Genomic DNA, 116,869 nt, shown 5'->3' with positions numbered 1-116,869 from the left:
ATGTTTTTACCAGCACTGGATTGAGAAGTGGCTCCTATAATAAGCTCAGTTCTACCAGGTGTTTGCTAATTGCTGCTGGCTAGTCTGAAGGAGCTGAGTGGGTTGCCATGGAGATTCAAGGATTTCTCAAACATGCATGAAAGAATCAAAGCAACACTCCAGGTATGTTTTTCTGATGAGGGAATAACATGATTATAACATGATAAGCTCAAAAGTTGATGTTGCGCAACACTGTGCCTTTAAAGAAGGAGATTAAATAAAACTAGAACTAAAACTTTTGAGATTTTTATCTTAAAAGATTGAAAACTATCCCTTCTGACTATGTGACAAATGTGCCACAGTTAGTGGCTTATCGTCCAAAAATCCAATTAAAATATGTTGAATGTGTTTGTAGAAAGATAAAAAGAAACAAGTAAAAACATCCACTCTGGTCCTACATCTTTACTACCATGACGACAGGATGGGGAGGTGTTAGCTGGGAGTGTCGCTGCTGAGGATGAGAGCAGATGGTTTCAGCTCCGACCCCGGCTCTGTCGCCCCTCTAGCCTTAGCATTCACACACTGCTATGAGGAAGAAGCTGCAGGATAGCAGAGAGCAAGGGGGAAGCTGTATGTAAGCATAAGGATGATTGACAGCGCTAAGACCCGCCTCCTGACCCTGATTGGTTGTTTCTAGTTAGCGCTGGGAGAAAGCAAAGGAGCTCGATTTTTTTCAGAGATTTTCTGTCTCATACCATACTGTCACGACCTTTTCAATAAATCTGTAAAAAATATATCTTTTGTTACATACAGCAGCTTCAATACAGGTTAGTGCGGCCCCAGTCCTCCACACAGGAGTTTTTCTCTGTAATTTTTCCACGATAATCTGACTAAAGATCCCAGAGTATTCTTTTTGTCACAATAAAATGAGAATAATTTCATTTAGTTTATTAGTAAGAAATGATGCACGTGCCATGAACAGGTCTCCTAAACGTGGACAACTGCGTCACCTGCTGGTGATGTCAGTGAAGTGTATCGGCAGTAAGAGTGAGTCACCGTTTCTGAGTCATAGCTACACTCGGTAGGATGAAACAACAAACCCAGCAGTTCTTCTCCGTAACGACGCAGTCATTCTGACACCAGCGCCGTCCATGTTTGGGTTTTACAGACTGAACTGATTTATGGCGTTAACCTGATGTTGAATATTCAAAAACATTTCAATCTGGAATATTCTGCTCACTCGTTTCTCGTTTGTCCCCCACCGGTTTGAGTGAGCGATAGTGGAAAACTTTGCCTCAGGTAAATTTTCGCTTTTTCATTTGGAAAGTTCTTAATTTCTTTTATTTCTTTATTTGGGGCACATTTTACCAAAGTGAAACAATCCCCCAAAACACACTAAAGTGAGACATTCCAGAAAATCAGAATTCCTGTGATTAAAAATCAATTCTGTCCGACCTGACGACTGCGTTTAAAGCGAGCCGAGCCGAGCCGGTGGAAAAGGGGCAAAAGCAAAACAGTTTCTTCAGCAGCTCCCTCCACCGTGACTAAATCACGATTAATTCAAAGTTGTACAACACACGTGACAAGGGCAGAGTGTCACAATATCTGGCAACTTATTTTGCACAGGAAAAAAAAACGTACAAAATTTCCACCACGGGGACTGAATGAAAACGCAGTTCACACTTTCTGAAAACCACTTCCACTTTACGATTATACGAGTTTTAGGGCCACGAAAGGAAAATACAAAATTACGGGAATAAGGTCCTATAACCAACAATGAAATAGTACTACGAGAGAAAAGTAATAATACAACTTTATTTTAACATTATGACTTTAATCTTGAACTGTTATTATTTTTGGTTTTCTCGTATTATTTCGATTTTATTATCGTAATATTATGAATTTAATCTCGTAAATGTATTTTTTTAAAATTGTTTCGCGTGGCCCCCTAATACTCCGTCGTCTGTAAAATGGGAGGTAGTTTTCAGAAAGTATGGATACATTTTTTTTCTTAGGTATAGTCCAATACTTCATGTTCTACCCACTACAACATTGCATTTTTTAATAAATAGTTTCTTTTCTATTTTTTTTTCTTTCTTTCGGTTGTGAGGATCTGAAAATGATCCTCAGAGTTTTTTTATACAGTTAGAAAACAGTATACTGTATGTTAGCATGTATGTATACCATATACATACATAACTGCAAACTGTTAGCATACAGTAACTGTAAGCTCGAACAGTTACTCTATGCTAATGTAAATGCAAATATTTTCTTCTGTTATTTCTTTATTTTCTTTTATGGAGCAGACATCCAAACAGCCGCCGCGGGGCGCAGTTACACCGTACCGACCTTGTAACAGCGAGCATCTGATAAGTGGCAGGCTGCTTTCCCTTTAAAGTCTGACGCACTCGGTGCTCCACTTTGGAGAAAGCAGCAGCAGCAGCGGCGGCAGCAGCAGCGGGGACCCGGGGACGTCGGCGCTTCGCTGGACCGTCTCACCGTCCACCATCATGGAGTTTCTGCTGGGGAATCCGTTCAGCTCGCCGGTGGGCCAGCTAATCGGTGAGCTCTCAACGAACGCAAGAAAAAACAGAGAAGGAAAATAAAAAATTAAAGCGCTTTAACGCGATCACTGGCTTTGCTCAAACGTTCCGCCCAGGCTCCACCGAGCTGCCATTTACTCCGTTCTGCAACCTGTTTTCTATTTATTTATTTTATTTTTATTTTATTCCAAGACATGGTGCGTTTCACCATGGAGGGGGAAACAACAACTTAAACGCATGAAAACAGATGGAGGCGCAGCGGCTTACGGCGTGATTGACGCCCTGAGAAGACAATGATTAGGCGGGGGAGGTGTTGGGAGACCGATCGGTCCCCGTTGGCTCCGTTTTTAACCTGCACCGAGCTGAGCCGGACATCCCACCCCCACCCACCCCATCTGACCCAAATGAGAGCAGGCTGCAGCACATTTACATCACACTGGCTTTTCTGTGCCACTAACTCACTAGTATTCGCAAACTGACTGCTTCAAATATCTTTATTACTATTTTTATTTTTGCTCTAATATCAACGATTAAGGAGCTCGTTTTCATTTATTAAAAGAGACAGCGGTAACCTTGGGAACCAGGAAGCGCATACACCCATATTGACATTTTCTAATGTAACGCCTGTAAACAATGCCAAGGGTAAACAGTTGGGTTTATTCCGTCTAAACAACATGCTAAGGCTTTATTAGCATGTTGTTTGTTTTCATCTTTCTGTAAAATGTGTCAACTTCGGGGGTTTTACGTTTCTTATATCGTGGATTTCTTTCAATTGTTTATGAAAATGTTATTGTTGTTGTTCTTAACGGGTGTACCAGTGTGCTTCTATTAGTGTAACTATTGCTGCTTTTGACCAATTTCAACTTTTACCCTTGTAGCTATTTTTTAACAATAAATTAAAAAAATCGCTTTTACCTTCAGCTGTATTAGGATCAGCGATGCACCGATCCACTTTTTTCACTTCCGATACCAGTACCGATATTTGAGATTTAGGTACCAATCTGTCTGCTAAACTCACATCAAACTTTTCTTTTTTTTCAAACACAGACATAAATGTACTGAATTACAAATTTATTTGATAACTCTGCGCCAGGACGGCACACTTAAATACACAAGTAGCTTCAACAAGCTTGGTAAAACATGTAAAAACAACACAACTTTAATTTGTCCAGTCAGTTCAATCAGGAGTATAACAGCCAGTGTAAGATAAATAGTTATGAAACTGAAACTGATAGACAAACTATTGGGGTTTTTTCTATCTTGGTGAACAATTTAAAAAAATAAACTGCAATAAACCTTTTTTCAATTGGATCAGACAGCAAAATTAGAGCACAAAGCATAGAATTAGACTTTATAGATCTGCCCTTATGGATCTGGCACATGTCACCAATACCCAATCTAGAAATTTTTTTCATCATCGATACAGATATTAATATTGGATCGTTGCATCTCTAATTGTGATAGGATCACAGTTTTCATCTCTATATCTGGTGTCTGCAACCTGCAAAATGTGGCTGATTTAAAATATTAAACAATGAAATACTGCCCCTTTTTTTATTTATGTATTTTTTATTCTTTTGTTCGGTGCCCCAGTGAAGAAACACTGGCCCCACCCTGAAACCCCCTCCTGGCAAAATTGGACTAGAAACCCCCCACTCTCAATTTATCTATCAATCATGCTACTATACTGGGAATTTCCCATCAGAGGGATAAACAAAGGACTGTTCTATTCTATTGTCACCCCCCAAAAAAGGAAATTTACAAACTCATGTTTCCACATTATTTGTGTTAGTTTTTACTGTTTTTTTTTTTGTTTTTGTTGTTGTTGTTTGTTTGTTTGTATTAGGTATCTAGGAGTGTGCTGCTATTAAAGTACCAAAATGGAATGTTCACATAGCTGCGCACATTTAGGTTTCCTGTGGTCATCAGTGTTCATCAGACTTATCTGATCCAGCCCGTCTCTTCGGAGCTGTAAATGATTCTTCCAGGTTTTTTGGGTCAAACAGGAAATCGTTTATCCTTCGTCCAGGCAGCAGGAGCTAAAAATATCCCCACATAATGAAGATGTGCGTCTCCACAATGGCGCTCGCCTCCTGAAGTAAACCACGCCCACCAAGCAGCTTATGCACAAAGTATTACTGAATACCTAGCTTGATGCTACGTTCCCGTTTCTTTTCATTTTAGTATTTTTATCCTTTCATTTCAGTACATTTCAGTGCAACCCCTTTGAAGAGAATTAATTTCATGATGTAATTATAACATTAAAGTATTTTCCCTAACTAATTTTCCTGTCGGTGCATCGCTAATATACAGTTTCTAATTTCCAAATGTCCAGAACTGTAGCTAAATGTTTAAGCTAAAGAATTAAAAAGAAATGACCAGCTGCTAATGGTATAATAAAAAATGTGATGCATAAATATGGATAAACGTCGTATTTGTTGGCATTAGCATTAGCAAACTGTTTTACGTCTCTTGACTTTTTGGGGGGGGGGTTTACAGAGCGTGCCACTAACTCCAGTTTACCATCTGAAGACTGGGAACTGAACATGGAAATCTGTGACTTAACCAACAGCTCAGAGGAAGGGTGTGTATCCGTGTGTGTGTGTGTGTGTGTGTGCTATCTGTCATGATCAGAAACATGCCCTTCCCTCGAGCTTACATGCGTCTAACTGTTGCCACCTCTCTGACTCCCAGGCCCAGAGACGCAGTCAGAGCCATAAAGAAACGGATTGTGGCGAATAAGAACTTCAAGGAGATCATGCTGGCTCTTACTGTGAGCGTCGGTTCTGTTTGTCGTCGTGTGAAATCTTGGGATTTAAATAACTTGGTTTCCTTTGGTGTGTTTTCTGATAGATTTCCTCTTCATCCTCTTTCTGACCGCAGGTCCTTGAGACGTGTGTGAAGAACTGCGGCTACAGATTTCACATTTTGGTTACGACACGCGACTTCATCGAGGGCGTTCTGGTGCGCGCCATCATCCCCAGGAACAACCCGCCACAGATCGTTCATGACCGAGTCCTCGGCATCATACAGGTGGGCCGAGTTCGGTACTAACTGGTTACATTTACTTGGGTAACTTTTTGGGAAGTATTTTCTTTTAGAGAGCGTTTACGCTTTGCTTTTACTTTAGTGACTTTATTGTGAAGTGTCGCTAATTTCTGGAAGTTTTATTTTGAAAGAAACTAATCTTGAATTTTTTTTTTCTTTTCCCTGAATTTGTCTTTTTTTTCTTGTAATCATGTTATTTAGATGAATTATTTTCATATCCTTAAATTTCCACGTGACTTTATGTTTCCAAATGACGATGTGTGACGTCATTTGGTTTGTCAAAATGTAAAGTTATGTGTAAGTGTTAGTGTTATATATATATATATATATATATATATATATATATATATATATATATATATATATATATATATACCTTTTTTTTTACGAAAAATTCACCAACCACACCCCTTAAGTTCTATATTGAAAGAAACTGATTTGGATTCTTTTTTTTTTTCTTTTTCTTTTGCCTGATTTTGCTATTTTGTAAATATGTTATTTAGAATCTTTTAAGTCCTTAAAATATGAAAATTTCCACATAGCTTCAGATTGATGATGTAATTTTTAAACATTAAAAGATTGATTTTTTTTCATCAGTTATTACTTGAGACGTCTTTTTACCAAATACTTTTTCACTCTCACTTGAGTAATTTCTTGGACAGCTACTTTTTTACTTTTACTGCAGTAAATTATGTTGAACTGGTGCCGCGGTTAGCGGAACAACATTTTTAGGTGCCAGGCTCTGCAGGTGGGGCTGAGGTGAAACAAAGAGCCCCACCTGCTGGACCTGGTTTTATTCGCGTCAACGCCCCTGAGTAACTTGTGGTTTCTTCTCTCAACAAGGCGTGGGCTGACGCATTCCGCAGCTCGCCCGACCTGACGGGCGTGGTGTCGGTGTACGAAGACCTGCGGCGGAAGGGACTGGAGTTCCCGGCGGCTCAGCTCGACGGCTACCCGTCGGCTCAGCCTCTGAAGAAGGTGCAAGGCGCCGTTGCTGTGCTTTCCGATCCGCCTCCTCTTGTCTTTTGCTCATTTCCTTATCTGTTGTCTTCTCGCTGCCTCTGCGTGCGGCAGACTTTACCTGGGAACGGGCCTGCTGTCACTGCTCTGTCTGCTGTGCGCCTGTCCACTAAACCTCCTCTCATCCCCGCTCACACCTCTGAGCTCAGACTGGCCCTGGAGGGAACCGGTGCCTTCACTCCCAGCCAGGTGATGCAGCCAGACGACAACAGCTGACTGTCACCGCGCTCTGACAATTTCAGTTTCTCTGTCGTCACCTTTCTAAAAAAATAGCCCAAGTCTCTTTTTTTTTCTCCTAAAATTTGGCAAAAAAAAGTTTGCCAAATAAAATTTGGCAAAAAAAGACATTATTTTAGGAAGGTGACGCTATGGTGGTTCAACAATTGCTTATTATTTCTATTTCTTACTTTGGCCTTTAACCTTCATCCTTCCTTTCACTAAGAGTTGAGTCACTCAACCAGCAGGAGTGTTTGTGGCTGATATCAGACCACTAATTTTGTGAAGCTCTGACCTTCCAATAAGTTTTAGCTAATTAGCTAATTTCTATTTAGGGGTTTTAAACAAAAACATAGAAAATGTATCTTTTTAAAGGGACAGTATTTTGTGTTTTCCTGCCATTTTCTAGCATAACAAAGTAGCTATGTTAACTTCAGTTAAATATGACTTAAAAGTAATTTGACTTTCTAATTTAACGCCTTGAAATTGCGCTTCTTTCTCTTTAAAACCTCCTGCTCCTTCTGAAACTCCACCTTGACAGACCATTATTGAATTACAGTGGGAGCAGAGGCGACGTCACACTGTGCGCATGAGTGAGCAGTCTGTGTTACACAGCTCTGCAGATAAGCACCATTCCTCTGCTGTTTCAAAACAAAGACAACGTGATCACAGATGTGACATTTTACTCTGCTGTAGCAAATTAACATGATCAGCACAATTAGCACTAATATCTGTGGATTTACTTTACTTTCATATTAAGATCAGAGATTTCCAAAACTTCCAACACGTCCTAATCCAGCGTAATCTACGGTGGATACCGTTTTTGAAAAGGAAAACTTTAAGACGTCCAGCTTCCTGTTCACTCCTGAAATCTCACCCTGAGTTAAAAGCACCAGCCTCACTTCCTGTTTAGTCACCTCGCTAACACTTGGAAAACAACTAACTCTGATTCTTCTTCCTACAGTTTCTACTTCCACACTGAAAAGTGTGGCTGTAAAGTAATATAGTGCTTAGCTACTGTGGATTCACTGCTCAGAAAAGAAATTAGTTGTTTTCAACCTTTTAGTGCAGAGATGAACCGATCCGATATTAATATCTGTATCATCCTGTTATCAAAACAAAAGTTTCTAGATTGGGGATTGTGGCAATTCAGTCTAATTCTATGCTTTGTGCTCTGAGCCACGTCAAACTTTATTATTTATTTTACATTATATTTAGAATTCCTAATTACACCTTCTGACCCATTGGAAACAAAGTTCGTAGCAGTTTATTTTTTTAATGTTTTACCAGTCTATTGTTTTTCTCAGTTTCAGTTTCTTTCTTATTAATTTTACATTGGCTGTTCTACTCCTAGTTTCACTGACTGAACAAATCAAAGTTGTGTTATCTTTATAACACAACTTTGTGTGTTATAAAGATAACACACAAAGTTGTGTGTGTTTGAATACAAACGTATTCAAACGTTTGAATACGTTTGAATACGTATTCAAACGTATTCAATATACGTTTGAATACGTTTGTATTCAAACGTATATTGTTTGAATACAACAAACAATATACGTTTGTTGTATTCAGTACATTTATGTCTACGTTTTAAAAAAAAGAAATATCTTAAGTCATTGATTCCCTGCATGGGATCGGAATTGGCCGATATCAAACCTCCGATATCAGCATCGGAAGTGAAAAAAGCGGATTGGTGCATCCCTCGTTTGGTCGTCGCCAGCTGATTTCTCAGCACACCTCGGCTTGTTGCTGCGCTCTCCGACTCACTCGCCGTGTCGCTGCAGGTGAAGATGCTGAAGACGGAGCTGGGCGTGGTGCGCACCAACCTGTCCACCATGTCGGAGATGATGAGCCAGCTGGACCCGGTCACGGCGAAGCAGGCAGACATGGAGCTGCTGGAGGTAAAAATGGATCCGTCTCCGAGCCGAATGCGCTCCGAGCCGAATGCGCTCCGAGCCGAATGCGCTCCGAGTCGCGTCACTGTGGATTTCCTTCCTCTCCTGTCGCTTGATGACGCTGCGGTGCCCTTAACTGATCTAGCGCTTCATGCGCTCCGTGCTGCATCCGGCCCTTCAATCCCCCCCCAACCCACACATGGTTTGTCTGGTTGTGTCATTAGCAGTTGTACACTGTATGTAAGGAAATGCAAGACAGGATCGTGAAGATCATCCCCAGACTCAGCGAGGAGAACCTGATCGAGGAATTACTGGCCACCAACGATGAAATGAACACTGCCTTCACTCGCTACCACAGGTTACTGCATTATTATTATTATTATTATTATTATTATTATTAAAACGCTTCAATAAGGCTGTTTAATCCCCATTGGTTGTTTTGCTATCTACAGGTTTGAAAGAAGATTAACGAACGGTCAAAGCACAGAGCAGAAGGTAAAGAGCAGCAATACGCTCATTTTGGTGTTGTGTATCTGTTGGATTTTACATTTTTCTTTTGATTCCTTGCAGAGCGACAACTACATAAACCTGTCGGACCTTTATTCACCCGTCAGCCAATCAGGGATGGCCTCAGTTAAAAGCGACAGCTCCCTCAGTCTGTCCAAGCCAGACAGTTTGTACAGTCTGATGGCCAAGCTGAGTGAGTGTCGCATTTCTCACTGCGCCTCTAACGCAGCTCGCTTTCTCTAACTCGCTCAGAGCTACAGTATAAATGGTACCAAGATGAGTCATAAAGGGATGAAACTGAAATATTGTGATTTTTTTATACATATATTATGGAGTGACATTTATATTTCGCCTGGAGCACCTGCTAAAATGTTGCCTGGTGTTTGATGTGGGGAATCATCTGGTTGTTTAAGTTCGTGTTATGTTTTTTAATTACACAAATCAATTAAGTCAAGTCAGTACAATTATTTCTTAATTTGGAAATATTGTTTCTCATTGAATTCATGTACCTGTTTAAGTGTGATATGTTGCTTTAATGAAAACAAAGATTTATTTGTTTTTCTTGTGTGTAGCGATATATATTTGTTACATTTTTAATGTGCCGTTTTTCTGTATACATATGAAGCATGTTGTTTTTGTACCATTTTCAATTGCATATTTTATTTAAAGATTTTACCATTAATTCTCTTGACATTGTTGTTCTCCCCTTTTTACAACACTTCCTGTTTTTTTTTTTTCATATTCAGGTACAAGCGAATCAGATGACATGTTATCACAGAAAATAAACATCTCAAGTCAACAACTAACAAGGTAAACAAAAAAAATTAATGAATCAATTCTAAAAGGCTAAAATCAGCAACGCACTGAACAGTATTTTGTTTCCAATTTCTCGTTATTTTTTTTATCTGATTACTACTTATTTTAGCTAATTTGAATTTCTCTTATTTATATTGTATATGGGGAGACATCATTTTAAAACAAAGGCAAAATGACCTTAGAATTAACAGTTTTTATTGTATTTAGCATCTTATATTAGCAACATGGGTAATGCTAGCATGGCTAGCAGCATCAAAACACCAGTGTCTGTGACCATAAAGCAGACGTTCATCTTCACTCTTAAGATTTTCAAGACATTCTCAAATCTAGCAGTGAAAATGCCAAATACTTTGCTGCGCATTTTAACAAGATTGAAGATACAGTTGACAAGTTGCGATACCAAGAAACAGTGGTGGGCTAACAGTGGGGGGTGGGGGAGGAATCCTTAACACTTTAGCACTTTTGCTAACTTTGAAAACATTTAACCTATGTTGCCTAATCTTGCCCTAAATTAATTTTTCCAGACCATGTTGGTTGTAGCGCTTTTGTGTTAGCAGAAGCAGAACTAATTTATCATTAGTGCTATAAGATTAGCACAAGTAACTTTCTTGTTAGCATGCTAACAGTGGTGGGCACAGGTGTGTTTCTCCACTAAAAACAGAGTAATGTCTTTTTGGTTTTGTGCTTTGATGTTTCTGCTAACTTTGAAAATGTTTAATTAGCCCACTGCTTTAGGGTGTAGCTAGCAGCACCTACCACTGCATAGAAATAAATCCAAAAAATTAAAATTAGGGATGCATGACATATCTGCATAAACATCTGTATTTGCCAATGGTGTTCATTTTTTAGCATAACAGATAAAAAAAAAAACTAGGTCAATAGTCAATTTCCATCTTGTTGCCACTTTTGTATGTGTTTCTGGAGGGATGGGGTTAGCTGAAGCAGAGAGGCTTCTGCTAAACCAGTGTTTCTCAACCCTGGTCCTCACCGCCCCCCTGTCATGCATGTTTTAGGTGCTTCCCTTCTGCCACACACCTGAATTGTATCTCTGGGTGATTAACAGGCTTCTGCAGTACTAGATGGTCATGCAATCATTTGGATCAGCTGCTCTGGAATAGAGGCACATCTAAAACATGCAGAGCAGGGGGGCGGTGAGGACCAGGGTTGAGAAACACTGTGCTAAACACTGGAAGTGTAGGGAAAAGTATATATACATGTTCAGATATCAGTTAAAGCAATAATATTAATATCAAATATCAGATATTGATCATGTAAGTCATATAGTCATCCTGCGGCAGCTTAGAGATGGAAACTTTCTCGATTTGTTTGGCCAGAAGAATCCAAAGAATCCAAACTTGTTTTAATGCACATAATCACATCACTCCGACCGTGTGAGAAAAATTTTGTAAGCACACAATGGAAGACCCTTTAGTTGCAGATAAAAACGAAGCAAATTCGGTAATTCTGCCTGTTTGCGGCAAGTTGCGTTTTCTGCTGAGAATGTTTCACCCAGTTTGCCTCGTTCTTATGTAAATGACTCTAATGGCGGTTAATTAATGTACAAAACTTTGTTTTCAGTGATGCGAATGAAGTGACAGCAGACGATCCGGCTCGAGCTCAGGGCAGCAGTTTACAAAACTCTGGATTGGTAAGGAAAAAAAAAAACTGCGGCATTTGAGATTCCTACAGATTTGAGAGTCACAAGACTGAACTTGTTGTCTGTCATGGGACATTTGAGCACATGTGAACATTAAGGTGAAAGCAGCTTAAAATGGTAAAAAAAAAAAAAAAAAAAGTCAGATTAGACTTAAAGTTAGGTTTTAAACGGGGTGTTTATAGAGCCTGTGCTATGAACACAGTGGTGAGTTTTGGGGGAATAGTTATGCCTCTCTAAGTGTTCCTTTTCAATGAACTCTGTGTGTGTGTGTGTGTGTGTGTGTGTGTGTGTGTGTGTGTGTGTGTGAAGGATGAGAGTCCAGCCTCAACCCGCAGCTCTTCACCAAAGTTAGATTGGATGATTAAAAGGGGAATGGTGGGTCTGAACGCACAGCTAGCGTGCAAACGCTTGCTTTTTGTCCCTGTATTGCCATTCGAATGTGTTGTGGGTGACTTTTGTTTCTGTTTATGAAGATTTTTTTTTATTTATTTCATTTTTTTTTTTTTTGAGGTCAGTCTCAATGGTCTGCATGTTGGTGTCTGAGCATGACCGCATTGTTTGGGACATGTCGACATTTTTTCCTCACCTCTTGAGTTTTTCTCCGTTCCTCACTTCGGTTGGTGATGCAGTTTGAGTCTTCTGTCCTTTTCGCTTTCGATTTGTGCTCGGTGGTTTGGTGGCATGATGATTCTGCTGTTTCACTTCCGGCTCCGCTCACCCTTTGCTCTACTTTTCCTCCTCAGATTCCCATCAACCAGTCCAATGTCATGGACGACGTCGAGAAATGGCTAGAGCTGGAAGACGAGGTCAGCGACCAGATCTTACGGAGTTTATGTTCCGACTGACGTGTTACACCTATTTTACTTTAGCTTAAATATTAAACACACACAGTCTTTTCTAAAAATTCTACATCTATAAAACTGCAGACACTGTTGAGTCAAGCCGACTTTTGGAGAAACTTTTATCTGGTTTTTCTGAGAGATTTTTCGGTCATGTTAGAAATCTATTTCGTTTCGCTCAGTTCTGTACAATAACATACACAATTAGAAAACAGCAGATATTGTATTTGCTGGTCTTTATTGGTTTTAGTTTGAGCACATTTCTTCAGGGTCAAGGAAAAACAAACCCATGTTAGGATTTAATTTATTTTTAACAAAATCACCACCATTTGCACAATTGGTGGTTGCTCATAACAATCCCTCTGGAATAAATACAACTGGAGCATTTTACATTAAATTTCCTGGAAATTAAAGTGTCTAGAAACTTCAATTTAATAACCCATGACTTCTGTTTTTCTGCTGTGCCACTAAACCCAGATGATGATGATCTGGGTCATCATCATCTGGATGATCATCCAGATGTTATTTTATTTTCTCACCAATCTAACTCTCCAAGTTGGTTTGATATGAAGCAAAGGATGAATATTCTCCAAAGCCTCTGGCAACTAAAACATATGGCCAAACCAATTATATTTTAATGAGAGATTATTTTCGCTCCCCAAACTAAATAAATATGCTCAAATTAAAGGAGCAGTGTTATGTATTTTCCATGCACATAATGGTATTTTATGACACGATCAAGTGCCTATATTACCCTCAGTCATTATAAAAATGCTGCGTAAATATCAAACTTGACTCAGAAGAAATTTGACTTCACAATCTGACCATTTGAAATTGGGCCTCTGTCTCTTTAAGAAGCTTCTGCTCTTTCTACTACACTAGAAACACTGCAGGAATAGCAGTATAATGTGATATAAAGGTCAATTTTATATAATACGCCCCTTTAAAGGTTGGAATTTTTTTCACTTTCACTGTATAGTAATGATGCTGCAATTAAAAAAAGGATTTATTTGGAATCATTTTGCCAGCACTTTGACAAAACACTACAAAAAATGTAGGTGAATGAAACACAAATGTTTACTTTGTGTTTTTTTTTTCTGCAATGCAGTACGACGACTATGAAGACTCAGAGGGTGTGACCAGTGAAGGTGAGGATTAAAACGTTTAATTCCTGCTGGATGACTCACTGATTCTAGCTAGCATTTTATTCAGCTGCCATGGTTACCAGTGGAACCATTACATAGAAAAAACAGTCTCTGATACTAATGTATGAAACTATTATTTTTAAAGCGGTGAGCACAGTCTGGTTTGTTTTCTGATTGATAGAAATGTTGAATGTGCCTGGTCACTATAACAAACGTTGCTGGACAATAAACTCTCCCGGAAGTTATCGCGATAAACGATAATGTCGTTGTTTTGGACCGTTTTCCAGTAATATAATGGTACTAATGGCATAACACATTCTCAGATATTGATCATTTTTTAATTCTACTGAACTTTTAACACAGGAACAGGAAAATAAATAAACAAAACAACAGAAACTACTAATAAAATAAATGAAGTCTCTGTAAACAAAATTGTCTTTCAAAGAAAGGTCTAGTTGAGACCAAAGCACCAGACTGAAGACTTTTGTCATCCAGTTTGTGGTAGAAAGAGAGAGAGAAAAGAGAAAAACAATAAATCATGCAAGTGGGAATTAGCGATATTGTTTTAATTCATCGTATGATTAACTTATTTCGACGGGCCTGACACCAACCATTCATTCTCCGTTTCATGCATTTCACCAGCAGATGGCGCTTTCCAGCAGGATTTAGAATTATTAATAACCAGTCAGGACCTACCCTCTCTACATTCTATGTATTCTTTTTTTTTTTTTTTTTCCTCTCCAGTTAACCTAGAGCTATCAGCCATGACTCAAACTCATGAATCGTGTTTTTTTTTTTTTTTTGGCTCTCGGCAGAGTTCGACAGGTTTCTGGCAGAAAGAGCAAAAGCGGCGGAGCGCCTGCCGTCCCTGCGAGGCTCCTCACAGGACGCCAGCTACTCCGAGTCCTAAAGCCATGCGGCGCCACCAGCAGGTGCGTCCCGACTTATGATTGAGTGGAGGGTTGTTACATGGAAGCGACACTGGAGGAACAACGCTGGACCAGAAAATGAGCTCGGAACTGTGTGAAAACCATGCTGGTGAAGGAATGTTTTTACTTGAGGGTTTGTATGCGAGCAAACTTTTGCACATTTTCTATATGGTTACATTCCTGACATTCAGAGGGGAAAAAAAATATTGTTACAAAGAAACACTTTGCAGGATATATTATGTAATATACTGCTGTGAAATGTATATATAAATATATATATATTGGTAACATGAAAGGTAAAAATACACTTTAAAAAATAATTTAAAAAACACTGTAAACTTGTAAGTGAAGCTCTGATGTAACATACTGTTATTGTTTAATGCTTCACTTTTTTTCTTGTTGGATGTGGAAAAATTCCAGATTTTGTACTTCCAGCTTTTCCGCATAATGTTAGAAATTCATGACAGATTGCTGCCAGATATTAAACTAAAGCTATTAACTGGACGTCAGAACTGTCTTGTCTTCATTTTGTTTCCTCCAAATCCAAACTGTCACTGTTATTTTCATCTTCTGTGGTTCACGTTGCTTCACTTCAAAACAGTGGTTGTGGAATCTTGCACTCTGAGCACGCTTCAAAAAGGTCGAAGTTGGGTCAAGAAAAAAAAGAAAAGAAACATAGCATTATCTTATTGTATTTCAATTCAGTCCAATAAAATTTTCCCACGTCATACATGTCATAGCAACTGTCCTAAAGCAAAACTTAAAAGCAAAAGAAAAAATGTGTGTGTGTGTACAAGGGTTTACAAAAAGAACAAACCAGAATTAAAATGACTGAGCGCCATCATGCTGCCACCAAAAGAAGCTCATTTCAAGAATTCATAGGTTTCTTTGATTTATTTCTCTGTGTTTTATCCCAAAAAAATTATGAACCAGTTTTGTGTTGTTTTGCCATTGGGTAGCATTTTTTCCCCCCAAAAAATGAACAAGTAATTAGAAACTGCCATTTTCTGATACACTAAAAATGTATTTCACTGTTCCATCAGTCTTTTAAAACTAAATGTATTACACAGTGTGTTATATTTTAGGAACCATAAAAGTGATGTGGGAAAGAAAATGCTTTAAGCCTAATATGTTACACTTAAGGGTCACCGTGAGGTCATGTTTATGTTTGCGTGTTAGGCTAGTAAGGAAGATGTACCCAACATTGTTATTAGCTACACCTCGTGCTAAAAGTTATTACTGTTAATAATGCGTTTTTATAGTAAAAAAACAAACAAAAAAACTGAATTATTTTCATGATAACGAATTATTTACTGCTGTAGTTTATCTCACAAACGCCAGGCTACCGTAGCATAACTTGATCAAAAAGCTCTGAGTCTGATTGGACGAAAAGACCCACCTGCTAAGCTTCTGCGACATATGATTGGTCCAGAGCAGATACACCCATCAGCAGTAGGTGACGCAATCGCGCCGACCTAGAACCTCAACAGCAGTTCAGCGTGACATCAAAGAAGCGACATGTCTCTCGGCAAAGCGGTTCGGAGTTTGATTAAACCGGCCCGGGGGCTCCTGGCGTCCTCGGAACCGGCTCTGAAACGGAGCTACGCGGCTGTCGCTGAGGCCAGAGCAGTGCTGGAGCACGAGCTGGACTCCATCCGAGCCGCAGGCACGTGGAAAGCCGAGAGGATCATTACCTCCAAGCAGGGTCCACAAATCAACGTGGAAGGCAGCCGTGGCAGTGAGTGCTTTCTGGTTACTGTATCCACAAGTTATATAAAGTAGTAACCTGAAAAACCAGGCTCAGTGAAGGGGGCTGTGCTCAGCTTTAGTAAGTTCACAAGACAAATTCAGTCCAAGCAGTCCAGGAGTTATTTAAAAGTCCTGCTTCCGTCACACGAGCCTTCTCGAAAAGTAGATTTACTTGAGCAAAGCACTCACGATTTCACAACAACACGAGCCACTACTTCTGTTTTAGTAGAGTTTACTTTTATAGCACCTTTCCCAAGGGGCTTCACAAACTGTTCAAAGATAAAAATGGAATTATAATTTGGCCAAACACGGCAAAGAGCAAATTAAAAGGTATCTATAGAAGGTCCTACAAATTTTAATTTAACTGTTTATATTTCCATGCAAGAAGCTTTTAAAATCTGCAACTGACTGCATAAAAAGCACTGCACACTTTTTTTTTTCAGTGTTGTTATGACGTCTTTTGTGTAAACTGTAGACCGATTTATTTATTTTTCTTGGGGAAAAATAAAGCTTTTCTTGTAATGAAGAGTATAAATTATGTATTTTCTTTTCAATAACAGATATACAAAGCTAATAAAACTATTAGATTGTGAAATGCTGTATGCATTAACATAAAATAAACGTCTTTTTTTAAAGAAGAAACACTGCTGGAAAAATGCTGAGTGCTTTGTTTTTATTATGAGTTGATGACATCACAAGAGGCACTACAATTGATGGGGTGATCTTTAGCTCACACTCAGTTTCCATGGCAGCAGCTCTAATCTCTGCCTTGTTGCCGTCCTGCTAGCGAAGCACATCCTCTGTGGCGTTGTTGATGTTTCTGCTTTGACCCCTTCCCAGACATTGACCCCGCTTGTTTCAGGTCATGACCCGACATGCGCGAAACTGTCACACATGAGAAACATCCAGTCTTTTACACTCTCACTCTTCGTTATGTATCGATTAGAGGACTTGTTCGCATCGTTTTTTGGGAAATTACTTATTCCTTTTTTTTTTCCTTTTCTTTTTAAACGTCGTGTTTTAGGTATATTGAACTTCTGCGCTAACAACTACCTGGGCCTGTCCAGTCACCCGGAAGTGGTGCAGGCGGGAATAGAAGCGCTGAAGACGCACGGCGCTGGACTGAGCTCTGTGAGGTTCATCTGTGGGACGCAGGTATGGCGGTGGTTAAAGCGTTCATTTCTTACCAATCTCATTATTTTATTTTTGCTCCCTTCCCCTTGTTTTATTTTACATCTTCCAAAGTGAACATAATAATAATAATAATAATAATAATAATAATAATAATAATAACAAAATCTGTAAATAAACAAAGGAGAAAACAGGAAGGGAGAACATGCAAAGTGGAAATATTAAAGAAAATAAGTCAATGTATGATTAATTTTTTTTAAGTGACAGTAAATAAAAAATAAATACAGAATATGAAAAAAATAATTCTGAAATAAAATGTGACAGAAAATAAATTTTTAGATTAAATGATAAATATTGATTCATGTTGCGCTGTATAATCAAAGTTTTCAGTTTTAGCACTCAAATTCAAAAATATTTTATTGATTTGACATAGAAATTACATTGTGTAACTAATTTTAATTCAAGATTCTTAGTTATTGCAGATGGTGATGCAATAACATTGGAAGGGAATATCCTGTAGCAGTCTGTATTACAATGAATCTGAAGCAATTTATTTATTTAGTAATTTGTTGATTTATATTTTTACAGCAAATTTGGCAAATCCCTATGATGATTAAGTTTGTGGCTATTATTTTTGGCAGGTCGCCATTTGGTTTCATAACTGTAAAACAGCTTTTTTTTCTTCTCTTCTTTAAAGAATCTGCATAAAAATCTGGAGCAGAAGCTGGCCGAGTTTCATGAGCGGGAGGACTGCATCCTGTACGCCAGCTGTTTCGACGCCAACGCCGGGCTGTTTGAAGTACGTCTACTCGCCGCTGCCAGAAACAAAAAGAAAAACAACAAAAAAGAAGCATTGCCCTCTGTGGTCAGTCAACGTGAACTAACCTCTCGCAGGTCCTGCTGGGCCCCGACGACGCCGTGCTGTCGGACGAGCTCAACCACGCCTCCATCATCGACGGGATCCGCCTGTGCCGGGCCAAGAGGCTGCTCTACAAACACATGGACCTCAGTGACCTGGAGGTCAAGCTCAAAGAGGCTCAGGTGTGTCTTAAGATGCCAGAATATATTGATAAAACCCTTTAAAGAACGGTTCAAATAGGAATAAATGGCTGTCTCTAAATTCGATGAGTACTTCTTAAAATAATATTGAACATCTTTCACACTGATCAGTCCCTCCAGGATTTTGATTGTTTATTTTAATTCTTTTTTATTTATTTATTTTTTTATTGTATGCTAATTTAGAAATATTCACGAGGAATTTTGCAATATTTGCACTTATTTTATGGTTTTAGATTTTATGGTATTGTCAAACACCACGACTATAACTTGACATCAAGTGAGGTTGAGGCAGCAGTTTTATAAAAGAAACACTACCACCTGCAGGCGGGAGTTGGCATTACTTAAGCCCAATGTTTTTACCATTTTTGCAAAAAAAGAAAAAGAAAAAAGTGCAACTTAGTTACGTTACCTTGGTAACTTGAATTAACTTGAACTAGAAACAAAAAGATAAATATCTACTTAGTGTAGTATTGGTGGTGGGGAAAAAAGGTCACAACTCAAAAATGGTTTATGATTGATTTGATATATTTTCATAAAGGAATGAATAACCTTTAGACCGAAGTCACAAGTGGTAGTTTTTGAAAACAATTTATGAAAATGGCTGAATTATGTCAAACCTGATCTTGTGTAATTATCTAATTTCACCTTTTTTTGTATTTTTTTCCCCACTGATCTTGCAGCTTATTAATTCAAGTGTGCTTGAGATGCATAAAAACTAAAAATAATTGAAACAAAACAAAAAAGTCAGTTATGCATTAACGTGAAAAAAATATGAAAGATTTTGCATGAATTTCCACGGTCGCAGAATCGTCTAAAACCGAAGCGACCGATGTCATCTGGAGTCCAGAGGGCCACGTAAAAAGCTGCGGCAGGCCGTATCTGGCCCTCCAGCCTCGACTCCGACACGTGATCCCGAGGCTCTCGTGTGTTTTCCCTCCTCAGTCTTCTCGGATGCGCCTGGTGGTGACAGACGGCGTCTTCTCCATGGACGGAGACGTGGCTCCGCTGCGAGGAATCTGCGACCTCGCCGAGCAGTACGGGGCCATGGTGTTCATAGACGAATGCCACGCCACCGGCTTCCTGGGGCCCCGGGGCAGGTGAGGCACAAATAAAATCAACTGAGATGCGCAGCTGCTGAAGATTCAGACACTTGGAATCATGCTTTGCTCTGTTTGGAAGAAGAAGAAAAAAGGAAATATTGAGAATTTGAGTCATTTTTGGGGGGAGATTTGTCACTGAAAGGCGACTAAACGACCGTGTTTTGGTGTGCAGAGGGACAGACGAGCTCCTGGGAGTGACGGACAGAGTTCAGATTGTGAACTCCACTCTGGGAAAAGCTTTGGGAGGAGCAGCAGGTACGTCTGCTTCACTGTGGACATTTAAGTTTCTCCACTGCATGAAAATTATAAACAGATTTTGTTTAAATATGTTGAAAAATGGGAAGACTGGAGGCTGGGATCACAATTAAATGTAAACTCAAACATCAAGTGAGGCTGACTCAGCAGTGTTGTATAAATAAGAGCCGCTGCCTCCTGCTGGTGGGAGTTGGCATCACTTGAACCCGTTAGCTTAAAAAATACGTGGATCGTTTTTTTGGGGGGCGGGGGGGAGTTTTTTCGTGAACAGAAATTCTAAAACTTTTTTGCCATGTCTTCTCCCTCAGGTGGCTACACAGTCGGCCCCAAGCCCCTCATTGACCTTCTCCGGCAGCGCTCCCGGCCCTACCTGTTCTCCAACGCTCTCCCGCCTCCCGTGGTGGGCTGCGCCACCCGCGCCGTGGAGCTGCTGCTCGCCTCCAACGAAATCGCACAGAGCATGACGGCCAAAACCATGAGGTGCGTTTTGAACCTGCAGACATTATGACAACTTCTCCTCCATTTTTAGCTGCGTTTCCATCGCAAATGTGAGCAAAACTTTGTCAATATTCCGCTAATATCGAAAAGACTTTGATGATTCCATTCAATAAGAAATTATTTTTCTTGTTTGAGTTATCATGAAACTTTAGTTTATTACTTTATTCTTGTGTTATTTCGACTTTATTGTGATGTTAGATGTTCATAATAATTTAAAGTCCATTGATCTTTGAGAATGTGTTCTTGCATTATGCCACTAGCATAAGTATACTTGAACATGGTCTCAAAACAACAATATTATTGTTTATCGCGGTAACGTCTGGGCCAATTTATCATCCAAAAAACTTTATTGTGACAGGCCTACTGACATCACTCTGAACTATGGAAACACAAAGAGAGCATTAATGGAAAAAAAAATCTAAATTTTCCCTGAAAAAACAAGAAAAGATTGAAACCCAAAAATTCGATTAATCGCTAAAATCTATTTCTTGCCCAGTCCTATCCTGATAATACCAATTTTTTATTATATTTTCTTGACTGGCAACATTGGAGTGAGTATTGTCAACAAAAAGGGGATTTGCTGATTTTCATGCCTGAAGGTAGACATTTTAGTATCAGCCCAATTAAGAAAATCGATCTCCCCAACATATTTATCTTTAAATCTCCTCTGATCATCATCCAATCAGGTTCCGGAACAAGATGACGCAGGCGGGCTTCACCATCGCAGGCTCCTCCCACCCCATCTGTCCCGTGATGCTGGGCGACGCCCGGCTGGCCTCTCTGATGGCCGACGACATGCTGAAGCACGGTGAGTGGAACCGCCCGAGGCGAAACCCACAGCGGGTGGGCGCTGACGCAGAGCCTCGGCTGACGACCCGTCTTCCTCCTCTTCCTCCTCCCGCAGGGATCTACGTGATCGGCTTCTCCTACCCGGTGGTGCCCAAGGGCAAAGCCAGAATTCGGGTTCAGATTTCGGCGGCCCACACCGACGACGACATCGACCACTGCGTGGACGCTTTCATCCAGACGGGAAGGAAACACGGCGTCATCTCCTGAAGGAGGAAGAGGAGCAAACCGCTCACGCTGCCTGTTACTGACGGAGACATTAGTTACGCCTGCAGGTCGATGAGAATGAATGTTACCTTTTTGTGTTTCTGCCGGAGCGTAGGTGTTTATATTTGTAACAGTAAGGGCTGAAAATCCAACTTCTGCTGCATTATGTCTTATAAGAGAGAGAATGTTTCTCTGGGATCCGTGAATGTGATTTTTGAGTGATTGTTAGTGATGTTTGACAACTAATATAATAATGACTTAATAGGTTGTTTTATGCCAAAACAATAAACTTGTCTTTTGAATTTTAAAAATGTTTTTTTTGTTAGCTGCTTCTGCTTCAGTACAGGAAAACATACCATTGAATTATCAAGCAGAGATTTGCGATTCTGCGTACTTTTGTATTGGTCTAATATCAATACCACCAAATACTGATACCGATACTTTTTATTACGTACGTTTATGTCACAAACTTCTGTAGTTTTAGGTGTTTCTTTGTTTTCAAACGCTCTGCACATCTTGTAAAAGTCTGCGAAATAACCCTTTAGCAGCAGCTGGAAGATTCAAATGAGACTGAAAAATGTGGCAAAACAGCTGATCAGAACATCTGATTTAATTTGTAAAAAAAATATGTAATGAGTCAGGAAAACATAAAATTTTGTGCAAAGTCAGTTTTTTAAATACAAAAACAAAAAAGTAACAATAGAATAATCAGGCTCACTGTAACATAAACTGCAGATCTGGATCTGCTTCATTTTTGGTTAAAACATGTCTGTTTTTCATTTAGTGAAGTAACAGAGTATCAGAGACATTCCTCAAGAGTAGTAATGATATCACTCAAATGTAAAAAGTATGACCTTGAACTAAATCAGCTGAAATAAAATTGACCTTAAAGAAGATTGAGGGAAAAAATGCAAACAGTACAATGAAATGTAGTACAATGGCAGCCACCAGGGGGTTACAATGGCTTAAGTATTTGGTGGAATATCTAATAGTTTTGATATATTGTTTGACCTCGTTTTAAAAACGTAAACAAGTGATTTATGATTAGTGAAACGGCATTTGTGATTATTTAATTTGGCTAAGTTTAAATAATTTAAAATAGTTTTTTTGTTGTCAGTGAAATAATATAAGTTCAAAGCAAAGGGAGAGATGCGGTTCAATACAAGTAGAAGTCAAAAAGCTAAAAAACATTTACAAAACCGTGAAGAGAAGGAGCAAGACCAGAAATGAATACATCAACTAAAAGTTAACTCGGATCTTTTTCACCTTTATCTCCTTGAGCACGTGCTGGTCTGTAGCTCCGCCCCTTTCGTTGTCTATTTCGCGCCATCCTTGTTAAACCCCTCCTCCCGCCTCATGACGCGCCTTCCGTTACACTTTTTTTTTTAACCAATAGAAAAAGGCGCCGTTTGTTTCCACCAATCAGCGGGCAGCAGAGGCGCGTTGGTGAAAGCGGTTCGCGGGAAAGTCGACAGGAAGTCACTCAGTTGTTTCCCGCGAAACTCCCCCATCTGTCCAGCCTGGTCGCCTGGCTTCGGTTCCTCTCTTCGGATTATTATTTCTTAACTCTATTTTACTGTCGCCGCTGCGTTCACCGAGCTCACCGCAGGATGTCTGGCTTCGACGACCCCGGGGTTTACTACAGCGACAACTTCGGAGGAGGAGAGGCTCCCGGCGGGGACGAAGGCGGACAGAAGCGCGTCCAGATCAAGAAGAGGTTCCGCGAGTTCCTGCGCCAGTTCCGAGTGGGAACCGACCGGACCGGCTTTACGTACAAATACAGGTGAATATTGTGGCAAAGCAAATCATCAAAATAACAATAATGCAATCGCAAACTCTTGTTAAATTGACTCTTCTGTAGATATTTATTGTAAACTTACAAAGTTAGGCATTGTTGGATGTTTAGGTGAAGAAATATGATTTAAGAAGGAATTAGGAGGTATTCTTTGTGACAGATCTGTTCTGGATCAGGACAAAAGAAAGAAAAAAATTAATCTGTCTTTGATCCACTTCAGCAGACTAAGCCGAAGTTGGCTTCCGATTTCAACTAAATAGCCATTACACCTATTTTTCACTGCCTCACTTCAGACTTTGTCTAGTAGTGAAAAATTAGGTGGAATTGCCAACTTCAGCTTCATTTTCAGCAGGGGGTAGTTTTTCCAAATACCCAAAGCCACTTTCTGAACCACCATTGATTGTGAAGTCTTTAAATCTGGACTTTTTTTAAAGACAGAAAGCATTTGTGGAAATGTGGTAATGCCAATAAGAATGTGGTTGTTATAGAAACAACTGCTTCACAACAGAAATAATCCTGAGTGTTTTTAACGGACTTCATAAACCAGGGATGAGCTGAAGCGGCACTACACCCTGGGGGAGTTCTGGGTGGAGGTGGAGATGGAGGACCTTGCCAGCTTCGATGAAGATTTGTCCGACTGCCTTTACAAGCTGCCCACTGAGAATCTGCCCCTGGTCTGTTCTTATTTTAATTTTTTTTTTACATCACAGCGATTTCTTTCTCCTCACATTGATTACATTTTTTTTTCTTCTTTAAATTGCAGCTGGAGGAAGCTGCCAAGGAGGTAGCGGACGAGGTGACCCGTCCCCGGCCCGTTGGCGAGGAAACAGTGCAGGACATCCAGGTCATGCTGAAGAGCGACGCCCATCACGCTTCCATTCGCAGCCTCAAGGTTTTTATCAAAGATTATTTGGTTTGATTTAAAAAAAAAATCTTAAAAGGTGACTTTAAAGGGTCAGTATTATGTAAAATCTACTTCTTTGAGCTTTACATCATGTAAAAATGTTATTCTCTCACCAAAAACATACCTGGAGTGTTGCCTTGATTCTTTCATGCGTGTTTGAGAAATCCTTTAATCTCCATGGCAACCATTCAGCTGTGCAAAACGCCTGCAAGGACCTAGCCCCAAATTTGAAAAGGCTCCTCCTCAGAGAGTTGCAGTTTCCAAGTTTCTGTCTCACAGAGCAGCCGTTCTCTGCAACGTCTCTACCCTGCTCCTTCAAACTAGCCAGTAGCAATTAGCAAACACTTCTGCCGACCTCATTATAGGAGCTACTTCTTAGTGAAACGCCGGTAAATACGCTGTTAAAGGGTTAACAGAGGAGCCATGTTGTGATGACTTCCTGAAGGTGGAGGCTCAGAAAGAGCAGGAGCTTCTTAAAGAGACAGAGGCCCAATTTCAAGGCATTAAATTACAAATTCAAATTTTTTTTAAGTCATATTTGACATATACAGCGTTTTTCTAACTACTAAAAGTAACACAGTTACTCAATTGTGCTGGAAACTGATACGATGGAAAACACAAAATACTATCCCCTTAAGACTTTATAGAGACACTGTTTATTGAAACTAACAACATTCTTCTTAGCGAAATCGCATCAGTTCAGTAATATCGTACGAAAAAATGCCTGTATCACGCCCCTTTAATCATGAAATCCTCCTGTGTCAGTCGGAGCAGGTGTCCCGCCTGGTGAAGGTCCACGGCATCGTCATCTCGGCCACGGCCGTCAAGGCGAAGGCCACCAAGGTGTGCCTGCAGTGCCGCGGTTGCCGCGGCGTCCTGCCCAACATCCCGCTGCCACCGGGCCTGCAGGGCTACGCTCTGCCGCGCAAGTGCAACAGGTGAGTTCAGGCTTGGGGGCGGGCGAGAGAGAGAGAGAGAGAGAGAGAGACCCCTTCCAGCTGCGCCTCACGCTAAACGTCGCTAAACTCTCTCTCTCTCTCTGTCTGTCTGTGCTCAGTGAAAACGCCGGCGGGGTGAAGTGCCCCGTGGACCCGTACTTCATCATCCCGGACCGCTGCGTCTGTGTGGACTTCCAGACGCTGCGCCTGCAGGAGTCGCCGGACGCCGTGCCGCACGGGGAGATGCCCCGTCACATGCAGCTGTACTGCGACCGGTAGGGGGCGCCGGCGGCTTATCGCTGCGGTTACATCCGAGGCAACGTGTCCTGCAGAAGCAGGTTCAATGTATTTCTTTTTTCTTTTCTTTCCTTGTTTTCCCCCAGGTATTTGTGCGACCGGGTGGTGCCCGGCAACAGGGTGACCATCATGGGGATCTACTCCATCAAAAAGGTGGCCGCTCCCAAGAAATCAGTCAAAGAGAAGGGCGTCGGCGTGGGGATTCGCTCGTCCTACCTGCGAGTGGTCGGCATTCAGATGGACACGGAGGGAGCAGGTGAGTTCATCGCCACGCCAACCACCAGCTACACGCGTTTTATTCCCAAACATGAACTGAAATCTGTGGTTATAAGTTTTGAAAAAGTGAAAGTTGGAGGATTTTCAGTTGGAGCGCACCAATTAAATCGGCCCAGATTTCCTTAACTTTTGGGAGATCGACCGATACTTTGGCGAGAAACCGATTTTCTCGACCCCTGCAAAGGTCTGGAAGTCAGCCACTGTTCCCTTTGGAGCCCAGTGAGGGCCCCCTCCCCCACACCCCCCAACTATTGCCAACTTGGCAACATTACAAAGAAAAAAAAATCAGCATTGGCCACAATCAGAATCGGTGCACCATCTAATTTACAAAACTTTTGAAATGCTTTGGATGAATTTCTGCATACCACATCATCTTCTTTTTTTGTTGTTTTTTGTTTTTTTGTTCTCTCAATTCCCTCTAAATTGTATTTTATCTTCGTCCTGCTCCAGGCCGTGGCGCCACCGGCTCGGTGTCTCCGCAGGAGGAGGAGCAGCTCCGGTCGCTTGCCGCCTCTCCCGGCATCTACGGCTCCCTGGCGAGCTCCGTGGCTCCGTCCATTTACGGCAGCGACGACCTGAAGAAAGCCATCACCTGCCTGCTGTTCGGCGGCTCCAGGAAGAGGTGAGAAGCCCGACCCCGTCCTCCTCCCCGCTTTGCTTCGGGGTCCGGCTTCTCTCCGCGTTTGACCGTCTCGGTGTTGTCTCCTCCAGGCTGCCCGACGGCCTGACTCGCAGGGGCGACATCAACCTGCTCATGCTGGGAGACCCCGGCACGGCCAAGTCTCAGCTGCTGAAGTTCGTGGAGAGATGCGCACCGATCGGGGTAGCCGTCGTTTCCGCGGCGCCGCAACGGGACCAGGAAGGATGAGCGATGCGAGACTGAGCCTCTGCGTCTCTGTGGCCCCTGCAGGTTTACACGTCCGGGAAAGGCAGCAGCGCCGCCGGGCTGACGGCCTCCGTGCTGAGGGACCCCGCCACCCGAGGATTCATCATGGAGGGCGGCGCCATGGTGCTGGCCGACGGGGGAGTCGTCTGTATCGACGAGTTCGACAAGGTAAGGCGCAAACGAGTTCTGGTGCAGTTCTTATGTTTGAGCCAGAATGGAGCAAAACAGGAAACTTACTTTCATCACTTTTCTCATAAACTTTTGGGGTTTTTTTAATTGAGAAAGGTGGTTGATTATCAGCTGACTTAGTGAAGGTGTTACTAGCACTCAATAATAGTAAGTCTAGTGGATGTTTGAGTGTAACATGACAATTTTAAGTTTAATAGAATAAAGTAAGTGGACTCATACGGAAGAAGATTAGAGCCACTGGAAAAAACGACTTTAATCTCAGATTCTGACTTTCTTTTGGAATTCTGACATTTTTTTTACTTTAATTGTCGAAATTCTGACTTGATCTCAGATTAAAGCCAGTGTTATTTTTTTCTTCTTCTCTTCTTATAGTGGCCCTAATCCTCTTCCATAGATTTAAGATGTTTTTTGATAATTAAATATTTTTGGTGCTTAATTTAAATAAGCTATGTTCTTTTTTTTAAATCTATATCAGTTTTATATTGAGTTAAAAGTGTTTGTGAAAAAGTCTCATGTCACGTTGGGGATCAGTCAGCAAATCATCCCACACTGCACATTGTATGCTGCCTTATTCCACAGCAGCCACCGTTAAATATTTCTATGAAGTCATTTTTATGACGTCCAATGTTTGGGGAAAAGTGAAAGTTGTGCTTTTGTCTCCCAGATGAGAGAAGACGACCGAGTGGCGATCCACGAGGCCATGGAGCAGCAGACCATCTCCATCGCTAAGGTGTTTAATCGGAGACTACGGGTTAAAATACAAAACCGCCGTTGAGAGGGGAGAGGGTTGCCGTGGTAACTTGACATCTGTGCTCCTCCCAGGCCGGTATCACCACCACCCTGAACTCGCGCTGCTCGGTGCTCGCCGCCGCCAACTCTGTGTTCGGTCGCTGGGACGACACGAAGGGCGAGGACAACATCGACTTCATGCCGACCATCTTGTCTCGCTTCGACATGATCTTCATCATCAAGGACCAACACGACCAGCAGAGGGACATGGTGAGCGCTGCGTTTCTGTTGCAAATGTCCGATGTCCTGCTAATGTGAAAAACCCCCCCCACAATTTTACAATTGTGTTGTTTCTGTTAAATTAGAAACGCAATTAAAACCTAACGTGAATAAGTTTGTTCACGCAATAAGTCATTAAAAAACATCATCTTCCGCTCGTCTTCTTCATCATTTCCTCCAGTAGTAACATCCGGTTACAGGCCCGTGAGATGCAAAAAAAGATTAGTGAAATAAATACATTTTGATATGGCCAAAAAAATAAATAAACACCTCGTCATATTGCAAAAACAAAATTGCTGTGATTCTGTTAAGCAAACTCATTTTCGTAATTTCAATTTATTCAATTCCACGGTCAATGGAGATGCAGACATTTTTGCTAACAATTGAGGTATTAGACCCTGAAAAGAGACCCGTTTCACTGCGTCATTGAGGACACTTAGATGATGGTCCTTCATCCCACAGTGAATGTAAACTTTTGACCATCAGTCTCACTCTGACTTCGACTGCAGACTCTGGCTCGCCACGTCATGAACGTCCACCTGAGCGCCCAGACGCAAACGGAAGGTGTGGAGGGCGAGATTCCTCTGGCCACGTTCAAGAAGTACATCGCCTACGCCAGAACGTGAGAGCTCCCTGCACCGTGTCTGTCTGAGTGAGTTACGCCCCCGCCAGCCACACGGAGAACGTAAAGTGTCGGTGTCTATGTGTGTTTGGCAGTAAATGCGGCCCTCGGTTGTCGGCGGCGGCTGCTGAGAAGCTGAAAAACCGATACGTGGTGATGAGGAGCGGCGCGAGGGACCACGAGAGGGAGTCAAACAAGCGGCCCTCCATCCCCATCACCGTCAGGTGCGTGACCTTTCTAGCGCATTCTGTTTTTATATATATATATATATATATATATATATATATATATATATATATATATATATATATATATATATATATATATATATATATATATATATATATATATATATATATATACATATATATATATATATATATATATATATATATATATATATATATATATATATATTTTGGTAACATTCTCCCGATTGTCTTACCCAACAGACAGCTGGAGGCCATCGTCCGCATTGCAGAGTCTCTAGCTAAGATGAAGCTGCAGGCCGTGGCAGGAGAAGAAGAAGTGGACGAGGCCCTGAGGCTCTTCCAGGTGTCCACGCTGGACGCGGCGCTGTCCGGCAGTCTCTCCGGTGAGGCCTTGCGCAGCCGGACGTTTGCGGCGTTCGGCCGCCGATCTTCACCAAGATCGATTGTTTGAAACGTTTTCTCGCTGTTGAACCAGGAGTGGAGGGATTCACCTCACAGGAAGACCAGGAAATGCTGTCCCGTGTCGAGAAGCAGCTCAAGAGACGCTTCGCCATCGGCTCCCAGGTGTCCGAGCACAGCATCGTCCAGGACTTCACCAAGCAGGTCAGCTGGCGTTCAAAACTCACACATTAACACGGAATACGACCCGCCACCAGAAAAGTTATGGAAAAGTTGAGATGCACAATAGGTCGGCTTTCATCGACTGATATTAGTCACTTTTGTACAACAAAGCTGTTGAATGACAAAAATTCACAAATCAATATCCAATTTTATTTTTATAAACATTAGAAATGAACGATATACCGACACCAACATCGGTATCGGCAGATTGAGAACTGCATAACAAATGTATTTTTGTCTTTTCCAAATCCCCCACTGCTCATTCTTTTCTCTTTTCTCTCGCTTTTGCAGAAGTACCCGGAGCACACCATCTACAAGGTCCTCCACCTGATGCTGAGGAGAGGCGAGCTGCAGCACCGCATGCAGAGGAAGGTCCTCTACCGGGTCAAGTAGAGGAGCCTCTGCTCTGCTCTGTTTGTTTATGTAAATAGTTTTTGTTCTGCGTTGTTTTGAGAAATTGAGGATGGATTCTGAAAATAACATTTATCACAGTTTAGTACCAAGATAATGGATTAAAGATGTCGCTGTTGAGATGAAGATTCTGTTTAAATAAAGTTGAATGCACACGATTCGACGGCACCGATTTGTTTGTTTTTTGGGCATTTATCAAATTAGAGTGTACATGGATTTCCATAGAAACATCTTTCATTGAGAATTTCACATTGAACCAGAAACGTCAGTGAATTTAATTGGATGTTCGTGTCTTTCAGTATCATTCAACCCATTGGATTTTTAAAAAAATTTCACAAAACAATAATAATCAAAAAATTTTGACAATTATTTCAAAAAACAGATTTGTGCAACATAATGATGAATAAAAATACATAGTGTAAAATCAGTGCAAAAATGTTCATTCCTAATAAAACTGACTTAATTCATTAGAGGTCCAGCCAATTAGTGCCAGTAGTCTCTGTCAATGAGTGCGGTAAAAAGTGCAGAACACCATTTTTATTTTAAGATTTTTATTTTAAACTCATTTCAAAACCATAAATCATTTCTTATTACATTTCACATTTATACACTACTTTGTTGATTACATTAAATCCCAACAAAGAACATTAAAGTTTGTTTACAAGAAGACAAATTTAAAGTTTGAAAAACAATCACAACCTTTGTAAAAACATACATGGCAAGAAGTTTCTGTTCTGTTTACGTCGCATAAAAACTTCAATCGTCTCCAAAATTTTTGCCAAGGGGTAAAAAAAAAGAAAAAAAAAGACTAAACTACTAGAGGGGCCACAAAATACATTAAATTAAAACTGACAAAAAAAATGTTTTTTTTTTTCACCTGCTTGACAATAAAAATTTGTATAAAATCGGTATATCTTTATAGATCCAAAACAAAAAGGGCCTTAATAAAAGAGAAAAAAAAATCCAGATTTGTGGGGGTCAAATCTTTTGACTTGCGGTCAGGGCCCAAACAAAATAATTTTAAGGGCCAAAAGTGGTCCCCGAGCCACACTTTGGACACCGTAAAGTGCTCTGCGTGCATACTGACTATGAAATCCACATTTCTACTTCCCATACATTGCAGCCCCAACAGTTGCCAGGGCAACACACAGTCCCACTGCGAGCTGCAGGACGGGAGATGCCGCGAACCTGGCGGCTCCCACGCCGCTCTTTGATTGGTCCGTTTCTGCGGCGATGCTCAGCATTTTCTGCAAGTCATCAAAAACCTAATAGGGAAAAGGAAGGAAAAAAAAAAACATCTTTTGGTCAAATCACCAAGTTTCAACATGCTTGCTCTGCAAACATACAGTTTCAGTTCCCGTTTCGGCTGACGCGGAGGGAGTTTATTGTGCTCTCACCAGGCGGTCACCGACCTCTGACCCGGAATCTTGTTCCCTCACCTGGATGTTCAGCTCAAAAGCTTCCACAGCCTCCTCCAGCACGGCCGCCTTCTCCTCCTCGGTCAGCTCCACGCTGTTCATGCGGCTCCTGTACAGCTGCTTGAAGCGGTTGGGGCTGCTCACGCCGGGGAAGGAGAAGAACGACAGTCCCTCTTTGCTGCTCAGCCCCAGAGATTTCTGGGTGATTTTCCCCAACACCTGACCCCCCGACAGGTCGCCGAGGTAGCGGGTGTAGGCGTGGGCGACGAGCAGCTCAGGCTTCTCCTGGCCGATCTGAGAAATGACCCAAAGAAGAACTTCTAAAGTCAGTTTGTTGAGAATGCAGATAATAGTGGGGTTTTCTTTCTTAATATTGGTTGATATGGTTCTCTGCAAGGGGCAGCACAGATTAAGGGGCGCCACATTGTAAAATAAAAGATTTTTTTAACTTTTTTTGTTGTCTGTTTGTAAAGTAGACAATGACTCATCCTTCATGGTTGAGTTATGGTGCGTAAGTTTGCTGTTTTGCAGGTTTTGATTTTGGAAAAACTGTTGACTTGGCCACCAAACAAAAAAAAGAAAAAGTTTCATCATTCACTCCGTGAATACGCATGATTGTGGACTCTAGCTGCGTTTCCATTACAAATATGTCCAAAACTTTTTTGATATTTTGTCAATAATGCTAATGCTGCTAATTTCTCAATTGCTGTGTTCCATTAAATAAGAAATGCAATTAAAATGCCACTTGAATACGCTTGTTTCTGTGATAAGTTTTAAAAATCATGCTGGTGACGATCAAGGAAGTGAGTGGCTACAAATAAGCGGTTTGCTGCCATTTATGCGTCATGCGAAAAAAAAGTTTCCATTGCCTTTTTGCGAAATACACACATTTTGATACAAAACTTTCCATAATTTTTTTTTTTTATTCTAAGCTAGCATGTTTCCATTTAGCTACTTTGTTTTTTTTTATTCCAATTTGTGCAGTTTTATGGTGAATGGAAACGCAGCTAATGTTAGCGTCTGCTGTTAAACTCCACAAACTGCTAACGATGGTGAGGTTGGTCTGTGTTTCAAGGAAGTTAAGGGCTGTTTGCTTTTTACATTTTATGAGCTTTAACATTTATGAAACCTTCATGGTATTAGTGAAACTTCTAAACATTATTTAAACATGAAAACAACCATTTATAGACTGCTCACCTCAGCACTACCATAATCAGATTGTGTTTGTAGAAATAAATATGGACAGGGGGGTTGAAGGGAGGCAACGTCCAAGCTTGAACCGCCACTGACCACAGAACAGTTTCACCCACCTTCCTCAGTCTCTGTTTGTATCTTTGCGTGGCTGCGGGGACGACCACTCTCTTTTCCCAGTCCTGGCCAAAAAAATACTCCAGATCGTTTTCCAGCGACTCCAAACGAGCCAGTTCCTGAGGGAAGTAAATGGGCGCCACAGCGGGATGAGAGGAATTCCTGTCCAGCTCTTCTTCTAGAGCTTTGTAGATCTCGTAGAGGGAACACAGCAGGACCTAGCGTGGTACATTAGAGGGATACACACTTATTAAAGATGATGTGGGGCGGGGGAAAAATTAATAAAAGAAAAAAAATCTTTGAGTGTAATCACCATACCTTGTATTGTTGCAGAGTAATTTGTCCCTTCTGGTAGCTGAGCATCAGCTGTGTGTTTTCAGCTCTGATGTGGTTTTCCTTGGTGGCGGCTTTGATTTGCTCAGATAAGTCGCTGAAGACAGCCGGCAAACAAAATGTCATTTAAAAAAAAATCTTTTTCACTACACCACTGGAAAAACTACATTTTTAAAATCTCGTCAAGCAATCAACTCAAAGGTTCATACCTGCCGGCTTCACCCGAGTCGCCTTTCCTTGCGCTCTTCAGCGTCTCCATCTACGCAGATGACATTAAACTCTTTATGCGGCTTTTTCAAAGCACCATTGAAGCAACAGCAATCGGTTGAACAGATTGTACTTACGTTTGGTAATCTGTAGTCCTCAGTCCTGCCTGTATAAGCGGAAGTTGTCTCTTTGCGAAGGCTCCAGTCTGGCCTCTCAGTTCCCTGCTGCCTCTTTTATACCATCCTGGTGTCGTAGCTGCTGAGTCAAATGGGAAGTGTGAGCGCTGTGTCATGTTTCTGAACCAACAGCAGCTTAACATGACAAGGCAGACTTAAATACAAGCCGGCAAAAACTGTGAAACATGATGAAGCAAAACCCAAAAGAGGGATGTTTGGAGTCACTCGTATTGCTCAAATGTACAAAAGTGCTTCGGTTAGAGTCGGTTTTCCAGAGGTGAGGTTCAAGTTTTTCTAGTTTTCTATAATTTTGTAATTTCAGATTTCAACTTTAAAGTCTGCTTTTTTGTTGTTGTTTTGTATAAACAACAACAAAAAAATTTCAAATTTTGTCTCATCACAGTCACAAACTCTAATGTATTTTGGGGGGATTTTATGAGACAGAGTAACACAGAACACAGGAAGTCGAAGTTTACTTTGTTTTAAACATTTTTCACAAGCAAGAATTGTAAAAAGACATGGCTTGCATTTGTACTCAATCTCTTTACTCTGATACATCCAAATGAAAAAAAAAAGTCTGAGGAAGAAATATATTGTTGAAAGAAAACCAAAAGTACATGGGGCTCCATATTTTTAGCACAAATGGAACCCCATACAATTGCAGCTTCCATTACAAAAGCACATGAACATACTTTTGAGACATGTGGAACCCCAAAAAAGACGTCCTATTTAAATTTTTATATTATGTTCATATATATATATATATATATATATATATATATATATATATATATATATATATATATATATATATATATATATATATATATATATATATATAGTACATGTTCAATGAATTAACATTTGCCTATATGTATATCAGTTTGTGCCGTGATAAAACATAAAACTACACATTTTAAGCTCCTAACCACAGATAAGATTTAACATTATTTCATTATTATTTAATCTGCTGTAGTTCTCCAGTGTTGTCCTGATGACCACTTAGTCTGACTTAGCCGTCACGGGAATTTTGAAAAGTATAGTGTTGCTATTGTTTACAGGAGCTTCATAGCTAAACTTTTAACAAAACTCTTTTACTTTATGTTGCTCAGCACAAATATCCATAATGGACAGTGGACACTCTTCTTCTCTCTGTTAGTCACTAATCACAGTTTAAGTATCACTACAGATCTCTAGTGGTGATTTTATTACCCTTCACTTGTCAATTAACTTCACAAGACATGGCCTAACAGCAAAGGGAGTCCATCAAAATGTAAAAGATTTATTCAACATGTCATAGAGCGTACCCGGAGTGTTGAATAAAATCTGGAAGAACAGTATTTTTATATAACTCCAACTTGCTTGTTACATGTCACATACTTTGTATAAAGGGTCTCTTTAAGTGAATATGAAATATGACTCGCGCTCCACTGTTTTCTATGGTATTTCTCTGACCACGCCCCCTTCAGCAGGCAGCTCTCATTGGTTTTCTCCGGTTTTCATGGCCCCGCGTGGAAGACGGCTGCTGGTGGAAATTTACCGAGGACTGGACTCTCAGCGCGCTTGAAAAGGCCTTATGATAGCAAACATGCTGCCGTTTCAACATATCTGATGTGGCGAGAGAGGCGCCGACTCATGTAGAAGGTGACGCTCTTTTCGTTAATCCTCCATCTTTGATTGATATGTCGCGCTAACAGCGGCGTTGCAGCAGCCTCCGCATCCCCAGTTGGGAGACATAGCATCGGCTACGGGAGTGTTTCCCAACCCTGGTCCTCAAGGCACACTGCCCTGCTTGTTTTAGGCTTTCCCCTGCTTCAGCACACATTCATTAAACCGTTGGCTGATTAACAGGGTTTTGTTGAATTGAAAACATCTGATTGCGGTGTGTTGGAGCAGGGAAACATCTGAAAGATGCAGGTCACTGTGCCTTGAGGACCAGGGTTGGGGGAAACAAGGAGTTCATGGGGAGCTGGGGGATCTTGTCCACAGAAAGCTGCCGTTTATTGAGCACTAAAAATATCACAGAAAACAAAACAAAACCAGCCCCACTTGTATGAAAGGGGTTTTCTATTGTCTGACTGTTTAGCCAGTGTCTAAAAAATACCCCACAAAATATGTCTAACATTTTAAAACATGTTAAGTATCAGCCTATACAGTCATATTGAATAAATCAGAATATTATTGAAAAGTTAAAAAAGTTCAATTTAGTTTAATTACATAGTTCCCTAATCGCATACTTTATAGATGAATTATCCACATCACTCATGTTTTCAAGTTTCATTATTTTTTGTGCATTCAGCTAATAAAGATGATGAAATCTCTATTTCAAATCTGTGCACAACAAATGTCAGCAAACAAACAAAGAAAAATAAAGACAGGAATAGTACTATTCCTGTTTATTATTGATTATTTAATCAAATGTATGAAAACATGTGATTTAAGATTGGAATATTACATCAGACTAATAAAAAACGTTTTAAAAAATGTGAGCTTAATAAAAAAATGATCTTAATATCTGTTTAAAGCAGAGGTTCCCAAACTGTGGGGCGCGCCCCCGTAGGGGGGGCGCCGTGTCATTGCAGGGGGGGCGCGGGAAGCCGTCTGGGTTTGCGCTGGGTTTTTACCTTAGAATGACCAACTCTCTGTTATTTCTATGTCAATTTGATACAGTAGGGGCTTCCACACTTCCCATATTTGTGTCCTCTGTCACTTTTATCAGCAGTTAAAACTGTTTAATCCGTTGTTAACATGTCGAACCTGTTTTTCCAAGCCGCCTTTAAACGCAACATGAGCGCAGAAGAAAAAGTTTGGGAACCACTGGTTTAAAGGTTGATATTTTTAAAAGGTGCTATTAATCCGACTGGATTTAGCATTTCTGTTCATTTTCTGGTTAGCACTTTTGCTAACTTTGAAAACATTTAGCTTCTCCTAAATTAATGTTTATGGACACATTTTTCTTTTATTTACCTGGCTGTGTTTGTTAACTCTCAATTGAATAAAGTCAAACGTGTGTTTTGAAGTTTTATCGACTGATTTCTTCAAGTAGCTACATGTTTATATTCATGCTCTTATTTTGAAGTGAAGAGCATTTACTCAGCATTTCCGTTTCCTCTTATGTTCGCTCTCTTTTCTTTTCTCATTGTCTTAAAACAAGAAGCATACAGGAACAAAATAAACACCTGATAGTAGTGAAAAAGATATAAAATATATAAGGGCAGAGTAGAATATGTAAATTATAATATCAAAGTTAAAATTGACGCTGAAGGGTTGTAGTCTTTCAAGGCCAGATATAATTTGAATTGAAGTTAGCGCCTTAGCATTAGCTTCCGCTTAATACGGTGTTGGTGTATTACTTTAGTGATAGCAGAACTAATGTTTATGATTAGTGCTTTAAGGTTAGCAGCATAGCTAACTTTTTAGTTAGGGTTAGGGTTCACAAATTAGTTTTTTGTATTTACTGCAGTTAAATGGAATTGCATTCAAGCCTTATCCTTTATCATAACCCACCCGCATCACACGTTTTCTCAATGCCACTGTTCTTTCTGTCCTATCAGGTTATGGAGGCAAACCTTCTGCGTTTCATCCTTTTTACCCTGGTTGGCCTTGTCCTAACCTCCTTCAACGATCATCTCCACAATGCCTCCAGCCACTACCAGTACTGTGTGCTCGGAGCCGGACCTGCTGGCCTGCAGATGGGGTTCTTCCTCTCCAAGGCAAAACGGGACTACATCATCCTGGAGAGGAACTCCGGTCCGGGCAGCTTCTTCAACAAGTGGGAAACCTTACGAGAACTCTTACTTTGAACCAATCCATGAGAACATGTCATATTCTAAAGCAAATCATTGTTTTTTTAAAAATTCTCTTTCTCTCTCTTGTTTTCTGTGTTTAAAGATATCCCAGGCACAGGAAGCTGATTAGCATTAACAAAATTCACACAGGAAGACACAACGCAGAGTTCAATCTGCGGCACGACTGGAACTCTCTGCTGAGCGACAAGCCGGACCTGCTGTTCAAAAGGGTGAGCGGGGAGTTCTACCCGCCGGCCGACGCCTTCCCTCTCTACCTGTCGGCGTTTGAGAGGGAGTTGGGGTTGAAGGTGAAATATGGTGTGGACGTCGGACGGATCAGGTCGGTGCGGTCAGCCACAGGAAGGAGCTACGTCCTCACCGATCAACATGCAGCGGATTACTCCTGCAGGTAACTTATAAGAAAAAGAGAAATTGAACTTTCTCGCATGTTGTCTCGCTAAAGCCAAGATGTAGAGAATGTATTTTCTAAAAAATGTTGATACTGGAACTCAGTTTTCTTCTCACATGAAAATCTTAAAGCTGTTCATTTCTGCTGCAGCATCCTCCTGGTGGCCACGGGCCTGTGGGTTCCTCAGGAGGTAGAGTTTGCCGGGTCGCACCTGGCCGAGGGCTACGAGTCCATCTCCACCAACCCTGACGACTACAAGGACCAGGCCGTGCTGATCCTGGGGAAAGGAAACTCCGCCTTCGAAACTGCCCAGAGCATCTTGGGGAGAGCGAGCCGGGTGCACATGCTCAGCTCCAGCACCGTCCGGCTGGCCTGGCAGACACATTACGTTGGAGATCTCAGGTAAAGAAAGGTGTAAACACAGGAAAGGAGGGCTGCACCGATAGATCTGCTCAGATTTACGGCGGGGGCGATGTGGCGCTAAAGTTTTATTGCAATACTTTGTGGTATTGTGGTGGCATCGATAAAAGTGACGACAAGCACTATTTACTATTGTGGTTGTTACATGACTGGGAAAAAACATACTTTTGCTTTGTTTAATCTTTCCAGGGCTGTAAATAACGAGGTATTAGACACATACCAGTTGAAATCCCTTGACGGTCTGGCAGAGGCTCGCTTGGAGGACGTGGTCATCACCAAACAGGTGGAAAGGGGCAGGAAGCGGTCAGCATTAAAGAATCCAGAGTCGAGGGACAAGCTCTATCTAAACTTAAGGCAGTTCAAGCAGAACGGTGATGAGGGGAAAGGATCCGACGAAACTTGGGACGAGCTTCCGGACTACATTGACAACTTTTCCCTGCGCAAACCCTACGACCGGGTGATCCGCTGCCTCGGCTTCAGGTTCAACTTCAGCATTTTCGACAGGTATGGATCCGGAGAACCGAGCTTCTTGGAGTACCCGTCGATTTATTCCTAAACACCATCTTTTTTTCTTCTTTTTCTTCTCGTCAATCCCCTCAGCTCTGCACGGCTGCCGCCCAGCGAAAATGCGAAAGGGAGACTGCCGGGCGTGACGGCGTGGTACGAGGGGAAGAACACCCCCAGTTTGTTCCTGTTGGGAACCGCCTCTCACTCCAGAGACTACCGATCCTCTGCTGGGGGCTTCGTCCATGGATTCCGTTACACAGGTCAGAAAAAAGTTCAGAAACATTTTATCACAACCATTTGTGGTACTGTTGTTATAAGAAATTTCTTGGAATAAATGATAAACGATACGATAAAAGCCCAGTTCGGAACTTTTATTCCATTTTGTCGATGCGAGCGGTTGTGATTGGTAGCGCCCAGCTGCAACAGTTCTGTCCCTTCACAACATTTAAATGTTCAAATAAGGCTCTTGACCTCTCTGTCTCAGCCCGAGCCGTTCACCGTGTGCTGGAATACCGTCACCATGGCAACAAGTGGCCGTCGACCAGACTTATGACGACGCAGCTGATGTCCTGGATCCTGAAGCGGGTCGGGGAGGCCTCCGGACCGTACCAGATGTTCGAGACACTCGGGGATGTTATTCTTCTCCGAGGGTGAGGAGATGATTCGCTGATCGTTGTTTACTCGGCGGCCATTTTGCAGGTTAACCATGGAGCGGTTAACCTGCAAACATGGAAGAAGATGTCAGAATTGGCCAGAATAGACCAGTGAATTGTACAGTTTATGAGTTTATAGATACTTTTGCTTGTGTCTTGCTATTTGTGCTACTGGGGTTTGAAACGATTAATCTGATTAATCCTGATTAGTCGACTACAGAAATAATCGCTAACTAATTTAGTAACCGATCTATCGCTAACTGGAGTATACAGAGTCTAAAAAAGGCCATTTGCTGAAAGCAGAACCAAACTCAGGAAAGTAATTAAGCCAAAACTGTACAATGAATTTATATATTTTGCATTTAAGATAAAAAAAAAACATAATTGTCTGTAAATATGTTTCACCCAGAATTCCTCAAGTGGCAGTTTTAGTTCCACCAGGTTTGAAAATCTGTAAAAAATAAAAATAAATAAAGTAAAATAAAATTCTCCTACTAAGGATCTTTTGCTACCTAATTATTAATCAGTTAATCCAAAAATTAATCAGCTCCAAACTTTCTGCTTGTCACATGTTCACGTATGGAAAACTGCTATTGCATTTTAGGCAGCAAAATGTTTATTTGCTTATTTAAAAAAGGAATTGAGTTATTTATTTACACATTTTAATGTATTTCTAACATTAAAAAAGGTTCAATGAAAAATCAGCCAAATGTGGCAATTTTTTATCTGATTAATCGATTAATCTTCAGAAAAATTTACAGAATAATGTCACCTTCCTAACATAATGGCCTTTTGGTTAAAAATGACTCAGGCCACTGTTTTATAAAGGTGACAATAATTAATAACTAAAATAATCATTAGTTACAGTAATGCTTCCTACAAAAGTTCCTGTTTTAAATGTTCATACTCTTTATTTGTCAGACTAAAACGTGTCGCGTGTCTTTAACGTGGCTCCTTTCTGCACTGTTTGCATGTTGCCTTGTTTCCTCGCCTTTTAGCTCCCACTGTGAGTACGTGGAAGAGTTTCTGCTCCAGGCCTTGCCCCGGTTCTCCTCTCTCTCTGGCCATGACGTGTCCAGTCAGGGACTGATAGTTCTGGTCATGCAGTACGGGAAGAGGAAGATAGACAACCTGGGGCTCGGCCGGTCAGAAACCGACTGGACCCAGGCTTGGAAATCCAACTTCCTCCACCCAGTTTTATACTACTACGACTCGCTCCCTATGGGTATGGATCCTGCCGTCGTGATGAGGCATTGTAGTTTTAATTTGGGTTTATTTTTACTTATTTTTGTCTCTATTACAGAGCAGGACATGAAGACGCGTCCCCACGGCTGGCCTTTGCCGAGGCCGAAGGCGATTCATCACATGGTTGAGGACTTCCTCACAGAGTGGGACACTCCGCTGTCTCACATCCAGCCGCTGCGGCGCTTCCTGGAGCACTGTGTCCACTCTGACCTGAGGGCCTTCAGCACAGGTAGGTCTGTTCTTTACACAGAGCGTATGATTTACTCCTAACTTTTCCTGGTGTGATCAAAATCAACATTCCTACTATTTATCCATCCATCCATTTTCTTTACACCCTTGTCCCTTAGTGGGTCGGGAGGGTTTCCCACTATTTAGTTGAATGAAAATATTAGGGCACACCGATTGTAGTTTTCCGGCCGATCGCCGATCTTTAAAAAGTCTATACAGATTTTTTTTGGTGTAAAAAGTTGCTGAATGTAGCGACAAAGTTGCTAAGTTAGCAGCAGTGAGGTGACTATTGTGTATCGCACATGTGCAGACATGTCAGAAGATAAGATCGCTAGACGAGTCAGGTTCCACGTCTAAGCTTTGGCTGATCACCAAGCACCAAAAATTAAGGAAATCTTTTAAAAACGGCTGAGCGATATTTAAACTATTTTGGTTTTCGTCCTCCTTGGGCTGAAATGATTAATCAATTATTGAATTAATTGTCAACTAATTTAATAATAATAACTGATTAATTAAGTGCACTCAAAAAAAGGCCATTTACTGAAAGAACAAGACACTCAGGAGTAATTAAGCCAGATATTTGCTAAAAAAAAAAAAAAAAAAAAAAATAATTATATATATATATATATATATATATATATATATATATATATATATATATATATATATATATATATATATATATATATATATATATATATATATAGAAATTTTACATTTAAGATAAAAAAAAACTTGTCAGTAAAGATGTTTTACCCAGAACTCCTCTCCCCTAGAAAATATTAAGATCACAACTTGTTGTGGTAGAATCACTCAAGTGGAAACCAAGATCTTTTCTATTAACTTAGAACAAAAATGTCCTCAATATTCTGAGTTCTTAAAAATTTCTAAGTAGGAATCTGGAAGACAAGAAAAGCAGTAACTATAAAAAATGCACATATTTCAAGGCTCAAATGATGAAAAAGCAGAGCATGTATTGTTTCTTTATGTGCTTGTGTGCATTCAGTTTAATACAATTTAATGTAAGAGAGGATTCACAAAAAAATCTGAACTTAAGACTATGACAGCGTAGCAGGGCTGATGGGGGCAGAAAGAGGAGTACATTTCTACCAAAGAACTGAAAATTTGAGATTAGTTTCAGAACCTTTCTAGAGAACACCGAAATGTTCTAGAAGTTTTGCGGTAGTTATAATAGAAGATTGTCTCAGTTTTGGATGTCAACCAGTTAAGATTTTTTCCTCTAAGGAGCCTCAGCTGATCGCTGCAGCAACCCTTCTTCCTGAAGAAGTGTTTAATACCTGAACTCCGCCACATCTTCCTGGTCTTGTGTAAACATTCAGTTAAGATTTCTGAACCACACCTTTCAAAGGCAAACTCCTCAGCTCAGTTTCTCTTTAATCCTCTTCATAAGTTCCTCACCTTTGTTTGTGTCTCCTCCTGCGTTCCAGAAAACTGTTTCCGCTCAGCTCTCACGCACCGTAAGCCGCCGCTGTTTTGTCAGCAGGGATATTTGGCTCGGTAGGGCGTCGCACGGCGCAGCGCGCCGAGCCGCAGCGCTCACCAGGTGCCAGCCGGGCAAGTCACCGCCGGAACGTCGACGGGAGCAAACCCCGCTTTTCCAAGCCACCCGGCATCAGCTGGAGCGTCCGTGTCCTCTGGACGCTTGACCTCTGATTGTATTACCCGCAAAATAATGTTTTGTACGTCGGCGTATTATAGCCATTGTAGATGGAATATAAAAAATCAAGCAAAGGGTAAATTTCTGCCAAAAAAAACTCTGAAATTTTGGGAGTAATCTCAGAAATTTTCTAGAAAAAATATTTGGAAATGTGTGTTTGAAGTTAAAAACTTGCGAGAAAATTGTTTGAAATGTACAATTTCTTCTAGAAAATTTGAGATTAAACTAAAAATGTCCAAGTTTTTTGGAGGAAATTAACTTTTCCCTTTTCTTTTCCATATTTACAACTGCTGGAATATGCCATAGCACTTTTGCCATTTTCTCAAGAAGATCAAATATTTTATCCTTATGCTAGAGAATTTATCTTTACTGCCATCATGGGCAATTTTTTCAACTCAAAACTTTGTTTTTCTTAATTTTTAGGCAATGTTGGACTAAAACAAAAGTGGTTTTCCATTAAATCCTTGCTTTTGCAAGTTTTTTTTATGTCATAACCTGCTGGTTGCAAAGATATTGCTGGTCACTGGAAGATGTTACTTGTTACTTGAAAGATTAGTTAGTATGTTAAAATATTAGTTTTTATACAATTGAGTTTCACAAATGTTGTTTTATTCATATTTTACCTGAGTTTAACAAACATAATACGGTATATAATGCTTTTTCAGTATTGGCAACCAGTCAGTGAGAGGCAGAATCACCTTACAAAAGCCAGTTACCATGTTTTTTTTTTAGTTTTTAGCTGTACATACGCATGTACATGCATATGTTTATTTTCTATTATGGCCATTGGCAAGCAACTTTCAGGTGCGTACCGCCACCTGCTGTACATGAGTGTGTAGCAACTTTACATTGATTAAATTCTATTTTTTCATTAAATTCTATTTTTCAGATAAATTATGCAAATAAATAATAATAGTAATTAATCTCCAAATATCCACTATGTTCCTTCAGTTCCCAGTATTCATTTAAGACTCCATTCCTGTCCTTCTTACTGTTTTTCTCAAGCTCTCCCTTTCAGGCTCACATGTTTTACAATTCATCATGTTCTACATTTCCTTTCTCCCTCAACCTTCATATTAATCATGAGGTTTTCTCCCAATTAGACATAAAATGTCATTTAAAAATATATGACCTACTCTTAATCTCATCATTATTTATTTCCTTCTACTTTTGACTAACATTGAGTTTTGTATTTTATATAAACTCCCTTCTTTCTTATCTTCAATACACCTTTTTGTTGCCATAATTGTATTTACTCTTAATTTCACTCCCCCTTTCCCAAAAGGAATTGTAATTGCTATTGCCCCCTCTAAAGCCTTTTTAACTAAATTTGTTTGCCTTTTTATTGTCCTTTTCACCTTCATCATGTGACGGGACCCAACAGAACCAAATATCAGTGCCACCTTTGTGTAACCTAAATAAACTGTGCTAAATTTCTAATACAAAATCTTTCCTATTATTTCTTTTTCCCTGAATAGTAAGACTGATTTTTTCTTGCACGTTTTAAAACATCACCCACAATATGGCGGCGACGTTGACGTACAGACTTTTTATCTCGCTACCATATTTTCAGCTCCTATTGGACGCTGATTGGTCCCCCACTGGTACCTTCTGATTGGCTGCTTTTGTGGGTTGACGCTAGTGGAGAGTAGCGTATAAATATCATGAACTCTGATTGGTTGTTAGATCTTTGAAGCTAATCATTGTCCAATAGCTGTCTCTGTAACTACTTTGACACAACGACATATAAATTGTAAAATAGCTGACATCTTGGTTGAAGGTTTTGTTTTAATAGTTGAACTTAAGATATGACGGGACTTCTCTGGTAAGAGAGATCATGACTATTCATGCAATGTCTCCCAGACTTATTAGTGACGGTACGTTAATGGCTGCCTCCAAATTCTATTGAGAGCCGTGTTTCCTCCCGAGCGCTGGCTGGTAGAACTTGTAAGGATACACTATTATAAACTGAGCTACCTATGTAACAGGGGGAAAAAAAAACATGGACGGATGGAGCTCTGTCGTTGTTTCGGAAAATGACCGAGCCATCTCTGACGGGGAATGCATGCTTGGATACGGAGCCGGAGGTGAGACCCGGGAAGCGGCGGCCGCGGAGCCGCGGAGCTCCGCAGACAGGATGGAGGACTTGGGCGCAGAAGCGGCAGCAGCATCTGTGGGGTTCGGGATCAGTGGGATAGGGGAAGGCAAAATGGTGTTGGGTCGAGTCGGATCTAGAGACGACAAAGAGCTCAGGTACCTGCACCTTTTGTGGGAGCCGGGGCGAGGTGAGTTCGACACGGTCGCCGAATCGAGCAGGCTGGGGAAGATAGCGGGGAGCAGGGCCAGGAGACACCAGCGAGCCGTGCGGAACCTGGATCCCATTGGGAAAGACATTTACGGTAAGAGGGACCGTCCAGTCCGAAACGGACCTGAATTCAAAATTCTTAGCATCCACATAGCAAAAACCTATAAATCATGCAATAAATGCCAGACGACACTGAACAAATCTAATCATGTCTTCAGCTGTCACTTTGCAATATTCGTGTAAAGGGACAAAATAAATAAATAAATACAAAATTTTGTTCATCAAAAATATATTTAAAAAGAAGTAACAGAATAATAAATAATACTGGCAATAAGAAGGCACAATGTATAATTTAAGTATCAAAGTTGGTACTTAACTTTGGTACTTAAGTAAAAGTTAACCTTTACTTAAACTTAGAGGTTTAAGTACAAATGTTTTGTGTCGCTCCATTTAGAACAAAGGTTTTCTTAATCTTAAATTGTAACAGAATCTGGGCTTAGTGTTGAACTACTTAGTTTAAGTTTAACCAGCGTATATGTAAGATTTATGGTTAAATACATTCAAAAACATTAAAATAGCCCTTTAATGCTGTGAATCAGACACTAACTTCAGCTCCCTGCAAATCAGTAAAAGAAAACTTTGCCACAGTGTAAAATGACAGAAAACATCTTATTCATTTTTATCATTGGCCCCTTTATACGTTGCCGCCTGGGGTAGAGAGCCACATTGACCATATCAAAAATGTACACTAGATATTGGTGTTAAAGCTGAGAAATATTACATTGGAGATTAAAGTAATTAGCATGTTATCGGTACAGAATACATTTTTAAAAAGTAAAATGTTGCTTGGAAATAATAATAATAAAAAAATTCAATGTGGTTATTATTGCATTAATTTACATGTATATCTACATAAATAACACTACATTTTGTAACTTAGGCTGTTGGTGAAATCATAATTCTGTCCATGTTTTTCCACAGCTGCTAAAAGACTGAGGGAAGCTGCCAACAGCAATGACATAGACACAGGTATGAGTGACCAGGTGACACAGTTCAAAGGTTAGGAATCAAAAAAACTGATTATGTTTTTTTTCCTCTGTGTTTTTTTTTTTTTTTTTTTTTTTAAAGTGCGAAAGCTCCTGCAGGATGACATCGACCCATGTGCTGCAGACGACAAGGGCCGGACGGCGCTTCACTTCTCATCCTGCAATGGCAACGACAGCATCGGTACGTTACTGGCATCTGGTAACCACGACGACGTGTTAGGGCCGTTGCAGACAGAAAAAAAAGTTAAGAATTTACTAGGACAAAAACACATAAAGTTTTGATATTAATCTCAGGAATTTACTAAAAAAAATAACTGGACATTTTTGAGTTTGAAAAGTTGGAGATTTGCTAGAAAAAACACTGACATTTTTTTTATTTAATTTATTTTAAGGTTTTATTGGCTTTAGTGGCCTTTATTTGATAGTTAATTGATAGGAAAGATGGGTAAAGACATGCAGCAAAGGTCGCCAGGCCGGGAATTGAACCTGCGACGGCCACGTTGAGGACTAAGGCCTCCATACATGGGCTGTGCTTAACCCCTGCACACCCAAAACTCTGACATTTTGAGATTAATCTAAAAAAATCTTCTAGGAAAAAACTTGGAGATACGTGATTTTGAAAAGTCAAAAAATTGCTAAAAAAAAACCCCTAACTTTTTTTTTACCCAATAAATCTTAGAAATTTTCGAGAGAAAAAAACACGGGCTTTTCTGAGTTTACAAAGCCAGAAACTTGCACGAAACAAAAAGAAATTTAGAGTTTAATCTCAATAATTTACTGTAAAAAACCTGGAAGGTTTTGAGTTTGCAAAGTCAAAAACTTGCTATGAAAAACAAAAAAAAAACTGAGATCAAACTTAGAAATAAAAAAAAAAGTGTGAAATATCAAGTTTCAAAAGTCAAAAATTTGTGACTTTTCAAGCTCAGAAATTTTCTTCTTTTCCTCAAATATTTCTGAGATTAATCTCAAGTTTTTTGGTGGAAATTTTCTCTCCTTTATTTCCTATCTACATTAATCCTAACATGCCGTCCACCTTGCGAACATGACGTTTAATGTCAGATATTCTCGTCTTGCTTTAGTGCAGCTGTTGTTGAGTTATGGTGCCGACCCCAACCAGAGAGACAGCCTGGGAAATACCCCTCTGCACCTGGGTAAGACCAACACCGCCCTCCTGACCTGTGAAAACTGGAGATATTGTGGCTGAAAATGCCTGACTGTGGTTTTTACCAAGCTGCTTTTCTTAAAGGTCAACCTGCACCTAAAAGCCCAAAGCAATGCTTCAGTTATGTTCTTGTAAACCTTATGTATTTCGTAACTTGTTTTTTTATTTTTATTTTCAACTTCTGCCCATTTCATGGTGTGTCCCTGCAGCGGCCTGTACCAACCACGTGCCTGTAATCACCACCCTGCTGAGATCAGGTGAGACGTTTTGTAGAAAACTTGCATGTTTGAGTTTTGACTTTATTATTATCACTGCTCACTGTTGTGCAACAATACGTTTGGTTATGAATAGCTATTTATAAACGCCACAGGTAATTATTAACAAAGTTAGTAACTTGGATGAGTATTACTAAAGAATGAATACCTGCCTGATGAAGGATTCGAGTTCAGCACCGATGATTTTCAAACAGCGAGTTGTACGTGCAAAATATAAGAGCTTATTTTCAAAAATGATTCAACCTTCCAGTTAAAGTGCATTAATAAATAAACTCAGTAGGCTAGTAGCATTCAACTGAACTACTAGCTAAAATGAAAACTAATAAACCGCCAAAAACTAAAACAGCAAAAATGAACAAACAAGAGAAAGCGATAATCAATAATCATTTTCACAATTTGGAAAACTCTATTTAAAGGGCCAGTGTTGTGTAAAATAAACTTTTTTTTAGCTTTACATCAAGTTATTCCCTCATTAAAACCATACCTGGAATGTGGCCTTGACTTTTTTCTTTTTTTCATGAATGTTTAAGAAAATCCTTTAATGTCTTGATGGATCTAGCCCCGCCTTCCAGGACAAAGCTACTCCTCCAGTTTCCATCTTCTGCCTCACAGAGCAGCCCTCTGCTCAGCTCCTTCAGACTAGTCTGCAGGAATTAGCAAACACCTGGTAGAACAGCACATCTGCTGAGCTCATTATACCAGCTAGTTAAACGTTGTTAGAAGGTTAATAGAGGAGCCATATTGTGATAATTTTCTGAAGGCGGAGTTTCAGAAGGAGCAGGAGATCCTTAAAGAGATAGAGACCCAATTTCAAGGTGTTAAGTTATCAAGTGAAATTTATTTTACTTTACTTTATTTCATAATATAATGCATTTTTATAACAACTGAAGTTACCACAGTTACCACAATCAAAACACATAAGTTAAGTTTTGCTAAAGCTTGTTCTAAACTTTTTAAGTGTTTTTCTTCAAACATGTAATTTCATCCAGCTAAAATGATATTTTAGGTAATATAAAGACTGTAAAATGTTTGTCAGAATTTAGGTGGATTTTCAAAATAAGTTGATAAACTTCTTTTTATGCCTGAAATTAGAAGGTTTTTCTTTCTTTTTCGTTTCTCTTCAGGAGCTCGCGTGGACGCCCTCGACCGCGCAGGCCGGACCCCGCTGCACCTGGCCCGCTCCAAGCTCAACATTCTGCAGGAAGGAGAATCGCGCAGCTTGGAGACACTCCGAGGGGAAGTCACCCAGGTACGAAATCAGTCCAGGGCCTCGGCTCGCTCGCGTCGCTCCCAATGCGTCGTCGATAGCGACCGATGCGGTTTCACCTGCCGTTTTCCCCCCCTGCAGATTATCCAGATGCTCAGAGAGTACCTGAACCTAATGGGCCAAAGTGAGGCGAAGGAAAGACTGGAGCACATTTCAACACAGCTGCAGCACACACGCACCAGAGAGCAGGTGAACGAGACGGTCGTCAGGTGTTTCTCATTTAACTCTGTTCACAATGAAACTTTTAAACAGCTTTACTTTTCTGTTTTCTCTCTCAGGTGGACGAAGTGACTGATTTACTGGCCAGTTTTACATCGCTTAGTCTACAGAAGCAGAACCTGGATGCTAGGTAGAAGATTAACTGCACACAGAGCCGACATGCAGCTCCTTTTTAAATATGCAGAGCCTCAAATTATCTGTATTCGGCTATGAGGCCACAGATCCAAACGTCGCACTGGGATTGGCTGTCAGTATTTATTGAAGGGACTGCTGCGGACATCAGCTTTTTATTTTAACCAGGACAAAAACAAAAGCTTTAACAACAATGTATCTTATGAAGTTTTCTAAATGGGGTTTGTCAAGTTGCTCACTTGATATAAAACCACTGATATTATGGGTAAAATACTCTGACCTTTAAATTCTAGAAAAAAAAGTATTGATAAGTATCAGAGATAAACGCATCAGATTTTTTCAAAGCTCTGGCCTACCTTTATAATATCTATTACTATCCAGTACTATATTTATTACAAGGTCTGAATAAATTAAAAATATATCTGTCCGTATAAAATGTTTATTCTAAAGTAAAGAAGAAACACTCTGAATACAGCCGAATTCTTCTGCATATGTGATAACTCACTTTTTTTTGAGCACACTTCAAAATGTATGTCAAAGTTTGCCATGAAAGATATTATTTTGTCCGGCAAGGAATCTGCATTCAGTATAAATATCAACTGTTTCCAACGTAGTGTTTGAATGAGGGAGAAAAAAAAAACAAACTTTAATTAAATGCCAGATGTCAAATTATTAAATTATTCATACATTTCCTGTAACTAGTACAGGAATCTCAAGAAGTCACTCATTACGCAGTTCTGTTAGAACCAGAACCAACATCGCATCGGGTCTATGTGTGCAAGAGACGGAGAGAGCAGTGGTGTCACTCAGCTCCGCAGTTAAACAGTTGTTTAAAAAAGACGACGTTTTAAGCCGTTTTCATGTCCTTCACCAGTAGTTAGTGCTGTTAGTATTACTAACAGGATCAATCTCAGTGTGTATTTCTTGTGGATGATACTTGCGGTAAGATTTTCTGAAGACAACTAACATTTCTAAATGTCCGCGCTAGGCTCTTCAAAAGAGTAACTCCCAATCTTCTTTCAATAACAGCTGCTACACTGAAGAGTCGATAGCTTGACCTGTTGGCGTGGTCGGCTAATTGATTGGAAAAAAGGTTGGATTTTAAGTTTGGTCGTAATGCTTGGCTGGACACGTCTTGTCAGTTCTGGTCACCAGGTTTTGGTGCATCTCTGATAAAATGTCGTTCAACTTTTAAACAACGGGAGGGAAAAACTCTAAAGTCTGGTGGAACTATGACTTTACTGTGTGGACTGATTTACATGTTCTCTTTTTGCCTTCTACTCATTAAATATACTGTGATTATTACATAATACAGTGGGTTGACAGTTTAACTGGTGTATCTTATTTTTGTGTCAAAGTGTCTGTTTTATTGCCTTATTTCTTTTTTTTTAAACTGAGCATAATGATTCTGTGAACTGTGTTGTAAAGAATATTTGAAATTCATTATGTACCAATAAATCAGTACGTTGACTTTGATTGTTTCTATCTTTGACAGCTTTATTCAAACTAATATTCATATGAGAATATTTTGTTACCTGGGTAATAAACGAAACACTAGGTGTCATTCATTACTGTCAAAAAGTAGCAACGGAACATTAGCGGATGTAAATGTAAAAGTTTTACATTTCTCCCACGCTTATTGGCTGCGTCAGCAAAAGCCACGCCTCTTTCAGTTGAATTGTTTTGCCGACAATAAAGATGGCGAATGGACCCGCGTAAATTGGAGGTCTCTGTTGAGGTAGTAAAACTGAACAAACGCGGTTTTTTTCACGTTTCAGTGCTTGTGATATACATATGTTACTGAGCAATAGATGATAAAGGTATAAAAGGGGTGAATGCATGTCCAGCGCGTTTTGTAGTTCACTTTCCAGCGAGCGCGGCCTAGCTTTTAGGCAAAGCCTCAGTGTTTCCTGAGTCGCCGTCACCGGTCAGTTGGCTACAAACTGGCGTAGAGAGACGCAAGACTGGAATGTGCTGGCTGTGGAGAGTCTAAGTGAAAAGGAAGGGGGTGTGTTTGTGTATCTTAACGAAAGGAGGCGGGAATTAGTTTAGCTTACAGTTTGTTACCGGCTTCATGAATGAAGGACTTTTCATTTACAATCCCAATGCTAATATTTTTCCTGAGTTAGTCGCACTTTGAGTTTGTTCCTTGATCTTCCTGGTTGGAGTCTGTCTAGAATTCACGCAAGGTAATGACAGAACCTTTTCCACTCTGAACTGGTTTCACTCTTTAAGTTGACTTTAGGTTCCATCTTTTTTATTTGACAGGTCCTTATGCTAATTTCAGGGCTGCCTATATCCCAAAACAAGAAAAAGAGCTGACCAAGAGGAAGCCATGGCATATGAGGAGTTAAAGGGTAAAGAAATTATTGGTTATATTACTATTTCAGATGTGATGGCAGCAGCATCATGCTGTAGGAGAATGTCTTAAGCAATGATGGGAAAATTAATACAAGGCAATTCTGCCTTTTCTAAAGCATTTTTGGACAAATGTCATATTTTAGAGATGGGGGCAGACGGGGGCCTCGTTGCTGGGCGTAGTCAGAGGGAGAAGAGGAGATCCTACAAGGATCTGTTACGAGAGGAAGAAGAGATCGCTGCAGAAGTACGAAAGTCTTCCAAGAAACGACCAAAGGTAAGGGATTTGTCTTCACACACTGTAAGTTTATGCTAATGCTGATTACAGTAGTGTAAAATGTGTTGCATCTGTTCAAATTAGGACTCAGAGCTTTTCATGTTGGGAGGAGACCTGCACAAGAAGAAGAAGAAGCACAGTGACGACCACTATTACCGAGGTGAGAGGTTAAAACTTTGATGAATAAGGATTTAATTTGTTTTTTGCATTCTGGTTCGCAAAATGATACAAGTTCATGCAAAATGAATTGAAGGCCTCTTTGAACCTCACTTTTTATGTCTTGGTGTAGATTTTAATTGGATTTAGGACTTTGACTGGGCCATTCCAGTCAAAGTGGAATGGCCCAGGAATGGGTGGTAATGATCCAAGATATGATCATTACCATCTAAATCCTCTCATTGTAGCTTTGGCTGTGTGTTTAGGGTGCTTGATAATTTCTACTATGCTATCTTAATTTTAATTAAAATTACAGTATTTTCTGGACTGTAAGTCACATCAGTTAAAAAATGACTCATGAAGAGAAAATAATCATATAAGTCACAAGATCAGCCAAACTGTGGAAAATACGGCATGTTTAGTTTTTCTTCTGACAGCGTCCAAAAGCGTCCCCACAGCATGCTTCTGCCACCACCGTAGTAACTTCAGAAGGGTGCAGCACTTTTTAGATTTTTATTGGTTAAAAAGAAAGAGAAGAAAGCTGTATGATTTTTATCAATCGCCACAATTATACACTATTTTGTGTCGATATATCTATATATGAAATTCACAGTGTAGTGTGATAATGTGACTTAAAGGGACAGTATTGTGTAAATCCAACTTTTTTGAGCTTTACATCGCGTCATGATGTTATTCCCCCACAAAAACACACATTAGGGGGGTTACCTTGATTGAGAAATCCTTTCATTTTCCATGGCAACCATTCAACTGTGCAAAACACCTGGGTGGATCTTGCTCCGCCTTCTAGGACGAAGTTCCTCCTGCCCTTTCCAATCTTATAGGAGCCACTTCTTGGTCCAGGCCTGGTAAAAACGTTGTTAAAAGGTTAATAGAGGAGCCATGCTGTGATGATTTCCTGAAGGCGGAGTTTCAGAAAGAGCAGGAGCTTCTTAAAGAGACAGAGGCCCAATTTCAAGGCGTTTTAAATTACAAAGTCAAATTTCTTTTAGGTCATATTTGATAAGAAGTAGGATTTTTTTTTAACAACTGAAGTTACCATAGTTAATTGATTGTGCTGGAAAATGACACTATGTGGCTGGAAAATGCACAATAATGTTTCACTTTGGCAAATATCTTGAATAACTGTCATTTCTCTGTCAGATCACGACGGTTTAGGCCCGCCTCCTCATAAGAAGAAGCATAAGTCAGTAGAGCGCTCTCCGCCTCTGTCCTCCCCATCCTCGTCTCACCCGGCGGACACGGCAATGGGCCTCCTGCAGGCCATCACCTCCCCCATGGCGACAGGCTCCGACCCCAGCCCCCACCTGCACAAGAAGCCCTCCTACCCAACGTTCTCCTCGCATTCCTCCAAGGACCGCAAACGCGAGGGCAGCGGCGGCGGAAGCAAAGGGAGCCACTCCTCGTCGCACTCCCGCCCCATGTCTCTGTCGTCGTCGTCGTCCTTCAAGAAGCACTCCTCTTCCTCCTCCTCGTCCAAGTCGTCCCTGTTTCATGGCGGCGCTCCCAAAGAGGAGCCGCTGACGCTACGCGAGGCTGATGGGCTGAAGATGAAGCTCATCATGTCGCCGGAGAAGGAGGAGCCTGAGAGCTTCCCAGTGACGCCGCACCTGTCCAAGGTCAGCATGAAGAAGGAGAAGGACAGAGACAGGATGCAGCCGACCAAGTCGCCCAAGAAGAAGGCGGCACAGAGCAGAGAGCCGCTGCCCGTGGTGGGGAAGGAGGTGGAGGTGGAAGGTAAAAAAACCCCCAAAACTTAAATGTTTCCAGATTCGAGACGCACCAATCCCAGAGTAACACCTGCATCGGTCCACATGTTGGAAAATATTCCCCAATGAGCCTGGTCCAGGGGTAGCTCCATCCAGTCGAGGTGCAAAAAAATAGATTTTATAAAGAATCTTGGAAATTCTGATTTAATTCAAAATGCTCCAGAATCGATTTTAAAATGTGTTTAAGCTGAACGTCTTTGCTGCTCGTATTGCAGGTCAGAACTTTATAGAATCGGTTTAAGTATGTAAACGTTCTGTACTATATACAAATTGGCTGATACCAAACCTCAGATATCCTCAGGTATCGGTAGTGAAAACAGCAGATCGGTGCGTCCCTGTTCCAGATATGATATTAAATTAGATCTGCTCCTTCTATTCTGCGGTTTGCAGACACTGCCATGTTTAATGTTAGTTTTCTTCTAAATGCTGATTCCTCTCCTCATCAGGTCATTACGGAGGAGGCGTGGGAGACGATAGCTCGTCATCTGGTGGAGAACTGGAGGCTGGGGAGCTGATCATAGACGATTCATATACACACATGTCCAAAAAGAAGAAGAAGAGCAAGAAAAGCAAGAAGAAGAAGGACAAGGAGAAGGACAGAGACAAGGACAAAAGTGGAAAGGACAAGAAGCACAGCAAAAGTTTTGGAGGTGAGTTCACTGTTCACTCTCTCTCTGTGATTCTATCTCACTTTTCTCATGCTGGAATGCCTCCATTCCACCAATAAAAACATCCATTTGACGTCATGTACAGCATTCCTGGGTTAAATATTAACCTGCTATGATAAGGAATGACAGCTAAAAGGAAAACACTGACAGGTGAGCAAACACTCAGTGCTGTGAAGGCACTTCCTGTCCTGGGATATCTTCTCAGTTCTGATGTAAATGAATGCAGCAGAGCAGCAAACCGCAACGCTTTCCTATCTGACTGCAGCCGCCTTGGTTACCGTTTGCTATGGAAACGCATGATAACCATTCATGCTTCACGGCTGACCAGAAGCAAAAACAGAGTGTGAGGTGCGCTCCGTCTAAATCCCTGTAATGTCTTCCTCTTTGTGCCATTTTCCCCAGAATCGTCGAGAAGCCACAGTCACTCCCATCCCACTGTCAGCCATAGTGCCGTCGGGCCGATGTACGCCATGAGCAAACCCATCACTCCCCACCACCAAGGCCATGATGGAACGACGGAGAAGAAGAAGAAGAAAGAGGATAAAGACAGAGACAAACACGAGAAGGATAAAGAAAAGGTTTCATTTCAGTTTTTGTTTCTTAGGTCTTTTTCTACTTCCTGTCCTCTTATTGGATGCTTTTCTACTTCCTGTCCTCTTATTGGGTGCTTTTGTTCTTGTAGACCAAGAAGAAGACAACGACAGCGTATCAGGTGTTTTGTAAAGAGTACAGGGTAAACATAAATGCAGAGCATCCAGGTTTAGGTGGGTAAATGGACATTATTCCCTCATGTTGACCTGAAAACTCTCATAGCAACGCTGTGTGTAATTGCAGATTTTGGAGAGCTAAGCAAGAAGCTGGCAGAAGTGTGGAAGGCCATGCCCGAGAAAGACAAACTAGTGAGTTTTTGAACACATTATGAGGTAAACTGAAGTATTTTTCAGGTCTGGATAAGTATTAATTTCCTATTCGGTTTAAATATTCAATCTGGGGTTGGGTTTAATTTCAAAGTCTCATTTAGATGCCATAAATGAATAATGTCTGTTTTTTAAAACGGGATAGGGAGGAGTGAAATCTCTGAATGTGGGAAAGTTTTGAATTGTGATGAACTGTTTACGGATTCTGCTTTAATCTCAGGTGTGGAGGCAGAAGGCCCAGTATCTACAACACAAACAGAACAAAGCCGAGGCCACCACTGTGAAGCAGAAGTCCTCCAGCGACGGCAAAACCAAAGGTACCTGGGAGCTTTGCCTCGTAGCTAACAGGGGTGCTACTAAATATTCTGTAGCTTCTGCCATTTTTGGGGCTGTTTTAACTATTCAAAGAGTAAAACAAAGTGTCGGCACATCCTTAAAAACTCTTAAATTCACTCATCAAAGTTAAGGCCTTAAAATGTCTTAAATTCATTCAAGTTGGCCTTAAGTATGTAATTACAGGTCTTAAATTTAGTGGTAGCTTAACTATTTAATCTCGTTATTTTTTTCTCATGGGATTTTTCTGTCTGTGATGATCATGCGTAAAGATGATCATTCCTTTCTGTCACTCGAGGTAGTTGTGGCTACTGCTAACTAGCTGCTAATATACCCTTACTAGCTAGCTAGCTTTAGTCCGTCCGTCATGGGTAAAGTGTTAATTTATCATCAGCTGACTGGACAGCGTTCGTCTTCGATGTTGACTGCTATGTAATGATATAGTTATCATTTATACTTTTCTGGCTTAAATTTCATTCTTAATGGTCTTATAAAGTCTTAACTTGTTTTGGTGAAACCTGCAGAAATCCTGTAAAAGACTCTTTCATCCAGCTTTCATTTCTGCTATTTTCAACTTTTCTAATTTTGGAATATTTACCTATTTGTTCTTAAGTTTTTTTTTCCTGTTTTTGTTTCAGTTGGAAACGCTGACTTGGTGTTTCCAACATAAGACACCTGACTGTAAGACGTTACATTACTTTGGTCAGTGGAACAATGAGGAAAAAGTTGAAATGGGTCGAGAGACCTGGAACAATCATGTTTGATACTTTAGAACAAGAATGATGAAAACAAGAAGTTTCCTCTTTGAGCGTTCATCTTGTGGACACACTTTTTAATCAGTTTGATTAAAAAGTCTGCATTACTTTGTTGATATTTAAACCTGTAAAGCCAACCTACTTGTGCCGTTTCTCAAGCAGCTGTTTGCTTTTCTAGCATTTCTTCTTATTTTCACTCAACAGCTCTTTAGCATTTTCAGCAGACATCCAGCCTGTAGCATTCCTGCTACATTTATGCAGGAAATACATTTCCTTTTTTTCCTCATCGCTGTGTGATCTAGTTGTTTTCATGTCTAAATTGCGGTTTTCGCCATCAGTCGTAGGAACAGCGGCGGGGCTGGTGTCGCCAACCAGAACGCCCGGCACCATGTCGTTGTCCCCGGCCCGGGTGCCGGACGTCGACCCCATCGACGCGGCGGCTCACCTGCAGCTGCTGGGGGAGTCCCTGTCGCTCATCGGCCACCGGCTGCAAGAAACAGAAGTGAGCTTCTGCGTCGCAAGTTATTTAACATAGAAGAAAAATCTAAACGTGCGATTGTAAATCAATAAAGCCTGTGAGTGACGGTGTGTTGTTTGTAGGGGATGGTGGCAGTGTCTGGGAGTTTGTCCGTTCTGCTGGACTCCATCTTGTGTGCGCTCGGCCCGTTGACGTGCCTCACAGCGCAGATACCGCAGCTAAACGGATGCCCTCGAAACGTCCTGGTAAGGATTTCTTTTTTAAAATAATGACTTTTTTTTCAGATCACGTACTGAGATTAATAATTTGATGATTTTAGTGATGTGACGTTTACGAACGAGCCGATTCTTCTCAACGGCTCATTACTATGAATGATGGGACTGGAGTCTCACTGAGAACTGTTCTTTGTTTTTTGTAATGTTCTGCATACACTGCAGTAGCTATTATTCTATTTTATTAAAGAGATACATTTATTTAATCGTCGAATAAACCTCTGGTTGAAGACTAGTGGTGTTGCGCTGTGTGTGCCTGTGTTACGCTGCAGCTGTTACGCTGAGTGTTGCAAACCTTTAAAAAATAAAACAGGATGCTCTTAGACAGAAAAGGCCTCTTGGCTTCAAGTGTGACGGAGTGTCAGCAGCAGGTTGAAACGGAGATGCAGAGGTTGCTTGGTGTGAAACAGGAGCGTCTTTTATTCTGCAACACAAAATAACTCAATTAGTAGCATCGGTACCCAGTGGTTGCAAACATCCGACTTAGCAACGGTTATCTCCTAGCAAGTGATACCGCCCCCTATTGGCAACTATGTCAAACTGTGACTGGTGATGAATAATTTACTCCCTATTTTTTATAACCAAAATTATCAAATCTTTCTGATTTAAACCTCAAAACAGAACGAGTAAATAACACATAAAACACAAAACAATATTAATTTATATATGTGCCACACCTGTCGGTTCTGTACTTTCTTGTGTTTGCATTACTGCTAATGTGTTTTTATGTATTGACATTATCATCAGATGATTCCTCAGTCAATATATTGACATTTTTCAATTCATACCTGTCATTTATGTTTCCTCCCTATCTCCCTACACTTTTACATGTTCGCTATAGTTCAACTTGGTGGGGTTCAGTTTTTCAGTCATACACTTTTCTTTCTGAACCTGTCATACTTGGGTCATGGAAAATTATATCGAAGGTCATGGAGAGTCATGGAACACTTTTCCTTTTTTTTTTTTATTAGTAAAAGATTTGAAAATGAAATCATCATTTTGCTTCTTCTCCACAATCCTGAACTACTGTCTCTGCATTCCCATAAATGTTCTGCTTCCTAAAATCTTTTCTTCTTTTCTTCCCCCCCCCCATCAGTCAAACACCTTGGACAACATTGCCTACATCATGCCCGGACTGTGAGGATCCGGAACTGGAGCAACCAAACTCCGATCCTTTTAGAAACCCTCAGTTTAACTTAAGCCACTGCTTGGCATCGGGAAATCTAGATATTTCTAGTTTCGACGTGTTTTTAAAGTGTATTTTTTTAGATAATGTCTCCTAATTTTGTAATTGCTGTTTTTAAATGAGACCTTTTTATTGTACATGTTTTGCTGTTTGTTTTGTGAGTGCTTGAATGAAACGTGGTGTGAAAGGCAGTGTTCTCTCATCATAATAGGATTCCAATTGTATGATTGCGTTTTTTTTTCTTTCTTACTTATTCATGTAAAAATTCAATGTGTTTTATTCGCTCATCACTCTAGGAAATATTTCCCATGTGCAAATATTGACCGTGTTTAAAGTACTTGTTTTATACTGAAGTCATTTTAAAAGTGTGTGCAGCTTTTAGGTTTTCACTGTTTAGACATTGAGGAAATGTTGGACAAAAACGCAACTCTTGGTGCAACTTTATCCAAATGAAGAGCTCTTCTAGTGTTTTCAGTTCAAAACTGAGCAACAAGGCAACATTAAACTGTTTCAGAGAGGTGGGTGTGTTTTTGAGTCGCTTGCTTTTAAAATACTTTCCAGAGAACAAAATATGCAAAACATAAAAAAAAATATTTCTCAGAATATTCATATTTCTTGTACAGAGTAATGCATATTGTTTATTGCTGTTCAATTTGATGATTATGGCCTACAGCTGACAAAAACCCAAATTTTGATTTCATAGAAAATTATTTATATTAAATAAGACTAATGAAAAATGTAGCTTTTAATACAAATTTGACTATTTAAAAATAAGTTCATACACCATACATTCAGAAAAATATTTTTCTATAAAGCGACGTATTCATTTGTTTAGATGACACGATGTTTCTCAAAATCACAGTATCATGGTACGATTTCAATTCTGTATCTCAGTTCTGCGACTGATGTCCAATATATGCCATTTAAATATATAGTTTACTCAAAATATGATTTGACTTTAATTTCTAAATTATTACAGGCATTAAAATAAAAAACATTTTTGTTCTTATGGTCTCGTATTTCTATGATGACATATTAGGGTCATTGTCAAAAGAGGAAAAAATAACTTACCTTTTATTAACACTAATCCCAGAAATGTTCTATAAAAAACAAGAATATTTCTGAGTTTGAAAAGTCCAAAATTTGTGAGAAGAAAACTAAAATTTTGAGATTAATCTGAGATCTCCTAGTAAATATTTCAGAAGTCAAAAATGTTGGACTTTCGAAACTCAAAAGTTTCTAAATGTCACAAATTCTGTCGTTTTGAATCTCACCAATTTACAAGTCTTTTCTAGGAATTTTCTGAGATTAATCTCAGGGGTTTTTTTTCAAGCAGTTTTTTCTTAAAAAAACAACTTCTAGCTCAGAAATGTCCTTTTTTTCTTGAACATTTCTGAAATTAATTTCAAATTTTGAGGTTTTTTTTGGCAGAATTTTACATGTTGCCCTGATGTTTTATGGCTCCACTAGACCGTCATACATTTCTTATGTTTAAGTGATATTTTTTCCCCTAATCTATCACAGTTAATTAATCGCCAATTAAATCCTGAGTAAATGTTAGCTAAAACCCTGTTAGTGGTGGTGTTGCAGAAAAAAAGGGGACCCACCCAGATCAAATTCTGCTAGCTTTTTCAATGCCTGGATATAATACACATATAGTTTCACATTTTGAACTGAATCGCTAAAATAACCAAATTTTGCAGTCATATTCAGGTTTATTTGAGCAGAGCTCTGGCGTCTCCTCTGGATGGAGCTGCTGTTCACCTCTGGAGTCCAGCCTGAGTCAGCCTGCAGGAATTAGGAAGTGCGATCTAACGCTGACACAGCGGCGAGGAGGAGCAGAGATGGCAGCATCCGGAACACAGTCCGGTAAGGCAGAGCGCCCTGCTGTTTCAGACGGTGCTGCAGCAGTGAGATATATGAATGATAATAAACGGAAGAGTGAAGAGGTGGGTGAGGAGGGTGCGGCTTGCTGTGGCTCTGCTGCGCGTTTTCGGTATTTTTGCGATACTTGACGAAGCAAGATGGCAGTTTGCAAAGGGCGCAGCCACTTCTTGGAAAATTCAGCGTGATTCTGAGCAGACGAGTTGTTGACACACACGCACGCACGCACACACACACTATAGAAACACACCGAGCGCAAAGATAAACAACAGATTGTCTTGCGTTATTGTCCGCCTGCATGTGGGAATTCGGTTAGTGAGTCAAGAGAAACTTGATAAGAGTTCATGCTCAGTTGGAGACATAAACAGCATTATAATAAAGCCTGGGTGTTGGCCGTTTCTTTGCAGAGCTGAGGCTGGTGGTTCTGGGCCCGATCAAGCCGGGGAACAGAACCGCAGTCTGCTCCATCCTGGGCCTGGAGGAGAGCCAGCGGGACGCCGAAGCTCAGGAATGTACCAAACACAGAGGAGAGGCTGCTGGCAGGCAGGTAGGACTGAATGGAGACAAATCTGATCATCACTGAAAGCAAAAGAGCATTTCATATTTTAAAGACTTATATGTAAATAGTTTTAGTGGAGGTGTGCAGTACTCCATTTTTGGAATCAATCCGACACCAAGTAGATACGGGGCCAGTATCGCGCATACCACCGAGCTGTTTTCGCCAATACTTATTATTTATGATCTATCATCAAATATTTGACCTGGTTTTTGTTGGTTTTTACTTGAATAATTTTGTCTAAACTTAGAACATAATTTAGATAAAGTTGATAGGTGTCTAGAAAATACATTTGCATTATAAACAGAGTTAAGAGAAAAAAGAAGCAAATTTGTGTGCATTTTCTAAATAAATAGAAATGTATAGGAGTGGAGAAACTCTTACAAAAATATCAAAATTTCATTATGGAATGAAACTTAAGTTTTGATCTTATTAAGCTAGTATTGATCCGATACTGATACAGACTTGGTATCAATATTTTTGGCATAACCAGCTCTTTCACTTTTAGTGCAATATGGTCTACTTTTTGTAGACCTCTGTAGTGTAACCTTTTTTTAAATCTATATTCAAGAACTATTGACCTAAAACAAGTTCCTGTATCTTGCTGAAAAGTTACTTTTACATTATCTTTTGGCTAAAAAAATATTTGCAGTAGAAACCAGACTGAAGATTCTTGGTAAAATATTGTTTTTGTAGTGTGTTCTCTATTTGTTTCCTAAAATCCCAATAAAACACTGCATATTTTACTGGGATAGCTTAATGTCCTGGTAATTTAGCTTATTGCCAGGACATAACTATGGCTCCCATACAACTGCCTGGTGTTCAGCTCCAGAACCACCGTGCTGCCACTCTCTCTCTCTGCCTCCCTGTAGGTCGTTGTGGTCTCCAGTCCAGCCTGGTACGCTTCTGCCTGCAGCCCAGACGAGCGCAGGACCCACATTTCCTCCCTCATCGCCTCGTCCAGCCCCGGGCCCCACGCCTTCCTGCTCTGCGTCCCGGTGAACGAGCCCGCTCGTGATGAGTCGATGGCGCTGGACGCCCTGGCGAAGCTGTTTGGCCCCGCCGCCGTCAGCCAACACACTGTAATTCTCTTCACGCACACGGAGGAGCTGGGAGAGGACGAGACCCTGGAGCAGTACGTCGTCACGTGGCGCAAAGACCTCCGGCAGCTGGTGGAGAGGTGCGGCGACCGCTACCACACGCTGGAGAGCGGCGGCGGCGGAGCGGCGGAGGAGGGCCGGGCCGTGGAGGAGCTGCTGGAGAAGGTGGAGCAGGCGGTGAAGGAGAGCGGAGGCAATCACCTGAGCTGCCCTCTGTACCGGGAGGCCGAGGACCGGGTGAGGCAGCGGCAGACGGAGATCATTCGGCAGCGGAGCGCCAACTCTTCGGCTTCCGACTCGCAACAGGAAGTGACGGAGCAAGAAATGGAAGCGGTCAGAGAAGAGGCGGAGAGGAGCACCGGCGATTTCGATTTGAATCTGGATGATATTTTCCCCTCTGATGATAAGAGCGTCTCGCCCTCCTCTGCCCCTCCGTCGCTTCTGCGGGGCTTATGGGAGAAGCTGGTGGGCTGGGTGAGGTGGCTGCCCAGTCTCGTGAGAGTGGAGGCTCTGTTCGGGGCCCTGGTGGGCCTGTTCGTTGGGGGGACCATGGGCGGTACAGTGGGGGCCACTGTGGGGTCTGTGGCTACCGAAGTGAGCCGAAGGAAAACGGAAAAAACTAAATGAGGGGAAATATTAAAACAAATATGCAAATTCACTGCTAACGGAGCTACAAATAGCTGAACTGCAAAAAGACAAAATCTTACTTGAAATAAAACAAAACTAACTTACAAGTAACTTTTTTATCAAGATATAAAAGTTTGTTTTAAGTCAATAATTTCTTAATGGTGATAAAAACGTCTAGTTCCACTGGCACATTATTTCACAAAATTGTCTTATTAGTGAAATAATCTGCCAGTGGAACTAGAACTTTTCAATATTAAGAAACTATTGGCTTAAAACAAACCGTATCTTGCTGATAATGTACTTGTAATTTAGTCTTCTCTTATTTTAAGTGTATTAAGATATTTGAACTAGAAACTAAACCAAACATACTTGGTTAGATTGATTCAGTTATTTGTAGCTCTGTGTTACTCAACTATGCGCTTACTGGGCAACGTGTGTTAAAAGACTCAGCTTCACAGTTGAAAAGGGGTTTCTGCATAAATATGATCTAAAATCTATAGTTTCACATCAGATTATGGTTGGAGTTGTCATGGTTTGGGTTTGGTGGCACAGGGGGCCTTTATGAATTAGTACCTGGACAGACGGGTGGCTTGGGGCTGGGAATCCAAACGGGGACAAGTGTATTAAGGAATGCAGCTGCAAATCAGAAAAAAAAATCTCTAAATCTGGAGACACTACTCACTAGAACAGCCATTTTTTCAGCTTGATGACAGATCAGTAGAAAGTACAATTAATATCCTTAACTGTGGGTGATCAGTAGCGGTGCACTGATGGGAGTTTTCTGGCCGATCACTGATCTTTGGTCGTAACGTGACGACTTGGAAAAAGTTCTTGAGGCCTGAATACTTTCTATGAGGCGCCGTTTGCATCAATATCCTCAGAAAATATGTGAACCAAGTATCATCACTCTGGGTTATTTGTAACTCAGCTACTTTTGTGGAGATGTGATAAGATATTAGATCATATTTAAGAAATGTTGAAGTATTTTCAACCCCAATCACTGTTAACCTAGAGAACACTTTAGCTTTAAACAAATCCTGCTGGCTGGAGTTTATTGTTTAAAATAATGTCTTTGACATACTGCTGGTGTGTTTTGATTGGTTGGTTAACTTACTCCATATTAAACTGGGAAAAATTCTCATTTCTATCTAAAAAGCTGCATTTCTCTGAGGGTTTTTCCCACTATGACGCAAAACCCTTCAACATACGCATCCTAGATTTATTTCTGTAGATACTGACTATCATAAATCAAATTTAAACAGAAGATATCTAGAAAAAGAACCTCTTCTCCTGATTCATTCTCAGCTACTAAAAGGTGTTTTTGAAGCTCAGGATGTTTGCATTTATTAGTGATGTTGTTTCATCTTTGCAGCTAAGCTCAGATGGGATAATATTTACTGTTTTGCCGTTAATTTAGGAATAATAAATACAAGCAGTGAAACTTGGCTGGACGAAAAGATCACATACTTGAAGATTTTTTATTTTTTTAGCCTATAATTTGCCCAAATATCACTAATTTTCCTTGACTGCTGTACCTTAACCTGCCTTGTTTACTACTGTTCAAACACTTTTTGTTTACTTGAGAAAAGTATTCACACCCCTGTATTATTAATAGTATTCTGACATTACTGCTTCAGCTTTGAGTATGTTTTGATATACTCAAAGCTGTATATCAAAACATACAGCTTTTGATATACTATTTATTCCTTCAGAGTGGAAGGAATAAATAGAATGTTTTACATGCTTTTGTGTTAAGCTCCCCTATGTCAACTAGCCTAGTTGAACTTTAACTAGACCAGTCTAACACAAGAAAACTATTCCACTCAAGCTCTGGCAGATACCATTATCTTTCCTCTTTATAGTCTGAAAAAGTCGCTAATTATAGCGATAAAGTCGCAATCATACACCACTACAACGGTACAGTGGTTGAAGCATGAAAAAGTTCAAGGTAAATGAATACTTCGTAATACGACGGCACACTGGCGCTATTTTAGGGGGGAAGTAGTAAATCTTCGCCAAAATAACTCGAAAATTTTTAAATTGGTCTCAGAAATTTTCCAGAAAATTTTACATCTTTGAGCACCAAAAGTCGACAAGCTGAAAATATTCGACATTTGGAGCTCAGAAATGTCCAAGGTTTTTTTTTTTTTTTTTTTTTCTTAAGGAAATTTCTGAGAGTGTCCTCCAAATTTCTGAATTTTCTGGCGGAAATTGACTCCTTTTTTTATCTACAGTGGCGCTAAGACGCCGTCGTACTTTTAGGGCACATTAAAACCTCCATTTGGAGGTAATACCGAGAATTATCCACAAGATGGCGGCGTTGATCTTTACGTGTGAGTTCACTGTGATTGTTTACTACTTACCAAGCAAATAAAAAGCTGCTGTTTTAACAACTCTTGACTATGACTCTGTGGTTACCTTTGATTTTTTTTTTTTATTTGTTAAGAAAAACCCATCATATATGTATAGACACCGCTAGCAGCGCCGAACTAAAAGTATCCCTGCTGCCTCCCAGACTCTCTCCCTCTTCCACCGCGATGACTTACAGCCTTGACACTGACGTAATTGATACTCTGCTAAAAACCCTCCGTCACAAGCCGTCCTTTACATCTTTCTTGTTCGCTCGGGGCCTCTGCGAGCTGCCGGGCGGCCTCCGCCTCAAGAACAGCTAGGCGTTTCCGAATGTGGGTGGTCCGGTCCGGGCGGGAGGGAGAGAATTAGCTCAGCTCTCATGTTTCCCCCCCAGAAAAGCGAGCGGAGGCAGAGGGAGGGGAGGGATGGGAGAAAGAGAGAGTGAGTGAGTGAATGGGAATACATCTGTCTTCCAGATGTGGCCTCCTCTTGTCTGCAGCAGGACTGGGTGGCGGGAGGGAGAAAAGAGAATGTCTTAAAAGTAAAGGAAAATTGGTGCTAAACAGTTTTTTATTGTCAGGGATTACACGTGCAGCAGAGTCCATACCCGTCAGGATCCGCTGCTTTGTTTTCCCCTGCAAGCGAACCAAACCAGAACCCCTTGAAAGTGAATGTATATGAGAGAACACCTGTCCAAATATTATTCAGTCTTAGTAGATGCACATCAGGAAGAAGAGAGAGAGAGAGAGAGAGAGAGAATCATTGGAGTTTTTTTTTTTTTTTTTTTTTTAAAAAGGGGGGACGTTTTGCCGGGGAAAGTAGCAGAAATGAAGGCCGGCTGCCAGTGGCACCTCTGGGACACAGGAACCCACCAGGGATGAAGGCTATGACTTAATTTGTGTTTGTGTACATAATCGGAGCCGAAATCTGCACAAACACTCGAGGGAGCGAGCATTAACTCACACCATATAACTTCCCCCCTCCTTTCCTTCCTCCTCTCACTCACACCGCGGTTCCCCGCTGGCTCGGTTTTTCTGCGCGCGGGCTCGTCCGGCGGGAGATCCCGGACACCGCGGTATTTATTATTTTATTTTATTTTATTTTATTTATTACTATTATTATTATTATCGCACACTATGGGCTGGAAAAAGACAGCAACGCGTAGGAAAAACAAACAAGATGACACACTTTTTCCTGCGGCGCACCAGGCGGTTCTCAATTACTGCCGGCCGGTTTCCACAGAAATGTTAAAGTTACTGTATCACTGTGACGGGAATGAGGGTGGCATGGAGGACGGATGGAACACTTTTCTGATGTTTCTTCTTCTATTTGACTGAAATGTTGAGTTTGGATAGAGAAGCAACTAAAAACACACAAAAAATACGAGATTTTTGAAATAGAGCCACAAAAAATGCATTGAAAATATGAACAGCTGCAGAGAAATTTAAAGGGAACCAGAAAGTAGTGCCTTTAGATTAAGTGGGCTCAGCCCTCTTTACTTTAATGCCCCAAGATAAAATCCAGTACACACTTACACTCTGAAATAATCTATTTAATAACATTTTGTTATTGTTAAAGAAGCAACATTTGTAGCTAAGTTTGGGTTTTAGGGCAAAGAAAAATACTTTTACAAAGAGAGGTATGAATTTTCTTGTATGGAACATTAGATTAATGCAATATTGTTATGAAAAGAAAGCATATAGTTTGTGACTGAATGACAAGAACAAAAAACGACTGAACAATGTTTCATCTTTAATACACAGAAAAGCTGCTGAAATTTGCCTATTTAATAACTGAAATCAAAAACCAACAGTTCTAGGCCTAAATTATTAATTATTGAATTTAAAAAAAATTTAAAAAGTCGGCCAAAAATTAAACATGGTGCCAGGAGGTTCATTTGTGTCCATGGATATAAAGGTTGAATTAGAATATAAAGTTACTACAACACAAGACAATATTGATTGAGAATCAAAGCAAGTATGTGGACAGACTATTGTATTTTTTTTTGTCGCAGATTGCAATGCGCAGGATCATATATCTCAATTTTCCCATCTACACACGCAAACACAAATACAGAATTTTCTCAAACCTCCACTGTGGTTGGGATCGTTTTTAGTGATAATAAATAAAGGTTTTATGTTTTCCCAGCTATCTGGCTACATGCCTCTGCCTCCATTCTTGTATGGACATTGCTGATAAGAACAATTTGCTGCAGATAAAAAAAATATAGTCAGTTTCCAAGTGGCTGAACACAAATAGAAGTCATACTTTTCAGATTATCTTTAAAACTATGTGTCATTTTCTCCTCCATTTAAACATTCTAAACTACATTTATTGCACACATTTCCATTAAAATAACTCTTTTAAAAGACTGGAAGGAAAGATCAATTTTGCAAGACACCATAAGAGTAAATTTAGTCAAAGTATTATAAAAATCACACACATGAAAGAGGACAAAAATAAAACCGAGCATTGATAATAGACAGCTTTTGGGAAATTGTTTATCTGATCCTGGAGCTGTTGGTGTGAGCCGACATCGCTCTCCTCCTCCTTCTCCTCTCCTGGAGCGCTCGCTCCGATCCCTCTCATCTTTTTCCTATTAGTGCTGTTTTTAAGCGCCCTCCCAGTGTGAGCGGTGGTGTGTGTGTGTGTGTGTGTGTGTGTGTCTGTGCACAGTTGTTTATGAAGCAGCTTATTCCCCCATCCTGTGTATCCAGCTCATACTTTGCAACAGATTTACACAGGATGTGACATAAGTTAAAGTCCGACATCTGAGAGTTTCCATTATTTCTGCTTTTCATGTGAACATTTCTAGCACGAAAAGGAGTGCAAAGTGTGTGCGAAAGTATCTAAATATTATGTTCAGAAACTTGGTGCAGCTGCAAACCGTATTTATCTCACATGTTGATGCTGATGGCTTCATGAATGCAGCATTTACCCGACGTCTACAGTTGAATAATTTCACTAGTTTATGCTTGTTTTTATACTTTTTACATGGAGTAAAAAGTATAAAACAGTTTCTAGACAGAAACTGTTCGCTGCGCATGTGTGCAGACATTAATCAGTAAAGCTTTATCTGAAGAAAAACAAGCCACAAAAAATAGCTCCACAAAACTAACATGGCTTTATGATTTGCTAATAAAATGCAAAGGAGAAGGAAAGGCTGTCATGATAAGATCCAAAGTATTAGATTGAGATCTAGAGCTTGGTGTTTTTAAATAATCAGTATCAGGAGTCAAAGAATAAAATACCAACCTCTGGTTTTTCTGAGTTGCTTCACTGGTAAAATATGCAATTTGTGACTCCAATTTTTTTCATCATGCATAGTAATCAAGTCATTGACATGATCTTTTTATTATTATTATTAAAATCCTGTCTTTTCATGTGACCTGCCCATAGAGAGCAGCTGAAACACGGGTCATCATATTCTACAATGTTCAAAGCAGTTTCTTTGTCTATAAAGCAAGAGAGCAACTTTGTGAGTTTTATTGGCAGAACATGACCATTTGTATTGATTTCTGCTCTTTATCAGCAGATCGTATCAAAACAGAATTAACATCTTACGTTAGCTTAGCACCTCAGCTAGCAGTGCTGTTGAAGATGAAGAATTTATTGAAGACCGACACTAGATCTCAGATTTTGTGTTTTAGACTAGATAGGCTTTCCTAAATTTTTCCTGTTTGCTAAGTGTGAGAATATCGAGATAAATTTTCTTTTTTCCTCATATATATTTCGGTTGCATTGCCTTTAAATTATCTGACTTTGGTCAAATGTTTTGCGCCTCCTTTCACTAGTTTGTTCCCCGTACTTCACAGTTAGGATGGTGTTGCGCAGCTAGGTTTATGCTTTCAAATATAATGATAATCGTTTTGGAAACTTTAGTTTTAGTTTCATCAGACTTCAGGACATATGACCAAAAAATTACATCTTTGTATAAGTCATTTCAATTCAATCACATTTCCAGGAAATGTACTGTTTCCTGGCTAAGAAACAGTACATTAAATTCAATTTATTACTCAAATTAGTTTGAATAATTTTCTAACATCCACGGATTGCAATCTTTCTCTTGTCTTTGGAGTAATGGCTTCTTCCAAACTGACAAGTTAAGGTTGAACACAATGAGCTTTTTAGTAAAGACTGTTATCTGTTATTTTAACTCCTTCCATACGTAAATATATATTAATGAAGCGTCAGGCTGGGACTTGGTATTGGCAGGATTAGAGTCTTATCTCCACTGACAAGGTGTAAACATAAACAGGAAAGAGTTGAAAATCCCTCCAGACAATATGGATGTGAAAACCCACAGAGCTGCTGAGGTTGTTGCTGCCTCGGACGCGCTCGTCGTAAACACAGCGTCTTCTGTAACTGCAGCTGAAGAGCTTTAAGAAATGGGAGAGGCTCGACTCGAGCGCTGACCACGAACCTCCGTGACTTGCGCCTGAGGCAGATCCAGATGTTGGTGAGCACATCTCCTTCTGAACAGAGGCTGGCGAGAGAGAATAGGCTTTGGATGATGTTAGCAGTCTGGTTGTTGATGTTTGTACTCGCCGCCATCATATGTTTGTTTCAAAAGAAAGTATGGCCGCCACATCTTTGTCATTAATCTTCCCTTGAACGTACGTCCTGTCACTTGGATAATTGGGCTCCAATAATACACACATCATAGCAATATGCAAGGACTGGATGACAGTAAATAAATTCCAACTCTGACAAACAAGGAGGAGGACGAGGATTAGGTCACTAAATTATATGATGCTGTGGAAAAGTACTTGCCCACGTTATGGATTTCTTCTACTTTTTCGTTTTTGGCACATCTAAAAGTTTCAAACACATTTTAATAGCTTAATAGCTATAGAGAGAGGTTCAAATAATTATGTTTTTTATTTTTAAAAAATTTTTTATCATTGAACCTGATTCGATGTGAAAAGTCCTCTATGCCTAATAGCTGGTTCTGCCGCCCTTGGTGAAAATAACTTCCATCAATCATTTGACGTAACCTGACAGAGTCTTCTACATCACTGAGGAGGAACTTGGCTCCACTCTCTGCAGAACAGTTTTCATTCGTCCATAGCAACGGCCTGTTAAAGGTCATGCCAGAGCGTCTTAATATGATTTTTCTATAGGCCGGCTGTAACACCTTGTTTTTTTTTAATATTGAGCTATAGTACCAGAATCACTTTATTGCCATTAACACCAAATGTATTGCCGTCAGCTGCCACTGAAGCCATGGCGGCCACTGGAAACTTCCACTTTCCATCAAGTAAATGCAGTCAAAATATTACAGGTCTTAAATTGATTAAATAATCAATGTCATCATTTCAAAAATAGTTATTTACTAACAGGCAATATCACTGACGCGTTTACGCAAACCAGCATTGGCATACCCCAAACAGCAGCAGCCACTGGAAGTGAGCTTATTGTCTCTCCGATTTTCTGTGCTGTTTTAGTCTGCCTTTTTAGCAATGGCTGCGGAGGACGTCAACAAAATCATTCTGACCGTGATGGCCACATTAACACGTTGCAGGTTCAGAAGCAGGTTCAGCTGAACATTTCTCTCTTTACAGTGGAAGATGGTTGTTCCCAGTGCGGCAATTTCCGGTGAGCTACATGGCATCGAAATGGTGCATTACATATTGTAGCACAGTAAATAACAGACCAGTGTCATTTTGCGTGTTTCTTTACTGAAGACAACTGTCTGCAGACAGTTATGAGAGCAACAATGACCATCTCCATTGATCAACACTGAATACACGCTGAATTGCTGAGTCAGGACTACTCACTTTGTTCGATGGCAAACTGTTACAACTACAAGCTTACTGCCACCCTCAGTCTCAATGGTAGAAATGCAACTTGATGAATAATTTTCATATAACACACAACAGTCTTCAACTGAAATTAAATAAATTAAGAGAGGGAGTTTAATTATGTCTAATGTCTATTCTGTCACACATATGTCATGACCAAACGTTAGCGACTTGGTAAAATTTAAAACTTCAGCAGAGTACACGGCTTCAGGAAGCAATCATTTCTCAATAGCCCAGAGTCCAGACACTCTGGATGAAGCAAATAGCATAGATCAAGAAGTTGGTTTTTACCAGGTTACTTCAAAGCAATGGCATGGAAAAGTAGAGGGATGTGCATGATGCGCATAAGGGATGACAATCACATTAAGAGGGGATAAAGTGCACCATCATGCTGCTTAATGCTCTCTGCAGGAGGCTATATTTAAAAAGAGGCCCAATCTTTTCTGAGTTGCGGTGAGATAACGCAGCATGAAAGAAGCAGCCAAAGCTTGAGCTCTATTACTGTGTCAGCTCAGAGGAGTTAGTTGCCTCATGGTGCACCTCCTGCGACAGATGGGCTTTGAGGTCTCCTGGAGAGGGGACTGGGGGGGGCGGGGTTCAGTCAGAGTAGGAGACAACTCTCTCCTTGTGGAGCTGCGGTACAGGCACTGGACGGGGCCCTGAGCTCACTATAATTGATGAATAGCGTGGTCCACATTAAGTGACATGCGCCGTTGGCTGTAAGTGGGTGCGATGATTGGGGGCGCCTTTTGAAGCTGGGGGCCCTGAGCTATGTTTGAACCATCAACAGAGACCCCTGCATCTCTGTAAAGGACACCAGACTGGTGGTTTGGTTTCGCAAACAAACACACACATGCAGACACACTGCCCTCGGTAGATTTATAGGGTTTTTTTGGGGAGGGGGAGGTGGCTGTATTATTCCTGCTGCAACACGGGGCTTAACTCAAGACAGACCTGACCTGGGTCCCGCTCCTCGGCTGGATCAAGTCTTAATCCCATCCTCGCCACATGAATGAGAGAGACAAAGAGGAGTTCCACATACATCAGACGTCACTCAGGTCCATACGCCGTCACGCAGCTTCTGATGCGGATCAGCATGCTTCTAATAGAGGCCCGTACCAGACCAGAGGCGGAGACAGACACGCGGGAAGATTAGAGAAACATCTTGCACAAGAATACGGCGAACTTGCGCGCATGCAGTCAACCTGGAACTGATCTTCTGCTACGCTTGCTTGTTTTCACGGATTCGCAGTGCCGACACATCTTCTGCCAAGAGAGCTGGCGGAGCTGACCCGTGACACCACTTCTAAAAGTGACGGCGCACAAAAGCAGTTTCTAAATAGGAGCTAGACTTAGGGAGTCCTTTACGGTAAGCGGTGACTAACAAACCCCAAACAATGCTGGGAAGCAGCCAACACTCCATCCCTGCAACACGAGCTCCCACTCTCACCCAAGCACATAATAACTCCTGCTCAAGAGCCTGTTATTGTAGTATCTTTTTTAAGCGGTGCCAAACCCAAAACACTCTCCACTCGCACAAAACCTTGAGCAAACAGGGGGTGCGGGCGATTCTTTCCAAAGGCTGCACCCACCATGCAGGCGAGAGGAACTCTCACTGGGTTCGCCTCAAGGTCCAGCTCCCACTGTAACAATCCTGGTGTGCCTACTAGGCCCTGTTGATCCCTCTCTGGCGCCTCCCTCGAGTGGACACCCAGCTCAGTCTCCAACTAAAACCGGAGTAAAGGCCTTCACCGAGCAGGGATGGGCCTCTGGTTTCTTTGAAAACATGCAGAAAGGCGGAGAAAAACATCCACTAACCATGACTTGCAGGATGAAGGCAAAAAACAATTTAGGCGTAGGATGTGCAGTGGCGGTGTCACTTAAATTCTTTCCAGAGATGGCAGTGGCCTCAGTTTGCAGATCATAAGATGGTGTGGTAAAGAAAACAACTCTTTACATGTGGCTAGTTTGGGTGCTAGCTCTCTTTGCCACAGAAGACCTGCTGCAACTTTTTACATTGCCATGCAAAACTGTTGATATCTCTTGAGCTTAGCCACATTGTGTCACTTTACGACTAGAGGTTGGGATTTTATGCAACAAGTGCATAATTGTGAAATGGAGGGAAAACACTGTACCATTTATAAATCTGTTCACCGAATATGAAAAGTGTGTCATGTGTCTTAACTACCTTTCGTTGTAATTACAGCTGCAGATGTGCCTTTAAATACTTGTGCCTATGTGTTACTGAACTCTGCAGTTACTGACCTACAGCAAAAAGCAGTTTGGGGAGTACTTCTACTTACACATGATCCGAGAATATATAATGTGAATATGTGTAACATGTCCACATGTGACACTTCATGAGGCATTAAGTGTCATGTTATTAGCAGAATTTGGATCAGAACTGGGAGGGCTTGCTAGCCTGATGGCATCAGGAAATTATCTGTAAGCCTGGAGTTGGAAAGACGGACGGATGGATGGATGAGAGCCCGTCCAATCATCCAAGAATGGATGGATAAATTTCAATAGTTGAAATTTATGCATTCTTTTCCTTCCTCTTGGTGTTGGTCTATCTCATAACGTACAAATGGAATGCACTGAAGTCTGTGGCTGTACTTTATCAAATGTTAAAACCTTCAAGAGGTACGAATACTTTAACAAGGTACAGTGTGTAAGGTCATCAATGTCAAAAATTGAATCTGTTGTCCTCTCTTGAGAGGGATTTGTTTTCCCTGATCAAAGAATGTGCTGAAGGCTTTTCCACAGCACACTTTCCACATTATTGTGTTTAAGTTTGTGTTCAGGCATGGGCCAAAGCAAGGGGAGTGTGTGAGAGACAAATTCTGAGAGAAACAGACAGATTGCGGTAGCTTTGATGTGCACTCACAGCTCCATCCTCAGAAAAGATTCAAGGAAGAGGGGAAAGCTGAATCCCGGCACAAACCACAACAGTGAAAGAGTGTGTGGGAATGTGTCGGAGCGTGCCGTCGCAGGAAAGAGGCTCACATACATCCATGCCTGTGTGCAGACTATCAGGATGTCAGTCAAGAGGAGTGATGAAGCAGAAAGAATTTTTTCACCCCCCACACTCTTCTCTCTCAAATAACCCTGGAGTGAAGGAGACAACTGAAACGCCTTTAAAGGGAGACAAACCAGCTCACACCACATCTGAACCTCGCTGTGTTCTCCTGCTCTCCAACACCAATGTGCTCCCCACATGTCTGACTTCCTGCTTACGGTTGTTGGGGGAGTTTGGCTGTGTGCGTGTCCTGGATATTAGGAGAGGGCTGTCTCTGGGTGAGTGCTGACAGCCCGTCACTTAGCGCTGTAATGATGACTTGCTCCATCAAAAGCTTGCACAGCTGCGTTAGGAAAATAGGCATAAATCAGTGATTCGCAACCCATGTTCCCTGATTCACCCTCACACCCTGCTGCATCACCACCTGTCATGTTGGAAACGTCTTTATTTAGGTAGACGTCATTCATCAATGATTACTCAGTCTGTTGGTGTTTGACACCCGATTCATGATATTTTGTTGCATCTCTAAGTTTTAGTCTGGAACATTAGCCAAATGTTGGGTTGTTTTAACCCTGACCACATCCATCTGTCTGTCTGTCCATCCATTTGTCCTGTCATTCATCCATCGGTCCATCTCTCTGTCCGTCCATCCATCCATCCATCCTCCATTCATCTGTCCATCCGTTTATCCTGCCATTTGTCCACCCGTCCATCTCTCTGTCCATCCCGTTTGTCCTGTAATTCATCTGTCTGTCCATGTGATCATCCACCCATCCATCCACTAACAATTTCAATCATCCATTAATATGTTCGTCCATCTGTCCATCAAGCCATGGATGGATGGTCCAGCCATTCATCCATTAATATGAATTGCGTCACCTCTGGCTTGAATGGGTGCAAAAACTCACAGCTCTCTTAGTGCAAACAGATCATGCAGATATGGAGCAACATCAATGTTTTTCCAATCTAAATTCCAAGATTACTTCATGTTTCAGCACAACGCCAGACCCCAGTCACAGCCAACATCTGAATACACCATCACTCACTGCAGTGCGGCCGATCGACGGCACGCACCCAGCAGCCGGGGCCCTCGAAATGAAAAACTACAGCCTGCATCGTTCACGTGGCCCACCTAATAATTAACGGATGCCATGACTCAACTCGGTCATGGCGCTGTAATTATCCAAGGAGGTTGTCATATTTATTTAACCAGGAAGCTAAGACGGCTGAAGTCCAGCCAGGTCGTGTGTTAGACGGTGTCAGATTAAAGCCATGACACAGTGAGCCGATTCTCCTCCCGCATCAGGAGCAGGGTGGTCTTTGCTGTGTGTTTGGCTTGTTTGTGAGGGTGTCACAACAGCATGACCTGGGGAAAATTTCTTAACATCCACACTAATTCTGCTGAGACGTCCTGCGGGTCCAACATAAGTGAGAACAGAGCCAACAAGGCTGCCATTGACGCCGACCCCTACCTCCGTCGCTTCTCTTCACCCTCCCACGTCGCTACGTCCCAGCAGTGGTGCTTCAGGTGCAGGGGCTCTGCTGTTTCCAATTAGCCGGGTATAAATTAGCATCGCTCTGCCTTGTCCTCTATCCAAACATTGCCGTCTCTTCATCCCTGTCGACCCCCGCACACTTCGCTCTGCCTCTGACCTCCCGCCTGTTTTCGCTCGTGACATAAATTTCCTCCTCCTTTATGGCTCTTGTCTTCAACCTCTTGCACCCCACTAACTCACACTGTGTCGCCGTTGATATGTAGTGCCTTCGGTGTAAAGAGCCTCCATTTTCCAGTCAATGAGAGCATAAATCCTGCTTCATATATCAAAACGTGAAGGGAAAATAACTTCTGGTTTTTACAGTACAGTCTGGTTAGCCATGATATTTCATAGCAGACAAGGACACAACCTGGCACGTGCGCTCTGATAAGGTTACATGGAGTTTCAATTACGCCAGAGGTGAGAAGACATGGCCGTATTCCTCGACTTACGGCCCATTTTTTGCGAGCCTTCTTCTCCTCCACAGGTCAGTCTGTTAAAGCCAGTGTTATTTTTTCCAGGGCGGAGAGATCAGCTGCGAGCAGGACCCGGGGTCAACGTGGCACAGAGGGTTCACATCTGTTCAAATAAATTCTCCGCTGTGCCATCAGCAGTAAAAACATACACACGTACTGTTCACAAGGAATCCACGCGCTGACGGAATGTGAGGCAGTGTGTTTACTCTGACTTTGTACATCCAGGGGCAATATCCCAAATGTTTCCTAGAATTCCTTCACAAGGACATTTAGATAATTAAAAATTATGCTTTAGAGCAACGTTGCATAAACAGAAGATATAAACAGATTTTGTGATGTAAATTAGTTTCTGTCACATATTTTATGGCATTGAATCCGTACAACAAAACACAAACAACTTTGTTAAAAGGAAAACACTAAAAATGAAAAAAAGTGAAACAATGCAGTTGTTCAAAATGTTTGACCCAAGTCATATAGTTTAAAAACAATTATCCCTTATTGCTATGTTTTCTGTCTTTTAACAAATAAAAATAATTTTAGTAATTCTTGCTCATCTAAAACGAGAATTTTGGTCTAACGTAACTTCAGACAGTGAGAAAAAAATGTGCAGGCCTCTTTTTATTCAGAGTATCTGGATTCAACTGAAAGTGTGAACATTTGCGACTTACTAACTTTACAAGTAACTTTTCATCAAGACATGGGAGTTTGTTTTCAGTCAATAGTTTCTTAATGTTGGGTAAAAACTACTGGATCCACAGGCAGATTATTTAACTTTTGAAACATGAACAATGTCTTGTCATAAGTGAAGTAATCTTCCAGTGGAACTAGTACTTTTTACCAGAAGCTACACCAAAATTACTTAGTAAGATTTTTGTGTTTTTGCAGTGCAGTCCTGCTCCAGGTACCACCAGACATGACTAAACGACTCCAGTTTCTTTTTTAATTGATAGATCAAACGTTTTACAATTAACATAATTTGCGCTTTAATGTATAAAACGGTTTAATGCACCACATCAATGTGGGTTTTTTTTGTGACACTGCAACGTAATAATATGTGGTGTTCTTAATTTGCAATTGTGCTTTCAGACTTAAAAACAGACTCTTTCACAGAAAGGGTTACAACACCAAGCAGAAAAATCAAAACAAAAAAAAAAACCTAAAAGCAAGCAGCATAAAAATATCACATCATTAACCTTTCTCTGATTTTGGGCACCTGTCATGTGTGGGTTTTATTCTCCTCTCTCTTTTTTGTGTGTCTTTTTTTTACAACCTCACACTCCTGTCACAGAAAACATTGGAGGGAGGGAAATACGCTGCGCGTCCTCTATGGGATGTCCATGCTTCTAAGGTGTAGGGCGTATACGTATGTGTGTGTGTGTGTGTGTACTCCAACCTCTGCCGCTACCAAGTCTTTTTTACGGAGCACAGGACCTCCGTGTGCCCTCTGAGCATTTATTTATTTTTTTTTTTTATGAGCTCCAGCTTATCCCATGAATTGCAGAGCAAACAGGAGTTGGCCGGGTTTTTACGGGACTCCTGGGGGAAACAACAAGAGTGAGGAAAACAAGAGAGCAAAAATAAATCGTAGCAGTCAGCTGGCGGTGGGAGGGGGGTTCTGGTCTCTGGTGAAGGTGGGTGGGGGTTGGGAGGTTTAATTGTTTGAAGGATTAGAAAGAAAAATAACATATTGGAACGAGGTGACGACTGCGAGTTGAGTAGTAACTAGTTACTTTTATTCAGTTACTTTTACTATTAGGAGTATCTTTAACTTTTACTTGAGTAATATGATATATTATGAAGCATCGCTACTCTTACACAGGTAAAATTTCTGGATGGATACCGTGAGTAACTTCACCAATTGAAGAACAATATCTCCTTCTTAAAATAAAGGCCTGAGTCATTTTTTACCAAAATGATTTAGGCAAAAAATAAAAAATACAAATAATAAATAAATAAATAATAAAACACTATCTCTTTCTTTTCAAAAGATGATTTATGCAAAAACAAAAGAAATCACTTTTTACAAAAAAACACACAAAAGAAACAGTTTATTATTTTAGAAAGGTGACAGCAAGTTCACGACACACCCCACATATACCTGGAGTTTTTCTCTCAGTTTCACGTTTTATATCAAAAGTAATTGATCTGTAAAAAAAAAAAAAGTCTTGATTTTGTTATTTTCCAATTGTTAATCATTTTCATTTTAGTCTTTAAGATACCAAAATTTCCACATACCTTTATATTTTGGTCCGTCTGATGATGTAGTTTTTAACTATCAAATGATTGATGCTTTGATCAGTTACTCAGTGCTTGAGTCGCCATTTTGCCAAATTCTTTTTCTACTCCAACTAGTTTCTTTGACGGCTACTTTTCACTTTTACTCGAGTAAAAATATGTTAAAGTAGAGCTACTCTTACTTTGAGTATGATTTTTGGCTGCTCCACCCACCTCTGATGAAGACAAAGCGGTGAGCGTGAACTCTCATCCAGCGATACCGGCTCCCTCCTCCACAAGAGTCTCCAAGATAAACATGGCTGCTTTCTTCCTCCTGACCTCACCTCATCCCTCCTTTTTTCACCCACTCTCGTCTTCTCTTCTCCTCTTTGTTACTTCCTTTCCCTCTCGCCGTCCAGATGTTTGGCCCCACAGCAGCAGCAGCAATAAGGCGCTCTGCTCCTGAGAACGAGGAGAACCACGAAGCTGAACGATGGGAATCTCCAGCCTGGATCGGAATGCTTCTCTACCCCCCCACCATCCATCTCCATCAGGGGAGACGCATTTGTTTGACTTGAGATGTGATTGTGTTTTCCCTTCCTCACACCTGCAGCTTCCTCTGACCCGTGTTCTCCCGCCCACCCGCTCGCCTGGTCCTTCGGACTCTCTCTGATCAATCGCTTTGACTTGGAAAAACAGCCATCCAGCAGCTACTCCTTCCTTTTGTTTGATATTTCTCCCTCCCAGCAGATGCTGGTTCTCAAACTGTTTTAATCCTGGGCGGTCGTACGATGAATAAGGAAATCCGCAGTGTAAGAATTCATCCAGAAAAAATTTGATCTCTTTTAATCATAGATAAAACACTGATCGTTTTTCAGTGTTTCTACCCTGAAAAATGATGACAAACAGGTGATCCAACTGTTTTTAAAAATTGAGTTGTTACAAGTAATCAAATTAGGTTTGTCCAAGATATATCAAGTTTATGAAGTTGTCATAAACTTGCATAAATAAATTAAATTTGACAAACTTGATTTAATTACAATTTTTTAAGTTGGGTCACCATTTTTTGTCAGTGTAAGCAGAAAATGTTTTTAAAATGTAGTTACCCAACTCAGCTTTTATTAATATTCATTTAATATGATAAATTAGTCAAGTTCTAATTGTGCTTTATATTGATTAAAATGCAAAACACATACATAATCTGCAGTTTATAAACTGGATTTTGCATTGATTATTACATTTTCAGACAGCAATCATCTTACTCAATTTTTAAATTTATTCTCAAAAGGTGGAACACAAGCTATTCTCTTGACAGTCACAAACTAAGAGTAGTTGTTCATTTCCAAAAATAAGCTTCACTTAGAATTAGCGTTGTCCCTAAGCTAGCTCAAGCTGAGGATACCAACTTAAATTGTCGCTCAAACAGTTAAGAAATTTTCCCATCAATAAATCTTATGCTACTTCATAATTTTCACTGAGTTGATAGATTCACATAAACACGTCCGCCTTCGTTCCCTGCTCCACGCCACACAGGATGAATGAGTCAACAGCTAACTGAACCAACATTTCTGTTTCATTCCAACCCAAAATTTGTATTTGTTGGCAAAATATAGCCGGCATGTGGTTAGAATTGAACGTCTATGCTGAATTATTTAATTCGTTATAAACTTTTTAACTCTATGAACAGTGGAATGTAAACTTTTCCCTTGTTAGCTAGTTTGACGTTAACATTAGTGTGGTGGCTAAGCTACTTAAAGCTGGATACAAATTAAAATTCTTACTTCAGCACAGAAACTTTCTCAACCACAAGTGTGATGACAGTTTTTTTTGAACCCATATAAACTTATTAGCCTTACTGGTCTCTGCCAGGTACCACAAATGACGAATGAGAATAGCTAATTGCTAACTAAGCTAACTAACTTTTGTGTTCAGAATAAAGTGGCTACATCTAAAATGTAGCCATTGTTGAACATTACATTTCCAAACTACAATGCTCTATTTAAACGTGAGTAATTTTAATAGCCCATAATTAATACCCTCTGACATTCCTTTTCACAGCGCAGCGTTTGTTGTCAGTCTTATGCACTGCTGTAAAAGGAGACCCATGCGGGAGTAGCATCTTAGTCAGACATAGCTCATGTGGGATCAGCGTAAAAATAATAAACTTAATCTGTTGTGAGGGGAGCCAAACGAGCGTTGTGACTTTCAACAAACTGTGGTTCAGTGCAGATCAAACATTCCTCTTGTTTTTGAATTTATCACGGTGCAAACCCACCCTCATTAGTCAAAGCCTTCTCAGCGAGTTGTAGCTGCTAATTCTTCCAAACTTATCGCCCCCCTCGGTCCCTCCCGCCGCTCCTTCTCGTCTCAATGCTACGGCTGCCCTCGTTGCTGAAACCCTCTCAAGCTGTTCCAGACGTCTGACAGCAGCCACATTTATTTATTGACTTCATTTCACTCTCAGGGCAGCTTTTACTGCTCCCCCGAGTGATACACAGTTAATGTGGAGCTGTTCATTGCTCGTGAGTGTTTTTTCGCTCCTCCTTTTTAAACTGTTCCTAAGTGTTTAAACACTCGGGTAATGACGCGCTGTTGTGGAAATGAAAGAGCGTGTGGGATAAAAAAAAAAAAAAGGGAAAACATCCATGTGGGTTTCCACCACCAAGGAGAGCGCGGGCCACCAAGGAGCGAAGACGGACCTGTTTGTCGAAATAACGGAGCACGTTTGGTCTGCGTAAAGAAAAACAAAAACTCACCTCCTCTTTGTTCTTCTTTATGTGACTACCAGGAGGTCACAAAATGCAGGTTAATTTCATACTTCCGTTAAATAAGAAACACAATTAATATACCTGAATAAGTTTCTTCACTGAAAGAGTCGTTAAAAAAACATGCTGCGCCATTATCGTCCCGTCACTTCCTGTCACTTTCATGGTTTGCGCCAGCAGCAACATCCGGTTGTAGATCAAGTGACTCGTGAGAGGTGAAAAAAGTAGTTTTCATTGCAGTTTGGCGAAATAAACCGATTTTTATTTGGCGCTAACATCCTACAGTACCAAAAGACATTCTATAATTCTTTTTTTCAAAATTGGTGCATTTCCAATAAGCAAATTTATTTTCAAAATGTCAAATTGAGCAATTCTACAGTCAATGGAAACGCAGATAATGTGTTTGTGAAAACAAAACTTTTCCCTAAACACCTAGGACCAATTTGGGGCACTGCTACTACATCTACTACAGATAATAATAATAATAATAATAATAATAATAATAATAATAATAATAATAATAATAATAGTTAAAATTTGTTGGAACTGGTCCTAACTCACTAATTTGCTTTTTATCTTCCGCGGAAGAGCCAAGATAGTTTCCACTGCGTGTATTAATATTTATTAAAGTGTTTCTGGTGTTTGAATTATTAAAATATGAAGTTGTCAATGTTCTCAAAGGGGATCCACTGTAATATTTTCATACCAACTCACTCTCTTTTGCTGTTCAATTACTTTAAGGAGCTGTTACATCTTTAAAATATGACAACATTTTACATACGAGACTGGTGAAAATGTTCTTTAAGCAAATTTTACAGATTATTTCAGAAATATAAAGATTAAAGAACTCCACTTGTAAATTAAATCATCATTAAGATTGCTTTGATTTATATTGGTGGCCGTATCATGATTTGGGGAATTGCTTTCCCCACCCCATCAAGACGAGGAACGTCTGTCAGTGTTGATGGGAAGATGGATGGACATCAATCCAACTGTGGCAAAACTTGAAAGCTTGAAAAAAAAATGTAACTTTAAAAAGTCTGACATCAGCTTTGCATATATATATGCAAAGCTGATATATATATATATATATATATATATATATATATATATATATATATATATATATATATATATATATGCAAAGCTGATATAGTTTTCCTTCCATTTTACAATTATGCACAACTTTTCATGAGTCCGATATTTTTGTCGTGAACACAAAATTGCAGCAAAAGATGGCTCCACAAAGAATTAACTTATAGTGGCAAATTCATCTGTTCTGGCTTTGATATTTGCTCAGCAGTGAATCCAGTTGCATTTTTCTCCAGGGATGCACTGCTCCACTTTTTTCACTTCCAGTATCAATATTTGATGTTTAGCTTTAGCATCAGACCAATATTTTCACCATCTTGGTCAAATATGTAAAAGCAACGCAACTTTACTTCATTCAGTCAGTGGAATTAGCTGTATGACAGCCAATAAAAAATTAATAATAAAGAAACAAACTGACAAAAACAACAGCTTGACTACTTTGGTCAAAAAATTAAAAAATAAATTGCAACAAACTTTCTCTCAAATGCTTCACAAAGTTAAACTAGGAGTTATAAATATAATGTAAAATAAAATAAAAATGAAGTCGCATGAAGTCTCAAAGCACAAAGCAGAACTAGACTGAATAGATCTGCTCTTACGGATTGGGAAAAGTGTCACTGATACCGGATCTAGATTTTTTATTTTTTTTTTAATATCGGGACATACAGATATTATCGGATTGGTGCATCGCCACTTTTCCTCCAAGCAAATTCCCAGACCGACTCAGAAACATGAGTAAAAACGAACTCATTTGATCCGACATGTAGTCGGATCCAAACGCGGCGTCTTTATAGGCTAAACTGGGATCCAATTGACTTCAAGAGAGCGGCGCATTATCTCCATCATTTCATTAAAAGAGCCATAATTATTGGTGGCTTTGGCTCAGTCTCCCCACCACCAGTTATTATTGCATCGCAGTCCTCAGCCTTTAGAGGCTTATCATGTTTTTGTGTTTTTTCCTCCGCAGTCAGATGAATGAATTCAGGCCCCTCTCCCTGCATGCGTGCATGCTGCTCCGACTGCGCCTCACAGAGCGCCTTCAAGCTCGGCAGCTTTTTCAAATTTGGGGCTTGCAACACTCAGCCAAAAGCCGCAAATTACCCCCCTCTAGCAGCAGCGAATTAGGAACAATTTTGTGTTAGCTCTATAAAAAAAAGAAGAAGAAAAAAAAGCAAAGGAGAGAAGCAAAAAAAAAGGAGAGAGGGAGGGGGAGAAAATATAGCTTACAACACCAGGGACCACCAACAGAGGCAGCATGGGATGATGAGCGGGGCTCGACGGTCGACGGTTTGGGTGGCAGGGCGGTGCTAAAAAGTAAAAAAAAAAGAAGAAAAAAAACTTCTTCGGAGCAATCAATCCTATCATATCACATCTACACGAAGCGGCATAACATCCATTAGCAGACACAAAAGCCTGAATTAGCGGATTTGTGTTGTGGTCACAGGATGTTGAGCGAACGCAGGACCTGCAGCCATGACGCTGACAGAGCTCCAGCACCTTGCGCCATTAAGTCACTCCAAACTTGGAAGATGAGGTGACAATCCTGGAATTTTCATACTTTCTTTCTTTCTTTTTTTGTTTTACATCCCTTTCACGATGCGGTTGGTCTTTAACTCAGAGCATTAGTATAATAATAAAATTTTTAAAGAAGAAAAAGGGGAGAGAGAAGGGGTCATTTTCTAGTTTCTTGCAAAGCGTGAGGTTTGGCACGCACGCTTAATCTGCTTCCCTTGAGCCAATCCATGTTTTTCCCATTCTGGCACCCCTCGTCTCTACTCCCTTTTAAAATCAGTTTCCAAGTAGTAATATGCCACTGCAGACGTTGCTGTGGTGGTGGTGGTGGTGGAAGGAGCGAGGGAGGGAAGAAGAAGAAGAAGAAGAAGAAGAAGAAGAAGAAGAAGAAGAAGAAGAAGAAGTAGTAAGGTTAGAAAGTGCAGACAGAGGCGGGAGAGGTGCAGGGGAAGGCAGACCACTTTGTCTTCCTCGGAGATCAGACGAGGCGTTTGGGCCAGAGCCGGGCTGAGGTTACCGACTCTCATCAGGCTCCTGCGCCAATCGCCAAGGCCTTCGGGTTTGTGCAACTGTAACCAGAGCCCGCTCTCAACTTAAGTCTGACGATTTCTGACACAGTTTGGCCCAGGAGTTAATTGTGTTTCCTGCTCCAGCTTTTTTCATTAAGCACCATCGAATTTGAAGCCTTTGTTTGCGCGGCTAATGGCTCTCATTTAGAGCAATAAGCGGTTCGGGGGCTGCTCCGGGTGATGTCACACACTTGCTGTGTTTGATCAAGTTTTTTCGTATTCTGGTGGTTGGAGAACTTCTACCTGCAGTGCATACCGCACACTGACATTTATGCAAGTCTGCGCTTCCACTCAAAAACTCATTGAGGACGGATATTTGGAGGAGAGCCATCCTTCAAATACACAGCTGGCAAGTCGGAAAGCTGAAAAACTGGGTTTTTTGAGAGAGGGTTTAACAATTTTTCGTTGTATTTAGTGCTAATTTGGCTGTAGAACCCGTCAACCCGTGTCTCTAATATAGACACGTAATCCTGCAGCTGCCATATTCCAGATGCACCCATGTTTTTCTCATTCATTTTCATTGGCTTTATTCATTTTCTATGAGTAAAACCACCATGCTCACCGTTTTGGCCCTGCACAATCAGCATTTTTAGCGATTTCAGCATTGCTTTGGGCTTATAAATGTAAAATAAATAATAATAAAAAAAAACATACAGTTCCCTCATCAAAACAGACTTTTAAACCTACTATGAGGGATCAGGCTGCTTCACTTCCGGGCATAATCCACTGTACTTTAAATATCTTACTTAAACAGCCCAATTTTCAAATCAGAAGTTTCCATTTTCACAGTTCCTAGAGTTAAATGGCGATGCAGAAACATTTCCTCAATGCTGTTTAAAAAACAAGAATTAGGTGCCCAGGTTTGAAATTATGGCGGATTTGCTCTAATCCACGGAGGGTCCAAATTATACATACAAACTGGAATATATACACACACGCCCCCACTAATATTTGGCTTAATGTCTCGTAGCAGGTGGCAGCTGCTTAGCCATCAACATAAGTCTGGTGTAACTATGGACAGATATTTAGCCGTTCTTCATGGGAGAATTGAATTGACTTTGATATAAACTTTATTTTAAATGCAGTTTTGGTGTGACTTAAATTTTTAGCCATCTAGCTGGTAGACCACCATTTTGGAGGGGGTTGTCCTTCTTCCTTGAGTCATCCACTTTGCATTGTACCAATGCCACTCACAGAAAACCTGCCTCCGTTGTACTTAACAGTTGCTATGACGTTCCAGAAAACAATGAAAATATTGGTTTCCGCATTGTTTTCGGTCAGTCATTGGTGATGTAAAACTGTGGACAGAGACTCTGAAGCTCCAGCATCTGAGGGGGATAGTTTGGTTCAGGAAGATTCAACTTGGACACAATGGGGTGTTTTAACAAGATCAGAGTCCTAAACACACTCAAAAAGTGTTTTCTGGATGGACTAAGGGCGTTTTCACAACTGATAAATCAGGTAGACTCGGTTTAATTGGGGGTACAGAATTATATATGTTATATTGTCAACTGGTGCAGTTTGCTTTCAAACCAAAGCCTTTGAAAAACCAGTTCACCTCTTCACCTGTGGTGGCGCTGCATCAAGAACCACCAAAGGAAGCAACACAGAAACCTTTCTAGAAGACATAAGTTCAACTTCCATTTTCAAAAAAAAAAAAAAAAAGTAAACAAAAATGGAGTATGATTAGATTTCAGTTGTTGTAAGATTTCCCTTTTGTTGTTGGGAAAAGACCACAATCCATTTCTCGAGCTAATGCTGCACTCTCACATTTGTTTTGGTTGTATTTACCCAGAGTGCCTTACGCTATAGTTCGTGCTTCGTGCTTTTGGAGCGGTCTCCGTTAAACATTTGCATTCAAACAGCACCAGAGTTCACTTCAACCAAACTGAGATCTAGGTTTTTAAGAAGAACCAGAGTTTGCTTACACATTTATTTCTCAAAAGAACCAAGCTTTCTAGGGAGACAAACTATTGTTTGATTAAAACGGACTAAACAGGGCTGCTGTGAACACACCCTAAAGCGGGCAACAATCAAATTTTGAAAGCACTGCTCTGCTGGAAAGCTGGTTTCTAGCCAAAAAAGTATCAATGACGTACAGAACGTATGAATATGACCTGGCCGTACAGACTCAGGTCACATTTGAAAAGGTTAGATAGGTATCAGATTTAGGACAACATGTCCAAGTGGTCTGGGTTGCATTTGTAAAAAATTTGATCTGTGATGTTCGGATTGTCATGAATAGATCTGACACAGGAAAAAAAAAAAATCAGTCTAGGGTCATTTCAGGCTCCAGTGTGAATGTATCCTTAGATGGCTGCAAAACTGTATGGTTATGGTGCAACACAGTAAAGGACAATAAACTACATTTTAGTGCAAGTAGACATATAAATGGTAATACAATGTGTCACCTCTATGAGGAGCTACAATCTGCTTTATGAGTGTATATGTATGTATTTGAGCCTGAACTTGGCCCTTGTGCAAACATGTGCATGTCATTCCGCCCTGGAAAAGGATTGTTTCATCCATAAAAACCCTTTCTGCTCATGATGGGTGTTCATAAACTTCAGACAGGCGATAGGTCGGCCTCATGTCACAGCAGCTTGCAAGAGCCAAGACTCCAATGTTCTTAGCCAGCTGTATTAGTTTTTGCAATTTCACTATAATTATGTTGATAATCTCATTAGCTCACTAAAATGAGTGCAAAGGCAGTTTTAATCTGGCTTTCTCACAGTTAGTAATGCCTCGGTGGTATTCTGATTTCAATGTTTCTTTGATTTATTCAACTACTCCACAATAAGACACACCGAAGAAGTCCCACAGTGTGATACCTCCAACATGTTTCATTTTACTTCAGACGTAATTTTAAAAAATTGATAATTTAATATAAGTTTTAATGCTGTTTGCTACAAAGTAGTTTTATAGAGGGTAGAATTTTCTTCTTTTGGTTTAACATCATGTTATGTTGTTCCCTCATCAAAAACATACAGGGAGTGTCGCTTTGATTCTTTCATGCATGTTTGAAAAATCCTTTAATCTTCTTGGCAACCATTCAGCTGTGCAAAACACGTGAGTGGACCTAGCTCCGCCTTCAAGGACGAAGCTCCTCCTCAGAGCTGCAGCTTCTGGGCTTCCGAGCCTCAGCTTCACAGAATCTCCTTCAGACTAGCCAGCATTAATTAGCAAACACCTGGTGGAACTGTATGTGTCTGCTGAGCTCATTATAGGAGCTACTTCTCAGTGCAATTCTGGTAAAAACATTGTTAAAGGGTTAATAAAGGAGCCATATTGTCATGACTTCCTGAAGGCGGAGTTTCAGAAAGTGCAGGTGTTTCTTAAAGAGACACAGACGCAATTTCAAGTCACTAAATTACGAAGTCAAATTTCTTTTAAGCTACATTTGATATATATAGAGCTTTTGTTTTTAAACTGAAGTTAACATAGTTATTTGATTATGCTATGAAATAGTCCCAGGTTCTTGGTAAACACATAATACTGCTCCTTTAAGGCTTCTCTTGTTCTGCGCCACAATCGAACTCAACCTCTAGACTTTTATCACTATGGTTTCTTTCAGCAACATGGATTGGTGTCAAAGTCATGACATCACTAAAAACGTCTCTTCATAGATTAACTGTTTCAAAAGTTTAAAGCTGGAAGTACCTTTAAATAAGTTGGTATTTTGTTCCACGGTGGCATTTCTCATTTTGTGAATGACCTAAAAAAATCCTCCTTTTCTCTATAATGAAATTTTATTTTATTGCTTCAGAATACCTGAGGAGTGATTTAAAATTTATCATATAGTGTCAGTAGTTGCAATATGAAAGCCTATGTGTTGTTTTTATGATGACTGTACAAATCACTGAATATTTTAAAGTTGTTCAAAATCTTTTAGCTCTTTTCAGAAAGTGTTTAGTATATTCAAAAATAATAAAGAAAAACAATCAAGTCTGAAGAATTGTTTTTGTACTTTTGAGACGGGAACATTTCACTTTAATTTTGTGTGTGGCTCCAAATCCAGGCCTCCATTGGTTAATAAATTTGATTTCCATTGATGATTTTTGTGTGATTTTGTTGTCAACACATTCAACTTTGTACAGAACAAAGTATTCAATGAGAATATTTCATTCATTCAGATCTAGGATGTGTTATTTGAGTGTTCCCTTTATTTTTTTGATTTTATATATATATATATATATATATATATATATATATATATATATATATATATATATATATATATATATATATATATATATATATATATACGTGCGGTCCGGGGAATCATGGAAAAATAATATATAATAATAAAACTATTTATATTGCTATTTTCACCCTGTGGTTTGTACTATAAAGTGTCTATTTTTTACTTAGCTTAACTAATTCTGATTATTTTTTCTTCAAAATCGCTGGATTTTCGCATTTTCCCATTCAAATGCTCAGAAGCGAAGCCGGTGAGGCAGCAGCGAGCTGAGCCTCACCTGGGATTGTGCAAACTCTCACTAACTGCACTGGCTGCCATTCTATGGGAGCATGCTCCTCCTGTCTGTACGCCGGCAATTAAATGGCTAAAAAAAACCATTTAATATATGGACTCATTAGTTAGCTTATGTATATACTGTACAGTGTTTTTTGTAACCAACTGTGTGTGTATCGTGTTTTGTGTGCGGAGGAGCGATCATAAACGGCAGAGAACAGACTTGTGGTGAGGCAGGCAGTTCTCTTGCCTCATGGCAGGGGGCGCTCATGATCCCAGATATTGTGACTGCACAACTGCAGAGTAAGACACATTGAGCTAGCCATGGAGCTAGCCATACAGTAAATAAGTAAAGTACAGTGATATATTTGTTTTCTTCTCTCTTCCGACGTCAACTTGAAAAACTACATTTCTACACTTTCTAAAGTGGATTTTCAATAGAAGCAGGAGATAATAACTAAAGGAAGACCAACACCGGAGCTGAAAGTTTTGCTTCGACACAGTTTGACGATTCTTAAACGGGGTAGAAAAGACATGCCGAGGATATACTGAACGGATATTTTTGTGCAGAATTAGCGGTGCATGGATTTCATTGATAAGTAAAGGTAAGACAGTAATAAGATGTTTTTGTTCAGTTTTTTTTATGAAATGTGCGTTTTGTGGGCTACAGTTTGTATATCTAAATAATTCAGTAAAGTAGAAGGGGTAGGTAATCTACCACAGCAATTCTTTATTAATAAAACATTAAGTCAAAAACGTACTACAACAACAGACTGAATTTTACGTACTGTGTGCAAAATTCTTGAATGTTTTTTTGGTGTTAAATCCTAAAACATGAAGTGGCATTGTCGTCAGTTGCTATGGCAACGAGTCTGCGTCCAGCGTGGAGAATACCTCTTTCCCTTTGCTGTGGATCATAGCACAAAATTAATACCTATATTTCAAAGTTTCACTGAGTTAACGCGGCTATGGATGATATGTAAAAGATTAGTCTTTTTGCAGCGTTGAATGCCTGCGCGAAATTTCCGTACGTCCAATAACATGCAGACTTACGACTTATAGTCGTAAGTCTGCCTCACCAGCAATGCACCTCACTGCACGTCACTCTCACCCTCCGTGGGTGGTCTCTTTCATCCTCTGAGCTCGGGTCCTCTACCAGAGGCCTGGGAGCTTGAGGGTTCTGCGCAGTATCTTGGCTGTGCCTAGAACTGCACATTTCTGGACTGAGATGTCTGATGTTGTTCCTGGGATCTGTTTGAGCCACTGCTCCAGTTTGGGGGTGACCACTGTGGTCTTCACCTTCCAGGCCTTTTCCAGTTCCTCTCTGAGGCCCTGGTATTTCTCCAGTTTCTCGTGCTCCTTTTTCCTGATGTTGTGGTCACTTGGTATTGCTACATCCACCACAATGGCTTTCCTCTGTTCTTTATCCACCACCACAATGTCCGGTTGGTTCGCCATTACCATCTTGTCTGTCTGGATCTGGAAGTCCCACAGGATCTTAGCTCGGTCATTCTCCACCACCTTTGGGGGTGTCCCCCATTTTGACCTCGGGGCTTCCAGTCCATATTCTGCACAGATGTTCCTGTACACTATGCCCGCCACTTGGTTATGTCGTTCCATGTACGCTTTCCCTGCCAGCATCTTGCACCCTGCTGTTATGTGCTGGACTGTCTCAGAGGCCTCCTTGCACAACCTACACCTTGGGTCTTGTCTGGTGTGGTAGATCTGAGCTTCTATTGCTCTGGTGTTTAGGGCCTGTTCCTGGGCGGCCAGGATGAGGGCCTCCGTGCTGTCCTTGAGTCCAGCTTTCTCCAGCCATTGGTAGGATTTCCTGATATCAGCCACTTCAGTTATTTGTCGGTGGTACATCCCATGTAGGGGCTTGTCCATCCATGATGGTTCCTCCAGCACCTTGTCCTCTGTTCCCCATTGCCTGAGACATTCGTTGAGCACATCGTCCGTTGAGGCTTTGTCCTTGATGTATTTATGGATCTTGGATGTCTCATCCTGGACAGTGGCTCTCACACTCACTAGTCCTCTGCCTCCTTCCTTACGGCTCGTGTACAGTCTCAGGGTGCTGGATTTGGGGTGGAACCCTCCATGCATGGTTAGTAGCTTCCGAGTCTTAACATCCGTAGCCTTCATCTCTTCCATTGGCCAGCTAATTATTCCGGCAGGGTATCTGATTACTGGCAAGGCATAGCTGTTTATTGCACTGGGAATACAGCAAGCCATTTGCTTCATCATATATATATATATATATATATATATATATATATATATATATATATATATATATATATATATATATATATATAATTATATAAAATATACTCCAGTAATGATTTCTTCTCTTAATCTGTTTTATTGTTCCCTCTGCCCCCAGCTGTACACCCCCCCCTACCCTTCTACTTTCTCCCACTCCCAGCCAGCGCGTGGCTGAGGTGTGAGATCATTCTCCTTCTGGGTGGCTTTCCTGCTATATGTCACTGTCATCTGTTGGCACAGAGTCTCGAGAGGGGGTCCCTTTTCCAAAAAAACACGCCACGCTGTGCCTCGCCATCCTGAGCATAATAAAACGCTGGGCACGAGACCGAGGAGGGGCAGCGGGTTTTACTGGGCTTGGCAGGGGAACGCGTAGACCTGTGAGAAGAAAGGACGGAGGAGTGGGGCGGGGAGGCTGCAGGAGAAGGGTGGAAGATTTATAATTGAATAACTCCCCAAAGCAGGGCAGCGTGGACCTGGTTCTGCCAGGAAAAGCAAACGCCAACAAGCGAGTGGGGCCCGTGGAAGTCAGCCATTAAAGCGAGAGGGGAGAAAACGTCAGCTTTGATATGTTTGTGGAGGAAGGTGTGAGGTTTGCTAACGGGAGCTGAACAACATCGAGATCAACGGAAACCAGACTATCATTATCGTTAGCACGGTGTATGGCTTCTACCACCATCAGGTAGCCAACGATATTTAGTGACGATGTGGAGACTAATAGAGCAGCTGACATTCTTTAATAATGTTCTTAAATGTAGTTCTGCACAGCGGGGCAGGTAGCGCTGTAACCGTTCAACAAGAAGAACGTCCTGGGTTCGTATCTCTGTCTGGGGCTTTTGCTCCACCTTCCTCCCACAGTCCTGAAGCATGACTGTTAGTTCAACTGGACTCGGAGATAGGCACCAGACACACACGTACACACATAAACGCACACTCACTGAGCCCTGTGAGGATGACTGGGTATAAACAATGGATGGATGAATGCTCTGGTTCTGCTCTGCATCCCCACAACCAGAAACAAACATGGAGAAGCAGCATTCTTATGCACCACAAATCTGGAATAAACTTCCAGAAAACTGCAAAAATGCCGAAACAATTTTTTTTTTAAACCAAGGCTACAACCCACCTGTTTAGACCTGCCTTTGATTAGTAGTAACTGGAACAATGATCACTATATTTTATGTGAATTGATGATTTAGATGACGGTACTTGACACAATGTAGTGATTTTTGATTGTTTCACATTTGGTGACTGCAGGATGTTTTTATGGTGTAAAGTACTTTGAACTCCCTTGATGCTGAAATGTGCAAAACAAATAAACTTAACTTGACTCAGCAGTGTCTTTGGCTGCTTACCGGTATCATGGTAGTCCAAATTTTAAAAAAGGTAAAGTTTTCAAAAAGCATCAGAATTTTCTGTCTTTTGTACAGAATCATGGAGGAAATAAATAAGCCCTCCCACCTACTCCAATAGTTCAAATCAGTTTAATTCAGTTCACTTCAAGAGTTCAGTAAATCTGGTCACTAAATGTGTGCACAATTATAGCGTGGGAACACCAACATCACTGTTTTAAAACTACAGCTAGTGAGCTACAAGCACCAGACAACAGGCTAGTTATAGCAGATAGCCTGAACAGCTAATATTAGCTTGTTGTTTTATTTTGTTTATCCCCCCTCCAAAAAACAAACAAACAAACAAAAAAAAAACATAAATACAGTGAAACCAATGTTACTTTTACTCAGGGTCATCATGCCATCATCATCATGCCAACGTCTCATTATTTAGCTTGAACTTGCTATTAGACGATTTCCAATGTCAAAGTACACCAAGGTATCTCGCACCTGTAGCTACACACAGCCAGACAGCTAGCGGAAGGAAGACTATGAGAAATGCTTATAATATTAATTTATAAATATTTTCATTTTAGTTAAGGTAAAGCTGTTTTAAAGCTACTTAATATTTGCTGAGCAGCCGACTGCAGGGTCTACCGTACTCAATGTTATTAGCCAGTCAGTATTAGCTTCTTATGCTAGTGTTACTCTATAAAGAGCAGCGCTGCAAAATGATAAATAGACTACAACTCACATAGTGAGTTTATTTCATTTTTATTCTAAGTCTGTGCTTTAAAATTATGTTGAACAAATGACATATTTTGCATTTTTAAAGGAAAACAATTGTGTTAATACAGTAAATATGTACTGTAAGACGATTACATATATTTTTTTAAACTAAATTCTTCTCAGGAAGTTTTGAACAGTGTTTCTATTCTGGAGTATTACATTAATGAAAAGGCATCGACAGCCACAAGTAACAAACCGCACGAGACAAGGTGTCCTTTCGGTCCAGTTACGCAATTAAGCTACGTGGAAAGAAAAAAAAAATTCTCAACACACTGAACCTCTTATGAAAAAAAAAAATCACACCAAATTATTGCATTAGACGAATTAACTTCAGAAGCGTTTCCAGCAACACGTGCTCTGAACTCTCAGTGTTTGTCCCAGAATGAACCTTTCTTTCCGGGGCTCGCGCCTCGGTGGAGGCAGAAGGACTGAAGGCAAGCGAGGCGGGGCGCTCCACCAAAACGTTTATCTTTCCTGTTTGGCTTGGCCGTGGTTCTCAGCGCTGGTACAGCCTTGCTGTCAGGCATGAATGGACTTCTGACTGAATCCACTCGCTTTCCTGCCAGCGCGCGCCGACCTCCACAGGCAAGAAGCCACGAGCTGAAAACGCTGCGTGGGGGAGAGGGGGAAGGCGGGGGGGAGGTGTCGCGAACAAGACTGGAGATGCCGTCACACGTGTGCGTTCGTTCCCATGAATCATCTCTCGCGCGTACGTGACCGAGATCCGGGCGGAATATTGAGTGTGAAACTTCAGCGCTTTGTTGCCAATCTGAGCGGTTTTGCAGACAGCGTTAAATTTGACTCTTGAGGGCAAAGACCTCACAGGAGACCAAAGGGGAAAAAAATATGTCGCTGATTATTAAAACGGAGATTTCATTTGACTTCTACTAGAGGAAAAGACTCAATAAAGCCTTTAAACACTTAATGATGTACAGAAGGAAAAGAGAGGGGGAGAGTGAAAAGAGCAGGGATGGAAAACTGATGTGCGGTCATGGCTACACACGCACACACACACACATACACACACGCGCACACACACACACACAAGCTTAAAGAATTGCTTATTTTATCAGGTGCACTGACTTAACCCCCCTCGCCCCTCCAGTAAAAAATGAACCCATCTCCCGTTCTGGGCTGCCAATCAGCTGCTCTACACAAAATTTATCTTTTGTTTTCTTTTTCCTCTCCAGCAGAAAAGCCTCAGAACTCCGAGCTGGTACAAGATTCTCCCTTAATAACACTTTAATTTAATGGCAACACTATTTACACAACAATTAAAAGCTAATTATAAAGGTTTTTGCCCCTTTTTGCATGACGTAAGCTAGCTAATTAAGCTAACAAGTCCACTGGTTACAAAACAAGTAGGCACTGCTGCACACTGCCAGTCAGCAGTGCAAAGCGACACGTTGGGGAGGGTGGAGAAGCTACTGTACGTTCCACATAGAGTTATCATAAATTACTGCTAAAATATGACAATAAATTAGTGGTCGTACTTGTTTTCTATGGTTGTTATTTTTTGCTATTTTGATTTTGAGATATTGACTAAAACAGCTAAATTAAGTAGTTTGTAATCATTATAGTCCAGAATATTATCATTTTTCTTTATTTTTTTTTACCATTTTGCTTTTCTTTTTTGTTTTAAATAAATATGTTAGCTTAATAAGAGCGACTCCTTTAGTTTCCACACTATGAGCGTCTGTGGAAATATTTCCACACAAATGAGTTTTGTCTCTCTTTCAAGCAGCGGAAAAGTCCAACAACAACCAGCAGAATGATAGTGCGCAGCAACAAGTGGGGGAAGGGGGAGGACAATACCACTGTACTGGATAAAACTCAGGTCAGCCTGCCATCGTTCTCTGACCTCTTCTCAAAAGAGCTCTAAAGTGTGTGATATGAGGGAAACTATGAAGGGTTCTGAAACCGTAGCTGTTTTAAAAAGTCAGTAAAGCATCGTGCCAGTTCGTTAGAATGGAAAGATTTTCTTTTCTTTTTCTTTTTTTTTGTTTTTGCTGCTCTTGGCGGATTGCTCCCACATCTGTGCCCTGATGTTCACGTCGATGCACTTCAAACATCCTAACGTTTGAGAGTCAAACTGACTTAATGTCGTTTCCACCCTGCATGAATCCCACACTGGAGAGAGAAGAGGAAAGGTCAAATCTGAAAGGTGACTCTGCCGGTTAAATACAGACTGCCTAAAATGACGAACATAAATATTACAAAATCACTTACAGGAACAATACAAAAACAAAACGATGCGATCCGTTGCAGTCTGTCACTAACTGAAAGCTGCTGAAGGTGCAGAGATTCAGTGAGATCCGTCCGGAAGATTCAACATGCTGATCCGCCTCACGGATGAAATGAAAGTGAATACAGCTCTGCTCTAAATCCTCAAATCATGTCCCTGCTTTCCATCTCACTGTAAGCCGTGGAATTAAGTGAAACTGAAAATAATAATAAATCAATCAGACGCCCGAAACGAGCCGTGTGGAGAAATGAGCGGAAGACTCAGTCGTGTGTCCTCTGATTAACTCAGTCTGGAAACTCAGCAGGTTTAACGGGTCAGGATTTGAGTTTTCTACTCATCCTCTTTGGATTGTTTCACAAATTAAAGAGAAAAAAAGAAGCTTGTATCAGGATGGATAATAATAATAATAATAATAATAATAATAATAATAATAATAATAATAATGAAAATTTTCCAATACAACCTGATGGTTTGGCATTTTGTTTATATAGTCTGAATTTATTCTTGCTTCAAAACAAAAACTAATCTTTCTACAACGTGTCTAACATTATTGTCGTTCACATCTATATGCATTTGTGAAATATTCCTTTAAAAATGCCCCTTTTTAAATAGAATTTTGGCAAGAAAGGAGCAAAAAGCAGTGATTTTCCAGCAGGACTAAATGTGTCTGTGCGTTTGTACGTGTGTGTGTGTGTGTGTGTGTGTGTGTGTGTGTGTGTGTCCCTGCAACATGAGACACAACAATTTGGCGTTGACTGCAGGTGTCTTTGTCCTCGATGGTGGAAAATAAATCACATTGAACACAAAAAGAAAATTTAACATTGTTGTTTTGTAAGTATTTTGTTTGTATTTTACTGTGTCTGTCATCAATGTTGGATAGGAAGATAGCTTTGGACAGACTTAATTTTCGAACTGAAAATTTTGCATAACTGATGTAGCTAAAAAATAAAATTCAGAGACTTTTCTACATTGAATTAATAAAGTGATCTTGTCCTCGATTCAGAGCCTGATGGCCTGAATCGGCTACTGACAGGAGCAACTGCAAAAATTCTAACATATTATTTTATCTGTATATTTTTGAATTGTTTACTGTCATGTTATGAACACCTGACTAAATATATTTCTGATTCTAATGCATATACTGCTTTGACCGCATTTCTTTAAAACACTTTTAAGGCCTGACATGACCAGTCCTGTTATTATATTTTCCTTCTTTTATTATTATTTTATTTTTACAGTTTCAAAACCTCTTCAGCACCTCAAAGAGTTTTATTATTATTATCATTATCATCATTATTATTATTATTATTAGATTACTTCGATTTTTATAAAAAATAACAATTATAAAAGCTGTTACTACAAGTGAAAAATAGTAGAAGGACATATTTTTATTTCAAAAAGAACCTCAGATTAAAAAAAAATAAATCTGAACATAAATACGAGTTAAGTCGAGGTTTAAATCTCCAGCTTTTATTTTTTTTCCAGAGAAAAAAAGTTTAGGAAATTTGCCATTTAAATATTAAAACAAACGATAAGTCATGATCAAAAATAAAAAAGAGAGAGCGCCTGATGAGAGATTTGCCGTAAAGCAGGAGGAGTTTCATCCATTTCGCGCTGCAGCAATTGTGATATTGCTTTTTTTGTTGTTGTGTTGATTTTTAAGTCTCTGTTACCTGAGAAAACACATGGACAAAGTCTGGTTTTGGTGCGATTATTCGTTATTAGCGTTGATGTGTTTGGCTAGCTCTGCGCCGCTCAGCTGAGTCTGTAGTTTCTGATACTCCTGGTGCAAACCGAGGAGCTGCGGGGAGGCTGCCGGGCGGAAGAGGCCGGGGGCCGCGTAGTGAGCGCCGGAGGTCAGAGGAGGGGAATAGGCGGCGCACTGCGCCGGGGAGAAGGCGTCCAGTCCCGGCTGCGACTGCAGGAAAGCCTTGGCCGTGAGGGCGCTGCGAGAGAAGAAGGTGGAGAGAGCCGGCAGGATGCTGCTGACAGGTGGGATGGCGGCGGGGCCGCACGGAGACGGGGTGTGATGGTGGTGCAGGAAGGGGTAGATCTCCAGACCGGGCAGCTGCAGCGCCGCCGCGCCGAGGCCGTACCCGCCGTGCGAAAAGCAGTGAAGCCCCCTCGGTTCCAGGTGCTGCTCCTTCAGCGGGTCGAAGCGAAAATGCTGCCGCTTGAAGCGCTTCCTCCGCCGCAGGAAGCTCCCGTTCTCAAACATGTCGGAGGAGTTGGGGTCCAGCGTCCAGTAGTTCCCTTTGCCTGGGTTCCCGGGCTCTCTGGGCATCTTGACGAAGCAATCGTTCAGCGACAGGTTGTGTCGGATAGAGTTCTGCCAGGCCGGGAATTTCTCCCGGTAGTAGACGAAGCGGTGGCTGATGAAGTCGCATATCTCGCTGAGCGTGAGGCGTTTCTTCGGGCTCTGCAGTATGGCCATGGTTATCAGCGCGATGTACGAGTACGGAGGCTTGACGGACGCGGGGGACTTGGTTTTAGCAGGAGGAGGACACGCCGGGTCTTCCGTCTGGCTGCTGGAAGTCTCCGCGCTACGCTCCGGCTCGCTCCGAGACTCCTCTGAAAGCGAGAGCTGCTCCTCTCCGCCGTCCTTCAGTCCTTCCCCCACCACGTCGATAACGATATCCTCCATATCCACAAAACCTTCTAAACCTAATGTCATAGTAGATGTTCAGGAGTGGAAAAAAAGGCCAAGACCCACCTGCCAACAGGTGGGGGGTTGAGTGACAGCTCCGCTCCCGAAACGCATGCAGCCTTACGCACGGTCCATTTCCAGTCCCAGTGTCGAACAAATCCGAGCTCGGCCGCAGTGCCGCTTCTCAACACGCATACTCTGCTGATCCCGAGGCATCGGGATCCAAGTCTGATTCTTATTTTTATTTTTTTTACCTTTGCATGCGGGGAGGCCCTCTGCGAGCGGTCGTGCGTAAAGCGCAAAACGCCTGTGAGTCCTTGGAGTTGTCCAGCATCATCTGCGCGCTTTGCAGCGGGTCGGCTGGATGTGATGTCACGAGCGAGAGGATTCTGACCAATGAAAAGAAGAGCAGAAGGAGACGGGTCTGTACCAGCCGTTCGCTCTCTCCCGTCTCATCACCAGCGCGTCGGTGCCAAACGGACGCGGAAAGGAAATTAGGAAGCTCTACACTCATAAAAACACGCCGACTGAATTGAAGCAATTAAATCCCGTCCAAGAATTTCCATGCGTTCATTTGGGTAAATTTTAATTGATAATTTTTGCTGCAATTTATCTACATTCAGCAGCTCAAAGATAGGCGAATCAGGTTTTAATTTTTTATTTTTTTATTGCAAATTAATTAATTCTGACTAATTATTTTTGTTCATCCAAACTGTTGTCTAATATTCCAGCTCAATTTATGTTAACTAGCTGATGATCTTTAACTCAAAGCTTTAGATCTTGAATTAAAAGGTTAGTTTGTGAAAGATAAACTCAGTTCATTTCTTTAACTTTTGAGTTTAAGCAAAGAAAATGTTCCTGCTTCACTTGCATTTTCAAGGCAGCAGGTGAATTTCCATTTTCAAATTAAACCACTAGTCATTCAGTGTCACTGAAAAGGCAGCATTAAAAAATATATTCCAACAAGGGGGCTGTCAGCACTTTCCCTTGACAACCAGGAGTAAGAGTGTGTCTAATGACACAGTGTGGGGTCCAAAATTACTTTCTGGACACCACACCTCATAAATGAGAACAGCTAACGACTAGCTAAACCAACATCTTCAGCTAAATTCTAATCAAATGTATATTTGCTACATAAAGCTGGTAATGTCATCAAAATTGAACAATTATTGACAACTCGGTTTACAAATGACTACACTGGATTAAAATTTGAGTTGCTTACTTTGAATATCTTGCAAAATGTGTTTCGATAGTGTAGCAAGTTTCAGTTCAGCAAGACACATCATCGCTTTTTGTTAAAGCTAGAAACAAACATAAATTCTCGCTTCAGCACATACTCTCTCTCTCTCTCAACCACAAGTTTGAGAGAGAGTTAAGGGCCTAAATAAGGTCCTAAGCTTTTACTGAGTTGATAAAATTATTCTTGGTATCACCTGTAAAAACATCAGCCATCTGGTTCTTTGCTGGACACAATAAATGAGAATAGCTAACGGCTAACTAAAACCCACTTCTTGAGCAACATTTTTAACTAAAATGTTTATTTCATTAACAAAAAGAAGTCATTATTAAACATAGCATTTAGATTTTAACATGCTTGGTAAATATATAATTTATTTATCTTTTTAAATAAATTACAGTGCAGTCAGGTAATAGAGCATGTTATAATTTTTTTTCTCCCTTTCATATGTGAGGATGTGTCCTGTGTAAATCTAGTGAAAGGTGTTTTTATCCTGCGATTCCAGCCTGCAGGTAACCAATTGTTGTTTTCACACAGCAGCACAAAATCAGTCATTCCACTCCTATCCGCTGTTGAGCATCTGAAAACATGCAATTGTGAGTCAAGTGTGTGAATGAAGCGCGGCTGCATGCAGGAGCCCTGCTCGTCCGAGGAGGGGATTAGGAGTTAAGACCCAGCCTCACGTTGGCGAGGTGTTTGGGGATTTCTCCTCAAAACCTCTCATTTCGCAACGGCGCTCAAAAGCAAGCGAGGTAACCTTTAAGAGGTGTGTTTATATATTTTCTGTAATTGCGAGTTTCCATCAGGGCGGAGCGTTTCATTTACTGTTGTGGTTTTGTCTTAAACAGAGACTTCCCACATGTGTCATTCAAGCAGCCGATCGAGCAGCGAAAGGTAAACCTGCTGTTGAGGTGGGATTCCTCGAACTTCCCTTATGTCATGTAAGGTTAACAAAATAATAATAATAATAATAATAATAATAATAATAATAATAATAATAATAATAAAATTTAAAAACCCATCAGTTGAAGCTGATACATTTGTACGGGTTGTATTATGAATAAATGCATCGTCTCAGTAAAAGTTCAGCTGCAGGTTGAGAAGGTTTCTGTGGCGTTCCTTAACTCTGAGCCACCTGAGGCCAATGAATGGTGGTTGCCATGGAGATTTGAAAGATTTATTTCTATTTCATTCATATTACATTGGTTAATGCCAACCCAATTCTGGTAACTATTTCTATTACAGCTCAGTAGTAAGATTTCAATTAAAATGTTATATATTTTTTTATCCTGTAGTTGCCCATATTGTTACCATTTAGTATAAATATGTAAAATATAAGAGGGATGCTGTATTTTATTTTTTGATAATTGATTGTGGTAAAGTGATGATATCATCTAATTACCTAATTATTTACAGTGTAATTAGCTAATCATTATTTTCCTGTAGGAAAATTCCCCAGTGTACAAAATGTTGTAGTTTAGTAAACAAAATATAACCAGTTGTTAAACCATTACCTGTCAGTTACCTGGTAACTACATGACATCAGATTTTTATTTCTAAAATATTACACCTTCCATTGTGTTACCATTTCATGACCAAACTGTGATAAGATGATTAATGCCTGTTTTTGTTTGCTTTTAAACAAGGGAGGAAAAAACTAATCAGCAAAATTATCTTGTGAATCTACTTTAGCTGAATAATTTCATTTCAAAATCTGTTGAAATGTAGCTCATTTATTAGTTTTTAAACTTTCATAATATCTAGTAAATCACAATAAAATGCACTAAAAAAAAGAAACTACAATAACTTTTTAGGATTATGTTCTCAGTGCAGATCAAAAAAGGGGATCTTAATTAGATAAACTGGGTGTGCACATTGTTCAAGCTGGTTAGAATTTAATATTAATTTAAGTTTTTATTTAGCTGTTAAACTACAAGTTCTGCAAATAATCAAAATGTATCCCAATAAAATGTATCCAAAGAGTTTTAAATTACATTACCACAGTTTGTTTTATGTGTATGAAAAGAGGAACAGATCATATTTGATCTTTTCTCTTTATTTTGCGGCAGAAACAGGCTTTGTTCTCCATTTTAGCGCAAACCCCGACAGATTACTTCCATAAATAAGCGGTTGATTGAAGGCCAGATCGTGACATTGGGATAAATAAGATTTTTATTCCTTTTTTTTATGCCCTCTGGATGTTTGTGTTTCATGACGGAGCTGATTTTGTTGGGGATCCCCACATTTCCTGCCTCTATAATGGTATTGATACCCCGGAGAGGGGTGGAGGTGGGGGCTTGGGACCGGACTGGGTGGGCTGTGCGGTACCGGCAGAGCTGCAGATGATTTCCCAAATTCATCGCGCATGTCCTGAGATTGGAAACAGGCCCGCGTGCGCTGGATGGATTCAATAAGGAGCATCAAGTACCCACGCTTTAAAAAAAAAAAAAAAAAAAAAAGGTATGATGATACCGAGGTTCTGGGGACAAGACGTTCCCTCCCAGACGAACCGACCCGTCTTGCGCATCCAAGCTGGTTGCTGAGTGTTTCCCGATGTGACACACTCACAAAAACGGCCTCGAGTTTTTTCTTTCTTTCTTCTTCTTCTTTCTTAAATTAAGTTATTCCTGAAAGCCATAAAAGATACGCAACATTACAGTTTGGAACGAGGTCTATAGTTCTTTTCTTCTCTTTTTATGAATCGGCCAAAATATGGAAACGCTCAAACCAACCAACGCAGGGCCACACACACACACACACACACACACACACACACACACGCAAGCGCGCAGGATGTGAACTAAAACAAATGACCTAAATTACAAAAGCGAGTATTATGAGAGATAATTGTTCTGAGTTGCATAGAGAGTCATCAGTTACAATAGTTTTTTGTTTTTGTTTTGTTTTGTTTTGTTTTCTGTGGTAATAAAAAAAAACATCGTTAGGTTTTAATGGATCTGGCCTCGGGGATCTCCTCAGATCACTCCGGATTAATAAAAACCTCCAACACATGAGCTTTTGCGGGCTACTCCAGTGAAATGATTTCCTGTCTCAGTGAAAACCTGAAGCCACCCCACGCTGATTGAAAGATGGATCCACAAATATATAGAGGAATATTATAATAATTATTATTATCAGCTGGATGAAGATCCCCGCTCCATCAACGTCGTTGTTCATTTGAAACTTTCAATTTGAAACATGGCAGAAAATTAAAATTAAATAAAAATAAAAACCCAATTTGTGGCGCCGTGAATCACAGCTGCACGAAATGCAGCTGAGCCAAACCACGTCTGCAACCAACGCGGAGTTTGGAGGGGAAGGACACGTGTGAATTTCACGAGCCGAGGGTTCTCGTTAACACGGTGTCTTTATAGGCTGACAAACAAAGCGATGCTGCCCGTCTCCTCTGCATCTCGACACCGCCGTAAGAGCGTATACGGAAACTACGGGTTTTCCTCGCTCATCTTGTTGTTGTTGTTGTGTGGGTCTGTTTGCAAAAAAAAAAAGAAAAAAAGAAAAAACACAAACCAAAAAGGGAGGGGGGAAAACTGACGCGTCATCAATCATAGGCCAGTGGTGTTTTTATTTACTTACATGTGGCGCCATCTGGTGGCGTAAAGGTGCATCTGCAGTCCGAATAGATTCGAAGTTCTTTTTTAGTCATTTCAGTCCAAAAAGTAAACCTCGTGTATTATTTCTGTAATTAGGACTCAGTTTTAGAATATGAAAGAGTTTTTTAAATACAGAAATATTAGCACACCAAAAGGAATATCCTGCGCTGTAAAATCTATTCTTTAGAGCTACTTTTGCATGAATTGCTTCATCAATACAGAATGATATGGAGGTAATCCGTTTGTTGCTGCTGTAGCAGATGTAGGTCGATCAAGCACAGAGATATCTTGGTCATTAAATCAGTTTTTGGTACCTTTGGTAGAGTGAGCATGTACTAAGTCCTCAAAATGAGCATCTTCTTAAAGCTTAGCTCCTAGCTAGTTAGCATGGCTAGCTAAGTAATTTTTTGACCGGAAGCGGTGCATTTCTTCAGACGGCAGTAGTAGGTCAGGGAGGAGGAGGAGCTTGATTTTTTCCCCCACAGATTATATGTCTAATATTAGTCTGGATATTGTCTTTTTTCAATTCTGCTTAATTCAAAGTTCCGTCACAGACAGTCTGAGATTTCTTCTGTCTACTTTGATTAGTCCAGTGGAATTTCAACTGGGCCAATCAGAGAACAGAAGGAGAACTTGTGAACCATGATGTCGATGTTCTGCTCTGTTTTACAATTGTAGTCTGTCTGTAGTTTTAGCAATGTCAGCAGCGGGAGTGAACAAAGCCCTTCACTTGTGTTGGTCTCGCTTCCAACTATTGAATTAACATTAACAGTCACCTCATTCGGCTCTGCTCTTCTCTGGAGGATGGTTGTTTACAATGCAGGCAACTTCCGTTAAGCCTCATAAAGTTGAACTACTGCATTGCGTACATCATGACCAAGGTTAGCGACTGGGTGCAATTTAAAACCTCAACAGAGTCCACGCCTCCAGGAAGTAATCGTTTCTCAGTAGCCGGGAGCTCAGACCATCTGGACGAAGCAAATGGCGTCAACAAGGGGCTGGTTTTTCCCAGGCGACCGTTTTAACAAACATGGACAAAACATAAGATTTACAAAAATATGTTCTTCTGTAGACCTGTCCAAGATGTACCCTGTGTGTACACAAATGACTGACAGCACTAAAACCCCCTGCTTGGCTATGATTGTTTCTGACTGGTTCATAACTTAGTTGACTGCTTGGTTGGTTGGGTGTCCTGTCTCAGTTGGAAATATTTGTTGGAAAAAATTTTTACAACATTTTATTTTTTCTGATTGGCCCTGACAGCAGCGGTTAGTTCCTGCAGTGTTGTGATAGACAACCTGAAGACGGAGGTAATGCAGAGCAGAGTCTCACTGGGGTATGTTTGTGTGTTTACCCCCCAACCCCCTGCATGCGAGCACTGGGAGAAGGCAGAGGAGATTGATTATTGATAATGATTGATAATTTTGACAAATAAGTAAAAGAAAAAAATCATTTTTTAAAAATAAAAGTTATGTACTGCTACATTTAGGCTAGAGGCTAGACCTATTCATCCAGATTCATCTTTAAAATAATCCGGCAAGAGTGCAGACTGGAATCTGACAGAGATTAGGGTGATGGAAAGGAGGCGTCTCAATCTCAAAGATTTGGAGCTCATTATGAAAGATCATGTATCAAAATGCCAGTGGAGGCGTAAAAAAAAAGAAAGAAGCTGGTCAGTAATTGTGAGATTCTTTTGATAGCTTCGGCTATGGCTAGCCACGGCTGCACAGTTGGTAGCACTATTGCCTTGCAGCAAGAAGGTCTTGGGTTTGATTCTCCCTGTTCATGCGTGGGGTCTCTCCAGGTTCTCTGCGTTCCTCCCACAGTCCAAAAACCTGACTGTCGGGTTGCTTTATCTCTCTGAATTGTGAGTGTGTGCCTGTTTGTCTGGTCAGATCAATGATTTTAATAGATGTAAAAATGATTATTAGCAAAGATTTAAAGTTCAAAGAAGAACAGATAAGTCTCTTTTTAATATCACGTTACATTTTGTTTACCTTTTTTTCCTACCTTGTTGAGAAATACTGGTCTGATTTCCTAAAATTGAATCGATGCGCATCTTCTCATTGTACAGCAGAGGGCAGTAATGAACCAAAAAATATACATATTTTCTCTGCAGAAGCCCTATTTTGCAAGTGAGTGAGCAGTTCCACACAGACTCCAGATAAACTATTATACAAATTAATCACTTACACACCTCTTTCCATTCCATCACAGTGCATTTTAAGTAAAAAAACAAAAACACATTATTAAATTACGTCCATAGCTCCAGACTTCATCAGCCGCATTCTAACCTCAGTTAACATTTTTATGCATTGACTCAGAAAGTCCCCACTTGGAGCCAAATGCCTGTGGAGCAACAGCGCCAATATTTCCAACATTTTTTTTATTTTTTCTGATTGGCCCTGACAGCAGCGGTTAGTTCCTGCAGTGTTGTGATAGACGACCTGAGGACCGAGGTAATGCAGAGCAGAATCTGACAGGGGTAAGTTTGCGTGTTTGCCCCCCGCTGCATGCGAGCACGTCTGCACGACCCCTTGTAGGAAGATGGAAAAACGATAAACATGCGCACATCGACACATAAAAGCTGCAGTCAAACGTTTTTCACTTCCTGTTTTCTCTCTCTCCCCCACCATCGTCTTGGTAATCTACACCGTTATCGTTGCGACTGAGATTGCTTTGATGGCAGGTTGCAGCTTGTGTCAGAAAGCATGTCACAAAAAAATCTCAAAGACTTTACCTGCAGCAGAGTGTGTTGACATGTTACATTCCGGGGTATATTTTGCAAGGCCTCCCAAAGTTTAAAAGTGAGAAGTCTAGAGGTCATCGGCGTCGGGTGATGCATCATGATTTACGTAGATAATAAATTGGAGCAGTTGAGCTCGTGGAGTTCGCCAATGTGGGCGATTTTCTAAAAGGCTCAAACGAAGAGAAGAAAAGTAGATTTTTCCCGAACGTTGTCATCTCTCTAAGCGCTCACACATTAAATAACCCCTGAAATCACACATTAAAGAGACAGTTCAGTGCAGTTAAAATTTTATAAACTGTTAGATAGCTCTCGACTTCTCATCTTTAAATGACTCCAGTCTCAGAAACCTCAGACTGATTTGTGTGAATGCTGTTTTACTCTCTCTTATAAACCAATTATCATATTTGCCTTGGATGGTTATTTAATCAGCAGCCGATTGCTTACACAGGTGATGGAGGTATGAGGAGGAGTCACTAGAAATTCCTAAATCATGTCATCACCCAAAGTGCCTTTAGATAACATTCACTCACAATGAATGCTGTCTCAGGGTTTTTACACAATACTTGCAGTCTGTATACGTCCCAGTTTGACCCGAGCTATTGAACAATTCAATCAAGTTTGATTTGTTGTACAAATTGTTAATAAATGAAATCTGATGGGTTTCCTTTTACGTAAAACTTTTTTAAGTATGAGGAACTTTGCAGCAGTTCCTCATACTGAGAAAATGTCGGGAAAAAGGTACAGTTAAAGACAGCAGCGGCTCCCATAGAGGATTCATCTAGAAGAGAAACAGCTAAACAAATAAGATCTGAGTTAGTTTCAAAATCAAAAATTTTCAAAATTCATTGAGTTTTTTTGTTTAGAAGACGAGATGAATCACAGTAATCAAGAGGTAAAACTGCGATATGTAATTTTTTATAAAAAATTATTTAAAAAAAAATTATTTTTACATATTTGTTAAAATTATCACCATGATGTCATGACAGTATGTTACGAGACAGATAATCTATGAAAAACTTAACCCCCTTTACCTCCTCTCCGTGCTGCTATTGCCATCTGAAGAAACAACCAAAAACGACCAATCAGAGCCGGGAGGAGGGTCTTAGCGCTGTCAATCAATCTCATTAAACCGCTGCTAAATGTGCTACTGATGGAGAAACAACTCACCATTACAGGAAAGCCATTCATCTGCACCATCGGTGGCCATGCTAACTAGCCTTAGCATTCCTGACAGGCTCTAGTAACAGCAGCATGCAAACGGACTGATTGACAGTGCTAAGCCCCGCCTCCTGGCTCTGATTGGTTGTTTCTAAATAGCATGGTAGGAGTCAAATGACCTTGATCTTTTCACAGATTATCTGTCTCATTCCATGCTGTCACAATATAATGACAGTTTCAACAGATATGTAAAAAAAAATATTTTTTGATTTTACCATCAGTCATAACAATCTAAGCGAATTGTTATGAAGAGAAAACTATCAGTGTAAAAATCTATAAAATATTCTTTTGCGCTCTAGTTTTCTATGAATTTCTCTAGCTGGAAACGCTTCCCATTTTTAGCTCTGAGTGCGTGTTTGACACAGGAAGATCACTGGTGGTGCACAACCTCCAACCTCTGTTTCCTGCGTAAATAATCACCGGTTTCTGCATAAGTAACCTTTAAATGCAAACATGATGAAGGTTTAAGGGTTCAACAGCGGAGCATAAACTTTAGTTTTTTATTGGAATCGGTGAAAATGGAAATCTTTTGTTCCTTTTCATCAAAAATAGAGGGGGGAAAAAAACATCTTTAAATTGTCCAACAGAGACACCAATAGAGCTCCATATTAACCGTTTTTAACCTTTTAAAGGAGCCTCATTTCATACATCTGGAGTCGCCCCTTTAAGTGAGGAATGTATGTGTGTTCCCCCTTTAAATAGAGAAGTTTAACATTTGTCAGAGCTTCTGGTGTGGCATTAAAGGACCGCAGTAAATTACTCCCTGACATCTGAAGCAAGTGGTTGGATCTGAAGCACTTATCCTGCTGGTTTGTAGAAGAAGAGGGGCCCTACAAAGCAACTGGTCCTCGAACGCCCCGGGGTCAGGCCCCCTTGGGGGGCTCGGGTGTGTGTTTAGTGGTTAGAGTGCTACATTTAATGACCCGGTGTGCTTCAGGACCGGGGTCACAATCCCTCCAACAAAGATACTCAGGGTGTGTACACTTGTACATGAATTTGATTTAATTTAATTTAGTTTAATTTGATTTAATTTAATAGAAATTATTTGGTTTCATAGTTTACGCTCTCAACAAATCTCCCGAGAAAATTTTTGTATTTTGTCATCACCTGATTTAACCATGTATATTATTAATGTGAAATATTTCATTTTGTTCTAGCTTTTAATTTCCTTTCAAAACACTGCGTCATGGTTGAAAAAAAACAAACAAAGAATTTCTCCCGTAATTTCAATAAAAAATGACACAGTTTTGACTGAATTTCCTTCTTCTTTGTTTGGACGCGCTGACAAGCTTTTAGTTATACGGTAATGATAACTTAAAAAACATCAACCAAAAACAAACTTGAGCTCTTCAGCTATAGCTGTGAAGCCGGGACATTCCAGGACTGATTCCCACCCGGCAGGTTCGGCGCTGACGCTTGCATTCCTTTACTGCAAACCCACCTGGTGTTTCTTTTTTTTTTTTTAGCCTTCACATGTTTTCCACGCCTGTGACCTTTCTGACATCCCTGGACAGCAGGAGCACAGGTGTGGATGGGTTGGAATGAGACACGTAATAGTTTGGATTTCTCTTGTGTGGGTTTTCTTTTTTTCCTCTGCCAGAGTCCCAAACACTCATGATTCTGTCAGAATCAGTGGAGACACAGAAGGTAAAATAACAACAACAGATCGTCATTGGTTAATGTGTTTCATGCTTCTCCCTGGTGGATTTGAATAATTTCCTAAAGTTACGTTACACCAACAAAGCAACTTTCATGGGAGAATCTTCGCCACGTGGTCAAAGTCGCTAATGTTTAAAAATGTATCCAATGCATGTAAATATGCATCACTACAACAGATTCTGCTGACTCAGTGGAAGAGTGTGATCGCCTGTAAAATGTGAACTTACACCTCAGCCCTCCCTGGTGGTTTCCGCTAATAAATCACTTGAAGTGTGTGTGATTTTTTTCTTCTTCTTTTTTTTTTGCATGTTACAGCAGCTCATCAGTCGAGGACACGTACAGGACGCTGACGGCTGCTTCCTCACCATGAACGACCGGTGACGGAAAGTCCAGGTCAACTTCTTTTTCACCTTTTGACACTTTGCAAACACAAACTAGATTTTTTTTTTTCCGTTGGGATTTCATGTGAGGAACAGACACAAAGTAGCGCATAATTGGAAAAGTACATTTTACAAATTCTTCTTCGGACGTTGTGTGTGTTTGGAAGCTAACAGCTGCCTGGACAAACCAATTCAATTTATCAATCAATCAATCTTTATTTCAGACACAAAAGAGGTCCATAGTAAAACAAAAGAAAAAGAAATCAAAAAGAAACATGACATAGTCACTGAGCCACAAATAAATGATGACGCCAATGTTTCCACAATCTTGAGAAAAATCTCACTGTACTAAAAACAGGGTTTACTAAAATTGCTATTATATTATTGTATGACACGGATAATCTACACATACATTTATACATGAGATTCCTGAGCGCAGCTGCACATGTGGGAACAGCGTTATGTGCAAACATGTGGCTAGCACTGCTCCATCTAGGCACTTTGAGTAGGAGCCTCAGGCCATCATTGTATGCCACATAAAGTTTGTGCAGGCTACTTTTTTTTATCTTCGCCATAGATGGGCTGTGTAAAATGAAGTGCAAAAACCTTTAAAAAGAGCTACCTTCACAGAGGATGAACACATACCAAACTTTCTGATCAGAATATTAGCCTGTGTATACATCATGCAATACTGCCTACAAATGTCACGATCATCAGATAGGTCATCAGTTATGTAATGTCCCAGATATTTAATTTCATTGCATATATTGAGGACAATGCCAGATAAAGAGAAGTCAGGGGTTATCAGATGCTTATCTGCTCTACTTCTAACAATCATGACATGGCTTTTCTTAGCGTTATATTTGACATCAAAATCACATCCATATTGGGAACAGACCCTTAGTAATTGTTGAAGGCCAGCACTATATGGGCATAAGATTACCAAATCATCCGCATACATTATGTTATTGATTATGCGGTCACCAACTACACAGCCTGTTCTACAACAATTCAGGCGCTTTGATAGTTCATCCATGTAGATGAACTATCAAATTTAGTTTATTTATAATAACTCGTTGCATGTGACGTCACGCAATTCAGAAAGCGGTCCGCTCCGCCATGACGGATGTCATAAAACAGACAGTTGGTCGCCTACTATCGCTTTTATTTAGTTCATTTCACTATGAAAACGGTCATAAGGTGCTGCACAAACAGACAAGAACGTGCAACAAGGATCGAGTGAAAAATTTCATTTCCTTTCCAATTGTCTATTCCATGAAACTTGGCCTGAATACATTGAACTGTGTGGATGTAACAAAGCAAAATCCAAAAAGGTTCAAGGGATGCAAATGAGTTTGTTAACCTGTAAGCATTAACGCAAAGAGCAATCACAACTTGACTTGCAGTGAACTGCATGTACAAAGCGCTTTTCAATCAGACTGATCTAAGTACTTTAGCTCTAGATCCACGTTCACCACCTCCACGAGCAAGTCCTTACATAATGCATCCTAACCCCCACCATAAGATGACAACTCTTCCCCCTGAGCCACAGTCACACCTATAAAACAAAATACCAAACAAAAAAGCAATATGCACCTAATGTTTCAGGTGGTTAGGGCTCTCCATCATCATAACTCACAGCGACCGCAAAAAGACAATTCAGACAAAATCCCAGCAGGCCCAGGCAAGTGGACATGTTGACTCAGTAATGTTTACAACAGTAAATAATTTATGACTAAGCGGCTGGATGCGTCACCGATGGAATGAGTTTCGTTTTGTGTGTGTGTGTGTAGGTGTGTGTGTGTGTGCGTGTGTGCGGGTGTGTGTGTGTGTGTGCGTGTGTGTGCGCATGTGTGCGTGTACGTGTGTGTGTGTGTGTGTGTGTGGGAAAATGGTGAACAGGGCTCTCATAAGGCTCAAAGATATGCCAGTTATGGAGAGAGGATCTCTCACCAGCTTCAGTTTCCAAGCTGCTCCAGCAGCTGAAGGCCAAGAAAAACAGGACTGGAAGGGGAAAATGTTTGTCCCTTGAGTTTTTTTTACACTTTTGTTTTTTAAGTCGTGATGAAGTGAAAGGGATTTGTTGCTTTAGCGATAAGGTCTTTGCTGGGATTGGCTTGACTTTTTGGCTGAAGTAAAGAAGTTGTATACTTGTGTGTTTTATTTTGTTGGCTCTGAAAAGTCCCAGAGATCTTTGGGTGTTTTTTTTTGTTTGTTTTTTTGTCCAGAGCGATTACATGTCATGTTTTAAGACCTTTTGTGAACTTTAGCTACACCTACACCTTTCTTTCAACAACTGTTTGCTCTTTGCCATTTGCCCAGCAGAGTCGTGCCATGTTCATTGTGAAACACTTACAGCACAGGCTGAAAGAAATTCAGATCAACTGGGAATTAGAGGTGGACATTTTGCCTCCATAGTTTCTCTGATTTGCTGTCCAGTTGCTCAAGTTTATTAGTTAGCCCAAGTAAACTCTTCAGCGAAATCATGTCTCAAACTATAAAACTAATCTCCAAAAAGCGATCTACATCTCACATTCCAAACTACTCTCGCTTGGTTTGTTTATATCCTGGTATAACTTAGCTTTCTTGTTGTACAAAATCAACTCATGGCCTTCAAAATGAAATGAATTTAGTTAAACCGCTAACCACTTGGCTGTAAAGTACAGCTTAAATGAGCTCAGTTACTCGTCAAAATAAACCACTTCACTGTAGCTTCTGCTAACCTACCAGAAGCTTCAGTCCTGCAGTGGCACCAGCAGGAATTAGGTGGATTCAAAAAACATCAAGTTAATGCTCCAATAAGGAGCTTTTATGAGTATGAGTGTACTTTAGCATGACTAGCAGTTTTATGTGACGTCTTTGCTTCTTGGTTGACCCTTCAACAGCTTTAAAAGGGGGACTGGGTATTGCCCAGCATACTTCTGGACAATGAAGACATTAAGTGGACAGATCCTCCCCCCGGATCCCTGTCACCCATAAATATTTCCTTTGATTTATTGCAGAATTCATGCTGACAGTCTGGGGCCTCGCTCCGCTCTGCTCTGATCATATCAGGCTTAAACGCTGTCATCATGCTAATGTAGCTGTGTTTTTATTGCCGACATCTGACCGAATGGTGACCATAAAGTTGCCAGACAGAACCTGAGCTGCTGTAGCTCTGCATGTAAGAGAATAGTGATGTTTTTTTGTTTTTTTTAGTCACGCAGCTCTAAGCCGGGCCATGTGGAAACCAGGTTTACGCCGCCGCGGCTCAAACAAAGCTAACTTGATGGCACTGAGACTTTCTTTTTTTAAAACGCACACACCGCAGCAGCAGCACTCACACACAGGGTCAGCACAATGTGAGCGTTCAGCCTCCTGCACCTTTTTCTGCGCTTGGCAGCAAAGCCTCAATCACACGACGCCAAAATCCCTCACATGTTGCATCGGCTTTGTGAGATCGACATCCTTTCAACTGAATTCTTTCTTTTGTGTTTTTCTTTACCCTCCATATTTCTCAGTGCATGACTTGATGAAAGGAGTCACATGTATCGGACGTGAAACAGACTCTAAGTTCAAATAAAACAAACGTACTTGATGTCTGAGTGGCCATAAATCACACTTGTCATCAGTGAAACAGTGAAACATTTTCTCTGAGCAAGGTGAAATAATCCAGATTTAGTTTAGGAGGCTTCCAACATCGTGTGTTTACATTCGTGTTAATCGTCAAGCCATGTTAAAGCAAAGGGAAGAAAAAATTCAGGAAATACTTTCTTTTTAACACTACTGAATTACTGACAACGATTATTTCAGTTGGTCAAATCCTCTTTGCATCGGTCACAGGGACTTTCTAGGCTTCTTTCTATGTTTTCTTACTCAATTTGTTTCCTTTAATGAACAACTTCTTGTATTCTGTCCTCTGAAACTCTGCATGGTTTCCTGTAACCTAAGTTGTAGATGAGTGTGAAGTATTTTAACATTATCCTGTGTCTGCGTTTGTGTACAGACCCTTGCAAAAAAATACTCACAACCCTTGAATATTTTCACTTTTTCTCAAGTTGCAGCCACAAACCTTACTGTCTTTAATTATGACATTAGGTGACAGACCACCAGAAAGTAGCACAGAAATGTCAAGTGGAAGGAAACCTTTCTGTGGTTTTTCAAAGAAGAAAAAAAGAAAAAGAAAAAAAAAGAACAAATGAAAGAATAAAATAAAGCTGTGACATTTTTAGATCCACCTCCTAAAGTCGTCACATTGCCAAACGCTGTGGACAAATGTAATTGTCCACAATTACAATTGAAGGTATTTTAGGCTATGTTGCTTTCAGTTTTGACATGACAACATAGCTTAAGCTCAATAAAACAGTAAAAGATGTCACTGAACATCAATTTTTTTTCTTCATGAAATTCCATGAGGGCAAGCTCTCCGGCGAATTCGGCTAATTGTTGCCATGTCTAGGAAGTTGTGTTAAACTCTCTTCATTTTGAAAAGATCTACATGAGACATTCAAAGCTTGTGGTATTATTTTAACCTAACTCTGGTTTAAACATTTCGTGAACTTTCTCCCTGACCCGTCTGATGTGCTCCTTAAGCTGAAAGAAATAGTCATATGGTTGAGAACCGCTGGTATTCGCACACGCCTGTCACTCAGCGGCGCAGACCACCTGTGGGACGCCGCTTCTGCTTCAGTGTACGTCACGCCACTACCTGCGGGAGTTCGCTCTCCCTCCCTGTGTCCTCCATTTTGTTTTTACGAAACGGTCACGGAGCGAGCGCCACACTTTCCGTCAGAACGTCTTCTCCATGAACGACGACGTTACAATTTCCGTCCAGGAGTTCGTAACCATTTTCCAGTCTTGTTATTGCAGTCGTTATTTCGTGAAGAACCGTACAAATGCAGATAGTCACTTACTGCATCACATAAACGCCTCTCAAAAGTAGGGGTGCACTGATTGCAGTTTTCTGCCAATCTGGCAATTACCGATCTTTAAAAAAAAAAAAAACTGAACTTTTGTCTGAAATGTTACTAAATATATAAGAAGACAGTTGCTGAGTTGGCAACAGTGGGATAAATGTTGTTAACTGCAAACATGCTGACATGGTGGGCTGGTCTGTCAGTCAAACATCTCTCATGGCACAGCAAAAGAGGACAGAGGCTGATTTTTAGACAAGATCAGTGGATAAGATTGGCTTCACATGTAGTTATTGGGCCTTCGTCGATAATCTCCCAAAATAACAAAAATATCTTCTGCAGATACAAAAGCCTGATAGTTAAAGAGAAATATCAACGCTGATGTCTGAGCGCATCTCCGCATAAAACACGGCCACAAACTTCTGACCAATCACACAACACTTCACAGAGAGCTCGGGCGAAATAGTTCAACCCGGGTCTGGAGTCGAGTTCAACAGGCAGAATCCCGCTGCGGACAAAAGGACGCAATTTTTACCACAAGTTGATGGCAATGAGAACCGAATTTGGCACTTTGGATGAAGTATGTGGGGGCCTTTAGTCTTCATGACGCTGTTTGTTCTCTAATGTCCTCTGAGGCTCTTCACAGACCGCCTGGACAGTTTACTGCTTACGGGGCATCAAAGTATAAAATCCCAATGAAATATATTGAAATTTGTGCTTGTAGACAAAGTACGAATACACGGTGGTTAAAATGTAACCGAAAAACTGGCTGCCAGGTTTGCAGACGCACTACGTCTTCATTGTATGAATCCTTTACAGTAACCTCCTATTTTGCCCATATGTGAGTGAGGTAACTTTGATTAGAGGGTGGCTGTATAGGACTCCCTCAGGCTGGCTCACCCTGTTATTTCCCCCTAGTCCGTGTCAGGCTGGGCTCCCCACAGGGTGGGTGGGTCTGTGACCTCCCTCCCAAGAGCAACCACGAGTGAAGGAGGCATCAGTTACTCACAACCCACCCAGCTGCCTTTAGGTCCAGTTAGAGGTGTTCTCGAGTGCCCGGCGTTGGAGTCTCTGCAACCCCCGACAGAATGCCAGCATTTCTCCTGAAGTAGAGACGACGGGAGCGCCTGGACTGGCTCTCCTCACAGTGACAGAACTCACTGATCTTGCCACTGTTTTCCGTCTGGAATCATGTGAGGCATCGTAAGCGATAAGCCGGGCAAAGAAGGTTTCGACGTCAGCTTTTCGAGGATGAAAGCGTAGCTCGCTGTAACGTTCTGAGCTGACAGCCCAAAACACAAACCGGAGACAAACTGGTGAAATGAACAACATATTGTACAAACTTTCTTTGGAATTTATGTTTTCCTACTCTCACGTTTTCAAAACTCCCCCCCCCCCTCTTCCTCTGACTCCTATCCTCCTAAAACTCCCCCTCCTTGTTTCCCACCGTCTGTATTCAGAGGGCTTGAAAACAAACTGATTACGGCCTCTGGGTCGAGACGCCCTGTGAAGGCAGACAACTCTTTACAGGAGTGACTAGTGAAACAACTTTAGAAGGAACAATGAAGTCGCACATAAATAATTCTGTCAGGTTGAAATTTGGAGAATAAACCAAACTTGACCAACTCTCACCAGAAATGGTGAGAGTTGGTCGATTTTGAGAGTTGGACTCTCATCTTTAAGATGAGAGTTCAGAATCTTTAAGGATAGAATTTATCAGAGCAGCCAATGTGTTGAGAGACTCCAGTTTGGTTCCCTCGGCATATTTCTCTGATTTTTTTCTTTTTTCTTTTTGCAGATGCTGTGGTTCTGTAGACTCTGATCTCCTGCTTTCACTGGAACAGTTTGCAGCTAAGTGTGAAGCAGCCAGGCTGTGCAAATCAGACACCATGGCCTTGAGCCGGAAAGGGTAGAACTTCTTCTCTGGGTTGGGACTCGGTGCAGGACCTGGAGTATCTCAGGTTATTGTTCATGAATGAGGCAAAAAGGGGCAGGAAATCAATAGATGGACAGGCAATACATAAAAGACAGTCCTGGAAGAAAACTGAAGTAATTAATTTGGGCCTAAAGTTGAACAATTTAGAGTCAACAAGCAGCTTGAGTTGCTACAGATCCAGTCTTTCACCCTTGCATTAAATTACAAACTCAAATCAATAAATCACTGAACTGCTTCGCACCAAAGTACATTAAAGATCTGCTGGTGTTGTATCAACCTTCCAGGCCTCTCTGGTCTCCTGGTTCTGGCCTGCTCTGCATCACCAGTCAGAACCACACATGGATAAGCAGCATTTAGTTTCTAAGCTCCACTAGAAACTTGGCGAATAACATCTGGAACATCTTTCACTTTGCCATTGTAATAGTTTTTTTTTTTTTTTGCTTGTATGTTGTTTAGTTATCTTTCTTATTATTATACAGAGCATGTTGAATCGCCTTGTTGCTGAAAACGTGCTATGATTATTGCTTTGCCTTATGTTATTAGCAGGACCACAACCTTAAATATAAAGCCATGCGTTAGGATGATCCAGTCAAAGACCAGACCTAAATCCAGTCGAGAATTTGTATCAAGACTCTCGCTTGTTTGTATTCCAAATACCGGTCTAATAAGTTAGCGCTGTGCTAATAACTTGACAAACATGAAAAGGTTCAACAGGGATGAATACTTTCAAAGGCAGTTTCTCCAAATGGCTCCAGGAGGATCAAAGTAATACCTGAGACACGTCCAGACTAGCTGGCCATTTACAGGTAAACTAAAGAGACTTTATTGCTGTGTTAAAGACAGTTCAACACAAGCCGGGGGTGATGCATGTCCTTATCAGTGACTAGATTAAATGCTCACTTTAAAGGACATATGGTGCTTCATGTGAAGCACTGTTTCCAACCGTGAGAACCAGCCTACACATCAAATGCACACCAGGGTCGGTGGGTTTCTGTTTAGCTCAGAGCCAGTGATTCAGCCCCTGCAGCCAGGTTACATTACCATGACAAATATAAGGGTTTTCACCTTCAGGCCGGCTGGCATCACCACAAGCCTACAAGTCTAAACTCCTAACGGAGACCATCTGGATACACGCATCAAGTTTTTTTTTTTTTTAAAGCGGTGTTCTGTTGTGCAAAACACAATTACTGTGTTCAGCTGCAGAAAATGACTAATTACCAAATTGAAGCCACACTCAGGCCTCTACAGGGTCTGCTTTGCATTTCGCAGGACACAACACGACAGTTTAAACCCAGCTTGTCAACTCTGCGCCAGAAGAAAGAAAAAAAAAGACCATTGTGAACTCAGCTGTTGATTTACCAGCTTTAAACCCCTAACCACGGCAGTAGGTGAAGAAGCACAAACTGTTGAGCGTGAATGTATGGTTTGCATCAGAAACGTTGCTGAGAATTAAAGCCACACACTAGCAAGCCACCAAACATACAGAAGAAGAAAAAAAAATTATCACGAACATTATCACACTTGCACCTAGCTAATTCCATAGCTATCTATGGAGTTAGCTTCAAGCTATGTGCAAGACCTTCAGGCCTGTGTTGAAATCTATTTTATGCCATTTAGAATAAGAAATTGTTTAGACGTGACAGCGTTATCTGTTATTTCCTTTAGCGTGCATCACCTATCCTTAAGCAGAACGGAACTTCGTTTCCCCCCTCGTCTCGCATTTCACACTCAATCATTGCAAAGTGTGCATTTGCAAGGCCACTGAACGTTGTGTGAAAACAGACAGCAGATACAAGGCAAAATGTCATTTTTCAGTGCTGTAGTGTGAGATTTTACGTCAAACAGAGCAAAAATTTTTTTATATTTGAACGTTTTTTTTCTCTGATATATTTAATTTGGTTCAACCTGTTTTCACTTCTTGGAAAGCTCAACCAGATTTACATCTGCACTGTAAATACCTGCTTTTACTAATGGATGGTTTCAGGCTCCTATTCAGTACTGTAGGTGTAAGTTCAAAAACTCACTGAAGAGGAGGGGTGTGCTCTCCACACTAGTAATACACCAACTATGCATGGGATGATGTGCTACTTTCATTGTAAAACTTTCACTGTGAACTATTTTCACTTTATTATATGGTGAAACAAAAACCTACCTGAATTGTTTTTATTTTAAACGTTTAAGTAACCGTTCCCACCTCTTTTAAGAAAAGTACATAATTTTATCTAGCTCATTTTTTATTGCTATTTTGACTTTAATTCAACAACCAAATGAATAATTTCTAAATTTAGTGCTAGTTTTCAAGAGCTTGTTGTCCAGTTTAGTTTTTTAAACACTAGGCTAATACCTGGAATCTTAAAGGCTGATAGT

At 40.6% G+C, this 116,869-nt stretch overlaps 9 protein-coding genes across 16 annotated transcripts; 7 read left to right on the top strand and 2 right to left on the bottom strand.

The window, feature by feature from the left end:
* The first annotated feature begins 1,919 nt into the window (after window positions 1–1,919).
* Window positions 1,920–15,101, top strand: tom1 (target of myb1 membrane trafficking protein). Of its 5 annotated transcripts, none has more exons than XM_015005227.2 (16): window positions 1,920–2,541; window positions 5,022–5,106; window positions 5,217–5,295; window positions 5,406–5,555; window positions 6,414–6,548; window positions 6,645–6,779; window positions 8,594–8,710; window positions 8,932–9,062; window positions 9,157–9,199; window positions 9,275–9,404; window positions 9,958–10,021; window positions 11,606–11,675; window positions 11,994–12,059; window positions 12,428–12,490; window positions 13,632–13,671; window positions 14,484–15,101. In XM_015005227.2, the coding sequence occupies exons 1-16, from the start codon at window positions 2,490–2,492 to the stop codon at window positions 14,576–14,578; spliced, it is 1,455 nt and encodes a 484-aa protein (XP_014860713.2). In that variant the 5' UTR covers window positions 1,920–2,489; the 3' UTR covers window positions 14,579–15,101. The 5 variants fall into 5 exon arrangements, with proteins under 5 accessions (XP_014860713.2, XP_014860712.2, XP_014860714.2 ...); XM_015005226.2 differs by having other exon boundaries at window positions 1,922–2,541; window positions 8,929–9,062; XM_015005228.2 differs by lacking the exon at window positions 11,994–12,059 and having other exon boundaries at window positions 1,922–2,541; window positions 8,929–9,062.
* A 951-nt stretch (window positions 15,102–16,052) lies between these two features.
* Window positions 16,053–21,753, top strand: gcat (glycine C-acetyltransferase). Its single transcript, XM_015005233.2, has 9 exons — window positions 16,053–16,335; window positions 17,371–17,501; window positions 18,175–18,276; window positions 18,372–18,518; window positions 19,479–19,633; window positions 19,809–19,891; window positions 20,200–20,371; window positions 21,076–21,197; window positions 21,294–21,753. Exons 1-9 carry the CDS (start codon window positions 16,116–16,118, stop codon window positions 21,443–21,445), a joined length of 1,284 nt encoding a protein of 427 aa, XP_014860719.2. The 5' UTR covers window positions 16,053–16,115; the 3' UTR covers window positions 21,446–21,753.
* Window positions 21,754–22,894: 1,141 nt separating this feature from the next.
* On the top strand, window positions 22,895–29,759 carry mcm5 (minichromosome maintenance complex component 5). Its single transcript, XM_015003371.2, has 16 exons — window positions 22,895–23,225; window positions 23,785–23,911; window positions 24,001–24,129; window positions 24,907–25,079; window positions 25,199–25,354; window positions 25,463–25,632; window positions 26,103–26,274; window positions 26,364–26,475; window positions 26,563–26,706; window positions 27,392–27,457; window positions 27,550–27,726; window positions 28,245–28,357; window positions 28,453–28,581; window positions 28,810–28,952; window positions 29,045–29,172; window positions 29,482–29,759. Exons 1-16 carry the CDS (start codon window positions 23,053–23,055, stop codon window positions 29,581–29,583), a joined length of 2,214 nt encoding a protein of 737 aa, XP_014858857.1. The 5' UTR covers window positions 22,895–23,052; the 3' UTR covers window positions 29,584–29,759.
* Window positions 29,760–30,135: 376 nt separating this feature from the next.
* On the bottom strand, window positions 30,136–33,108 carry hmox1a (heme oxygenase 1a). The gene is made up of 6 exons (XM_015003353.2): window positions 33,005–33,108; window positions 32,870–32,919; window positions 32,646–32,757; window positions 32,330–32,545; window positions 31,041–31,313; window positions 30,136–30,866 (listed from the first exon to the last, which is right to left on the bottom strand). The coding sequence occupies exons 2-6, from the start codon at window positions 32,917–32,919 to the stop codon at window positions 30,705–30,707; spliced, it is 813 nt and encodes a 270-aa protein (XP_014858839.1). The 5' UTR covers window positions 33,005–33,108; the 3' UTR covers window positions 30,136–30,704.
* Window positions 33,109–34,525: 1,417 nt separating this feature from the next.
* Window positions 34,526–43,418, top strand: foxred2 (FAD-dependent oxidoreductase domain containing 2). The gene is made up of 10 exons (XM_015003346.2): window positions 34,526–34,687; window positions 36,598–36,815; window positions 36,935–37,240; window positions 37,391–37,642; window positions 37,850–38,164; window positions 38,261–38,427; window positions 38,652–38,817; window positions 39,819–40,045; window positions 40,124–40,294; window positions 41,742–43,418. Exons 2-10 carry the CDS (start codon window positions 36,601–36,603, stop codon window positions 41,813–41,815), a joined length of 1,893 nt encoding a protein of 630 aa, XP_014858832.2. The 5' UTR covers window positions 34,526–34,687; window positions 36,598–36,600; the 3' UTR covers window positions 41,816–43,418.
* A 246-nt stretch (window positions 43,419–43,664) lies between these two features.
* ankrd54 (ankyrin repeat domain 54) lies at window positions 43,665–49,853 on the top strand. Its single transcript, XM_015003351.2, has 8 exons — window positions 43,665–44,370; window positions 45,258–45,305; window positions 45,405–45,503; window positions 46,402–46,473; window positions 46,694–46,741; window positions 47,884–48,008; window positions 48,108–48,215; window positions 48,305–49,853. Exons 1-8 carry the CDS (start codon window positions 43,974–43,976, stop codon window positions 48,377–48,379), a joined length of 972 nt encoding a protein of 323 aa, XP_014858837.1. The 5' UTR covers window positions 43,665–43,973; the 3' UTR covers window positions 48,380–49,853.
* A 189-nt stretch (window positions 49,854–50,042) lies between these two features.
* hmgxb4a (HMG box domain containing 4a) lies at window positions 50,043–58,081 on the top strand. Of its 4 annotated transcripts, none has more exons than XM_088008125.1 (13): window positions 50,043–50,115; window positions 50,646–50,734; window positions 50,882–51,012; window positions 51,097–51,172; window positions 52,330–52,923; window positions 53,402–53,605; window positions 54,026–54,201; window positions 54,306–54,387; window positions 54,458–54,522; window positions 54,761–54,857; window positions 55,967–56,130; window positions 56,229–56,351; window positions 57,475–58,081. In XM_088008125.1, exons 2-13 carry the CDS (start codon window positions 50,713–50,715, stop codon window positions 57,517–57,519), a joined length of 1,779 nt encoding a protein of 592 aa, XP_087864251.1. In that variant the 5' UTR covers window positions 50,043–50,115; window positions 50,646–50,712; the 3' UTR covers window positions 57,520–58,081. The 4 variants fall into 4 exon arrangements, with proteins under 4 accessions (XP_087864251.1, XP_014858836.1, XP_014858835.1 ...); XM_015003350.2 differs by having other exon boundaries at window positions 50,050–50,566; window positions 50,665–50,734; XM_015003349.2 differs by having other exon boundaries at window positions 50,051–50,566.
* Window positions 58,082–59,218: 1,137 nt separating this feature from the next.
* On the top strand, window positions 59,219–64,124 carry LOC106927662 (GTPase IMAP family member 7). Its single transcript, XM_015003372.2, has 3 exons — window positions 59,219–59,433; window positions 59,856–59,995; window positions 60,877–64,124. Exons 1-3 carry the CDS (start codon window positions 59,409–59,411, stop codon window positions 61,729–61,731), a joined length of 1,020 nt encoding a protein of 339 aa, XP_014858858.2. The 5' UTR covers window positions 59,219–59,408; the 3' UTR covers window positions 61,732–64,124.
* A 31,499-nt stretch (window positions 64,125–95,623) lies between these two features.
* On the bottom strand, window positions 95,624–97,801 carry foxd7 (forkhead box D7). Its single transcript, XM_015003345.2, has one exon. It carries the CDS (start codon window positions 96,845–96,847, stop codon window positions 95,885–95,887), a length of 963 nt encoding a protein of 320 aa, XP_014858831.2. The 5' UTR covers window positions 96,848–97,801; the 3' UTR covers window positions 95,624–95,884.
* Between the last annotated feature and the right edge of the window lie 19,068 nt (window positions 97,802–116,869).

This window comes from Poecilia mexicana, unplaced genomic scaffold, assembly GCF_051168715.1.
Source record: "Poecilia mexicana isolate PSO_F unplaced genomic scaffold, ASM5116871v1 scaffold_8, whole genome shotgun sequence".
In the NCBI taxonomy this organism is placed as follows: Eukaryota; Metazoa; Chordata; class Actinopteri; order Cyprinodontiformes; family Poeciliidae; genus Poecilia; species Poecilia mexicana.
This window is presented reverse-complemented; position numbering and strand designations above follow the sequence as displayed.

Bases quoted from the DNA above. Each gene is read 5' to 3' on its own strand.
- tom1 (XM_015005226.2), top strand. From the start codon at position 2,490: ATGGAGTTTCTGCTGGGGAATCCGTTCAGCTCGCCGGTGGGCCAGCTA. The intron at 9,200-9,274 runs GTAAAGAGCAGC...GATTCCTTGCAG, and splicing joins GTCAAAGCACAGAGCAGAAG to AGCGACAACTACATAAACCT. The intron at 12,060-12,427 runs GTGGGTCTGAAC...TTTCCTCCTCAG, and splicing joins GGATGATTAAAAGGGGAATG to ATTCCCATCAACCAGTCCAA.
- gcat (XM_015005233.2), top strand. From the start codon at position 16,116: ATGTCTCTCGGCAAAGCGGTTCGGAGTTTGATTAAACCGGCCCGGGGG. The intron at 18,277-18,371 runs GTACGTCTACTC...AACCTCTCGCAG, and splicing joins CCAACGCCGGGCTGTTTGAA to GTCCTGCTGGGCCCCGACGA. The intron at 20,372-21,075 runs GTGCGTTTTGAA...TCATCCAATCAG, and splicing joins ATGACGGCCAAAACCATGAG to GTTCCGGAACAAGATGACGC.
- mcm5 (XM_015003371.2), top strand. From the start codon at position 23,053: ATGTCTGGCTTCGACGACCCCGGGGTTTACTACAGCGACAACTTCGGA. The intron at 23,912-24,000 runs GTCTGTTCTTAT...TTTAAATTGCAG, and splicing joins CCACTGAGAATCTGCCCCTG to CTGGAGGAAGCTGCCAAGGA. The intron at 26,275-26,363 runs GTGAGAAGCCCG...TGTCTCCTCCAG, and splicing joins TTCGGCGGCTCCAGGAAGAG to GCTGCCCGACGGCCTGACTC.
- hmox1a (XM_015003353.2), bottom strand. From the start codon at position 32,919: ATGGAGACGCTGAAGAGCGCAAGGAAAGGCGACTCGGGTGAAGCCGGC. The intron at 32,758-32,869 runs GTATGAACCTTT...GGCTGTCTTCAG, and splicing joins GACTCGGGTGAAGCCGGCAG to CGACTTATCTGAGCAAATCA. The intron at 31,314-32,329 runs GTGGGTGAAACT...GTCATTTCTCAG, and splicing joins ACAAACAGAGACTGAGGAAG to ATCGGCCAGGAGAAGCCTGA.
- foxred2 (XM_015003346.2), top strand. From the start codon at position 36,601: ATGGAGGCAAACCTTCTGCGTTTCATCCTTTTTACCCTGGTTGGCCTT. The intron at 37,643-37,849 runs GTAAAGAAAGGT...TAATCTTTCCAG, and splicing joins CATTACGTTGGAGATCTCAG to GGCTGTAAATAACGAGGTAT. The intron at 38,428-38,651 runs GTCAGAAAAAAG...TCTCTGTCTCAG, and splicing joins CCATGGATTCCGTTACACAG to CCCGAGCCGTTCACCGTGTG.
- ankrd54 (XM_015003351.2), top strand. From the start codon at position 43,974: ATGGACGGATGGAGCTCTGTCGTTGTTTCGGAAAATGACCGAGCCATC. The intron at 44,371-45,257 runs GTAAGAGGGACC...GTTTTTCCACAG, and splicing joins CATTGGGAAAGACATTTACG to CTGCTAAAAGACTGAGGGAA. The intron at 46,474-46,693 runs GTAAGACCAACA...GTGTCCCTGCAG, and splicing joins AAATACCCCTCTGCACCTGG to CGGCCTGTACCAACCACGTG.
- hmgxb4a (XM_015003348.2), top strand. From the start codon at position 50,083: ATGGACCCGCGTAAATTGGAGGTCTCTGTTGAG. The intron at 51,173-52,329 runs GTGAGAGGTTAA...TTTCTCTGTCAG, and splicing joins TGACGACCACTATTACCGAG to ATCACGACGGTTTAGGCCCG. The intron at 56,131-56,228 runs GTGAGCTTCTGC...TGTTGTTTGTAG, and splicing joins ACCGGCTGCAAGAAACAGAA to GGGATGGTGGCAGTGTCTGG.
- LOC106927662 (XM_015003372.2), top strand. From the start codon at position 59,409: ATGGCAGCATCCGGAACACAGTCCG. The intron at 59,434-59,855 runs GTAAGGCAGAGC...GTTTCTTTGCAG, and splicing joins AGCATCCGGAACACAGTCCG to AGCTGAGGCTGGTGGTTCTG. The intron at 59,996-60,876 runs GTAGGACTGAAT...GCCTCCCTGTAG, and splicing joins GAGAGGCTGCTGGCAGGCAG to GTCGTTGTGGTCTCCAGTCC.
- foxd7 (XM_015003345.2), bottom strand. From the start codon at position 96,847: ATGACATTAGGTTTAGAAGGTTTTGTGGATATGGAGGATATCGTTATC.